The 130,167-nt window shown below is 40.7% G+C and overlaps 2 protein-coding genes and 1 non-coding gene across 35 annotated transcripts; 1 reads left to right on the top strand and 2 right to left on the bottom strand.

Annotated features, from left to right (window-relative positions):
* Positions 1-9,834: 9,834 nt before the first annotated feature.
* On the bottom strand, positions 9,835-9,973 carry LOC115932613 (U4 spliceosomal RNA). Its single transcript, XR_004068854.1, has one exon. It is a non-coding gene; the product is annotated as a U4 spliceosomal RNA (small nuclear RNA).
* A 9,267-nt stretch (positions 9,974-19,240) lies between these two features.
* On the bottom strand, positions 19,241-46,801 carry PABIR2 (PABIR family member 2). Of its 19 annotated transcripts, none has more exons than XM_031005888.3 (11): positions 46,625-46,750; positions 45,610-45,857; positions 43,316-43,394; positions 39,087-39,143; positions 38,730-38,773; positions 38,592-38,646; positions 38,237-38,338; positions 36,911-36,972; positions 35,335-35,399; positions 31,226-31,322; positions 19,241-21,960 (listed from the first exon to the last, which is right to left on the bottom strand). In XM_031005888.3, the coding sequence occupies exons 2-11, from the start codon at positions 45,705-45,707 to the stop codon at positions 21,816-21,818; spliced, it is 804 nt and encodes a 267-aa protein (XP_030861748.1). In that variant the 5' UTR covers positions 45,708-45,857; positions 46,625-46,750; the 3' UTR covers positions 19,241-21,815. The 19 variants fall into 19 exon arrangements, with proteins under 19 accessions (XP_030861748.1, XP_030861756.1, XP_030861749.1 ...); XM_031005896.3 differs by having other exon boundaries at positions 19,241-21,030; positions 35,335-35,396; positions 46,625-46,713; XM_031005889.3 differs by having other exon boundaries at positions 35,335-35,396; positions 46,625-46,713.
* Positions 46,802-53,626: 6,825 nt separating this feature from the next.
* PABIR3 (PABIR family member 3) lies at positions 53,627-105,463 on the top strand. 15 transcript variants are annotated; one of them, XM_019019575.4, is made up of 11 exons: positions 53,627-53,772; positions 57,053-57,221; positions 64,288-64,366; positions 78,764-78,820; positions 94,464-94,507; positions 94,611-94,665; positions 96,649-96,741; positions 97,149-97,237; positions 98,427-98,488; positions 102,079-102,175; positions 103,387-105,463. In XM_019019575.4, exons 1-11 carry the CDS (start codon positions 53,724-53,726, stop codon positions 103,511-103,513), a joined length of 921 nt encoding a protein of 306 aa, XP_018875120.1. In that variant the 5' UTR covers positions 53,627-53,723; the 3' UTR covers positions 103,514-105,463. The 15 variants fall into 15 exon arrangements, 13 of the variants coding, with proteins under 13 accessions (XP_018875120.1, XP_055232006.1, XP_063558934.1 ...); XM_063702864.1 differs by having other exon boundaries at positions 53,631-53,772; positions 103,517-105,463; XM_055376028.2 differs by having other exon boundaries at positions 53,631-53,772; positions 97,152-97,237.
* The last annotated feature ends 24,704 nt before the right edge of the window (positions 105,464-130,167 follow it).

Raw genomic sequence — 130,167 nt, forward strand, 5'->3', positions numbered from 1 at the left:
CCCACGTTGAGCCTCTTAGACTTGGCCCACCACAAACTCATGCTGTCAACCACAGTTTGGTTCCCATCACTGCCCAGTTGTTCCTGATATACCGTATGCTGTGAATATCCCAATCTTTCTCCTCGGGTCCCCAAATCTTCTTCCTCTCAACTCTCCCATTTTTAGTAGATGAGCTTGACAGTTCGGTTGCTGAAAACATTTACACTATGGGTCTGAACTCCCCTAGCTATTGGAGATGTGAGAGCATCTCTCATCAGATGAAGATTTTTCCTAAATACTAAGTACTGCCTCCTACTCTGCTCTAGAATTTATCTCTTCCCATTTTCTTACTCCCACATTTATTTTCTCCTTTTAGACCTCTGCTGTCCTAGATAGTAACCTCTTGCCACGTGTAGCTATTTAAATGTAAATGAATTATGACCGGACGCAGTGGCTCAAGCCTGTAATCCCAGCACTTTGGGAGGCCGAGGCAGGCGGATCACCTGAGGTCAGCAGTTCAAGACCAGCCTGGTTAACATGGTGAAACCCTGTCTCTAATAAAAATACCAAAAAAAAAAATATATATATATATATGTAGCCTGGTGTGGGGGCGCCACCTGTAGTCCCAGCTACTCAGGAGGTTGAGGCAGGAGAATCGCTTGAACCCAGGAGGCAGAGGTTACAGTGAGCCAAGATCATGCCACCGCACTCCAGCCTGGGCAACACAGCAAGGCTCTGTCAAAAAAAAAAGGAAAAGAAAAATGTAAATGAATTATAATGAAATAAAGCTAAAAATTTAGTTTCTTGATTGTGCTAGCCACATTTCAAGTACTCAACAGCCACGTGGTGCTAGCAGCTCCTGAATGGGACGGTGCAAATGTATGTAATTCCCATCATCGTGGAAAGTTCTAGTGGATAGCACTTTTCACCAGGGACCTCTGATTTATTTCCTATCCCATTGGCTCTTCAATCTCATGCAGACAACTGCATCACCATCAACAACAACAACAACATCAACAACTTCTCTACAAGTGACCCTCCTACCCTTCCAGCTACCAGTCTCTAGAATGCTGCCAAACTTTTAGAATGAATGCTGCATTCCTTTCTTGCTCCTCTGCAATCTGACTTTGGACCTTCTCAACAGAAATAAAGCCACTAAAGACTTTTGGGACATCTTCTACCATTTTATTTTCATTCATCACCCTCCTAAAAATGTCTCCTCTCTATCCTGTTCCTCCCATCTCTTGTCTCTGGCACACTACCATTGCTGAAGAAGCGTTGGTTAAATAAGACAATAAGCTTCCCTCCTTGATCATTCACTCCTCCAGGATCTTTCATCCTACGTCTCCCTTCTGTTGCAAAAGCCCGGTCCTCTGCTCTTCTTTTGTCAGCCCTTCTCTCATTAGCTCATCTTCTCTCACTTGCCTTTAACTATCTGCTCTGTATAAAAATGGGTCTCAGTTTCACAACTCAAGCTGTCAATTTCTCACTTCCATGACTAGCATTACTGGAGAACACCAAGAATAAATGTTTGTATTATTAATGACTGCTCCCAGTGATGCAAGGAAATCTGCTTTCCAACCCAGTTAATTCCTATGTCCCTTGCAAAAGTGTCAGGGCCAACTCTGTAGAAGTTATCAGTGCTTTCCTGTGAGGCTGCATTGTGAGGAGATTTCTGGGCTTGTGAAGAGTTAGGGACTCAAGGGGGCAGAAACAAAGGCTGCAAGATGAAAGACATGGGATGGCTCTGGCCAAAGGAACTTTGTCCATATAACAATTCTGCTACAGTCTTTTCTCAGGACTACTTTCAAAGTCTCAGGATGATATAGAAGTTTGTTTTTCTTTTCATTTCTTCTTTGTTTGTTTTTTTTTTAGAGGGGGAAGTGGGTTAGTAACCTCCACATTGCCTCTTCATTGAGAACTACATAATAGCTATAGATTAAAATGAAAAACCCGTCACTTTCAGAAGGGCAATATCATGCAATAAGCCTGCAGCAAATTATACCTTGGTGTTACATGAAGGAAGTTGACAGGACAACACTTTCTTCCCCTTCTCAAAATGAATGTAGAAAGTACACTCTAACCTTTACCAGCATATGATGTCTATAACTAACATGAAGGAAAGTCAAAACTTTTTTTTCTCCCCTTGGCTTTTTTTTTCTTTCAACAGACACATTGCTCTGCTGATAAGAAAGCTAAGAAAGTGGGTAGGTAGAAATATACAGCTCATTCAATTAAATGAAAATTAATGTAATGCAGACAACACAGTGCAGGCTGCTTGATTTTGTTACATTTAACTTAAAGACTACCAGGCCCTGACAAACATCCTTGAAATGTAAATTCAACATTCAAAACCCACAAGTCACACTAAGAGCACTGGGAAACAGGAGAAATACACACTGGACAGATGCAGGCAGTCCCAAAGCTCGGTGATCTTTTACAGCTAGAAGGTCAAGGCAGTTATTTCACAGTGATTTGTATGAAAAGAAAAATAAATTGAAAAGAGGGCATTCATGTACATATGAGATAATTGACATAGCAAAAATAACTCCCAAAGTGAGCATTTACTAGGCAATTTAGGTTAAAATGGTATAAAAGGCAGATTGTTTGGGCCAGCACATCCGCCTTTCTTGCACTTAAAGATAATTTGTAGATGAAGAAACTGCTCTCTTTAAAAAAAGAAAGAAAAAGAAAATCCTCCTCCACAAAGCCTCCTTTCCCACAGCCTTCTACCAAACAGATTATGTTGCTAGGTAAACATAAGCTACCAACAATTTCTGTACCAATATATATAGCAAATTATACTTGAGAGGAAGCTTGCAAGCTTATGAAACAGATGGCAGATTTGTGTCGTGGCCCGAGAAACAATTGTGTTTTGGTAAAATGAGCCACTGCAAGTCTCCCTGACATTTTCCTAGCCTAATCGACATTGACTTTTCATGTCACGAAGTTGCATGAAAGAGCGGGATCATGTAGAAAAGCAGATAAGCATCAGAAGCAATGGCAAAGATGATGCCCTTTTAGAGCTGGAATCATCAGTTTTAAACTTTGAGTTTAAATATACGATAACAGCAAAAAGTAAACCAACACAGCTCCTAATGTATCGCTCAGACCTGCCATCTGGGCTGGAGTCAAATTTAATAAGCCCAACGACATCAACTCTACTTCTCCAGCACTATAACTAATCTTAGAAAGGCTGTTTAAACCATCAGGGGCGGGAACGAGATGGTATAATCTTCTGTGAACTGGATGTAACTGGAGAATATATCCATGCTTATTTAGATTTTATAAAAAGAAATTTCGGAGACTTGAGGTCCTTACAGCTCACATTTCTCATCCAAACTAAACTGTTATTTGTTTAATAAGCAACTGGTTCACAACTGGACTTCAACTGTCCCACCACATCCTGGAACAAAGTGTTGAATCACACTCAGATCCACACTGACATCTGCAGGTAATTGAAACAGGACTTCTGTGAATTGATTTCTCGACTCGGGAGTCTCAAACCATTCGCCAGAGTAGTGTGCTAAACCATAAAACTTAAATACCCCGGATGACACAAAATATTTCTTTAAAAAATACTATCAATGTTTAAGTGCTTCCATAGACTAAAATATTGCATATAGCGTCTGAGTTCCATCACATAGAAAACCCCACAAACACACAGCTGTCTCTGCCTGGCGTAATTATGGTGATTTTTATTTTCACTTTAAACTTTTTTCTATTTTTCATTACTTTTCATATATCATCCAATGAGCATATGGTACTTTTACAATACGTCATGGCAAGGTTGCTACCTAAATTTTAACCTCAAACTTTCTGTTGTCCCTATCAATTTATATTCACATTAATCAAAGCTTCAACAAAATCCAGCAGAATATTGTTTTATTGTAATAACTGCTGCTATGCAGCACACTTATTTATATAGGTTATCAAAACTCCTAAACATTCACAAGATAGGGAGTAGATTCAAGCTGCTTTAAGCTAATACATGAGATTTTTCTATACTGCCTTTCCACTGAGCAAAATTTTAAAATAACATTTATTGGATCGATCTATAATTATAGTATTAGAAAAAAATGGAATCTGCTACCAAGAGACTCCTTTTACAATGACTGTCTAGGGGGAAGCCTATTTTTCTGGGCTTGTAAAAATCAAGTAACTCACTCAACTTCTGAGGTAAAAGTCAACATAGATGGAAGGCTTTATTCTATGTGTTGAAAATTAGATGTAATAGAAAAATCCATCAAGGATTTCTAGTGGTAGGAGAAAAAGGGGCAATTTCTTAAGGGCTCATTAACAAATTTAATCAACAGGCACTCATAAACAAGCTGTCTTCCAATTTACAAATGTGCTACATTTCAAACATTTATTGTTCTTTTTTTTTTTTTTTTTTTGGTGCCTACAATGCATTTTCTTGAAGAGACAAGATTACGCTGGTTAGAGTTCCAATTTGATTCACAAAAGTAAAGCTAAAATACCGTAGGTTTGCAATGAAACGGTAGGAAGCAGTTTTAGCAATAAGATAAATGTTGGAATGACTTTAACAATAAATTATTTTTCAGTTTTCTTATTTTGGTGCATAAGAAAATAATTATAGAAACATAAGAAAGCAGGCCATTTTAAAGCACTTCAGATGCTAACATCCAATTTATCATGTAAATTTGCAACTTTTCTTATTTTTGATCTAGGCACACATTTTATGAGCATAGGCCATGCTGAAGGTTTTACTTTAGCTAGCATGTGGAAATTAGATGGAAATTAGGGAGAAAAAATAGGAGAGAGAGTTTGCCATGGAAAGTGGGCAAGAACTGAAAGAGAAGCGGGGAGAGAGAACTACAGAAAACATAGATTTAGATTCAATTCCTTGCCTCCACGTTACTCATTCATTCATTCAACTATTAAGTGGTAGCTCTTATTGGTGAGTATAAGTACTCTGTAGTTTGTTTGTTCATTGATTTGACAAATGTTAATTGAGCATTTACTTTGTGCGTGGAGCTGGGGATACCAGTGTGAACAAGATAGTCTTGGTCACTATTCTTATACATTTGGTAACTAGTATGGAAGACAGACATTAAACAATCACTGTAATTACAAGTCAGATAAGTGTCATAAAAGGTGAAGCCCAGGGATATCAAGGAGTGCCTAAATGGGAGAACTTAACCTAACCTGGCATTGCTCCTCCTCTCCAAATGATCCAGATGGTCAAGTTGACTGTGTATTTTAAATATATTTGCATCTCTTACTATGTGTGAAGTTGAGTATCTTTTCATATATTTAAGGATCATTTGTATACTTTCTTCTGTGAACTGTGTATTCATGTTTTTGCCCATTTTCCTCCTGAGACGTTTTAGCCTTTTTTCTTTAGATTTAAAAAGTTCTTTATATGTTTGGGATATTGACCCTTTATTTATGTATACATTATAAGTATTTTCTCAGTTTCATCATCTTTCTTTTCTTTTTCTATTTTTTTTTTTTTTTTTTGAGATGGATTCTTGCTCTGTCGCCAGGCTGGAGTGCTCTTGGCTCACTGCAACCTCTGGCTCCCGGGTTCAAGTGATTCTTCTATCTCAGCCTCCCAAGTAGCTGGGACTACAGGCGCCCGCCACCACGCCCGGCTAATTTTTTGTATTTTTAGTAGAGACGGGGTTTCACCATGTTAGCCAGGATGGTCTCTATCTCCTGTCCTCGAGATCCGCCCGCCTTGGCCTCCCAAAGTGTTGGGATCACAGGCATGAGCCACCACGCCCGGCCTTCATCATCTTTCTTTTGACTTTGCCTATCTGATTTTTGCCATGCAAAAAAAGGTTTTTACTTTGATTTTTATGTACTTGAAAATACTCATCATTTTATGGCATTTGGATTTGGAGTCATATTTTAAAAGGCTTTCCCCACACCCAGATTATAAAGAAATTAATCGACGTTTTCTTCTAGTGCCTATATGTTTTTTTTTTAAATATTTGGACCATCTGGTACCTATATGGTTTTATTTTTTATTTTTTTAATATTTTATATAATAAGCTCCATTTGGAGCTTATTCTAGGGTACAATGTGAAGTATGGGACCAAATTACCTTTTTATCCAAATGGCTATCCAGTTGTGCCAATAGAATTTATTTAAAAAGTCCATCTTTGCCCCAGTAATAAACTGTTTATTAAATATTACATTTTCGGCCAGGTGCGGTGGCTCACGCCTGTAATCCCAGCACTTTGGGGGGCCGAGGCAGGCGGATCACGAGGTCAGGGTATCGAGACCATCCTGGCTAACACAGTGAAACCTCGTCTCTACTAAAAATACAAAAAATTAGCCAGGCGTGGTGGCGGGTGCCTGTAGTCCCAGCTACTCAGGAGGCTGAGGCAGGAGAATGGCGTGAACCTGGGAGGCGGAGGTTGCATTGAGCCGAGATTGCGCCACTGCACTCCAGCCTGGGCGAAAGAGCAAGACTCCGTCTCAAAAAAAAAAAAAAAAAAAAAAAAAAAAAAAAAAAGATCACATTTTCATATATACTTGGGTCTATTTCTGGACTTTCTGCTTTGTTTTGTTGATCTGTCTATTCAGGCACGAGTCCAATAATGGTAACAGGTTATATTGATTAATTTTAAAAAAGAATTTGAAGTGACATGAAAAACAAAAGGGGTCAGCTTCCTTTGCAGATGAATGGATAGCTAATAAATGTGGAAGGAACAACAGAATTGGGAAAACATACCTTTGCAGCAACTGTGTTAAAAACTGATTCAGATAGGGATTATAATGAATGCTAAAACTATCAGATGAAAATTGTTGGGGAACAGAACATTTACATGGTCATACCTTAAAGATATTAATTGAATATTAATTACAAAGGAGGAGAATGTGCCTTTACATGGAGAAATCTGGATTACACTACTTTGGTCAAGTGATCCAACTTGGCAATAGGACAAATTGACATTGTATATACCTCCTGACGTGAGGCAATGGAAACCACCTATGTGGTATCTTTGCCAAAAGTGTTTAACCTGAATATATTCATGAGGGAACAATGTGACAAATCCAAATTTTAGGCCATGATACAAGATAACTGGCCTAGAGTCTTCAAAATGAATATTTCATGAAAGATGAAAAAAGTGGGAAACTTTTATATGAAAGACTACTAGAGATATGACAAGTACATGAATTTGTATGACCTTTGATCCTGAATTTGGGATCCTTGATTGAAACAAACAAAAAAAAGCTCTAAATGACATTATTGGGGCAATCGGGAAATTTGAATATGGGCTATGAATAAAATAATATTCTGTCAATCTTAAATTTCTTCGGTGTGCTAACAAAATTGTGATTATGTAGGTAAACACCCTTGTTTTTAGGCAATACAGGCTGAAAAAGTGTCTTGATATCTCCAACTTAATGTCAAATGGTTCATAAAATATGTATATATATATGTATGTGCTATGTAGTGTTATATATATGTATACACACAGAGAGAGAACAAATGTGGCAAAATGTAAACAAGTGTTTAATCTTCATGAAGGGTCTATGGGTTTTTATTGTACTATTCTTTCAACTTTTCTGTAGGCTTGACTCTTTTAAAATAAAAAGTTGCAGCATACAAAATCAATGTACAAAAATCATTAGCATTTCTATATGATGGCCAATGATGATCTAGACATGAAAGAAAAGAAGGCAATCCCATTTACAATAGTTACAAAAATAAAATATGTAGGAATAATTTCAAACAAGGAGGTGAAAGATCTCTATAAGGAAAACTACAAACACTGATAAAAGAAATTGAAGATGACATAGACAAATGGAAAAAAAAAACCCATGCTCATGGGTTGGAAAAATTAATCTAGTTAAAATGACCACATTGCCCAAAGCTATCTATAGATTCGATGCAATCCTTATCAAAATACCAACATAATTCTTCACAAAATTAGAAAAAACAATCCTAAAATTCATACAGAACAAAAAAAGAGTCCAAGTAACCAAAACAATCCTGAGCAAAACGAAAGCTGGAAGCATCACATTACCTGACTTCAAAATATATTGCAAGGCTATAGTAACCAAAACAGCATGGTAATGGTATAAAACCAGACACATATACCAATGGAACAGCATAGAGAACTCAGAAATAAAGCCACATACACAGCCAACTGATTTTTGACAAAGCCAGCAAGAACTTACCCTGGGGAAAGGACACTTTCTTCAAGAAATAGTGCTGGGAAAAATGAATAGCCACATGCAGAATGAAATTGGACCCCTATCTCTTACCATATACAAAAATCAACTCAAAATAGATTAAACATAAGACTTGAAACTATAAAAACACTACAAGAAAACCTATGGAAAACTCTCCTGGACATTGATCTAGACAAAGAATTTATGACTAAGACCTCAAAAGCACAGGCAACAAAAACAAAAATAGGCAAATCAAGCTAAAAATCTTCTGCACAGTAAAGGAAACAATCAATAGAGTTAAGAAACAACCTGTTGAATATGAGAAAATATTGTAAACTATTCATCTAACGGGGACTTAATATCCAGAATATACCAAGAACTCAAATAATAGGAAAACAACAAATATTCCCACTAAAAAATGGGAAAAGGACATGAATAGACATTTCTCAAAAGAAAACATACAAACAGTCAACAGGTATATGAAAAAATACTCTACATCGCTAATCATCAGATAAATGCAGATCAAAACCACAATGAGATATCATCTTACCCCAGTCAGAATGGCTACTACTGAAAAGACAAAAAATAAGAGATGTTGGTGAGGATGCAGAGAAAAGGAATTCTTTTTTTTTTTTTTTTTTTTTTTTTTTTTTTTTTTTTTGAGACAGAGTCTCACTCTGTCGCCTAGGCTGGAGTGCAATGGTGCAATCTCAGCTCGCTGCAACCTCCACTTCCTGGGTTCAAGTGATTCTCCTACCTCAGCCTCCTGAGTAGCTGGAACTACAGGTGTGCACCACCATGCCTGGCTAATTTTTGTATTTTTAGTAGAGACAGGGTTTCAGCATATTGTCCGGGCTGGTCTCAAACTCCTGACCTCTTGATCCACCCTCCTCGGCCTCCCAAAGTGCTAGGAGTACAGGCATGAGCCACCAAGCCCGGCCAGGAACTCTTATACATTGGTGGTGGGAATGTAGACTAGTATAGCCACTATGGAAAACAGTATGGAGATTTCTCAAAAAACTAAAAATAGAATTGCCATTTGATCTAACAATCCCATGTATCTACCCAAAGGAAAAGAAATCAATATATCAAAGGGATAACTGCACTCCTATGTTTACTGCAGCACTCTTCAAAATAGCAAAGATATGGAATCAACCTAAATGTCCATTAACAGATGAATGGATAAAGAAAATGTGGTACATATACACAATGGAATACTATATAGTTATAAATAAGAATGAAATCATGTCATTTTCAGCAACATCAATGGAACTAGAAGTCATATCTTAAGTGAAATAAGCTAGGCACAAAAAGACAAATATTGAATGTTCTTACTTATATGTGGGAGTTAAAAAACTTGATCATATGGAGATAGAGAGTGGACAGACAGATAACAGAGACTGGGAAGGGTGAATCGGGGGTAGGGAGGAGGATGAAAAAAAGTGGGTTAAGGGGTACTTACAAATATACAGTAAGACAGAAGGAATAAATTCAGTGTTTGACAGCACATTAGGTTGACTATACTTAACAAAAATATATTGTACTTGGGTTATGGACACCCTAAATACTCTGACTTCATTACGATGCATTATATACATGTAACAAAATTTCACATATACCCCATCAATTTGTACAAAAAAATAAACATTTTAAATTATGAGCTTCCATTTCTTTTTTTTTTCATTTCTATTTTCAGTTTAGTCTCCATACAGACTCAAAAAATGCCAACGCCAACTATATTTCAAGCCATCATGGCGGGGTATCGGGAAAAGTTTTCAATCAGCAATAATCACTCCTCAGATAAACCTCACTGGCTATGATGCTGCCACTGCACAAAACTGAACTTCTATTTCTTAAGAGTGGAAAAAAAAATTACAAAATTTTCAGTTTAATTTGGAAGTCACTATCAAACATAATAAATATATATACCTTTTGACCTAGTAATTCCACCCCTAGGAATTTATCTGACATATGTTCAATGTTATTCATTGCAGCATTGTTAGATAATAGCAAAAGACTGGAAGCAATATGTTTCCTTCAATAGGGGGCTGGCAAAATGAAATAGAATAAAAAACAAAGAAGCTCTTTGTGGACTAATATGAAGTCATTTCCAAGATACAGTGTTAGGTTAAAAAAAAAAAGGTTAAGGTACATAACAATACCTATAGTATTGTATTTGATAGAATAAATGGCCCCAGCTCTTCCCCTCCCTAAGCCCATACACCCTGCAACGTGACTTTGCAGCTCCTCACATTCCTTGAATCCGGGCTAGCTAGCCTGTGGCTTGCTTTGGTCGACAGAATAAGACAGTAGTTACGTTGTGCCAGAGCCAAGTCTAGGCCTCCAGAGGCCTTCTGTGCTTCTGTTCTTGTGGAGTCCTGACACTACGATGAGAACAAGCCCAGACTAGACTGCTTGTGGGTAAGAGACCTCATGGAGTAGAGCTGAACAATCCCAGCTGAAGCCATTCTAGACCAACCAACCCCCAATTGACCCATCAACTGACCAGCCAAGATGATCTGAGCCTGGCTCTGAATAGTAGATACTCCCAGCTTACCCACAGTCTCATGAGAAAAAATGAATAATTGTTTTAAGTCACTTAGGTTTTTGAGGGGAAAAGGAGAGGGAGGTCATGTAGTAATCGCTCATACAAATATGCTGCATTTGTGTAAAATTTCAGAAAAAACAAAGAATATATAGATGGACTTGTTTACATATGCAAACTTTCTCCGTAAGAATGCATTAGAAACTGAAAACACAATTGCTCTGGGGGAAAGGAGCTATGGCAGCTAGGGGATGAAAGTGGGAGGCAGACGTTTTGCACCTTTTGAATTCTGAAGCACATTAATGTATTGCCAATGGATGAATGAATAAAACCTGTTCCTTTTTACTCAAATATTTTCAGAACCCCCAAATCATCCCTGGCCGGGGTTCGGGATCGGGGGGAAGGGAACTCTCAAACGCTATTGACGAGATTATAAATTGGTACAATCTTGATGGGGTGGTGGTATGGCTTTAAGCAATGCCTTATAAGAATATGTAAATATATATGCAATGTACACAGTATCTCTGTTAGAACCTGCCAGAAGCTGGTAACACTGGTTGCTTCTGAGAAAGGATCTGATGGGACTGGAGGTCAAGGGTAAGAGGAAAACTGACTTTTCCCTATATGTCCTTTTTATTTGCTATTTGATTTTTTTACACTGAACTTGTCTTACCTTTCCAAAAAGAAAATAATAAAATGCACATGTCCTCTGACCCAGCAATTTATCACTTCTAAGAATCTCTCCTGAAGAAATACATACAGAAGCGGACAAATTTAAATAAATAACAACATTTACCTGTGTATACTAAAAAATTATAAAGAACCTCAATGATCATCATTTGAGGGTTAAATTATGGAATGTTCACACAATTGCTAAAAATGAACCCATAAACCGTCACCTATCTCAGTGCAGAGCATTCGAGAACTTTTGAAGCGCCCTCTAATGCCCACTTCCAGTCATTCACTCTATGAATGATCACAAACGCAATCAACCCAAGTAACCATCACCCAGATCCACAGAGAACATTCCAGAACTCTTGAGGTGCCCCACAATACCTACTTCCAGTCATTCACTCTTTGAATGCTGACAAAGGGAACCTAAGCAAACATCAGTCAGGTCACATAGAACATTCCAGAACTGTTGAGGCACCCCCCCCCCCATGACCACTTCCAGTCATTCACTCTATGAATGATCACAAACTGAATCAACCCAAGTAACCATCCCCCAGGTCCATAGAGAACATTCCAGAACTCTTGAGTTGCTCCCTACTACTCACTTTCAGCCATTTACTCTCCAGGAATTATCACAGATGAATAAACCTATGTAACCATCACCCAGGTCACAGAGAACATTCCCCCAGAAGATCCAGTTTGTGATAATTCATCAACCTTTATACTTTTTGTATATACATTACATTTCCATAAAAATTTTAAAATATGCATGTGCATCTATTACAAATACGTTCGCCTATGTATAGAAAAAGATAACTAGGGCCGGGCACGGTGGCTCACACCTGTAATCCCAGCACTTTGGACTTTGGGAGGCCAAGGCGGGTGGATCACGAGGTCAGGAGTTCAAGAGCAGCCTGGCCAACATGGTGAAACCCCGTCTCTACTAAAAATACAAAAATTAGCCGGGCGCAGTGGCAGGCGCCTATAATCCCAGCTACTCGGGAAGCAGGAGAATCACTTGAACCCAGGCAGCAGAGGTTGCGGTGAGCCGAGATCATGCCACTGCACTCCAGCCTGGGTGACAGAATGAGGCTCTATCTCAACAAAAAAAAAAGAAAAGAAAAAGATAATTTGGTACACAAATCAAACTATTACATTATAGATGAAAACGCTGAAGGGGGAGTATTTTTTTACTTTGCATACTTCTATGAGGTTTCCACTTTTTGTAACAAGCTTTTCTCCTTCATAATTCAAAAATAAATAAAAATGAATAAAGATGAAAAACAATAACAGAAATTAAACCACTGCTATGAGATGTTAATTTTGTCTCTGAGGTAGAAATATACATGGTCAGGATTACAAATCCTAGAATTCTTAACCCCTCACCTACAACAGCCACAGCCTCTCTTCCCCTCTTCCTCCCCGCATCACACAGGTCTCCGAGGGAGATGGATGCTTACAGGGCAGATTCAAAGAAACACTTCACCAGCTAGGGCTTTCACTCCAGACTACTTCAGTAGTCATCAGGGGAACTAGACTAAAAATTCCTCTTGCCCAAAGAAGGCAGGCCTCAGTGATCCAGACTAGAAGCTCCTTTCTCTGAGGGCTGCATGCTGACATTAGCTCTGGAGTTCTGATCACTTTTTTAGTCAGAAGAGATAGGTAAGCAAACCAGGCCTGAAGTGCTCTTTAGCCCCACTTTACCTCAGCCCCTCATGTTCCCCCTAGAAGCTAAAGGAGAGAGGTTCCTGACCTGTCTTACCACACCTCACAGGAGAAGAAAAGTGCAGAATAGGCTGGGCACGATAGCTCACGCCTATAATCCCAGCACTTTGGGAGGCCGAGGCAGGCGGATCACCTGAGGTCAGAAGTTCGAGACCAGCCTGGCTAACATGGTGAAACCCCATCTCTACTAAAAATACAAAAATTAGTCGGGCGTGGTGGCGGGTGATTGTAATCCCACCTACTCAGGAGGCTGAGGCAGGAGAATTGCTTGAACCCGGGAGGCGGAGGTTGCATTGAGCCGAGACGGCGCCACTGCACTCCAGCCTGGGCAACAAGAAAGAAACTCCGAAAAAAAAAAAAAAAAAAAAAGAAAGAAAGAAAGAGAAAAGAAAAGGGAAAGGAAAAGCGCAGAATCCCAAAAAAGAGGAAATCTAAAAAGAACCCGGCAAGAGCATTCCACACAGATTCCACAGCTTCTAACTTCTTCATACAGACTGTTCCACACACCACTGTGACCCAATACTTTCCTGGATCGAAGTAATTACGTATATTTTAAGATTTGGGCCATATCTGGCTATGGATCATTCATACTATCATTTACTCAAGACGTATTTAAATTAAGTCACTTTTCCTTTACTATACGACCTGCCAAGTTTACTGTAATAAAAAGCTTCCTATCACTATGATAAATGGAACATCAGTATCACATGCCACAAACATAAGGTACATATTAGGTATATATTAATAAAGATTACCAAAGGGTGGCACTCCTTGACAGACTCCTCGTGTAAGTTTTCCTCGGGAATGTCTGGAAGACAAGAAGCTTCACCCTCCTCCTAGAGGTGAGAGTGTGTGGTTAACACTTCCCCGGAGATTTACTTTCAGCTTCTCCTATAGGTTCATTCCCTAGTGATTTTCTTTCAGCTTCTCCTATAGGTTAGCACTCCCTGTGGTTTTCTTTCAGCTCCCTCTATAGGTGAGAGTGACTTTCTTTTACTCCCTCTATAGGTTAGAGCGTGGGGTTACCTTGTTCAACAAAATTTTATTGAGTGACTATTCTATCTCAGATAGGATAACGTGGGGTTACTTAGTTTAACAAAATTTTATTGAGTGACTGTTCTATTTCAGATAGGATAGCGTGGGGTTACTTAGTTTAACAAAATTTTATTGAGTGACTGTTCTATTTCAGATAGGATAGTGTGGGGTTACTTAGTTCAACAAAATTTTATTAAGTGACTGTTCTATTTCTGATAGGATAGTGAGGGGTTACTTAGTTCAACAGAATTTTATTGAGTGACTATTCTATTTCAGATAGGATGCTAGCTGCTGAGGATACAGAAGGAGAAAATGGGAGAGTTTGTATTATGATTGAGCAAGGGTTGGGAAAGAAAAGAAGGGAAAAAAGGAAGTTGGCAGGTGGACGTAGACTATAACATACACTCCTTATCTCTGTCTCCTAAGATTTGGGCCATATCTGGCTATGGATCATTCATACTATCATTTACTCAAGATGTATTTAAATTAAGTCACCTTTCCTTTACTATACAACTTGCCAAGTTTACTGTAATAAAAAGCTTCCTATCACTATGATAAATGGAACATCAGTGTCATATGCCACAAACAGAAGGCTTGTTTAAGCCACTGCAATTCAACTTTGGCTCCTTCAACCTCTAACAGTACACTAATGAGAGCCTCCAGAGGACCTTCTAATTTTAAGATCCAATGGGAAAATTTCAGTCCTCATTTCAATTGACCCTGTAGACCACCACTCTCTCCTTATGGTTCACTAGGCCATCCCTTCTTATCTTCAGTCAGCCTCTTTTTTTTTTTTTTTTTTAATTGAGACGGAGTCTTGCCCTGTCGCCAGGCTGGAGTGCAGTGGCGCAATCTCGGCTCACTGCAAGCTCCGCCTCCCGGGTTCAAGCAATTATCCTGCCTCAGCCTCCCGAGTAGCTGGGACTACAGGTGCACACCACCACGCTTGGCTAATTTTTGTATTTTTAGTAGAGACAGGGTTTCACCATGTTGGCCAGGATGGTCTCAATCTCTTGACCTCGTGATCTGTCAGCCTCTTAAATGCTGATGCTTGTCAGGATTTTGTCCCTAACCTTCTTGTCTGGATGATCTTCCTGTTTACATCTACAGCTATAGCTTCCACCTACATAAGCTAAAGACTCCCAAATCCCCGAAGAACAAATGAGGTCTGTTTTCCTCTCCAGCCGCATCTCCTATATTAGCAAATTACTACTAGCATTTCTGTAACGGTGCTTTAGTCTCTTCTCACCTGTATCTTATTTCCCTCTACCTAACTCCTTGACTCATGCCAAGTTTGTTCTTCAAGATTCAGCCTTAGTGTTCCCTCTTCTGGGAAGCATGGGGGGAGGGGGGTGTTCTCCCTTGATGCTCTCCAACACACTCTATCAGTGCGCTTCCAGTAATCAGTGTGCCTGACTATTCTGCTCTACTGCTCTCCTTGAAGCCATGCTTTTTTTTTTTTTTTGAGATGGGAGTCTCACTCTGTTGCCCAGGCTGGAGTGCAGTGGCACGATCTTGGCTCACTGCAACCTCCGCCTCCCAGGTTCAAGCAATTCTCCTGCCTCAGCCTCCTTAGTAGCTGGGATTACAGGGGCATGCCACCACACCCAGCTAATTTTTGTATTTTTAGTAGCGACAGGTTTCACCATGTTGGCCAGGCTGGTCTCAAACTCCTGACCTCAGGTGATCCACCTACCTTGGTCCCCCAAAGTGCTGGGATTATAGGCATGAGACACCGTGCCCAGCCAAAGGCATGAAATTAATCTGCATTTACAATTCACAGCACAGGGCTCAATAAATATTTGTTAAATTGATGAATGTAAGAAATCCCCAAGCTGTGAACAGTCAAGCACAGAAGATAAGGAGCTTGTGGTGGTTGGGGTGGGTGTGAACCAGGGATATTTAAAACTTGAGGACTTAGATCCTCTTTCCTTCCTTCCATCCAGGCAGCCAGGACTGGCAGGCCATCAGGGTCAGAGCCAAGGAGATGGATGGGGCTGAGGAGGCAGGCCGGGTAGCCAGCTGGCAGGGTAGGAAATTGGTTACACACAGGAGAAAGGAGTAATTACACTGAGATAAACACTGGAATGAACCCTGTGGTACTGAATTGGAATCAGAGGTATAGTTTGAACTCATTATATTTAATAAACAAATATAGATGTGTATATACATTTACATGGTGTATATATACACATACATGTGTTTTTCTCTGTGCTCTGAGGCCTTTAAACAATGATGCCCCAATAGCGATGATATACCTAGTTCCCCACCTTGGTTTTTAAACATTGTTCTCTATTAAAAGGAATCAACGGGCTCCTTAGAGAAATGGCTGATCCCAGGGGCTGGGGCAAGGAAAGTATGAATCTGGGACATCTTGAGCCAGAAAAGTAAAAAACTGCTCAGAAACTGATAGGGATTTGTCCAAAGGACACAGGGACGAGTTGGAGGGGCCCTCATTTTCCAAATCTGAGGCAACTTGAATATCAAAACAATCATGGTAATGAATTAACTCACTAACTAAAACAGGAGTCCATGAGTCCACACTGATGCAAAGTGGTGGAGGAGAGTGTGTTCTCCTTTACAGTAGAATGTAAACTAATAAATTAATGATGGAATTAGAGCCAGCATTAGGTAGCCATCATGATACTATCAGGCAGCCATCATAATACCATCAGACAAGAAAGATCAATGAATGCTAAAACTAGGGGGTCAAAGTTTAATGAGTAAACAGGGTATTTATAGTCTCAAAGTACCTCCACACAAAATACTTTAATTTCAATGGGAAAAAGACAGTAGACACCACCTTATCCAAGGGATCAAGGTTATCATCACTAGTAACAGGACAAAGTAACACCATGTGCCTCCTCTAGAATAAATAGGGGTCTCTCCCCTACTGAAGTAGTCTGAATAAAATCTGTGTTGCTAACTATGTCTGGTATTGTTCCTCTTTGACAAGGGCAAGAAGATATTATCTCAGAAACAGTATGAAAAGTCATGCTGAAGAATTATATGCAAGGAATGAAAGTAAGCAACAAGTCAAGGTTAACTCCTGGGTTCTTGGCTTGAGTAGCTGGGTGGGTGAGGGAGTCAGTTACTAAGATAAGAAAGTCTCCTCCTCCAGAAGAAAAAAAAATGATTTTTTCCCTTTTGCCAAAAACGGCATTATCACAACTATAGGCAAAAACTGAATGGGTCTGTAGATTAGAGGCAGTTTAAAAAAATCTTTTTATTTAAAAAAAATATAGATACCAGGGTCTTGCTATGTTGCCCAGGCTGGTCTCAAACTCCTGGACTTAAGCGATCCTCTCGCCTCAGCCTCCCAAAATGCTGGGAGCCACTATGCTCAGCTAATAGATGGCAGTTTTGTGTCAGTTAATTTTCTGATTTTGATCGTTGTAATGTGGTTATGTAGAATGTCTTTAAGAAATTTACGCTGAAGCGTGTAAGGGCAATGGGGCATCATATGATTCAGGAAAAAAATGTATACGTGCATATATATATATATATATATGTGTATATATATATATATATATATGTGTGTATATATATATATATATATATATATGTATATATATATGTATATACATCCCCCCCACACAGAGAGACACAGGGAGAGACAGAATGATAGTGCATATATAGGAGAGACAGATAGACAAAGCAAATGTGGTTAAATGTTAACAATTAAGGAACCTGGGTGAAGGATATATAGGAGTTATTTGAGCTACTCTTACAACTTTTTTGTAAGTTTGAAATTATTTCAAATTTCAAAATGTAAAGTTTTTTTTTGTTTTTGTTTTTGTTTTAAACAGTCTCGCTCTGTCACCCAGGCTAGAGTGCAGTGGTGCAATCTCAGCTCACTGCAACCTCTGCCTCCCAGGTTCAAGCGTCAGCCTCCCAAGTAGCTGGGATTACAGGGGCACGCCACCACATCCAGTTATTTTTTGTAATTTTAGTAGAAACAGGGTTTTGCCATGTTGCCCAGGCCGGTCTCAAACTCCTGGCTTCAAGCAATCCACCCGCCTTGGCCTCCCAAAGTGCTGGGATTACAGGCGTGAGCCACCACGCCCAGCCCAAAATGTATTTTAAAATAAAGCAGCTCATGTTATTTCTTAAAAACTGAAGATAGGGCCAGGCGCGGTAGCTCACGCCTGTAATCCCAGCACTTTGGGAGGCTGAGGCAGGTAGATCACCTGAGGTCAGGAGTTTGAGACCAGCCTGGCCAACATGATGAAACTCCATCTCTACTAAAAAATACAAAAATTAGCCAAGCATGGTGGCGGGCGCCTGTAGTCCCAGCTACTCAGGAGGTTGAGGCAGGAAGAAATGCTTGAATCTGGGAGGCAGAGGTTGCAGTGGGCAGAGATTGTGCCACTGCACTCCAGCCTGGTCAACAAGAGCAAAACTTTGTCTCAAAAAAAAAAGAAACTGAAGATAAACTTAATAATCTGAATCACACATAAAAGGCTTTTTGCCTGTTTTTTGTTTTTTTAAGATGGAGTCTTGTTCTGTCACCAGGCTGGAGTGTAGTGGCACAATCTCGGCTCATAGCAACCTCCGCCTCCCGGATTCAAGCGAGTCTCCTGCCTCAGCCTCCCGAGTAGCTAGGACTACAGGTGTGCACCACCATGCCCAGCTAATTTTTGTATTTTTAGTAGAGACGGGGTTTCACCATGTTGGCCAGGATGGTCTTGATCTCTTGACTTCGTGATCTGCCTGCCTCAACCTCCCAAAGTGCTAGGATTACAGGCATGAGCCACTGTACCCGGACCCTTTTGCCTGTTTATCTACCTTCATCTTTTTCTAAAAATAATTTATAGAGGTTTATCAATATGTAAAAATTTTAACAAGATAAACTAAATTGAAAACGAGGAAGAAAGATGTATGACCCTGGCAAGAACCTTCTAAGTTGTCAAATTCTACAAAATACTCTTGAAAATTTGATTATGTGGAGAGGTTTCACTTCATTTTGGCAAACAGCCCCAACTTCAACATAGCTATTCGTTCTTTTGTGTTTCTGATATCCTTTTATTCAAACTTGACCTGAAATTAGACACAGAGAATAAACTACTGGGATATAGGGGCAGAAAATAATTATTATTAAGAACAAAGGACAGACTTTTAAAACACTAGTAAATTTTATGCATGTATACACACTTTATTAAATTTGCATTCTAAGATATACACAAGGCCAGCATTTCACAAAACTTCCTATTATTCCAAAAGCAGTAATCATGAAACAGTGATTATATAAGTCAATGAAGCAAAAAACATTATCTATAGGGTTTTATCATATCATCTCTTATACCTGTTTTCAAATAGAAGCCTGAAATATATGATATATATTAGAATAGGAAGAGAGAATTTTACTTTATAACAATCACTTTTCAAATATTAGACTTTATATAAAAATAAAGGGGTCTTAACAAAGTTCATCTGTGAGTTAGCATATCTCTTTATTTCAAAACAATCCCTGCAAAAACTTAACTTTCCAGTCCATTTAAACAACAAAAACTAAAAATGAAGCTTGGTTTAAATAATAAAGTGAATCATCTTGTCTCCTAGTTCTCACACCATTGGAACAACTTCCATTTCCTGACCTAATTCTATCCCACCATTGAATTTCAAAAATTAATGTAAATACCATCATATTTCAGTTATTTCTTAACAGTGTTAAGTTCGAGCCTAAAAATGATGGCCAAGTGTCCCTTTAAGGCAAAGAAGACAGTAGGTGGATAAATCTCCTGAAAGACAAAACCATCTATTATCACTATAGAGGCAGAACATTTTGACATGATCTTTTACAAACAGAATAGATACACTGCATACCATCGAAGAATTTTTTCTTTATAATGGCATACTAGGGTACAAGCTTCATAATAGATTTATGTTACGTTTGAAGAAGTAGAGACTTTTCCCAGATGAGAGCAATACAAGAAATAAAGCCATTAATGGCTGTTATGGTTACAATTTAAAATAAAGGACACATCGGATGTTGTAACAGAAGTACTGCACGCTAAGTGATGCTCTCTTGTAATTGAAAGAGAATGGGTTTCCCTTCAAGCCATATGCTATTACTAGTCTGTGAGTGCCTTCAAAGCACATACTCTTCCTTTAAAATCCAAGGATCTTTGCCTTCAAAAAGACACAAATGCAGTAGTTTTCATTTCTTACATTCACTTAAAAATGGATTATGATTCCAGCAGGCAAATCTGCATATTAAATATAGACAACCCAACCACAGTATCTGAACATTAAAAGAAATCTATCACGACAGACATTTTACCTAGTTATAAATAACATAACAATAGATTACACTCAGATTTCTTAAACAGCTCACTCAGGAGTCTCCTCTTTTAAAAATTAAATAACTTATGGTACCTCACACTTATAGCACGTACACAGTTCATAGCTGAAACAGCTTCTTAAAAGCAGAATGCACAATCACATTGACTTTTTCAGCTTCTAAAAGCTTCTTTGTAGATATTAAACTGCCCTCACTACAAGGCAGTATGAACAAGAACTGGATTCTGATTCTGGTGGCAACACAATAACTATAAGGCAGTAAGAACAAGAACTGGATTCTGATTCTGGCAGCAACACAATAACTAAAACACCATCCACCACATGACAAAACAAACAAATCCAATGACAAAAAGGAATCGGAAAAAAAGCAGCAACAGAAACAGTATGTGGCAATCATACACATAAGGCCCCTCTTCCACCATACCTTATGATATACATCCCTTATAGCATGACAATGTACCCCAAGGCACCTGAGGCCTCATAATGCCACCCGAGACACTGACAGCTCCATGGACGTTTTTGTACACAGTGGTTTGTGTGTAAATAACTATTCATTCATTTGTAGATGCTCCACACATCTGGTCAAGGCAGGAATTTCTTCTCCTTGATAACACCACCTAGAAATATCAACAATATTTTATATATTCCTTAGGGCAACAGGTTTGAGGAGAAATATATCAACTGTGGTAGCAAAGTCATAAGAACCTGTGATGACTAATCCAAGCATCCTGTAAGTCCGTTTACATTCTCAGCACTAAAATCAATGCTCACTTCACACACCCCAACAGCAAAGAAGCAATAAGAATAATGAAAGCAACTACGTATTTCTTCCCCTCTGTGAGAAATGGCATAAGCGGCTCAAACAGGAAAGGGAAACAAAATAATGTACTTTAAGCTGATGCAGAAAAATAAAAATTTAATATAATTAAAAGCAATTTATATATCATCATGAAATAAAGAGAGATTTGAAACTATGTAGTCAACAGAGGACAAAAAAAAAATCTCTCAAGCAAGAGAATTTCTGATCAAATCTGTCATATCACTGCTGCAGAAAAGGACCATTAAAGGCAATACATATCAGTGCCTTTCTTAAATGTATAGACTCAAAATAGGTGTTTTTTGAGGCACTAAGAAAAAAGATTCCTCTAAGCAATCAAAAATCAGCATTTGAGATTTAATCACTAAATCCAAAATGAGATCAGCAAAACCAGATATTAGTAAGGTCACTAGGCTCACAAAATTGTACTTTGGAGAAGAGAGATGCCAAAGAGTAATAATAGCATCAGAATGCGTGAAATCTGTAAAACTTTAATCCTCATTATGGATCAAAGTTCTCTGCGTTCCCCACTAAACATTTTATGTAGGAAACAGCAGTTAAAACGTTGAATCAGAAATGGTTAAGTCACTTGGGTGAGAGATCATCCATCAAGATGAACGAAGAGCATGAATTGGAGCATGCTACTGGAGACTCTGCGGTAGCGCTGCCTTTAGCCAGCGGGTCTGAGGATAAGCCGCTGCTGCTACTACTGCCATCCAAAATATCTGAACTGAAGACAAAGCAAAAAGAATTATAAGCAAATGCAACTATCAGGGTAAACATAACATGCAATGACACAGTTTCAAGAGCTCACAAATCAGTAAATCACTTGTAAATAATAAAAAAGCATAAAGCCACAGCAATGAACTACATAATATACCACATTATAAAGCCACAGAAATCCAAAGTAAGACTCTTTGAGGTCCTGTATCATTTGATTGTCCCCCCTGGAGGCACCAGACCGCCTAACCTACAATAAACGTTCCTCGTGACATGCCATGGTTTTCGGGAGGGAGTTCCTTCACTTCACTTCAGCTCAAGAAATTTCTATTCTTATGTTTACCTTCCCATCAGGCTTGGAGCAAGAGGAATGGTTACTTATTGAGGTAACCATACTCGGACTATCACAGGTGTTCGATCAAGTACACTGCCTCATAGTTCCTCTACTCTAAAACAAAGTCTTTCAACTCCCCTAGAGTTGATTACTTCCCCATTCCCAAAGGGCCTTCAATTCAAACACATTTTTTAAATGATTTCCCCCTCCGATTCTATGCCATTTATAATTCCTTACACTATTTCCTTTCTTCTTGCTTTCAAAACCCAAAGGTCTATTTCTAGAAGAGTCCCTTTCTTTGATCCCTTCAGTTATTCTCCAGTTAAGCTTCTACAATGAATAATCTACACTCATGGTCTCAATACCCGTTGTCTATTGCCTCTTTATCCTGACAACTGGCTCCTGTTCCTATCCTTCCAGTAAAACTCCAGATCTGGACATCAAGAACCTCTATACCCAGCCCAGGGATTCCTTCCCTATCCAGCCCGGGGGCTCACTGTTCCCCAACCATCAACCTGGCCTGACTCATGAATCTGGCTCCATACTTCAGCAAGGAACTGAGAGCCTTTACAGTCTGGCATCAAGCTGCCTTTCTGGCTTTGGTTTCCATCAATCCAGTAATAAGCTCTATGCTTTATATTTGCCCTGAATTCAATCATTCACTTATTCTAATATTTACTGAGTGCCTGCCAAGTGCAGGAAGTACACTAGATATTAGAAATACAACGGTGTTTAAAACAGACGTGGTCCCAGCCCTCATTGAATTTACAGTATTGTGCAGGAGACAGACATTTAAATAATCATGCTAATAAATATATAATTATAATTTGCAATAAAAGTGATAAAGGAAAGATACAAGGGGCTATGAGAATATGTAACATGGGTAACCTAATCTAATTCGGACGAATGAGAAAAGGTTCCCCAGAGATGATATTTGCTATAATCTGAAGGATGAGCAGGTATTAACTAGTTAAGATTTGGGAGGAAGCAAGGGTAGTTCCAGGAATCAAACAAAAGCAGACTATTGTGGCTGGGGTACAGAGAGTGAAGAAAACACAGTGACAGACAAAGCGGGAGAGGTAATTGGGCAGTTTTAGAATTTACACAGACACTTTTTATTTTTGAAAAGGAAAAAAGCATCGAATTGGAGAAGGAATTATGAATCAGGAAACATGGGTTCTAGTTTGTTTGGTCACTAGCTCCTTTGAAAAAGCCCATTCCAGTCTAACATGCTCTGAGTCGAAATGTTAGGAGTCTTTAATATTATCATTTATCTGAATGTCCAAGGTAATGTACTTCTAGTGTTAAAAGTAACCTATGGTACATTAGAAAGTTTCTGGGCCCTGTACTACCCTCAGTGAAATATATCACCCCCACCCTTGCTTCTCTACTCTTCTACTTTTCTTTAAAATGTCATTTCATTCTATTGCTTGTAGATTGTTTTTAGATGGAGACAGACTACAAATAGGCTTCAGAAAAGTAAAACTAAAAATGGAAACAGTATATTCCACACTACTCCTACTCTACGCTCACTGCTGTCAAATGCATCATCAATAATACCACTTTTAAGTAAGAAGTTTGGAAATTTTAGCTGGCTCCGATATTTTTTCAACCAAATGGCAAAATGGATCTAAAATATGAATTACTCAAACTACTAAAAGAAAGTTGCACAGATAATCCAAGACATTGGAAAATCAAAAGACCTTTCTATTTGCCTTTGGAACATATGTGATTTTTCCTCCTGCAGCTTTTTGCCTAGACTAATATTAAAATGAATTTACTTTCCTAAAGCACATATTGGCCGGGCAAATGAAGGACACGCTCTTTGCTACTTGGCAGGAAGAAATGGGCTTAGATTAAAACTTGGCCACCAAGCAGATAATCTGAATATAAATAAAGAATTCTTTATTCTAACCACCAGACTTACGGTGAGCCCTGGGTTAAAAGATTCCATTTGTAATAAGGCCTGCTTGCTTGGGTGAATCCTGTATTCATTCAAAAACACAAAACATGACTCGTGCAGTGAAATTTGACTTCTAACACTGCTGATTACCTTAAGAGAAATAAGCTAATTGAGGAGCAGAAAAAAAAAAAAGCCCTGAACATTTTATTTCAGAATGTCTTCCCTATTATTAAAATATAAATATATATAATTTTGTTCATTAACAGAAAATAGCACACTTACATTTAGTCTCCACTGCAATTTAGATTCAGAACTTGGTAAATCTTTAACCAGACATTTTCACTTAACTAAAATCTAGTTTCCGTTTGAATTAATCTGGTACAACTACTCATGGTCATGGAAGCAGAGACTTCACGTCACAAATCACTCATTGTTATTCTATCCATGTCAAGTAAGACTTACATGATTTTTTAACCCACAGCAACATCACTGCACAAAAGTAATGTTCATAGTCTACTATTAAATCTTCTACTAGAGCTTCTAAAAGCAACAAGTTCTGGTCTAATTTGAGTTTACCTCTTCTTTCTTTCCTAGCTTAAGCTCTGATGGAAGTGCTAATGAGCCTTACTTAGACTAATGGCCGAAAGCCAGACAACAGTAAAAAAGTATCTGGACAATTCAAATTGGACATAGGAATCCCTGAATCAAAACTGAACAAATTAATTCCAGCCACTGAATATACATATTGAGGCAATATTTGAATCACACAACCAAAAGTACTTATGACTTGGCTGGGCACGGTGGCTCATGCTTGTAATCCCAGCACTTTGGGAGGCCGAGGTGGGCGGATCACGAAGTCAGGAGATCGAGACCACGGCGAAACCCCGTCTCTACTAAAAATATAAAAAATTAGCCAGGCGTGGTGGCGGGCGCCTGTAGTCCCAGCTACTTGGAGAGGCTGAGGCAGGAGAATGGCGTGAACCCGGGAGGCGGAGCTTGCAGTGAGCTGAGATCGCACCACTGCACTCCAGCCTGGGTGACAGAGCAAGACTCCGTCTCAAAAAAAAAAAAAAAAAAAAAAAGTACTTATGACTTAAAGTAATGCCCTCTGTCTAGAAAAACTAAGGATGAAGTATGAGCAACTCATTAAAAGTCCAATGATAAAGTAATAACAAAGGTAGGAGGTCCAGTGTGATTCATGCTATCACCCCACCTGGCTGAGCCACTTTGTGCCTTGTCTAGTCAATAAGCCGGGTCCTATCAGATTAATGACGGGCAGGTAAATACACTAGAAATTAGTCACAGCCCTATCAAGCCTACCACAAATTTTGGTATAAGGTATGACTATAGGGCATCCCCACACCCCTTGCTCTGGGTTAAACTGATATATATGGCATGTTCTCTGGTCTCTACTATCTTACCTTAAGGGTCCCAGTATTATCCTTCTGAATAACTTCTAAGTTTTTAAGATCACATATTTAAATATCAGTCTGCAGTCATGCTGAGGACAGGAGTGTTTTTGTTGTTTTTTCTGTTTTAACTTGCTCATTTTTATGGTGAAGGTAGACAGGAGTTTTAAACTATCAGCATAGATGTCTAAGTTGCTCACATAAACATCTCTAAAGTGTGTGTGTGTGTGTGTGTGTGTGTATACACATGTACTTTAGAGATGTGTACAGACATACACATTCCTGTTAATTAATGATTAAAACTTATTTTTTGTACTTGTCACATATTCATGATGAAATTTTGACATGACACATATAACATTAAAAATAGTGTTAGAACCACTAAGACAAATTTAACAAAAAATGTGTTAAAACTATCACATTAACACTGAAGCACGGGGTAAGGAAATTTGTAAGTTTTCCGTTCATAAAAAAGAAAGAGACTATCATTTAATCATCACCGTATGGCCAGCAGCCCTGAAAACTCCTTTATTTTATATAGTATGCTGCAGACACACACAGTCTCACCCCCAAAAGAATGAAGAGCAGATTAAGAGCTCCCAACGTGCAGAAAGAATCAAAGGTAGACTTCTGAGTTATGCTCAAATTTTGATGTCCATAAGGACTAAATGCAGAATGACATAATTCCTGCCTTGTGGTTGATAATGTCCTCCAGATTTGGTTGGCAAAGACCTGGGAATTTTCATTTAGTAAAAGAAAAGAAAAGAAAAGAAAAAAAAAGTATGCCTAACTGGACACAAACTCCAAATAGGTCCACACTCAAATTTCAAACTTAATTTATGCTTCAAAAGATGTCAGATTTTAAAGATTGTTATCTAGTATATAAACTTTAATCTAAAGGCTGTAAAAGCCACCTCTCCTTTTGTTGGGTGGGGCAGGGAATAGACTATAAATATTTAAATGACAAGATAACATCTAATGATCTGATCCTTTTTCTGCTCTCTAAAAGATAGAGGGCACTTGTTTCTGTAGTTTCATTAAAATAGCAAATCATTAAAACCATCCAATGATAAAAGTAATCACAAAACTAAGATATCCGGTTTGATTCATGTTATCACCCCATCTGGCTGAACCACTTTGTGCCTTGTTCAGTCAATAAGCTGGGTTCTATCAGATTAACAGCAGGTAGGTAAATAAACAAAAAATTAGCCGCAGCGCTATCAAGCCTAGCACAGATTCCTTAGTTTTGTTATCAAGTAGGTTGCCAACCTTGGTAGCAGAAACCAGAACACAGCTGATTCCTATCTCTATCCCCATTTCTAAGAATATGAACGTCTGATTCTGATTAATGAAACTACATTAAAGAGATAAAAGAGGCTGGGTGCGGTGGCTCATGCCTGTAATCCCAACACTTTGGGAGGCCAAGGCACGCACATCACTTGAGCGCAGGAGTTCAAGACCAGCCTGGGCAACATGGCGAAACCCGGTCTCTACAAAAACAGAAAAATCAGCTCGGCGTGATGGTGCACACCTGTAGTCCCAGCTATTCGGGAGGCCGAGGTAGGTGGATGGCTTGAGCCCGGGAAGCAGAGGTTGCAGTGAGCCATGATCACACTACTGTACTCTAGTCTGGGCAATAGACCAGATCTTGTCTCAAAAAAAAAAAAAAAAAAAAAAGGCCAGGTGAGGTGGCTCACGCCTGTAATCCCAGCACTTTGGGAGGCCGAGGCGGGTGGATCACCTGACGTTGGGAGTTCGAGACCAGCCTGACCAAAATGAAGAAACCCCATCTCTACTAAAAATACAAAATTAGCCGGGCATGGTGGCACATGCCTGTAATCCCAGCTGCTCGCGAGGCTGAGGCAGGAGAATCATTTGAACCCAGGAAGCGGAGGTTGCAGTGAGCCGAGATTGCACCATTGCACTCCAGCCTGGGCAACAAAAGCGAGACTCCGTCTCAAATAAAGTTTCTGCAAAAGCAGGATCCAGTTTTTGTTTGTTTGTTTGGTTTTTTTTTTTTTTTTTTTTTTTTTGAGACAGTCTGGCTTTGTTGCCCAGGCTGGATGGAGTGCAGTGGTGTGATCCTGGCTCACTGCTACCTCTGCCTCCCAGGTTCAAGCAATTCTCCTGCCTCAGCCTCCCGAGTAGCTGGGATTACAGGCATGCGCACCATGCCCGGCTAGTTTTTGTACTTTTAGTAGAGACGGGGTTTCACCATGTTGTCCAGGCTGGTCTTAAAACTCCCGACCTCAAGTGATCCGCCCACCTCGGCCTCCCAAAGTGTTGGGATTACAGGCGTGAGCCACCGTGCTTGGCCAGGATCCAGTTTTTATATTTAAAAAAATCATATTTAAAAATCTCTTAATTATAGGCAAAAATATCAGCATCATTAGTATATAAGGTGTCCCCAAAGTCTTAGCACAATTGTAAGCTTTAATAACCTCAGAAGTACAGTTGCTGCAAACTGACTAAAAACATCATCTGGAAGTTTAATTAATGACTTAACTATCTTTGACACTTAGTTTTGTGAATTTTGAGTAACAGATTTCTTTTTCAGATTATTTGAACCACACTTGGCTTGTTGACACTCTATGAGTGGCTGTGAATAAAGCAAATGTCTCTTGTGTGAGGCAACAACTTTTTTTTTTTGAGACAGTCTCGCTCTGTCGCCCAGGCTGGAGTGCAGTGGCGCGATCTCAGCTCGCTGCAAGCTCTGCCTCCCGGGTTCACGCCATTCTTCCTGCCTCAGCCTCCCGAGTAGCTGGGACTACAGGCGCCCACCACCACGCCAGGCTAATTTTTTTGTATTTTTAGTAGAGACGAGGTTTCACCGTGTTAGCCAAGATGGTCTCGATCTCCGGACCTCGTGATCCACCCGCCTCAGCCTCCCAAAGTGCTGGGATTACAGGCGTGAGCCACTGCGCCCAGCCACAACAGCTTTTTACGTTTAAGAATCAAAAGTTGGCCAGGCGCAGTGGCTCATGCCTATAATCCCAACACTTTGGGAGGCCAAGGTGGGTGGATCACCTGAGGTCAGGAATTCAAGACCAACCTGGAGAACATGGCAAAACTCCATATCTACTAAAAATACAAAAATTAGCCGGGTGTGGTGGCACGTGCTTGTAATCCAAGCTACTCAGGAGGCTGAGACAGAAGAATAGCTTGAACCCAGGAGGCGGAGGTTGCAGTGAGTCGAGATTGCACTGCTGCACTCCAGCCTGGGCGACAGAGCGAGACTCTGTCTCAAAAAAATAAAATAAAAAGTTTCCTTCATCACCAATGTTGACGTTCCCAGGGCTCTCCTAGCCATTCACGGGTCTACAGGGTAGGGGAGTAGTGACAAGGAAATAGAAGCCTCACAATAGCCACTGCTAGAGATGGTTTAGGTTGTGCTGCTCGGAGGAATAAATGTCTGGACAATGAGAGAAGACCCTTCGTAAATACTGCACCTTCTCTTTCCTTTCTTACTTATTTGCATGAACCTGTTTTACAGCATCCTGCACTGTCAGCCAAAGACAATAAAAAAATAAGTCACCTCACCCTGTATGTTTTTAGCTTGGTAAAATGCTGTCATATCTTTTACTTAACTTGGTCACTTGGTTAGTAACTAGGTAAGCAAACCTATTTATAGTCATGTGCCTATTAAAACACACTTTACCATAAAAGTGAGATGCACTTTCCACTAAGGATAGAGTTTCATCCAATAGTCCTCTTGACAAGCTTCAGAAGTTTTCTCTTTGCCATCATCTACATACCTGGAAAGGCACTCTGTACCAAAATTAGCATACTGAACTAGCAAGGACAGACAGAGATGAGAGGAAAAGAGACCATGGAGCTGAAAATAGCTAGAACAATCTAAAAGGCATCTATCTGTTCCAAGGTTAGAATAGTACTGATCAACAAGACTAACAAACTAGAATAATCTGTGACTTCTTGGTCAACTAGAAGTACAGGTTATTTCACACGAAACAATGAATAAGTGATTTGGGAAGAAGGGATCATCCATTCTTATAGCTTATAAGTGGCTTATACACTCCTTCCATTCAAGGGGTATGATCTTGCTATTTTTAAAGTGAGTGCCCTCATGGGCTTTTTAAAAAGATCTTCAGGCAGGGCACAGTGGCTCACACCTGTAATCCCAGCACTTTGGGAGGCCGAGGTGGGTGGATCACCTGAGGTCAGGAGTTCGAGACCAGCCTGGCCAACATGGCAAAACCCCATCTCCACTACAAATACAAAAAAAAATAGCTAGGTGTGGTGGCCCATGCCTGTAGTCCCAGCTACTTGGGAGGCTGAGGCAGGAGAATCTCTTGAACCCGGGAGGCAGAGGCTGCAGTGAGCCAAGATCACACCACTGCACTCCAGACTGGGCAACAGAGCGAGCCTATCTCAAAAAAACAAACAAAAAAAAATCCTCAGCCGTAGAACTCAGGGAACAAAAAAAATTCTGAAAAACAGTACACAATTGATTACAAAAGTATTCAGTGAGTTGATCAGAACATACTGAAATATTTCAAAATATTACCTGGTCACTGCTACTTATCCCTTCCCCTTCCTTCCAATGTGTACATAAGCACTCAAGTGCTCAACTTCAGGTATAGGAAAAGAAGTTAACGTTCTCATGAAAACACTGAAGGCCCTTAAAGACCTAAACTAGGATGAGTAAGATTTAAAAAACGTGTGTGACTAGACCGTAAGAATCAGGAAATGTTATTATAAAAATGAAACCTTAGCATTGTTCTGAAATATTTCACAATTTTCTAAAAGATAACAATAGATAATGCTAATCAGAGAATACTATGCTTAAGAGAATCCTGGTATCCTCTGCTAGGTCAAAAGGACTGGATACAAAATGCAGGCAGAGCAGCTACAATCAATACACATTACCCACAGCCACCCAGAGACTCTTTCTCACACCAGCCAGCAGTTGGCACTGCCACACCATTGGCAACTAATGACAGGCTGACCTAACAGGAGCTGGGAACGAAAGCGAAGGTGTCAGAAAGACATATACATTTCCAAATGAAATACTGTTCACTTTGAAATAATCTGTTTTTTTCACATTATCCTCCATAGATTTCCCCTTCATGGGAGCATGGATAAGAAGTTGAAAATATTTTAAATTAGAATCTTTGGACAATTTTGATGGTAAGGAGTTGGGGGGCAGAAAGCATAATTTTATTGAGCTAAACACCTCAAGTGAAGCTTCTTCAGACTTGAGGTGATGAAAAAATTTTAAAACTTAAAAGAAGAGAAGCTTCTTCATTCACCGTAATAATTTTTAAAAATCTGTTAGTTACCAAGTCACCATGTTTTAGGACCACATTTCTGGATTCCTAGAGAATGCCATTTACTATGACTTGATAAAAATCTAAGTCAACTGCTATTCAGATTCATTTGCTATTAACGAAGCACCTGTATCAACTCTTTCTAATCTCTTTGCAATGGTGTTTTGAGTTTTGTCAGGTATCTGTTTTATAATATTGTCACATCCCCAAAATAATGATATAAAAAATAAATATTAACAAAATTCAGAAAAATATTTTAAATTATCCCAATATACTTTCAATGTGGCTCTTTTAAAATGGATTATACTCTAATATACTTTTCATTTTATTTCATTTTTTACCATGAACTGAGATCAGACAGTTGCGCGGCATCTGGAGATAACATATTGGTAGTGCCTTGGAAGAGTCTCTTGGGCTGACTTTCTGTCTCCATTTCACCTAAAACAGAAAGAGATGATGCTACTATAAAACAATTTTACAAATACAGGCGTGGTGCTAACATATGATGACCTTTGTTTAACCAAAGCTCAGACTACTTCTTCAAACCACTTCTTAAAACTATTTTCCCATGTGCTTTAACATGGAAGAAATATGCTTCCACATAAACTCAATCAAAAAGTTGGCAGCCCTAAAAAATTTCTCACTCATTATCCACAGCGTGCTACGGACATATTCACATTAATAGGAAAGTAGAACACTGACTGCATCAGGCAAAATGAAGCAAGGCTGACCACAGTAGAGATAAAGAATTCCCAAATAACTGAAACTCAGTCAATATTGTATGCTACATAGTTAGCAAGGCCTATTGGTTTTATATATTTTGATACCTGAACATTTCCTGAGATGGTGTCAAACTGGTTAAAAAATGTGTAGTCTGATAAGTAGTGTATAAGTAAAAAGTTGCTTTCACACTATTTAATGAAAATGAAGATTAAAAAGATAAGTTTGAAAACACACCTGTAATCAAAAGCAAATCTTACTCAATTCACAAAACTGGTATTGTACTGACCACCTCAATCATACAGATCTTCTCAGAATTGCTAATAGAAAAACTTTGCACCAACAGGGATAATGCTTAACATTTTGCTACCAGGAGTACAAAGAGTAAAACCCTAAGTTAGAATAATCTCCTTTAAAATCAGGCTCTGATTTTATTTAAAACATACACATTCCTTGCTTCTGAAGCTCTTCATCTGAGCTTGAAAACGGAATGTTCAAGACAATTTAATTCATGAGCCTGTCTATACTCCAGTAGAAAATTAGTAACTTTGAACTTAAAACTGTACAATTAGAATGAAAAAAGATCAAGCAAGAACAAACGCAACATTCATTTTGTCCATGCTATCAATTAATTCATATTATCTTTCCTCTGGGACTATTCTGAAAATTGCTGAAAATCCTCAAAAGTTGTTTTTTTCCATGCTTTAATATGCAGCTTTTAAAAGTTGCTGCTGGGCTTTTGAGTTCGCCTCACTAGCAAAAGACTTCAGCTCTTTTGAGCAAAGAATTCCTCCATCTGCTGGTGTATTTGGGAATAGCTGTAAAACTAAACAACCATAGTAATTCCTTCAACTTCCTGCAACAAATTTTAAGTTAGTAATAGTAACAACAATAATAGCTTTATTTCCAACTGTTATTTTCACTTACTGGCTACTGAGAACATTCCTAGGACTACAAATAACTCCCTATAAGATTAAGGAAAGACTGTTTATAAAATAAAACTTATACACTAAATACAAATATTGTCACCATATCAGGAACTATATAAAATAAAACTTATACACTAAATACAAATATTGTCACCATATCAGGAACTATTTTCCAGAGCACACCATCTTTAATTTTAAGTTGTTTGAAATATAGCACTTTTGGAATCTGTGTATGATCCTATGACTGGAAAGTTTTCAAAGCCACAAATACCTGTTCCCCTAACATCAGAAAAGTTGGTCTGTTTATTGGCCCTGAAGGTGATCTGCACAAAGAAACCACTTGCTGAATTGCTTTTAAAAGTGCGGTTGGCCAGGCGCGGTGGCTCACGCCTGTAATCCCAGCACTTTGGGAGGCCGAGGCGGGCAATCACCTGAAGTCAGGAGTTTGAGACCAGTCTGGCCAACATGACAAAACCCCATCTCTACTAAAAATACAAAATTATCTGGGCATGGTGGTGCACACCTGTAATCCCAGCTATTTGGGAGGCTGAGGCAGAAGAATAACTTGAACCCAGGAGGCGGAGGTTGCAGTGAGCCAAGATCACACCACTGCACTCCAGCCTGGGTGACAGAGCAAGACTCCGTCTCAATTTAAAAAAAAGTTATTGTTAATGACTGGTCTCAATGAAAAAAAAAAAAGTTATTGTTAATGGCTGGGCACGGTGGCTCATACCTGTGTAATCCCTGCAATTTGGGAGGCCGAGGCAGGTGGATCACTTGAGGCCAGGAGTTTGAGGACAGTGTTGCCAACATGGCGAAACCCCGTCTCTACTAAAAATACAAAACTGAGCTGGCCATGGTGGTGTACTCCTGTAATCCCAGGTACTTGGGAGGCTGAGGCAGGAGAATCGCTTGAACCCAGGAGCCCAGGAGGCAGAGGTTGCAGTGAGCTGAGATTGCACCACTGCACTCCAGCATGGGTGACAGAGCAAGACCTTGCCTCAAAAAAAAAAAAAAAAAAAAAGTTATTGTTAAGACTCGTTTAAAATGACACCTGACGCTTGCAAGCATGTAGTCATATCCCCAGGAATAATGAATAAAACTGTGTTGCTGGCCGGGCGTGGTGGCTCACACCTGTAATCCCAGCACTTTGGGAGGCCGAGGCATGTGGATCACCTGAGGTCAGGAGTTCAAGACCAATATGGTGAAACTCTGCCTTTATTAAAAATACAGAAAATTCGCCAGGCGTGGTGGTGGTGGGTGCTTCTAATCCCAGCTACTCGGGAGACTGAGGCAAGAGAATCGCTGAGCCCAGGAGGTGGAGGTTGCAGTGAGCCAAGATCACGCCACTACACTCCAGAGTCTGGGCAACAAGAGCGAAATTCGGTCTCAAAAAACAAACAAAAACCTGTGTTGCTTTTTTTTTTTTTGAGACAGGGTCTCACTCTGTGGCCCAGGCTGCGATCTCGGCTCACTGCAACCTCTGCTTCCTGGGCTCAAGGAATTCTCCAGCCTCACCCTCCCAAGTAGCTGTAACAGCACAAGCCACCAACGCCCGCTTAATTTTGTATTTTTTGTAGAGACGTGGTTTTGCCATGTTGCCCAGGCTGGTCTCAAACTCCTGAGCTCAAAGCAATTCTCCCGTCTCGGCCTCCCAAAGTGCTGGTATTACAGACCTGTGTTGCCTTTTTAAAGAGATGCCATCAGGTGCCCTTTATAAGCATCTAACACTAGTGTTGACTGATACTAAACTAAACTATTTTAGCCTACTGCTTTGTGGTTCAAAATAAGGTAACTGAGAGCACCCTGTTATATAAAAAACTCTATAGAATTGAATATAAGGCAATTCTTGCTTTGATGAGGCATAATTTGATGAGGGGGTAAACCTCACCTTATATTTGAGTACACAGCACATTTATGGATATGTTTGCTACGGCATTAGCATATATTTCTGCAGTTTATAAACTATGCATCTCTTTCATATTTAGATGAGAGGCAATTTTTTGAATATATAATGATAATATGAATATATGAATAAAACTGTTATGAAGTATAAGAAAATATAGATGTATCAAATAACTCATTTACAAAATTGAGAACCAGCAGAGCAAACATTTGGAAGAATACTTTTGAGTTTCCCTAGAACACAAGAGAGCAATGCTGTTAGCTCATTTCAGACAGGAGTTCTAGTTTTTAATTCAAGCTTGGCTAGGTATAAGACCAGAAGCATGATGCTTATCTTTTTCTTTTTCCCCCCAGCTTTACTGAAGTATAAATGACAAATAAATTTATATATATTTAAGGTATACAATGTGATGATCCGATGTATGTACATACTGTGAAATGATGATCACAGTCAATTTTTTTTTTTTTTTGAGATGGAGTGTCACTCTGTTGCCCAGGCTGGAGTGCAGTGGTGCGATCTCAGCTCACCACAACCTCCGCCTCCCAGGTTCAAGCGATTCTCCTGCCTCAGCCTCCCAAGTAGCTGGGATTACAGGTACCTGCCACCACGCCCAGCTAATTTTTGTATTTTTAGTAGAGACAGGATTTTGTCATATTGGCCAGGCTGGTCTCAAACTCCTGACCTGAGGTGATCCACCCGCCTCGCCCTCCCAAAGTATTGGGATTACAGGCGTGAGCCACCATGCCCAGCCCACAGTCAAGTTTTTAACACATCTTTTGCTTCACCTAGTTACCTTTCGTACGTGTGTGGTAAGAACACTTAAGATCTACTTTCTTAGCAAATTTCAAGTATGTGACACAGTAGCATTAGCTATAGTCACCATGCTGCTACATACCTTTTCTTTTAAGAGGACCAAGAACACTGGGTCTAATGCACTTGACTGGACTCTGACTTCTCCTGCTTTGATGAAAAAACAAACAGGATAATGTGAAGAACATCCAAGATGCAAGATAAAACAGCAGTCCAGCCCAACAAATACATAAATAAAATGGACAATCTTATCAATGACTGAAATGGAAAATTCTTCTGTAATTAACTGAAATGCCAATACATGATTTGACCCAGCATATGGCAACCTGGAATAATACAGCATTTTAAGTCCTTTAAAAAATATTCTATATGACAAAATACCCCCAACAGTTTAAAGAAAAAAAGATACCCTATTTAAAAAGTATTTTGGGGCTGGGCCGCAGTGACTCACGCCTGTAATCCCAGCATTTTGAGAGGTCAAGGTAAGCGGATCATCTGAGGTCAGGAGTTCGAGACCAGCCTGACCAGCATGGTGAAACCCTATCTCTACTAAAAACACAAAAAATTAGACAGGCATGGTGGTGCATGCCTGTAATCCCAGCTACCCAGGAGGCTGAGACAGGAGAATCACTTGAACCCGGGAGGCAGAGGTTGCAGTGAGCTGAGATCGCACCATTGCACTCCAGCCTGGGCAACAGGAGCAAAACTCCGTCTCAAAAATAAATAAAGTAATTTGGATTTGATTGGTCTATGAACTTTAACATTTTTTCCTTATTCTTAAAAAGGATGTATTATTGTGGGGGGTGTGTATGTGTGTGTTTCCCCACTAAATATAAATCAGCATTAAATTCCCCCTAAAAAACTCTGGGGCCGGGCGCTGTGGCTCACGCCTGTAATCCCAGTACTTTGGGAGGCCGAGGAGGGCACGAGGTCAAGAGATTGAGACCATCCTGGCCAACATGGTGAAACCCCATCTCTACTAAAAATACAAAAATTAGCCGAGGGTGGTGGCGCATGCCTGTAATCCCAGCTACTTGGGAGGCTGAGGGAAAAGAATTGCTTGAACCCGGGAGGCAGAGGTTTCAGTGAGCTGAGATCACACTACTGCACTCTAGCCTGGCGACAGAGTGAGATTCCATCTCAAATACAAAAAAAAAAGAAAAGAAAAAACTCTGGTTAAAATGTTAATGGTAGATTATAGGCAGTGGGTATATGGTTGTTCACCATGAAATTCTTTCACTTTTGATGTCTGAAAATTTCACAGTGAAACATTGGGAAAAAGAGTTAATCTTCTTTTTTTTTTTTTGAGACAGAGTTTTTGCTCTGTTGCCCAGGCTGGAGTATAATGGTGCGATCTCAGCTCACTGCAACCTCCGCCTGCTTGGTTCAAGCGATTCTCCTGCCTCAGCCTCCCGAGTAACTGGGATTACAGGCGCCTGCCACCAGGCCCAGCTAATTTTTCTATTTTTAGTAGAGACGAGGTTTCACCATGTTGGCCAAGCTGGTCTTGAACTCTTGACCTCAGGTGATCCACCAGCCTCGGCCTTCCAAAGTGCTAGGATTACAGGTATGAGCCACCCCGCCCAGCCACAAAAAGCTAATCTGAGAGATAAATGTAATGAATGGCACTTCAACCACATTTAAAATTCAAGTTTGCTTACCTTGAAAATCGTCTTGGACTGGGAACTGGACTTGGCGGCAATCCACTGCTGCTCACGAACATCTGTAAGAAGGGTGAAAAACATTACTAGAAAAAACATATTCAATATTAAAATAGTTCTAGCACTCCAGTTTTCTTTCATTTTTTTTTTTTTTTTTTTTTAGAGACAGGGTCTCTCTTTTGCTCAAGCTGGAGTGCAGTGATGCGATCATAGCTTACTGCAGCCTCGAACTCTTGGGCTCAAGCCATCTTCCTGCCCCACCTTCTTGATGAGCTAGGACTATAGGTGTGCGCCACCATGCCCAACTGATTTTTTTGTATCTATTTTTTTTTTTAATGTAGAGATGGGGTCTCGCCATGTTGCCCAGGCTGCTCTCGACCTCCTGAGCTCAAGTGATCCTCCCACCTTGGCCTCCCAAAGAGTTGGGATTACAGGTATGAGCCACCATACCAGGCCCACAATCATTTTCAAAAGGTTCTTTTCAAAATGACAGAAACAATATCTTTAGAATTACTTGGCTGTCTGTGTGTCTCATAACTAAATTACATATATATATTATATATGTAATATATATATAATATATATGTAATATATGTAATATATATATAATATATATGTAATATATGTAATATATATATAATATATATGTAATATATGTAATATATATAATATATATGTAATATATGTAATATATATAATATATATGTAATATATGTAATATATATATTATATATGTAATATATGTTATATATGTAATATGTTATATATGTAATGTTATATATGTGTAATATATGTTATATGTGTAATACATATGTTATGTGTGTAATACATATGTTATATGTGTGTAATATGTTATATATGTGTGTAATATATGTTATATATGTGTGTAATATATGTTATATATGTGTGTAATATATGTTATATATGTGTGTAATATATATATGTTATATATGTGTGTAATATATATATGTTATATATGTGTAATATATATATGTTATATATATGTAATATATATGTTATATATGTGTAATATATATGTTATATATGTAATATATATGTTATATATGTAATATATGTTATATATGTAATATATATGTTATATATGTAATATATGTTATATATATGTAATATATATGTTACATATATATATTTTAAGAAGACCAAGAATATACATATATATATGTATATTTTCCAAATTACTGCTGTAGATGTTCATTGATTTTCCTTCAAGGCATTGGATACTTTAAAAGTGGGGTGATTTGTGTGTGTTTTAGAGTAAACAGCTCAGTTTGTGAAATACACTTAATATCTTGTCAGTTATCCTACCTTTCCGAATCCCCTGGTGGGTGAAGGTGCTGGAGAAACTGGAGTGAAGTCAATTCTCTTAGGAGAATATAATTTCTCCGGCTTGTCAAAATCACTATCACTCTGTAAACATAAAGTGTCATCTCCTCATAATAAATTCAGCACATCACAGCTCTTACTTACTACTATAACACACCCAGATTTTCCAAGGAGAAAGGTATAGACTCTAATATTCTGCTGGAAAAGCAGAGATCAAAAAACAAGTATCAATTTGGAAGTAGAAGGGGAAAGAAGTGTGCGAAAAAATTAATGAACCTAGTGAACAACATAAAAGTTTCTAGAAAATGAAAACCAAACAGACATGAGCAAACTTTACCAGGCTCAAGCTCTCATCCCATGATTGGCTTATCTGCATTGCCGTTTGCATTTCCCTAAAATAAACAAAGGGAAGGGCCGTCAGTGTTTACAAACAAGACACTTATTAGGCTAGGCCCTGCTCTTGCAAAGCACTAACCTTTCATGTGCAGTTTCTCTGTTCACCATATCCAGGCCTTCTTCCTGCAAAGACAAACATATATGCTAAAAAGGCAGGATCACTGACAAAATATTAACTCTTCCACACACTGTAATTTTTATCCACATAGTTCTCTGCTTCAAATAAAAAAAAAAGACTTTTTCTACCTCATTGACATAATCACAGTAGAGTGGAACATTCATGCCGCTTGTATATTTCATCTGCACGCTCCAGAAGAATTATAATCTGTCTCCAACTAACCAGAGTTGCATCCTAACTCATTTTAATATCTACATCTTTAAAATAAAAATGTAAAATCCCAAAAATTTCCAATCTGAGCTAGTAAGTAAAATTTACCCTTTTGATCTGATGCAGTCTGCTACTAGGAATACGATTAGGTGAGGATGACAGCAACTGGAAAGAAAAAGTAAACATTTACTATTTTCTGAATCACAAAGCAGCAGTCTGCTGTCAGTACTGGCGTACAACCTCTTCCTAGGTAAGTTTTCATATTCTTCTTCAAAATTTAGCTCTTTAGATCACTGAACATTAATGCACTAAAGGCAGTACACTTAGTCTTCAAAAAGTACACCAGGTGTCCAACCTCAAAGCGCCATCTGTTGCTAGACAGACACTGACTTCAGCACTTTTCCCAAATGAATGTGAAGCTACGTAAATTTAGAGAAATAAAGACTATGGGCCTTAGAAATATCCATTATCCCACTTATCTAAAATAAAGAACAATATGAGAAGGGAAAGAAAAAAACACCAATGCTATTAATTTTTATTATCAATGCAGCAATGGGGGAAGACAGGCTAATAAGTCTAGTATATAATATTTTGTCTATGATGATTTTCAAAAACACTTTAAAACTGCAATAAGGAGGTTTTGCTTTCACGATCCAAATCCATTCTAAAATCTCATCATATGCTATCACTACAAATCTTACTAGTTAACAAAAAACAATTTGGAAAGACAAGGTGTATCTTTAAAATAACTGATGCTTTCCCTTAGATCATCATTTTTTCATAACACAAAGCAGAAATGATTTGGAGGCCAAATTATGTTCCTTCACAATAATTACAAGCTGGTCACAAACTGTAAGACACAATTCATATCAACAGGTCTTAGAGAGTTCTAGTGGTCATAATATAAACAACTACTATTTATTATATAACGAAATGCAAGTGAGCTTGTAATACTATAAAACCAAATAACAATTATCCTGTTTAAGAGGCCCTACGCTATTAAAACTTATTTGAATACTAATGTAGTGAGCAGTATAAAATAGTGATAAAATGCTCTAAGTTTCTTTTTATTTTTTTTTGAGACAGAGTTTCGCTCTTGTTGCCCAGGCTGGAGTGCAATGGCATGATCTCTGCTCACTGCAACCTCTGCCTCCCAGGTTCAAGTGATTCCCCTGCCTCAGCCTCCTGAGTAGCTGGGACTACAGGCACACACCACCACGCCCAGCGAATTTTTACAACCATTAAGGGAGAATGGAGTATAAGATAAATGTATTTTAGTAGAGACGGGGTTTCATCATGTTGGCTAGGATGATCTCGATCTCCTGACCTCGTGATCCTCCTGCCTTGGCCCTCCAAAGTGCTGGGATTACAGGCGTGAGCCACTGCGCCCAGCCACTGGTGAACTCTTAATAAGATCATTTAGAAAACACCAAGCTACAAGGCAAGCAAATACAGCAGGAAGACTCTCCAACAGGAGACTGTGGAAGAGAGCGCAGATGTGTCAGTTAGGGAAACCCAAGAAACTGAAGAAGCAGTGAAATGATCAGGAAAGTTGACATGAGGATGGCCAAAAACTAACTGGGGAGAAAGTCAGAAATTTACATGCTACATTTACATAATATACAACTTGACAATTTTAGACAAAACTGGAAAGAAGACCAGAAAGAAGAACAGAGCAAAGCTGTGTGTAGTACCAGAAACAACAGGGCAATGTATCGGCTTAAAAAAAAAAAAAAAAAAAGAAAAAGCCAGAACTCCAAGGAGGTGCTGGCTAATGGGGTTAAATAAAGCAAAGAGGTCAAGGGGGATAAGAAACGAGGCCCCTGACATTGGCAGTTAAGTGGGTACTGGTGACTTTTGCAAGAACAGTTTTTTAATGGAGTTGTGGTAGAAGCAGCATGATTACAAACTGGCCAGAAATGAGGAGACAAGGAATTAGAGGCAGTGGAGTGTAGATTATGCTTTGAAAGAGCTTGGAGAGGGGAAGGAAAAGGGAAGGAGAGACCTACGAAAAAGAAAACAGTTTGTTTTCCCCCATCAGATGCGTGAGTCTGGAGAAGGTGGAAAGAAGACAGCCCGTGAGGAATAGGGAAAAGATACAAGATAGAGAGGAGATGATAGACCGAGCAAAGCAACAGGAGAGTCAAAAGCATATGAACCATTGGGGAGAAATGCCATATGTGAAGCTAAAGGCATTTCAAGGCAAAGAAAGCTGACATTTACACAAGATAGGTGTCTGTCTTCTTTGTAAAGTAAGAAGGGTCATCTGCTCAAAGTAAAAAGTGGTTACACTGGAAGCGGACAGAATCTTTTAAAAAAGTAAGAATACTGCTTTGAAGAATATCATGGGGCCAGAGGCACCTTAAATCCAATTATGTCCCAAAGAATTCATCTTTTTCCCCTTCAAACTACCAATCTCTACTCCTACTAAAGGCAGCGCCAACCCCCAGTCACCAAAATACAAAATTTCCATCACTTGGAGTCTTCCTTCTCTTAGTCCTTATATCTAATCAGCTGGTGAGCCATGAAGATCCTACATCTGCATATCCAGTCCATTTCATTTGTAAACACCTTACTCATCACAGGTTACCATGGGACACAGATAAACGTACTAAGATTTATAGCACATCCTGTGATAGAGTGTATATAGTGTAATTAATATTATGATAGTTGTGGAAGCCTGCCCAAAGGAGATATAAGGATTAAACTGAGTTTTGGAAGACCAAAAAGCTAGAAAGGAGAGGGGTAGGAATGAAAAGATGCATCAGGATCAACAAAGAGCAGTGAGTCACCATGGCCCTTTCAGAAAACTAGGTATTTCAGTGAGAGATGAACCTAGACCACGGTTGATAAGAATCTTCTCATCTTACAAAAGAGGTAAGTGAAGTGTAGAGAGGGAAATTCACTTTCCCTTCTTTGCTATGCTACTGTTATCAGGAGCATGGCTGTATAACATGTATAAACATTTTTTCATATATCCAGCAAAAATAAGTAATATTTTCCAGTGTCCTCAGAGAAGGAGGTGAAATGAATCAAACCTCCAGATAGCTAACATTTCCCCCTGTAAGTATTTTCAGCCATTTCAGTTGGAAATCTTTCTACAATGTGTTCTATTTTTCCCTTTCTTAAACAAATTATACCAAACAGAATTGCACTGGGAGATCTCTATTCTAATCCCAGTTCTACCACTTACTAATTGTGCGATTCTGAGCAAGTGACTTCTAACGTCTTGAGTTTTAGCTGCTGCTTCTTTTAATTGGGAAAAATATCTTTGCCCTCCCTATTTCATAGGGGCTGTTATGACAATTAAATGTGTGAAAGTACTTTGTAATACGTAAAATACTATGCAAGTGTAGGTATTACTAGAATTTATGAATAAGTTAATGACCCAGGTATCCTTAAGAACGTAAATTATTACATGATTCTACACCAGTGACACGCTTGGGGTGTACTAACAGGCTCTTAGCCCTTATACTAATTAGCCACAAACTAATTTTTTAAAAACGTCTGTTTTTCAGTTTTTCCCTCTCCTCCCTTGCTAGCAGCTATTAGTATACTTTTAACCAAAATGCATCTCTTCTAATTTGCTACTTCTCACACACTATTGGATTGGAAGCTTATTATAATTGTGCATACATTTTAGATGATTCAGAGGTCAGAGGCTCTCCTATAAATAAACCGATGAACCTCTGTGCATAGACTATGGAAATCTAGTTCTGCCATTTAGGGATCTATCTTCTTTCACCTCGGATGTCTTCCAGAGAACTGAAGCTGCTTGATAAGTGAGTTCCACATGTGAACTGCTACTATATAAAAAACCTCATCATAATTTCTCCCAATGCGACCAACTAATAAAGCAATCCCTGACAGCTCTGGCTATAGAGATCAGTCACAATCAGTAACTCTTCAGAGAATATAAATACAAGCATTTTAAAGGAGTCTTCATTTTGGAAAACCAACATTGTTTAACAGGTGTCAGAAACAAACACTCTGCTACCTTTAAGTGATTTGTGCATCCTACGACAAATGAAGACCACTGTTCTCAGCTATAATTAGGAGTTAATCCTGACTTACCTCACAAGCCTGATGCAAGTAGTGACAAATAATAATGAACAATTTTAAAAAATACAAAGTCACACAGCAAAGAAAAATTTTTAACCATGTATCCTTTTGGTACCAAAAGCTGAATGGCCACAGCATAAGCAGTAAACAACATAGGTAAAATCAATCTTTTCTTTCTTAAACAATTGTGCATAGCACATCATTTTAAGAAAGAACTCCATTTCAAAGTATTTTCCCCAATCTAAATCACTTCAGATACTTACTTCTATACTTACCAGGCTGTGACGGCTCATAATTGTTGTACTATTCCTCCGAGTTCTAAGTGTGTAAGGTTGGAAAACCTGTGAAAGGTCACTGAAAAAAACAAAAACAAACAAACAAAAAAAACAAAATTAGTAATGTTTTCTAATGGAAGATCTCTTTCAAATACATTAGCATCAGTTATCTAGTTAACAACGAAATCTTCCATGGCTCCTCATTTCATACAGAGAATGAACTCCTCACCGTCCTCTCTGCAGAGCTTCCCAAGTGGTATGCTGTGGATTACGGGTTTGCAGAGATACTGATCTCAGTGGTCGGGGGGCAGCTGGGAGAGGTGATGCAGGCGGAGCTCCCGACTGGTTGACTCTAGCTGCTTCTGGTCAGAGCTACGCCCCCAAACCGGTTACCACCAGACCTGAGCAGCCTTATCTGTTTACCCCAGAGAACCAATGAGTACTGTTTTCTGTGTTTGCCATGATGCGAAAAGGGGTGAGGAGCATTGTTCTACAATATGAGCTGGATCAAGACATCTCCCCCCTCACCCTAAAAATGTGTCCTACCTTTGAACCCTGCTGTTTGATGGAATAAACATAGCTGAGATTGTTGCCCCTTCTGCCTCAAATGCTCTCCCTCCTGCCAACATCTATTAAAATCCTTCCTGTCCTTCCACATCCATCTTGAATGCCATACCCTTCAGTGAAGGCATGGCACAAACCTCTCTTCAATCCACAAACAGAATGCAATCACTCTCTCCTTTGAACCCAAAGAGTACACTGGGAGATGAGATGCTTCTTGAGACACCTACTTTGTCTCTTAATTAAAGAGAAATGTGGATGTGTCTTAAACCCATTGGTAGAGAGGTGTTTTATTAATCTTTGTATAATATCCCTGCAGTGCCTAGCAGAGGGCGATGCCCACAATAAGGATGAGAATTCCAGAAGGATTTTCAGAACTGAACTGCACTGGGCTTTCAGGGCCCACTGAGATCACCTAATTCAGCTCTCTTAATTTTCAAAGAGAGAACAGACTCAGAAAGGTTAAATGACTCATTCGTGATCATAGCTAGTTAGTGAAAACTGGGACCAGGCCTGGTCTCCTTGCCCCTTCTTGTGTCACATCATGCTGTGTTTTCAGTGATTATTTAAATCATGATTCAAAAAACAGTATGTTTTTGCTACAATAGTCTAAATACAGGTCAATAGAATTGCTGAAGTCCCTAGCAATTGCTTGCTTACGAGATTTCAAAAGACAATCAGAAAAAGACCAGTTTATTGTTATAGTAACCAAAATAAATGCAGGGCCAAGGACAGCAAGAGGAAAGCAAAAAGTCACTCCTACATTCCCTCAGTTTCAAAATTATATTTAATAAATGAAAAAGTCAACCTGTTTTTTCCCCAAAATATGGATGTTATAATCAGTTCAACAGCAAGGATTATCTCTTTCTTTGCCTTCACTGTGCTTGATTAATATGTTTTTGGCTAATTGTACTCTCATCTCCTTTTTTGGACTAATGCCATTTCTACAGGGTCTCGCAAATTGGCTCTCTACCTAAGACGAATTGTCTCCTTATAAAAGTGAAATACAATAGGCTCAGGAGGTGAGCCAACCTAACCTTCACTATTACAAGATGCTACCTTAAAACAGACCCTCGATGACTTATTGACATGAAAACACAAGACCCTACCACTGAAATTGAAGAGTCGATTCTCTCCACCGTTTTCTAAAACCTGCCTTTTCACTGACCCTAAGCTACAGACCACCCTTCTTTTTTATTCACTGCAATGCATTTCAGGCAGTTTTAGAACCTGAAAACATTAGGGCAAATCCAAATCACGTACTATGATGTGAACATACCACTTAATTACAAGTTATTAGATAAATTGTGATTTATTAAAGTAAACGTCTGTTAATGCCAGGATTCCTAAACTAAGCTTAGAAATAGCAGCTCTGAGAGACAGGTGTCAAGTTGCACATCTAGTTCCAGGGGCTTCGAATCTGACATTCCCTGGTGTAAGTTAGTCGGGGCAAGCAACCTGTCAGAAGAGCCAGAAGCTTTCTGCAGTTCCTTTTACAGAGGGACAACACGGCCCCAGGTAGAGGGGGACCGTTTCCTCCACACTGCCCAAAGTTGGAGATTAAACTTTCACTCCACCTTGGGACCCAAGTCACTGTCAAGCAAACAAGTCGCCACCCCCTCAGGTTGAAGAGCCCAAATGAGCTCAAACGTGCACTTTAAGGAAGGAAGATTGCTTGCATGGGGGCAAGGAGCCCCTGAATCCTGTACTCCATCCTTCCCAACCCTGCTCACCTGAGCCCATGGATTAGGGGAGCGCTGCTGGATCTCCTCAGGGTTCCCCCATGAGATGTGTCAGGCTCAAGGTCCAGCTCCATTTTCTCCTGAGCCATGTCAGACTTGCAGGCAGGCACAGCGGGCAGTGCTCAGCTCCTGGTGCTTAGCTATGGACTCCCAAGACTCTCACTGCAGGACTGAGCTGCTGGGGACTGGCAGCTGGGGGCGGGGGCTAAGGGGCGGAGGCTTGGGGACGGGGGCGGGGGCTGGGGGCGGAGAAAAGTAGGAGAGGAGGAGGGAAGGAGGATGATGATGAGGAAGGGAGGATGATGGTGAGGAAGGAGAGGAGGACGAAGAGGTAGTGGTGGAAGGTGACAGAATGAAGGAAAAGGATGAAGGAAAGAAGGATGGAGGGAAAACAAGGATGGAGGGAGGAGGGAAGAGGGAGGGAAAAGGATAGGTGGAAAAGCAGGAGGACAGAGGATAAGAGGAGGAGGGCAGAGGGGGGAAAGGGAGAGGAAGGGGGCGGAGGAGGGAGGGGAAGGGAGAGGGCAGAGGGGAGGGAGGAGGACAGAGGGTAAGGGAAAAGAAGCGCAGGGGCGGGAAAGAAGGAGGTGGTCTGGGGAAGAGGAGAGAGGAGGGAGAAGAGGAGGGGGAGGAAACTAGGCAGCGGCGGAACTCATGCTGCTATCTTTCCGGCTGAGGACCACAAGCGGGGCCGGGCTACAGATGCTGCGGCTGCCCGGGCAGCGCTAGCACCGAGGACCTGACAGTCGGGTAGGACCCGGCCGGGCGGCCTTGGCGGCTCCAGCTCCCCATGCTCGGGGACCCGGTCCAGCCCCCCATGCTCCCGGACCCGGTCCCGGAGGCTCCTCAGCCCTGGGATCGGTGCTTCTCCCCTCCCTGCCCCCCTCCCGCCTCGAGGACAGGTTGGGGGTTCGGCCTCTCAGCCGCCGCCGCGGTGCCTCCTCTTCCTCTCTCGGGTTCTAATGGTCTGGGGGAACCCGTTGGGGCCAAGACCAAAATCTACAACCTGCAGTCTCTTCCGCCTCCCACGCTTCAGAAGCGGGAACCTCCGCGAGGCCAGTTCTTCCGCGTCCGGGCACCCATCGGGTCCTGCGCACGCGTCCAGCGGCCACTCCAATGGGCCCGCGGGCACGGAGCGTGCGTGGGAGCCCCGCCTCGAAATCCGCCTCCAAAGGGGAGGAGCGTTTCCAGGGGGCCCGGCGCCTTCCTCGATGGCATTGGCCTGGGGACCCTGGCGCCCAATTTTGAAAAGAACCAATAGTTTGAAAATGCTGGAGCATCAGCTTTCAGGAGGAGTTTGGGCCAATATTCATGGGAAATAGAGAAAAACGTGGGGTTTCCATGTTATTTCACTCCTAATTTGTACGCTCCGACCTCTGTGATCCCCACTCATGCCTTAAATCCCTCGATTTTGTTGGTCTTTGTCTGCAGGGGCTGATTTCTTTTTCAGATCATCCATTCGGATGCACTAGACAAAAGAGAAGTGGGAAAACAAACGCAATGGGTAAAAATAAAGCGAATATCATGACAGTTCGTATAGCTAATGAGAAACTCAGCTCCATTTTGCAAGCATCTTTAGATTCAACAAAACTAGGAAAAGTCCTGAAGAACGGGTAGCAAGCAGAACCAAATGTTTTTTCTTACTAGGAATTACAGAGTCCGTAACAATCATGCCTCAGCGTGTGTGAGATCTGGATTTTTTTTTTTTTTTTTTAAACAGAGTCTCGCTCTTTCGCCCAGGCTGGAGGGCAGTGCACGATCTTGGCTCACTGCAACCTCTGCCCCACCCCGCCCGGGTTCAAGCGATTCTCTTGCCTCAGCCTCCCAAGTAGCTGGGATTACAGGCGCCTGCCACCACGCCTGGCTAATTTTTTGTATTTTTAGTAGAGACGGGGTTTCGCCATGTTGGCTAGGCTGGTCTCGAACTCCTGACCTCAGGTGATCCACCCGCCTCGGCCTCCCAAAGTGCTGGGATTACAGGCACGAGCCACCGCGCCCGGCCAGGATTTGGATTTTTTATTTAACAAACGCCTACATAACACTTGTTATGTGCTAGGCACTATTCTAAGAGTTATAGAAATATTAACTCTGTCGTGGGTGTGACTGGCCAGTGGTGCAGGTGCTAAAGAAATTTACGGAGACAGTCACAGGTAACGAAAGGCAGATTTATTAGAGAAGATATGAAAATATGTTGCAAGGATGCAATGGGCAGCACTGCAGAGGAGCTGTCTGCAAAGAGGCAGGGGCTGGAGGGAAGTTTTATAGGGTCATGCTGGAGGCGGGTAGGTGCAGAAAGAGGTCATGCTGCTGGGGCCACTGTGTGGAAGGTGTGCCCTCTGGTTGTTTGTGTTCATTGTTCTTCCCCACCTGGGGCCCACCTGGCCCCTTTCTCATTGTTGCTTACTTCTCAGGACTCCACATCCCATCCCACCACCGTAACACCCCTCAGAACACCAATGACAAATCTTTGACACTGGGGCTGAGGTCTCATCTTCCAACTGCTTCCTGCTGATTAGGGGTGTGGAGTTGACCCTACCTATGGTTGTTGGTCTGTCAAGAGACCCTGTGGGTCATTGTCCCAGATTGTGGGACTTAGGATATTGAATCTTGCTGGAGGAAGGGACTCATCACAGAGTGGGAGTATGTCAAGGCAAAACTGGTGACCAGCCGAATCCAGGGGAGACTCATAAAGGTAGCAGGCATCATTGGGGAGAGACTGATATCCCATTTACAGCATTACTTGAAAGTGAAACTGCTGAATTCTAGAAGATAAAAGTTTGTTTCTTAAGCCAGTGACTGAAAAGGCAAACAAACAAACAAACAAACCCCACAACCATTTGCAGTGTGACTGTTTTTCCTTATTGGAAGCCCATTTAGATAGCCTGGAAGTTAAACTCAATGAAAAAGTGTTTAAATGTAATTAGACACAAGAAGAGTGTATTCAGGGTTATGAGTATAGCAGGTGAATACATGACTCTTAGGAAAAGCGTGAAAAGTTTTTTTTTTTTTACATTGAGAATTTAGACATATTTTTTAAAAGCCAAGGGTACAGAATTAAGTTATATTAGAGGAAAACATTGCTTAATTTTTTTGATTTTCAAGATGAAATATTTTAGCATTAGGCCATAATAACAGAATTGGAGGAAAAAGTTACAGGAGCTGACAAAAAATGAAGGAGAGAGTTATTATCTTTGGCATTCTCCGGGAAGAAAAAGCTGAAAGCAGCAGGGCACAGCAAAAGTTGAACTGAGATATTATTCTGTGAAGCTTTAACTTCTTACAGTTTTATTAAGACCAGATTAATATCTTAAGAAAATCTTGTTTTTAACATAAGGGACCAATGTTAGACTATCCTAAATAATTCCCTTTCAGTTATAACCAACTTAAACACATAGAAAATTCCTTTCATAACTTCTCCTTTGCGAACCTTCTCACTACTTGCACAGACCATTTATGACATGGACTTTCTGACTTGGACATCAGGGCTTTCTGACTTGTCCTAAACACCCCTTTCTTAAACAACAGGTCATTTTACTTTAGGACAAAAATGTGTCATACAAGATCCTTTCTTGGCTGGGCGTGGTGGCTCATGCCTGTAATCCCAGCAGTTTGGGAGGCCGAGGCAGGGGGATGACTTGAGGTCAGGAGTTCAAGACCAGCCTGGCCAACATAACATGGTGAAACCCTGTCTCTACTAAAAATACAAAAATTAGCTGGGTGTGGTGGTTGGCACCTGTAATCCCAGCTACTCCGGAGGCTGAGGCAGGAGAATCACTTGAACCTGGGAGGCGGAGGTTGCAGTGAGCTGAGATCACACCACTGCACTCCAGCCTAGGCAGACTTGGTGTCAAAAAAAAAAAAATCCTTTCTCATATAAAATTTTTATTTAAAACCTTCCTTACCGGCCAGACGCAGTGGCTCACACCTGTAATTCCAGCACTTTGGGAGGCTGAGGTGGGTGGATCACTAGGTCAGGAGTTCGAGACCAGACTGGCCAACATGGTGAAACCCTGTCTATACTAAAAACACAAAAGAATTAGCTGGGCATGGTGGCAGGTGCTTGTAGTCCCAGCTACTCGGGGGGCTGAGGCAGGAGAATCACTTGAACCCGGGAGGTGGAGGTTGCAGTGAGTTGAGATCACAGCACAGCACTCCAGCCTGGGCAACAGAGCAAGACTCCATCTCAAAAAAAAAAAAAAAAAATAGCCGGGCATGGTGGCATGCGCCTGTAAATCCCAGCTACTCTGGTGGCTGAGGTGGGAGAATTGCTTGAACCTGGCAGGCAGAGGTTGCAGTGAGAGATCACGCCACTGCACTCAGCCTGAGCAACAGAGCCAATATTTCTGGCTTTGGAACCTTTTACTAAAGGTAACCTCCTATGTGAAATTAAGAAGCCTTGGCCAGGCGTGGTGGCTCACGCCTGTAATCCCAGCACTTTGGGAGGCCGAGGCGGGCGGATCACAAGGTCAAGAGATCGAGACCATCCTGGCCAACATGGTGAAACCCCGTCTCTACTAAAAATACAAAACTTAGCAGGGCGTGGTGGTGCTCGTCTGTAGTCCCAGCTACTCAGGAGGCTGAGGCAGGAGAATCGCTTGAACCTGGGAGGTGGAGGTTGTAGTGAGCCAAGATCACACCACTGTACTCCAGCCTTGCGACAGAGCGAGACTCTGCCTGAAAAAAAATAAAAAAGAAGCCTTAAGTGAGGGGATGATTTAAACATGGACACATGAGGTGTCTCCAAAGAGACGGCAAGCAATTTATAAGATCTAGAACTGCCCGAAAGGTAACTCAGAGAAAAGAAAATTTCAAGACAGGAAATAAGAAGCTGTCCATGGAGGGAAAAATAATCAATACATGGCAAAAGTACCACAAGTATTAAACCACAAAGGACTGACTTTCAAAGCCAGGAATTGAACCCAGGCGCCATTGTGATAGGGCAAAGCCTTAGCAACTGACCTACAGCACAAGGTGACTACTGTTGTTTTACCAGGAGTTTAGAGCATTTTCAAGTTTGCAAAAGGTTTTAACTGCTCAAGAGAATTTTCTAAGACTAGCCATGTTACTATTATGCATCCTTCTTTTAATTTAACCATTTTCTTTTCATGGTGCACTCAATTCCAATAGTGACTCAATCTAAATAAAAGCCTGTTAAAGTCCAGATAGTAATTTTCCAGGTTTTTACCACATAAGCAAAAGGTATTTCCAGAAAGGGGTAGAGGGGGCATCTCCATGATAGGCAGCATTTTAACTCAAAAGGGAAGTTTATAATACTTGCCACCTCCACAGTTGCCCTTGGTTTTGTTTTGTTGATGACTCATGTTTGATCTGGAAGCTAGCCAAAGCAGAAAGCCCCCGTTCAGCTTAAGACCTGATGATCATCAGGGGTTGGGATTATGTCCCAGGGACCCTTTGGCCCTCCAGGGCAGTCCCATTTCCAGTGGCTGAGCTTGTGGCAGAGGGGGCAAGCCATGTGGGGGTTTTTCGTCATTCATGCCATAGGGCCAGTTTGCCTTCCAGTGGCCTGGGCTTCTGCACTGATGGCAGTTATCTGGAGGAGTATCCTTAGGGCAGCCTGGAATGGAGGCTGGGGGCTTGCAAAGCACCAACAGTTGAGCCTGCTTCTTGTCCCTGCATTTTTCTTTCTCCTTAGCCCTGTCCTTATCCTGCTCTTGGTTATAAAAGACTGAGGAGACTGATTTGAGGTTTTCTGCATAGGGGCCATGCTGTATTACAAAAGAAAATTCGACTTTTTTTTTTTTTTTTTTTTAATCTGAGGGTTACATTTGTCTCAACGTTTTGGGATGCAACTCATAGGTGAGTCTGACGGAATAGAGGAAGTTTGTCCCATGGTGGGACTGGAAAACGATGAGCTGCTGGGGGCTAACGTCTGCTGCGGACATGAACCACACTCTCTCGCCGCCCCCACACCCCTGCCCCACCAGGAAGAGGGCTCAACTCACATCTGCTGAGGGATTCCAGTGCACTTTCTTTTCTTTTCTTTTGAGATGGAATCTCGCTTTGTCGCCCAGGCTGGAGTGCAGTGGTGGGATCTCGGCTCACTGCAACCTCCGCCTCCCATGTTCAAGCGATTCTCCTGTGTCAGCCTCCCAGGTAGCTGGGATTACAGGCATGCACCACTACGTCCGGCTAATTTTTTGTATTTTTAGTAGAGACGGGGTTTCACCATGTTGGCCAGGCTGGTCTTGAACTCCTGACCTCAGGTGATCCACCCACCTCGGCCTCCCAAAGTGCTGGGATTACAGGCATGAGCCACCGCGCCCGGCCTCAAGTGCACTCTCTAAAGGGGCATCCCACCTATTAGAAAGGACATCTCAGCGCTGAGGCCTTACGCTGGATGGTTAGCCCAGGTACAAGGAAAAAGGGTAAAGGAAGAACTCAGCCTGGTCCCATCCTAGGAGAGAGGACCAGAATGGGGAGACTCACTGCTCTGAGGCTGCTTGCTATCACCTAATTTGGGAACGTCCAGAGCAGGAGGTCTGGCTGTTTTTGCAGGACTATTTAGAGTAAGAAAGAGGGGCTCTGAGCTCCCCAAAACATATGTGCCAATTGCACTACATAGGGATTGCAGACCTTTTCGCCAGAAGAGATAGGAGAGGGCCTTCTTCCCTTCTAGGCAAGGCAGCCAAACCTGTTCACACCCGCTGGCCTTGAGGCCACACCAGGAAATGGCCCTGACCAGTTGCCATCAATTGCCAGAGGGATACTAGAATTTGTCCTCTGGAAGACTGAAAAGTAAAGCAAATTCTGAAGTCTCACAGAATCGTGGGACAGCAGTCTGGTGTCTTTCCACCAGGACCTTCTGGTTCCCTGGGGAGCAGCCCCAGCCAGGGACTTAAAATTATCTCAGGGTTTTGTCACTGTCCAACGAGAGGTTGGAATTGGAGGAAAGGGAGAAAGTAGGGGAGAGGCCCATACGAACTACCAAAATGTTGCAGGTGCAGCTGGCCAGTGGCGCAGGTGGTAAAGGAATTGACTAAGACAGTTGTAGGTAAAGAAAGGCAGATTTACTAGAGAAGGTATGAAAATATGTTGCAATGAGGCAAAGGGCAGCACTGCAGAGGAGGAGCTGTCTGCAAAGAAGCAGGGGCTGGAGGGAGCTGGAGGGGGGTGCATGTGGAAACAAGTCATGCTGCTGGGGCCACATGTGGAAGGAGGTCGTTGTGCCCTAGGTCTCTCAGAACAATTTTTCATTGTTCTTCCCCACCTGGGGCCCCTTTCTCATTGTTTCTTACTTATCTTATCAGGACTCCACAAACTCTTTTAATCCTCACCACTTGAATGGCCCTGGGGAAGAGAAGGCCATTGCATTGAAATGTAATAGTTCTGAAATTGCTTTCAAAATTCAGCCAGAAATAATAATTTTGCCTGCCTCTTTTCAATTATCCCATACTAAACTTGCCAAGGCCAATTGTCATTTTATTCCTCACTGTTTATGCTTTCTGCCTGCAGTATGAGGGATTTGTAAGTACTTTTAGATAGTTTCCTTTAAATTGCCTGTATTTTTCTCCCAGCTAGATTAGAAACAACAACCTCTGTTTTTGAGCAACTTAGGTATCTCTTTTTATCTCAAGGTCTCAGCAACCCTTAAGGCCAGCCCCACCTCCTACTCCCTGCTCAAAAGAAATTATAATACATTCTTTTGTTCACAATAGCTACTAAACAATCGTTTGTTGACCACATGCATGCACTGACCTCAGGAGCTTAACAATTTAGGAGAACGCGAGGAGAATAATGCTACTTTGGCCATCATTTCTAGGTTTTATTCACATCATTCTTGCCTGCTAGATTTTTTTTTTTTTTTTTTTTTTACCTTTCATGTAAATCTTTTGGGAAGGTTTGGGATGTTTGTGGTTTGTAGATTTGGGTTTGACTTGTATTTGACTTGCTTTTGTGGTAAGTAAAGGTTACAACATAGCTTCAAGGTTGTCATGACAACTGGTAAAATAAAGAGCTGATTATCACGTTTGTTGGTTCCCTTTTATAGGTGAGGGCCTGGGACAGACGCAGCAGACTGGGATATGCAAAGAGAAGAGTAGCCTAATTGTCAAGTCTAGATCTAACAAAAGCAGTGTCCCAAGATCATGGCATGTTTCCCTGGAACTGGAAGGACTGATCAAGAAACACAGCTAGGTTGGTATAATAATGTGTGCGTAGAAATGGGGAGAAGTAAAAACAATTTCTTTAATGTTGTGTTTGCCATTGTAGCATATAGAATTCTTGCTGTTTTTGTATTACTTGTTCCTTTTGATATTCCAATTTGTGTATGTACTATGAGTCCTATTTATATCTTTACAGGTTTGGGGTTCCTGACATGTAGCTGTTCTTTTGTAAAAGAGAGCTCCTTCTCTTTGATAATAGCTGTAAACTTATTACCATCTCATATATTTAGTTATTTCATATTACTCCTTTTCTTAGAAACATAGTCCCTTAGTCACTCTTCCCTTGTCATTTTATTATACCTATTTTCTTAGTGTTGTTGTACTTATTTAAAAATTAGATACTTGTAATGCTTAGGCAGGATGAAATTTTGTCTATTTATTCAAAATATACGTATGAAACCTTACTACCTGCCAAGAATACTAGCAAAAGTTGAAAATTAAAATGAACACAATGGAGGTAAGATTCCCTTGTTCACTAGCCTGCTTCATATTTTTCTGTTATTCAGACAATTTGTTTTTTGACTCTGTTCTGTCTTTAATCACTGCCTTCTGCATTCATCCTGAATTTACTCAGCTTTAACCACCGTCTTTTATAAACGTTCAGGTACCCTGGGAATTTTAACAGTGGCTTTTAGGACATCTTGATACTAGCCTGAATTCTGCTGCTATTCAATTATGTGCCATTAATCTCTTTGGAATTTTATCCAACTGTAAAATAGAAATGATTTACCTACTTTACAAGATAACTATGAAAGATAGGCTATTAAAACCTGCATTTATTCATAAAATAATTTCAGAAGTATTTATCAAGTGCTTATGAGTACAGAAATTCAAGGAGATATTCTGAGGCATCTCATTTTTTTTTTACTTAAACAGAAGGGCAGAGGAATCTTGGCTTTGCCACTTAGTAGTTGCAACTTGAGTAAACCCCTCTGGGCTTTGGTTTCCTCCTGTGAAAAATGGGCATTGTGATGATGCCTACCTCAAAGAACTATTGTAAACTTTAAATGCAATCACCTATTTAAAGTGATTAGGACAGCACCTGGCACATAGTAAGTGCCCAACAAATGGTAGCTATTACTAATCTGTCTTATATCAGGAATGGAGACTCCACATCATCCTCATGTCTGGGATTTAAGTAATCTAATTCTGCCTAATATACTCAAGTTTGTCTTATTCTATTCCCAGAATGAACAAAGAATACATATTTATTACCTTACATGTCATAACTTGTCACAAAATATCTCAGGACTGTCCCATTATTTTAAGTTCACCACTGGGTAGCTGAGCAGGGTTGATGATTGAACCAATCCAGATAAGTATGTGACAACATTTTGTAGGCCAGGCGTGGAGGCTCATACCTGTAATCCCAGCACTTTGGGAGCCAAGGCGGGTGGATCACCTGAGGTCGGGAGTTCGAGACCAGCCTGACCAACATGGAGAAACCCCATCTCTACTAAAAATACAAAATTAGCTGGGAGTGGTGGCACATGCCTGTAATCCCAGCTACTCTGGAGGCTGAGTCAGGGGAATCACTTGAACCAGGGAGGTGGAGGTTGTGGTGAGCCAAGATTGCGCCATTGCACTCCAGCCTGGGCAACAAGAGCGAAACTCTGTCTCAAAAAAAAAAAAATTGTTATCTGTAAAGTGCTATACCAGTGTTATGACTATTTTAATTAATAACTCCCATTTCACTAGGTTTATTTGCCTTCTCTGCCAGTTCTCTATATGGTTACTAAAATGTGTGGTTTTACAAAATTATTAGCATGGAGTTAAGATTTCAGTACTCAGTGTGGCTCATTAAGTGATGGTGAAAATTTCTAAAAGAGTAGTTCTTAAAACGATATGAGCCATGGCAGCATTCTTAGAATGTATGTAGCTTCTAATACTACCTGAAATGAAAACACTGATTTGCATTGATACTAAATTCTGAGATATTTGTTTTTAAAAAAGCCTCACTGCTTTAACTCAAATCTTTGTAAATTAGCTGAGGTCTTTATTTTTTATATGAATAGCTGTGAGGAGCCAGATTATATATAATGTAAAAATACACACTGAGACAGGCGCGGTGGCTCACGCCTGTAATCCCAGCACTTTGGGAGGACGAGGCGGGCGGATCACCTGAGGTCCAGGAGTTCGAGACCAGCCTGGCCAACATGGTGAAACCCCGTCTCTACTAAAATACAAAAATTAGCCAGGCGTGGTGGCGAGCACCCGTAATCCCAGCTACTCGGGAGGCTGAGGCAGGAGAATCGCTTGAACCTGGGAGGTGGAGGTTGCAGTGAGCCGAGATCGCGGCCACTGCACTCCAGCCTGAGCAACGAGAGCGAAATTCCATCTCAAAAAAAAAAAACAAAACCTGTACAATTATGGTTTAAAAAAGAAAAAAACCACACTGAAAACAGTAATTCGTTTGCCAAATGAGCTCAGTTAGGTTAGCACCTTAGCAAGACCCTTTGGGACCAAGTGGCCTCTAAGCACTTAGGTAGCAGTATCTTTTTTTTTTTTTCAGACTTTTGCTTTTATAAAATTACAAAGGTGTAGTGTGTCTGCTGTTACAGGATGGAAAAATGCATCATAGGAGGTTAGAAGCTTGTTGGCCTCCGTCACAAAGGGATAAGAAAAATGAGAATTAGGCATAGGGCAGGAAGGACCTCACTCCTCCCAACGCTTTCATTTCTAAATAATGCTTAAGGAAACCATGCCAGGGTTAGTAAAAGAGTAGAGGCACAACCACGGTAAGTGGGCATTGGGGAAAGAGGAAGCAGGGCAGGACATGGGGATAAAGCGGCTTCTTAACTGCGCGTGCGCCCGTGGCAAAGCTGACTAAGGCGCCTGAAGTGACGTCGTTGCCTGCGTCACAACACGCGTCGTCCGGCTGATAGCTTATCGCAGGCTCTGAGGGGCGGGACCCAACTGATTGTCAAAGGTGGCAGATTGTAGTTTTTGTTTTGGCCGGAAAGGCTTACCATGAGTTGCCAGGGCTGAGAGAGATGGAGAAGGATTCGCGGCGGTGACAGATTAAATTCCCCACTTACATTATAGACTTGGAGGTGGGGGATCTTCTCATCGTTAGAGGCCCCGATCATGGGAGATAGGAGGTTCGGAGCCAGTCCTGCCTAACTTTGTGTTCACTGATGTTAGGGCTGCTAGGGCTGCAAAGGTGGGCACCCCTACTCGTCTAAGAGCTTTCTCCTCTCTTCTCTTTTTCCCCTTTGCCTCTCTCCTTACATCACCTGCCCACTAAGTAGACTTGTCCTTGTGTGAACGGGAGCCGGAAAGCCTTGAGAACTTATTCCTCGACCCGGACATGGCACAGGAGAAAATGGAACTAGGTTTCAAGTCTCTGCCGAGTTCCACTACCGCAGACGGCAACATTCTGAGAAGAGTCAACAGTGCCCCTTTGATCAATGGACTTGGGTGAGCCGGGTTGAGATACTGGAGGAGGCAAGCGGGGAGGAGGTGTTCGGGAAAGTGATTTCCTATAGAATTCCCGTCCCTTTATTTGTTGAGGTTCTGCAGGTAACTCCCTTGTTCCTGGTGTCCGGAGATCCCACCCTCAACCTTGGGTGGGGGTAGTGGGACGGGCTGACCTGAGGGGGAGCGCGCACCCACCCTGAGGTTGACAAACATCTGAATCTGAACATCCTCCCCTGATAGTCCACTCGGACCCGAAAGCAGCAGCCAATTGGTGTGGAGCAGGGCTTTTTTCTAACTTCAACCCATTTCTTACCCACTCCTTTGAAGAAACTTAGTATCCTCCCCCACTCACCTCCAGATCTTCTGCCATGACTGTAATATTTGTCATTTCAGCTGCTTTGTCACCTCTGACCTTCACCTCCAGCCGCTTGAATGGAAATGGTTGTCAAGCAAATAAGCTTTGGACTTTTTTACATCTTTTTTTTTTCTTTTTTTTTTTTGAGACGGAGTCTTGCTCTGTCGCCCAGGCTGGAGTGCATTGGCACGATCTCAGCTTACTGTAACCTCCGCCTCCTGGCTTCAAGCAATTCTCGTGCCTCAGCCTCCCTAGTAGCTAGGATTACAGACGCCCACCACCACACCCGGTAATTTTTTGTATTTTTATTTTTACTTTTTATTTATTTATTTATTTATTTTTGAGACGGAGTCTCGCTCTGTCGCCCAGGCTGGAGTACAGTGGCGTGATCTCGGCTCACTGCAAGCTCCGCCTCCCAGGTTCACGCCATTCTCCTGACTCAGCCTCCCAAGTAACTGGGACTACAGGCGCCCACCAACACGCCCGGCTAATTTTTTGTATTTTTAGTAGAGACAGGGTTTCACCGTGTTAGGATGGTCTTGATCTCCTGACCTCGTGATTCGCCCGCCTCGGCCTCCCAAAGTGCTGGGATTACAGGCGTAAGCCACCGTGCCCGGCCTCATTTTTTGTGTTTTTAGTAGAAACAGGGTTTCACTATGTTGGCCAGGCTGGTCTCGAACTCCTGGCCTCAGGGGATCCACCTGCCTCAGCCTCCCAAAGTGCTGGTATTACAGACGTGAGCCACTGCTCCTGGCCTACACCTATTTTTTATTGGAGCAGAAAGTTTTGGTACCACAGAAGCTTGATCTCCTAAATTACACATTCTCACTGGGTGATACTTTCCCCAAGGGGAAGAGAAAATAGTTCTTGGGGGAGTGTGAAAAATTTTTACTCTTTTTATGTATAAAGCGCAGATATACATACAGTATGTACACAGATATACAGTATATATGTGTTATTAAAATTTCACGGAGGGGGAGCAATTAGGGGAAAAATGTCTAAAAAGGCTTTTTAGAGGGTCAATAATGAAAAAAGGATTTAGAAACACTGCACTAAATGATGGTTAACTGTATTTCTGAAGATCTGGGATTACTAAATCTTGTTTCCTTTTTTTTTTTTTTTTAAGACGGAGTCTCACTGTGTCGCCCAGGCTGGAGTGCAGTGGCGTGATCTCGGCTCACTGCAACCTCTGCCTCACGGGTTCAAGCGATTCTCCTGCCTCAGACTACCGAGTAGCTGGGACTTCAGGCACCCGCCACCACGCCCACCTAATTTTTTGTATTTTTAGTAGAGACGGGGTTTCACGGTGTTAGCCAGGATGGTCTTGATCTCCTGACCTTGTGATCCGCCCGCCTTGGCCTCCCAAAGTGTTGGGATTACAGGCGTGAGCCGCTGCGCCTGGCCTAAATCTTACTTCTTAAACTAGACTTTTAAAATGAGATGTTGGATTTCACATTTCAGTATTATAAGGTTTTCTAGATACCGTAAAAATGTCTGAAAAATGCATTCACTACATATGTTACTAACTTTGCTCTTCACCTTTTGTGGCATCATACTAATTGATAGTTGTAATTCACAGTACCATAGACTATCAGGAAGGGATTCAGAGACCAGCTTTACCCTCCTTGTTTAACATATGAGGAAACTGAGGCCCGTAAATCTCCAAAATGACGTTTAGTGGCAGAGCCAGTACTAGGAACCTCTGTTTCCTGACTCCTAAACTACTGTTCTGGCCACTACTAACCAATACCTAAGCTGATTAACTCTAAATGAATGCAGCTTTTGGGTCATTTGAGGTAGGAGAGAATATATTGTTCACAAAATGAAAAGCAAACTAAGATTGACCAAAAAAAAATACATTACCTTTTTAAAATAGGCAGGTAGAAAAACATAGAAGGGGGACTCTGCATGTTGTGCTGAGAACAAGAACATTTTATTCACTCAGGATTTTGCTCTAATCCTGTTGTGGGAAAAAGGAATTATGGGACCCACTCTATTAGTAGAAGAGAGCAGTAGGGAGAATGTTGGGTTTATTGAAGACAATATAAAAAGAAGAAATACGTTGCAAATAGACGATGGAAGATGTGTACTGGAAGGAACCTGTGGATCCTCTTTAATGTATTAAATACACCAGAGAAGGAGTGGACCCTTCCCTAATCCTTAAAGCCCTGGAAACAGAGATTTCAGTTATCCCTTCATACCTTGCTTTGTTCTGCAAAGGATTTTTTTGTTTTGTTTATTTGTTTTTTACTTTTATCATATTAGAGCATAGCTACAGTGTTAAATTCCATAGCTTAAGATCGTGATGCATGAAGTAAAATTTGAACAGAAAGATAAGGGTCACTAGCATATTTCTCTAGTAGGAGTTTAAAGATACAGAAACCACAAAGTGGACGGAGTCCAGGGACTCTAGTCTGTCAGAAAGAAGTAACATAGGAATGATGTGTGACATCCCTGAGATTAGGGGACTTGCCCGGATGATCTGAGGGCATATTTTGTGCTGTTGTAGAAAATGTAGGGCATAGTCAGAGAAGTTATTCTGAAGCAAGAAAAATTTAGAGTAGGATTACACTGAGCCTTAGTTGAATTCATTTTCACTTCAGTTCTCATTTGCATATGTATACTGCTCACTTTTCTCCCTTTTTTTTTTTCCTTCCTTGGCCGTCTAATACTTGAGTACTTCCTCTTTCTAAACTATACCTGGCAGTAAAGCATTCTTTTCAGAAAGGTGAAAGTCACTAGCATATTTCTTTAGTAGGAATTAAAGATATAGAAACCACAAAGTGGACAGAGTTCAGAGACTCCAGTCCATCAGAAAGAAGTAACATAGGAATAATGTGTGACATGCCTGAGGTCAGGGAACTTGCCCAAATGATCTGAGGGGATGTTTTGTGCTGTTGTAGAAAATATTTAGCTTGCTAAACATTGTTGCACCTCTTTCAAGTAATTTTCGAACTTTGCTTGATGTTTCTTCTATATAAAGACCCTCTTGCACCAGCATTTGCAGAATTAAATTCCTTACATTTGTTTCTTTCATATCAACTCTTTAATACAGTATTACTGTTTTAAAGAAGTATCTGCACTGTTTTATGTATATCTTGAACTAATAAAAATTCCAACGTCAAAAGTTTTGAACCTCTTGGTTCTTTATACTCTTTATCCCTGTAGTTGGCTGACTTTATTACTGGTGTCAATAACTATATTTAAAGCTAGGAGTTTTTTCTTCTCTTTCTCTGACCCTTATTCAAAGACTCAGAGATTAGGTTCTTGTATTCCTGCCAGTGCCTCCCTACCTTAAAAACCTCTACCTTGACCCTGCATTTAAACTGTTACTGCCTCAATTCTTTTTTTTTTTTTCTTTTCCTGAGATGGAGTCTTGAGGCTGGAGTGCAGTGGTTCAATCTCGGCTCACTGCAACCTCTGCCTCTTGGGCTCAAGCGATTCTCCTGCCTCAGCCTCCCAAGTAGCTGGGACTACAGGCATGCACCACCACACCAGGCTAATTTTTGTATTTTTAGTAGAGACGGGTTTCACTATGTTGGCCAGGCTAATTTTTGTATTTTTAGTAGAGATGGGTTTCACTATGTTGGCCAGGCTAGTCTTGAACCCCTGACCTTGTGATCCACCCACCTTGGCCTCGCAAAGTGCTGGGATTACAGGCGTGAGCCACCACTCCTGACCCTCAATTCTATTTGAAAGGCAAATTACTGCCCCAGAGCCAAATGCAGCCCACCACCTGGATTTGCAAATAAAATTTTATTGGAATGGAACCATCCCCATTTGTTTAGTTGTTATCTATGGCTACTTTCCCACTGCAGTGGCAGAACTGAGGAGTTGCAACAGATACTGTATGGCCCACAAATCCTAAAATATTTACTCTCTGGCCCTTCGCAGAAAAAGTTTGCCCATCCTCTGGTTTATTGAACTTTTACGAACGTGGAAGAATAGCAGCCATGAGAAATGATTGCTTTGGGAATATAAGTGACATAAATCTATTATAGTTTAGACAGAGCTGTTTATTGATCATTTGACATGGAACATTGAACATCCATCCAGTTATACTACTTCTGCTTTTTCCGAGTTAAAAGTAGCACTTAGTTCAGATATCAGCTAGGGTTTTATAAATTCATGTTGAATGATGCATACCAGTTGAAGTATATATTGCCTGAATTCTTTCTTTCAGTTATAGTCTTACTAAAATTGGCAAACAAATTTAGGGTAGACTATATCATTGTCAGCCCTAAGTATTAAGCCCCCTACACATGTACACAAAAAAGAATGGAAAGAAATAGCCCATTAGTGTCCCTCCAATTTTCTTATGAGTGACTGGCAGAACATATTCCTATTCTCACAAAGAAAATGACTGGGAAAGTAAGTAGAATTAGATACATCCATTCACAGAATATTAAGTTACTGCCTGTTATATGCAAATTATGATGTTGCAAAGATGTATCTCAGGGCTCAATAAGCTTTAATAGGGAATATAAATACTCGAAGGACTTAAATATATGGTAGAGTAAGATAAGTGCGTAGGGAGCTTAAGATAAGTGCGTAGGGAGCTAAAGAAAGTGCTAGGGGAATTCAAAGAAGGAAGGGAGAAATTACAGCGGGACTGGTGAGGGAGAAGGAAAAGTTTATGAAGAAGGTGGCATTTGAGATGGGCCTTCATGGATTGATAGGATACACCCTGGAAAAGAGGGAGAACAATGGTTGGGATAGTATTTTAAGTATTATATATAGAACAGACTTGAAGGCAGAAAAGCATAGATGTGTTCCAGAGAACTGAATGGTCCACTTTGCCTGAACCCCTGACTCCCAAATGTTCATCTGCTGATCAGTGCTGATCTCAGGTGAAGTTTTTACCAATCCATGCTTTTAAAAGAGTTAAGTACAGCATAATTAAAGATGTCATTATGTAGTTGTTAATTATCCTTCCTGGGCAGGACTGTACTGTACTCTGAGATTGTTATTCTCTTATTTTCTTAATACCAAAGGGTCATTTTACAAATGAAATGATGGTATTGGTCAACGGTATTGGTCAAAATGACTTGACTTGGCAAAATAAAAAGGTGGCAACTGTATGTTTCTGCCTAGATTTTGTTTTGAAATTGTACTAGTCCTTGAAATTGAAGAGTCTGGAGCCAAACCGTGGATGGCTTTGAATGTCATAGTAAAGAACGTAACTGAATTTGACAGGCACTGAAGAGAGTCACTGAAAGTTGTGAGCAAACTGTTCTTTAGGAAGATGCCCCTGGTAGTCTGTTAGCCTAGAGAAGGGAAAGAAGAGAGGCGAGGAGCCCAATTAGACTATGCAGTCTGTGGAAAAGGAAAAAGACCTTGAATTGGTTTTTGGCAAGGAGCCTGACAAGAATCAGGTGGTTATCAGAGAGCGAGTATAGAGGTAAAATCTAAAATACTGGCAGTTGATTGGATACAGGCAGCTAAAACAAAAGTATTACAGATGATTTCTCACATTGGAGGAACCTGGATGAAGGGTACATGTGAACCATCTGTATTCTTTTTGCAACTTCTTGTGAGTCTTAAACCATTTCAAAATAAAAAGTTATAATAAAAAGGAAAAGATGCCAGGCACCGCTGGGATCTGTAGTCCTAGCTACTTGAGAGACTGAGGCAGGAGCATCGTTGAGCCTAGGAGTTTGAGAGCAGCCTAGGCAATATACAGCGGGACGACGTCTCTGAAAAAACAATGAAATGATGATTTCTTCAGGATTACAAGGTCAAATAGGACCGAGTTCACTTGAGTGGGCAACCATCAAAGCTGAGGACACTGACCTGTCTTCAGTGGGCATCAGCTGCACAACTTCAGTCCATTGTTATCATGGGAATGTGGCCCAGTGTTGCAAAATCTTGCAACTTTTCAATAGAAGCCAGAACGTTGGAATCTGGGTGTTTTTTTTTTAAATATGAAATCTTACAGTGTACAAAACAAATTCAAAAACATTTTTAACACTGTGTAGGCCAAACCAAACACATCTGTGAAAAATCTGAGTTCCATCAACCCCTGCTATTGGTTATTCCTCGTATTCATGTGAAACTTTGGGAGTTGAGAGGGAATTGGTATTTGCACGTTGTATCTCTGACCATAAATTTAAATCATTTACAGGTTTACACTGAAAATGATGTATTTCCAAGTTCACGATAAATTATATTCATTCTCCGTAGCATGATTAGGAGTAAAGTAGTGTGCTTGATAATTCCTTACCTTATATGGAGACTTGTTTAGGCCCAGCCAACCAAGGCTGTATGTGTGTGTGTGTTTTAATTTCTACCTTTGCACAGCTTGCCTTTACCCTTGTTGTTTAGGTATTTGAAATCTTCTTTAAAAGAATTTTGTGGCCGGGCGTGGTGGATCACACCTGTAATCCCAGCACTTTGGTGGGCCAAGGCGGGTGGATCACCTGAGGTCAGGAGTTCAAGACCAGCCTGGCCAACATGGTGAAACCTCGTCTCTACTAAAAATACAAAAATTAGCTGGGCATGGTGGTGCGTGCCTGTAATCCCAGCTACTAGAGGAGGCTGAGGTAGGAGGATTGCTTGAACCTGGGAGGCAGAGGTTGCAGTGAGCTGAGATCGTGCCACTGCACTCCAGCCTGGGCAACAGAACAGAGCGAGACTCCATCTCAAAAAAAAAAAAAAAAAGGAATTTTGTAATGGATTTTATATAACTCATGTTTTTGTTTTTCTTTTTAGTTTTAATTCACAGGTGTTGCAAGCTGACATGTTAAGAATTAGGACAAACAGAACAACGTTTAGGAATCGATGCTCTCTGGTAAGGAAATGCTTATAGTGGCCTCCCTGTCCAAGACTTGTGCTTATTGGTCTTAACCAATGGTCTTCAAACTTGAGCATTCACAGGGAGGGCTTATTAAAACACAGATGGCCAGCGGGAGTCTCACCCCCAGGGTTTCTGATTAAGTAGATGGGGGTGGAGCATGAGAATTTGCATTTCTAACAAGTTCCCACTTTGAGAAACACTGCTCTAAACATTACTGAAGGAAAAATAAACACATTGACTACAGTTATGATTGCTGCAGCTGCAACAGAATTAATTTTTAAATCCCATATGGATTTAACATTGAGATTTTATGTATAAGACCATCTGGTTTCCCTTTTTTTTTTTAAAGAAAATTCTAACTTTGAGAGGAAAATTTGCAGACTCTCCTAAAAGTAATTTTCAGGCTTTTAGACTTTTATCTCACATTTATCTTGAATTGTAAATAAGATTTGCTTTTCATGGTATTATCATGCAATCTCTAAATTATAACTCTTTTCTACTAATTATCCTGTAAACATAGGGAATATACTTGTAGATCAGTAAGCCAAGGTGAATACATGATTCATTATATGATTTTATGGAGATGAAATTCACATAACATTCAATTAACTGTTTTAAAGTATACAATTCAATGGCATTTAGTGTATTCACAATGTTGTTCAACCAGTACCTCTCTCTAGTTTCTAAAGTGCATACATATCCTTGTCTTGTTCCTCATCATTGAATATGATTTTAGCTGTGAGGTTTTGGTAAATGTCCTTTATCATGTTAAGGAAATGTCCTTCTACTCCTACTTGCTGAGTATTTTTCTTTTTCTTTTCTTTTTTTTTTTTTTTCTTTTTTTTGAGACAGAGTCTCACTTTGTCGCCCAGGCTGGAGTGCAGTGACATGATCTCGGCTCATTGCAACCTCCACCTCCTGGGTTCAAGCTATTCTTCTGGTCAGCCTCCCAAGTAGCTGGGATTACAGGCACACACCACCATGCCCAGCTAATTTTTTTGTATTTTTAGTAGAGACAGGATTTCACCATGTTGGCCAGGCTGGTCTCGAACTCTTGACCTCAAGTGATCTGCCCACCTCGGCATCCCAAAGTGCTGGGATTACAGGTGTGAGCCACCGAATCCAGCCTTGCTGAGTATTTTTATCATGAAAGTGTGTTGAATTGTTTCAAGTGCTTTTTCTGCATCTCTTGGGATGATCATGTGTTTCCCCACCTTGTTCGATTAATATGGTATATTACATTGATTTTTTTCCATGTTGAATTACCCTTGCATTCCTGGGATAAATCTTTTTGCATCTGTATTCATAAGAGATATTGACCTGTTGTTTTCTTGTGGTATCTTTTGCTAGCTTTGGTATCAGAGTAATGCTGGTGTCATAGAATGTATTAGGAGGTACTCCTTTGTCTTCTACTTTTGTAAGAGCTTGAGTAGGATTTTATGTTGATTCTTGTTTTTTGTTTGTTTGTTTTTGTCTTTGTCTTTTTGAGATGGAGTTTTGCTCTTTTTGCCCAGGCTGGAGTGCAGTGGCACGATCTTGGCTCACTGCAATCTCTGCCTCCCGGGTTCAGGCGATTCTCCTGCCTCAGCCTCCTGAGTAGCTGGGATTACAGGCACCCGCCACCACGCCCAGCTAATTTTTTGTATTTTTAGTAGAGACGGGGTTTCATCATGTTGGCCAGGCTAGTCTCAAACTCCTGACCTCAGGTGATCCACCCGCCTTGGCCTCCCAAAGTGCAGGGATTACAGGTGTGAGCCACTGTGCCTGGCCTGGTGTTGATTCTTTAAATGTTTGGTAGAGTTCAGCATTGAAACCATCTGGTCCTGGACATTTCTTTGTTGGGAAGTTTTTGATTACAGACTCTATCTCTTGTTATAGGTTTGTTGAGATTTTCTATTTCTTCTTGAATCAGTTTGGTAATTTATGTGTTATGTGTTATGTATTATAGATTTCTCTTATAATATGATTTGTAATGTGATAGAATCTATAGAATACATTTTAGTGAAATGTTATAGCTTGATACCAATTTAAAAATATTGCTCGTGGCCAGGCGTAGTGGCTTACACCTGTAATCCCAACACTTTGGGAGGCCAAGGCGGGAGGATCACCTGAGGTCAGGAGTTCGAGACCAGCCTGGCCAACATGGTGAAACCCTATCTCTACCAAAAATACAAAATTAGTTGGATGTGGTGGTGCATGCCTGTAATCCCAGCTACTGGGGAGGCTGAGGCAGGAGAATCGCTTGAACCCGGGAGTTGGAGGTTGTGGTGAGCCAAGATCGCGCCACTGCACTCCAACCTGGCGACAGAGTGAGACTTTCTCTCAAAACAAACAAACAAAAAAAAAAACAAAAAAAAATTGCTTGCTAATCTTAAAACTGGACATTTTCTTCTTCATAGAATGATATTCAATATTGTTCCCACAAATGCATTAATTTTATAGTGGGAGAAATTATAACTGTTCATTAAATAAATATTTCTTCTTTCTACTCATTTACTCATCCATTCAATGATATTTGTTGAGCACCTGCTTGCCTCTCAAAGCCTTCCATACCTATCCAGTCTTCTACTCAACGAAGCCAACATAGTGGTTTAGGACCCACTATGTGTTAGGCCCTGATCTAGTTGCCAGGGTTGATCTAACCGAGTTTGAGGAGGAGATAACATTTTAGTTGAGATCTTACTGATGTGAGAGGGTTAGCTAGTTTGGGATATTGGTGGCAGGGGTAGACAATATTCCTGGTAGAAAACAGCATGCTTGAAGTCCTGGAAAAGGAAGTGTGGTGTATAGATAAAAGAGTGTGTATAAAATTTGAAAGAAGTGCATTTTAGCTACAGTGAAAGTAAAGATACAGTGGTGAGAGATGTGGTTGAAGAAGTAGACTAGTGCAATATCTTGTAGGGCCTTCAAGTCATGTTAAGTATTTTGCACCTTATCCTAGGGTCAGTGAGAAGCCATTGAAGAGTTTTGAGCCAATGATTGACATGATCAGATTTGTTAAAAGATTGCCCTGGCTGCAGAGTGGAAAGTGGATTGGAAGAGGGCAAACGTATATGCAAGAAGATCAGATAGGCTACTGCAATCACCCTGGCAAAGAGCTGATGGTAGCTTGGACTAGTGTGATGGTAGTGGAAATGGAGAAAAGTTCCAGATTCAGGAGAAATTTGAAAGATGGAATCAATGGACGGTGGGAAACAGTGGAGGCAAACCTGACTCCTAGGTCTCTAGCTTGGACAGCTGATGGGATGGTGGTGCCACAGAATAAGAAGGGGCCATTGCAAGAAGAGTAGATTTACAAAGGAGGATGAGTTTAGCTTTGTACATGTTACATTTGAGGTTCTCTTGAACCTGTAAACTAGTGATGTTCGATGTACTAGTTTGAAGCTCAGGAGTGAGAGCTGGACTAGAGATAACCATTTGGGAATCATTGGTAGATTGTTATTTAAAACTGTGGGAATTAATGATATGACCTACAAAGAGAGTATAGAAAGAGCAGAGAAGAAGTTGCAGGACAAAACTTTAAAAATCACCAACACTTAAAAATCAGTCAGAAGAAGAGTGATGGACTAAGTAGAGAGGCAGGAGGAGGCTTCAGAAGAGAGTAGTACCATGAAAAAACAAGGAAAAGTAGTAAGTCATATGCTGTCAAGCTGTCAAACAGACTGAAAAGTGTCCTTTGAATTACCAAAACAGATATTACTCATGAATTCTTATATTTGAAAGCACTTTCAGTAGAAGGAGGAGTGGGGTGAGATTAAGCTAGATTTGATTTTGAAGAATAACTGAGAGCCAAGCACCTATAAATGGCACTGTATATCCAAGCTCAGTTATTTGGGAGGCAAATTCCTCATCTGTAAAATGGGAATGTAAAAGTAACTGCTTTGTAGGTTTGTTGTGGATTACCTTGGTCAGTATAAAGCACTCAGCACAGCACTGGCACATACTAAATGCTCAATAAATATGTGGGTTTTTTTTAATCAGTAATAGTACATATAGTCAGCAACCAGTGTACCTGGCTTTTTAAAAATTATAATTTTAAAATCTTTTTTTCTAGTACCAAATACTTAAAGGATATTTTTTCTTTCTTTCTTTCTTTTTTTTTTAGACAGATCTCTTGCCCAGGCTGGAGTGCAGTGACGTGATCTCGGCTCACTGCAACCTTCGCCTCCTGGGTTCAAGCGATTCTTCTGCCTCAGCCTCCTGAGTAGCTGGGACTACAGGCACGTGCCACCACACCTGGCTAATGTTCGTATTTTTAGTAGAGATGGGGTTTCACCATATTGGCCAGGCTGGTCTCAAACTCCTGACCTCGTGATCCGCCTGCCTTGGCCTCCCAAAGTACTGGGATTACAGGCGTAAGCCACTGTGCCCGGCGATTCTTGGCATTTTAAAAATGCAAAACATTCCTTAGGAATTCTAGGCTCCTAATTTGCATAACGTTCAGTTTAATATAATGTATATTTAAAATAAACCATCTTATATAACAGATTGTGTTTGGCAGAATTGAAGTCATTTTAACTTATTGGATGATGGGGATTTCAAGGCTTGTTGGTTTAGCTTGCTATAGCAATACTATGCATATGCTTTTATTGTGTCTAAGTATCACTTCATTATTATTATAAGACATAAGTAAGTATATACTTACCTTTAGTATAGAACTGCTGAATTTTCTAGGAGAATGACATGATGAATTAGAATGCTTTTGGCAAAAGCAGTAAAATCCAATTAGAAGAGACTTAAACAGCCTGGGCGAGGTGACTCAGGCCTGTAGTCCCAGCACTTTGGGAGGCCAAGGTGGGCGGATCACCTGAGGTCGGGAGTTCAAGACCAGCCTGGCCAACATGGTGAAACCATGTCTCTCCTAAAAATACAAAAATTAGCCGGGCATGGTGGCATGCGCCTGTAATCCCAGCTACTCAGGAGGCTGAGACAGGAAAATCGCTTGAACCCAGGAAGTGGAGTTTGCAGTGAGCCGAGATCACACCACTGCACTCCAACCTGGGTGACAGAGTAAGACTCTGTCTCAAAAACAAAAACAAAAGCAAACAAACAAACAAAAAACAGAGAGACTTAAACAATAAGGAGCAATAAGGAGCATTATTATCTCAAATAATAAGAAGCCCCAAGAAAAGGCCAGGTTAGTTCAGTGGGCCAGTGATGTCATCAGAGATCCAGGTTCCTTCTATCTTTCCACCCTACCATCTTCAGCAGCCACAGTTAATTATGTAACTAGTAATTAGACCCAGGGTTCAAAATCAATGGATAGCAAGCTCTTATATATATTTACAGATGTCGAGAAGGATATCTATCAACCTATCTTTAGTAGATATCTCTGGAGCATGACATTATAGGCAGAATTTTATTTTTACTTTATGCATTTCTATACTAGTTGGATGTTTTTCACAAAGCATGAGCAATACAGGTGTTTTCATTTCTAGTAGATATTATATTACAAAATAGAAACATTATTCTTGAAAAAATACAAATATTATTGAATGATATCATAAACTATAAGTTTAATGGTTATGTCCTATACTGGTCTATCCTTAAAATTGGTGCCACAGGCATCTAAAGTAGCCAAATTCATAGACACAGAAGGTAGAATGGTGGTTGCTAGGGGCTGGGAGGAGGAGGGAATGGGGAGTTGTTGTTTAAAGGATACAGTTTTGCAAGGGTACAATTTTAAAGGGTTTCAGTTTTGCACGATGAAAAGAGTTTTGGAGATTGGCTGCACAACAATGGGAATGTACTTCATACTGCTGAACTGTATACTTCAGAATGGTTAAGATGGTAAGTTTCATGTTAGTGTATTTTACCACAATTTTAAAAATTGGTGCTGCTTTTCATGTATTTAAATATAGGTAAAACAGGCTGGGCGCAGTAGCTCACGCCTGTAATCCCAGCACTTTCAGAGGCCAAGGCGGGCGGATTACTTGAGTTCAGGAGTTTGAGACTAGCCTGGCCAACGTAGTGAAACCCCGTCTCTACTAAAAATATGAAAAATTAGCCAGGTCTGGTGGCACGCGCCTGTAATCCCAGTTACTTGGGAGGCTGAGGCAGGAGAATCTCTTGAACCCAGGGAATGAAGCTTGCAGTGAGCCGAGATCCCACCACTGCACTCCAGCCTGGGCGACAGAGACAGACTCCATATGAAAAAATATATATATATATACACATATATATGTATATATATATATTTTATATGTGTGTGTGTGTATATATATATATATATGGGTGTGTGTGTGTATACATACGTATATAGGTAAAACAGTGTTTTAGAAACAAATCACTGTGACAGAGGGCATTGAAGAGCCATGGGTTTTTGTGTTGAATGAACACAAAAATAAAGATGCGTATTTTCCTAGCATTGTAAAAAAAAAAAAAACTGTTCCCTCACAATTATTTTGTTTAATTAAGTGCAAATATTTTCTTCACTTCTCTCAGGAAATTACTTCACCCACTTCTGTTGAACAGAAGCCCAAAGACCTCTTCTGACCTTGAGACTATGCCTTCTCCCAAATCGCCCCTTTGCTTTATCTCCTAAGAACTCTGAAGTTGCCATGCCTGTTCCTTTCTCTCCCACCAGGAATTCTGGCACTTCTGCTCAATCCGGGTGTCACTGCGTCACTTCTCCATCCCCACCCCCTCCTCTTCCAAAGGAAGCAGGGGAAATGTCTCATCTTCCTAAGAGAAAAGGTTGTGCTTTTCTTGAGCAATTCATCTGTTCTAATTTTAGGCCTACTGACATCTGTCTCATTAGGTTTTGCTTTTCATATTGGCAACCACAAACCCCAAATCTAGTGTATGGCCCACAAAGTTGCAAGCATGTAATACATTCCTGATCCTGCTTTATGCCCTGCGCATCTAGCCCATGTTCAGTTCATGTTAAGTAGCATTATAAACCATCTTAAATCATTTCTGAAACTAGGCAGAGACATTTATAAACACAGTGTACAACCCTTTGTTTAGGATTTTCTGAGCATTTTATCTCTAGTTACTATAGTAGGAAATGGCTTAAAAACAGCAAACCTAGGAAAATGAAAAATAATTTTTAAAAATCTTAATGTCTTTACAATATGAATTTTCTCTCTTAAATGGAACTAAGCTTGGTTTTTCCTCCTGTCTTAATCTCTTCACTGGAGATAATTCTTAGGAATTAGCTTCACCCAGCACCCTCCCTAACCTCCCGCTACTTCTACTCCCAGCCACCTTCACACCATGACATCATTCCTTGGTGCTGATACTCTTGGTTCCTTCCAAGGACTTTTCTTTCTTCCTGGAGTGTGAGAAAAAGGCACAGTGGGAAATTTACACAAAAGATACCAGTGATGTTTATTACATCTCAGTAAACTCATTATTTCTATTTTAATACTTTGTTTCACGTGGAAAAATTATCTAAGGTAATTTCTTTGCAAACGCCACTTGTAGTACTTAATTTGGGGAGAATTCTCTTCCAGAAGCCTTGTTTTCTGCAATTAATTTCTCACATTATTACTAAAAGAATCAGCCAATACAAGATTTGATCCACATTTTGTCCAATTAAAAAATTCTTGTAGCTTATGATTCTGTAGCTCAAGTTCAAATCCTACCTACCTCAGACATTTCACACTATCTCCCTGCTGGTGTCATCAATTTCAGTCCATCTTCTCATGATTTCCTAGATGAAGTTTTTCAGTGGGAAATCCTAAGCCTTTGCCTGAACCTAAACTGGTTCCTTCCCATCCCTTAGGTATAAATTAAAAATAATCTCTTCTAGGGAAGTCTTTCATCATTATTTTATGAAAGAAATTTGTCATACCATGTTTTCTCACTTATAAGTCGGAGCTAAATGATAAGAACTTATGAACACAAGGAAACAACAGACACTAAGGTCTACTTGAGCGGGGAGGATGTGAGGAGGGAAGCAGAAAAGATAACTATTAGGTACTGGGCTTACTACCTGGGTGATGAAATAGTATGTACAACAGGCCAGGCACGGTGGCTCACACCTGTAATCCCAGCACTTTGGGAGGCCAAGGTGGGCAGATCACCTGAGGTCAGGAGTTTGAGATCAGCCTGGTCAACATGGTGAAACCCCATCTCTACTGAAAATACAAAAAAATTAGCTGGGCATGATGGTATGTGCCTGTAGTCCCAACTACTCAGGAGGCTGAGACAGGAGAATTGCTTGAACCTGGGAGATGGAGGTTGCAGCGAGCCGAGATTGCACCACTGCACTCCAGCCTGGGTGACAGAGTGAGCCTCCGTCTCAAAAAAAAAAAAAGAAAAGAAATAATATGTATAACAAATCCTGGTGACACATGTTTACCCTATGTAATAAACCTTCACATGTACCCCCAAACCTAAAATAAAAGTTAAATAAATAAAAAATTAAAAAATAGAAAGTAATTGTCTTATTTATGACATGTCATTATAATACAGCCAAAGTGTCATAATTTCTATAGAAAGTATATGTATACATTTAAGTTCAGGTTATATATCTTTTTCATTAGATTATAAACTTTAAAAACCATAGTGTTTCATGTTATATATTGTGAATTTTCTGGGCATTTGATTGATGAAGAGGTGAACCTTAGTAGCATGGATTAAACGTATTAAAATTCTGCCTCTTCAAAGGTGTGTGTGTTTGTGTATCTGTATATATGTGTATATATATGTATATTTGTATACGTGTATTCTATGTACATATATACATATATACATACACGTATACATATATATGCATATACATGCAAAATGTATACATGTACACATATATATCCATGTGTATATGAGATTTTTTTCAGGAAAACCTAAATTTTTCAGATTCTGTTCATGCCACTGCACAACTTCTCAATTAGTGTTACTAAAGGGAAACACTGAGGAAGAATCTCCAACACTGTATAAATCACAGTGTTTTCTGCTTGCTTTGAAAGTTTGATTATTTTTATAGTATGCCTTAAGAATGGGCACGTAAATATTTTTTAAATTAGCAATACTTGGGGTTCAAGGTAAAAAAGAAAAAAAAGTCACAGTATCTAATGTTGAGAGGGTATGAGGAAATAGGTATTCTAATACACTACTGGGAAGTAAATTTGTATAAGTTTTCTGGAGGGCAGCTTGGTGATATGTATCAACAACCTTGCAACCCAGAAATTCCAGCTCTATGAATTGATCCTAAAGAATTAATTAAGGATGTGTGCAAACATTAGCTTAAAAGATATTATTACAACATTCTTTATAAGAGCTAGCAAAAAATATGGCAACAGCCTGAATGTCTAACAATAGGGAATAGGTCAATCGAAAGAGCCTTCGTTACCTGTATTTGAATTCCAGTTCTAGCAATGACTGCATAACCCCTTGGACAAGTTGCTTAATCACTGTAGCCCTCAGTTTTTCTGAGGCAAAAGGAAGGTGATAATAATGCCTACCTCATGGGGTTGCTGTGAGAATTGAGTGAGATAAAACGTGTGGCACATAATAAAAGTGCTGCTTATTATTATGGTACGTCCTTACAGTTTAATATTCAGCACTTAAAATGGTGTTGCAGATGAATTTTAACATGGAAAGACTCAGAATGTATTAAATTATATATATTGAGTATACATGCTTTATAATGAGAAAAAATGTGAGCCTATTTCTGTTAAAAACAAAAAGATCAGGGCCAGGCCCGGTGGCTCATGCCTGTAATCCCAGCACTTTGGGAGGCCAAGGCGGGTGGATCACTTGAAGCCAGGAGTTCGAGACCAGTCTGGCCAACATGGAGAAACCCTGTCTCTACTAAAAATATAAAAATTAGCCGGGCGTGGTGGCGCACGCCTGTAATCCCAGCTACTCGGGAGGCTGAGGCAGGAGAAATGCTTTAACCCAAGAGGTGGAGGTTGCATTGAGCCAAAATTGGGCCACTGGCCACTGCACTTTAGCCTGGGTGACAGACTGAGATTCCTTCTCAAAAAAAGAAAAAAGAAAAAAAACAAAAGATCAGGACAAACAGGCAGAGCATAGGGGAATTTTAGGGCAGTGAAACTATTCTGTACCATACTATAATGATGGATGCATGTCATACAAAACCCTTAGCATGTCCAACACCAGGAGTGAACCTAAATGTAAACTATGAACTTTGGGTGGTAATGATGTGCCAATGTAGGTTCATTGGTTGTAAAAAATGCACCATTCTGGTGAGGGATGTTGGTAGTGGGAGAGGCTGCACTTGTGTGAGAGCTGGGGGGGGTATGTGGGAACTCTTTATAATTTCTGTTCAATTTCGCTGTGAACCGAAGAGCGCTCTAAAAAATAAAATATATTAAAAATAAATAAATGAAAGATCAAATAGGAAAAGACTGGAAACTGCTGGGTAACAGGGGACAGATAGCCTAGTTTTATAAATACTTAGCATATAATTCAAATTGTTTATGTATCATTAAAGGATGTATTCTAGAGTGTTTGATGATGGTAGTAATAATGGTGGTAGTAGTAATAGTTACCATTTATTTAGCACAAACTCTGTGCCAGGTGCTGTGCTAAACACATTACATGCATTATCACCATTATCACATTAAATAGATGCTTAAAACAGCAACTCTAGCATGTTGTTCATAACACTATTGCCTATAGCAACAAATTATATATCCAATGTATCCCTTTAATATAAGTTTTATCCAGAAAAGATTTCTGACTTTTGTTAGAAGGGTCAGCTAGTAGCATTATTGATTTGAATTACAAATTTCCTTAAGATATCAACCCTAGAACATGATTAGTACAGGCCAGTCTGAGTTATGCGCCAGTCAAGAGTCCACAACTGTCAGATTTTTTTTATTATTATTATTTTTTGAGTCAGTCTTGCTCTGTCATCCAGGCTGGAGTGCAGTGATGTGATCTTGGTTCACTGCAACCTCCGCCTCCCAGGTTCAAGTGATTCTCCTGTGGCAGCCTCCAGAGTAGCTGAGATTATAGGCGCCTGCTACCACGCCCGGATCTTTTTTTTTTTTTTTTTTTTGTCTTTAGTAGAGATGGGGTTTCACCATGTTGGCCAGGCTGGTCTTGAACTCCTGACCTCAAGTGATCTGCCTGCCTTGGCCTGTCAAAGTGCTAGGATTACAGATGTGAGCCACCACATCCAGCGTGACATGTTTATACCCATTCTCTGGATAGCAATAGAACCAGGCTCAGGGCTGATGATATGTATCTGAGTATGTCTATTCCAAAGTTAAATAGATGGTGCTATTAGGTGTAACCTGCTCTTCTCCTGTGTATAACAGAGTAGATCATTTTCCCACAGTTCAAACTCTTTGAGCATGACATTTAAAGCTTTATAATCTCTTCACGCTTTTGGCCTCAGAGTCCTTTCTCCCTCCACGAACTTGGTGTGCCACTCACACAGGGCCAGTATCCTGTCTTAAAACATGCCAAGCACTTTCACTTTTCTGTTGCTTATGCTGGCAAACTCCTTGTTCTGAAGGTCCAACTGAAATACCACCTTATGCCTTTCTTATTTGTCTTCCACCTCCCACCCCCTACACACACCCACTTCATCTTTGCTTTTTATTCCCACCCCACTTTGCTTTCATTTGACATGCACTTCCTTGTCTCTTATATAAAATCTGCTTCCAAGACTGGTTTCTTCAGTGTATTGTAAGGTCTCTGAGTAATAACTGAGGGTAATAACAACAGCTTATTAGCTGTCTTTTTTTTTTAAGAAAAAAATTCTCTCATTCCCCTCTGAACAGAAAAATAGCTCATTAAACATAGCAAGTATTCAAAAAATAGTGAAATACTTAACAGCTAGCCATATTTTGACAATAGCGAATTATTGTGGTGAAGTAGTTGTTGCTAATTGTCAAATAAAATTTATATGTAGTAAATTTTCAGTTACCCACATACCAATTTTCTATTGTTATTTTTACAACCTTGGCTGTTTCTTCTACTTTCTAGCAAATGATTTGAAAAAAACAAACTGATTTTAATACTTTAAGCAACATATAATTAGTGAGGTGATATATTCCTTAAGCAGCAATATGATAATTTTAAAACCCAACAAAAATTCAGACTATCTGCTTCATGGAAACATTTATTTATCCAACACATACTTTATTTTATTTATTTATTTATTTATTTGGAGATGGTGTCTTGCTCTGTTGCCCAGGCTGGAGTGCAGTGGCACGATCTCAGCTCACTGTAAGCTCTGCCTCCCAGGTTCAAGCGATTCTTCTGCCTCAGCCTCCTGAGTAGCTGGGGTTACAGGCACCCGCCACCATGCCTGGCTAATTTTTGTATTTTTAGGAGAGACAGGATTTCACTATGTTGGCCAGGCTGGTCTCGAACTCCTGACCTCAAGTGATCCACCCGCCTCCGCCTCCCCATCCCGAAGTGCTGGGATTACAGGCATGAGCCACCACACGTGGCCCAACCCATACTTTTTGAACACTCATCTTCCCTCCACTCACTAACTCACTCCTCTTACTGCCTTTCATGGCCACACTCCATCTATTGGTTTCTACTGGGAACCTTAGCAACCTCTTTTTCAGCCTTCTGGTCATTTCTCCAATCTACCTCCTTCTCTTCACTCTCCCTTTTTCATTTAGACCCTCACCATCTGTGACCTGGCCTGTGACCCTGCGTCTAGTCCCTCTTCCATCCACCATCAATGTGTTCTGCATGATGTTGCTAGGGTTACCTTTTTAAAGCAGATATGATCTTGTTTAAACAAGCTTTGAGGTTTAAGAACTCAGAGGAATCTATGCTCTGGGTTTCCTATTGTGCTTAAAGGCTAAAGTCCAAAAACTACAATCTGGTTTTAGCCTAATTTCCCTAAATTTGTTTCCTGTTGTACCCTCGCAGGTACTAAGTTTCAGCCACCCTGAACCTTTCTGTTCCCTGAACATTCCTCTCTGTCTGAGTGTTTCCTCTCACTCCTTGAAATGTCCTCCCTCCTCTTCTCTAATGAGTTGCTACTCCTCTATGAAGACTTCTCCAAGACCCACACAGAGTTCTCTGTCCTTTGAACTCTGTCCTTTGAACCCAAATCATAACTCTGTTCTGCCATTTGGCTGTGACCTAGTTTCCGCTAACTAGACTTAGACTTTGACTTGCTCAAGGACAGGAAAATGTCTTATTTATCTTTTGATCTTCAGAGTCTAGCTCACTGCTCTCTCTCTCTCTCTCCTCTCTCCTCTCTCTCTCTCTCTCTCTCTCTCTCTCTCTCTCATATATATATATATATATATATATATATATATATATATATATATATATATATATATATATTTGTAGAGGTGGGTTTTTGCCATCTTGCTTAGGCTGGTGTTGAACTCCTGGCCTCAAGTGATCCTCTCAAAGTGCCGGGATAATAGGCATGAGCCTCCTGTGCCTGGCCTCCAGGTCTTTTATTTTTCTTAAAAATCCCAAGTAGCTGGGATCAGAGGCACATGCCACCACGCATGGCTAATTTTTGTATTTTTAGTAGAGATGGGGTTTCACCATGTTGGCCAGGCTGGTCTTGAACTCCTGGCCTCAAGTGATCTGCCTGCCTCGGCCTCCCAAAGTGCTGGGAATACAGGCATGAGCTACCGCGCCCGGCCTCATTCAATATTTTGAATGTACAACTCAATGTGCTCTTAAGATAGAATTTGAAACTAAGATATGGTAAACACATTATCTGGCATTTTAAGAAATAACCACGGTACAGAAAGAGTTTACAAATGAATTCTGAAGGTAATTTTCAAGCCTCATTTTCACACTTAGCTTTAAATCCCTCCATTCTTTCATTCCCCTCTTGTGTGGGTCCTCATAAGCTTTGAGAAAAGACTGAAAAGGAAAAAGTAGCCCCGAAAAAGAGAAAGGACCTAGACAAGAAGTATCTTAGCAACCAAGAGTAAAATGTGCTAAATGACTTGAAAGTGATTACCTTAAAGTCTTTTCATATTATGAAAGTTTGGTTTCCCAGCTAGATTCCAGGATATTTGATGTAGTTATTCTGTTTATGATTTTTGGGCAGTATGCTTGGCAAGCTAGCTACTGATTCAATGACTGTTTCAGCTTTTTGTTCTGGGTAATACCTCTCACTAAGCTTTAATGATGGGCTAAAACTGGCAAGAAAAATGAGGCAATTTTAAGATCTAGTGCCTTAGGAAAGAAAAGGTAGAGACAAACAAAATCCTCTATTGATGTTCTGCTCTGTATTTATTATGATAACAGTTATTTTGTTCTGTTTTGGAAAGTGTTGATTTTTGATTAGTATAATTTTCAGTCAAGATCCAGTTGGATCTTTTTTTAACTTTGAACCTAACTGATACTGTTGCTGGCATGCATAAGACACTAAATAAATATTTTAGGTAATTCAACATTGACTTAATGTTTAGATGTAATTAATCACAAACATTAAAGCAAGCTTGACTTCTGTATTTTAAATTTCAGTTGTTGCCACCTCCTCCCTTTCATGGTTCCATCAGCCGCCTTCATCAAATCAAACAGGTAAGAAGACTTTCCAAACTGACAGCTGTTCATTTAAAAAAGTAAATTTTATTTTTCTTTGTGAAAATACCTATGTTTCAGTAATTCTAAGTGAGGTCACGTGTAATATTAAGTTTTTATTTCTAGGAATGATTTCTTCAAAAAAAAGCAAAACTAAGAAGCACTTTATTTGGCTTATTAACTATTTTAATTAATTAATAATTTCTAGAAATACTGCATACTCTTATACCTTGAGTCTAGCTTCTTTCTTCCAGGGATCTGAAAGTGGAATGCTACACATAAAAATTAATTTTCAGCTTCATAATAACTGTAGTTATTTTTTTTTAACCCTCAGATGAGTTTTTTTGACAGATAAAATGGCCTTCATGCTATTGTTTTGTTCTTAGTGATCTGAGTTCAGGGACACATTGTACCTCACTGGTTTGTATTTTGTGCCCATGTGCATGCATGCACATCTCTGTGTTTGTGTGTTTGTGTGTTTGTGTTTGTGTATGTGGTTGGGAGGGTGTATGTGGGTGGGTGGGTGTGCACTTATGTGCACATGCATGCTTAATAGCACAAGCATAATACAGAATTCAACCTTTTAATTATCCAAGGATTAGCCACAGAACTCAAAAGATCAAATCACCACTACGCCACAGGTGGTATTTTTTTCTTTGACCCAGCTACAAGCAGACATTTTTTCCCCCTAAGAGAGGCTTAACTTATTATTCACTTAGTACTAACAGGTACTTTACATTTGTGGTCTCATTTTATCTTACAACAACTTTATAAGGTCAGAAACTAAAAAGGGGAGAAATTTAGCAATTTACCCAATCTCCAGAGTTGGTGAATGTCAGAGCCAAGATTTGGCCCCAGATTACTGGATTATTTTCCAGCTCCCCTTTCCCTGTTTCAGTGCACAAAGCCCATAATACCATCTTGTAATCCTAGTTATTAGTCCTCCAACTCTTGCTTCTTTTCCCTCTCTCCCTTTCACCCCTGTGGCATGGCTTCCCTAAGGTCAGCTTATCCACTAGCAAGAAAATATGCTAAAAATAGTTTTTTTCCTTTTTTTTTTTGAGACAGAGTTTCGCTCTGTTGCCCAGACTGGAGTGCAGTGGCTCCATCTTGGTTCACTGCAACCTCCACCTCCCAGATTCAAGCGATTCTCCTGCCTAAGCCTCCCAAGTAGCTGGGATTATAGACGCCTGCCACCACGCCCGGCTAATTTTTGTATTTTTAGTAGAGACGGGGTTTCATCACGTTGGCCAGGCTGGTCTTGAACTCCTGACCTCACGTGATCTGCCCACCTCGGCCTCCCAAATTGCAGGGATTACAGGCGTGAGCCACCGCGCCAGGCTGTTTTTTTTACTTTTTAGTGGGTAAAACTTGCTTTTACTCCTGTCTTTGTATGTAGCTATTTTAGAAATTCTTAAGGAATGAAACAAGTTCAAAGGAGTAAAGTGACCTCGTGTTTATCTGTGCAATATGTTTCTTTGCTTCTCCTAAATTAAACCAAATATTTGAAAATGGGTTACGTGTTGCTATTTGCTGGTGAAGCTTGATATAAATCCTAATTTACACTGGTTAGGAATATAAGTTTAATGCAGTTTATTTCCATAGCAACATAATATGTATTATAAATATTTAAAAATGAAATATAAGTAGAAAATGAATGAGATGGGAAAAGAGAAAAACATTAATTTTCAGTCTGGATACTGATTGAATGGAAAATTAAGACTTATTTTCAGCAGTTTAATGGTCTGATAGATATCTTAAGTTGCATATTTCTTTTTTTTTTTCTTTGTTTTTGAGACGGAGTCTCACTCTGTCACCCAGGCGGGAGTGCAGTGGTGCTGTCTCAGCACACTACAACCTCCACCTCCTGGGTTCAAGGGATTCTCCTGCCTCAGCCTCCCAAGTAGCTGGGATCACAGGTGCGTGCCACCACACCCAGCTAATTTTTTTGTATTTTTAGTAGAGATAGGGTTTCACCATGTTGGTCAGGCTGGTCTCAAACTCCTGACCTCAAGTGATCTGCTCACCTCAGCCTCCCAAAGTGCTGGGATTACAGGGGTGAGCCACTGTGCCTGGCATAAGTTGCATATTTCTTTACATGCATTCTTTGACTGACTTCTTTGTCCCTATTGAACTTAACCTTTTAAGTGCAAAACAGAAATGTCTGGTTCTCTCCCCATTACCTTCTGAACTTTCACTTTAACAACATTAATAAGGGCATTGATTTTATCAAAATGGGGTGAATAATATTGGCTATCTCATAGAATCGTTTTGAGGATGAAAAGAATTACAACTGACCCTTCAACAACCTGGGTTTTTAAAAAGTAATTAATTTAATTTTTACGGGTGCCATGGGGTACATGAGATACTTTGATATAGGTATGCAACATGTAATAATCACATCAGGGTAAATGGAGTATCCATCCCTTCAAGCATTTATCCTTTGTGTTACAAACAATTCAATTATCCTTTTAGTTATTTTTAAATGTATAATTAAATTATTATTGACTATAGTCACCCTGTTGTGCTAGCAAATACTGAGTCTTATTTGTTCTTTCTAACTATATTTTTGTACCCATTAACAATCCCACTTCCTCGCCACCCCTCATTTACCCTTCCCAGCCTCTGGTAACCATCCTTCTAATCTCTATCTCCATGAGTTCAAGTGTTTTAATTTTTACCTCCCACAAATAAGCAAGAACATGAGGCTGGGCGCAGTGGCTCACGCCTGTATTCCCAGCACTTTGGGAGGCTGAGGTGGGCAGATCACTTGAGGTCAGGAGTTCGAGACCAGTCTGGCCAACATGGTGAAACCCCGTCTCTACCAAAAATACAAAAATTAGCCGTGCGTGGTGGGTGCCTGTGCGTGGTGGTGGGTGCCTGTAATCTCAGCTACTCAGGAGGCTGAGACTAAAGAATCACTTGAACCTGGGAGGCGGAGGTTGCAGTGAGCCGAGATCGCGCCACTGCATTCCAGCCTGGGTGACAGAGAGAGACTCCGTCTCAAAAAAAAGAAAAAAGAAGATAAGTTAGAACATGCGATGTTTGTCTTTCTGTGCCTGGCTTATTTCACTTAACATAATGACCTCCAGTTTCATCCATGTTGCTACAAATGACTGGATCCCTTTTTTTTTTTTTTTTTTTTTTTTTGAGACAGTCTTGCTCTATCACCCAGGCTGGAGTACAGTGGCGCTATCTCAGCTCACTGCAACCTCTGCCTCCCAGGTTCAAGTGATTTTCCTGCCTCAGCCTCCTGAGTAGCTAGGTTTATAGGCCCACGCCACCACGACAGGCTAATTTTTGTATTTTTTGTAGAGACAGGGTTTCACCATGTTGCCCAGGCTGGTCTCGAACTCCTGACCTCAGGTGATCCTGCCTGCCTCAGCCTCCCAAAGTTCTGGGATTACAGGCGTGAGCCACCGTGCCCAGCCTGGATCTCATTCTTTTTATGGCTGAATAGTACTCCACTGTTTATATGTATCACATTTTCTTTATCCATTCATCTGTTGATGAACACTTAGGCTGCTTCCAAATCTTAGGTATTGTAAACAGTGCTGCAATAAACATGGGAATGTAGATATCTCTTCTATATGCTGATTTCCTTTTTGGTGGGTGATATACCTTGGAGTGAGATTGCTGGATCATATGGTAACTCTATTTTTCATTTTTTGAGGAACCTCCAAACTTGAACAACATGGATTTGAATGGCGTGTGATGTGAAACCCTCCTATACGTATGGGTGACTTTTTGTATCCTCGGGTTCCAGAAGGCCCACTGTGGACTTGAGGATGTGTGGATTTTGGTATTGCAGTGGGGGGGTGCTGGAACCAATTCCCCACATATACCAAGGGATGACTGTAAGTAATTATGCATAGTGCCAAGAGTACTGCATTAAAAAAAATCTTTTTAAATGGAAAATTTAAAACATGGAATATAGAATCTTCATGTACCTAACACCCAGCTTTAACAATTATCCACATTTTGTACATCCTTTTTCATCGATCTGCTTCTCTTTTAGGGGTGGGAGAGAGTGCTTTAAAGTAAATTTCTGACATATCTTTTTACCCAAGTTTATGGGTATGAGAAGGACTTTTTTTCTCCATAATCACAATGCCATCATTATGCATAACAGATTACCTTATTCCTTAATGTCATCTAAATCCATGTTATATTTTTCCTAATTCTCAAAAATGCATTTTTTAACTGATCCAAACACAATCCAAATATGACATTTAGTTGATATATATCTCTTAGATCTCTTTTATTTAAAACAGCATTTTTATTTTATTTTATTTATGTTCCAGGATACCTGGGCAGAATGTGCAGGTTTGTCACATAGGTATACGTGTTCCATGGTGGTTTGCTGCACCTATTGATCTGTCATCTAGGTTCCCTCCCCTCACCACCCACCCCGCAACAGGCCCTGATGTGTGTTGTTCCCCTCCCCGTGTCCATGTGTTCTCATTGTTCAGCTCCCACTTAGGAGTGAGGACATGCATTGTTTGGTTTTCCGTTCCTGTGTTAGTTTGCTGAGGATGATGGCTTCCAGCTTCATTCATGTCCCTGCAAAGGACATGATCTCATTCCTTTTTATGACTGCATAGTATTCCATGGTGTATATGTACCAAGTTTTCTTTATCCTGTCTATCATTGATGGGCATTCAGGTTGGTTCCATGTCTTTGCTATTGTAAATAGTACTGCAGTAAACATGCGTGTGCATGTGTCTTTATAGTAAAATGATTTATATTCGTTTGGGTATATACTCAGTAGTGGGATTTCTGGGTCAAATGATATTTCTGGTTCTAGATCCTTGAGGAATCGCCACACCGTCTTCCACAGTGGTTGAACTAATTTACATTCCCACCAACAATGTAAAAGCGTTCCTATTTCTCCACAGCCTTGCCAGCATCTATTGTTTCCTGAGTTTTTAGTCATCGCCATTCTGACTGGCATGAGATGGTATGTCACTGTGGTTTTGATTTGCATTTCTCTAATGATCAGTGATGTTGAGCTTTTTTTCGTATGTTTGTTGGCCACATAAATGTCTTCTTTTGAGAAGTGTCTGTTCATATCTTTTGCCCACTTTTTGATGGGGTTGTTTGTTTTTTCTTGTTTCAGTTCCTTGTAGATTCTGGATATTAGACCTTTGTCAGATGGGTAGATTGCAAAACTTATCTCCTATGCTGTAGGTTGCCTGTTCACACTGATGATAATTTCTTTTGCTGTGCAGAAGTTCTTTAGTTTAATTAGATCCTATTTGTCAATTTTTGCTTTTGTTAGAATTGCTTTTGGCATCTTCATCATGAAGTCTTTGCCCATGCCTATGTCCTGAATGGTATTGCCTAGGTTTTCTTCTAGGGTTTTTATGGTTTTGGGTTTTACATTTAAATTTAAATCTTTAATCCATCGTGAGTTAATTTTTGTATAAAGTATAAGGAAGGGGTCCAGTTTCAGTTTTCTGCATATGGCTAGCCAGTTTTCCCAGCACCATTTATTGAATAGGAAATCCTTTCCCCATTGCTTATTTTTGTCAGGTTTGTTGAAGAGCAGATGGTTGTATATGTGTGGTGTTATTTCTGAGGTCTCTGTTCTGTTCCATTGGTCTATATCTCTGTTTTGGTACCAGCACCATGCTGTAAAACAGCATTTTCTGCCTGTTTTTTGTTCCATGCCTCTTATTTATTGAAGAAACCAGGGAGTCCATTTGTCCTGTAAAATGTCCCACATTCTGATTTTGCTTCCATGTGGTGTTACTATGTTGTTTTATCCTCTATTTCCTGTTAAATAGTTTTTTAAATTTTTATTTATTTATTTATTTATTTATTTAGACGGAGTCTTACTCTGTCGCCCAGGCTGGAGTGCAGTGGCACGATCTCGGCTCACTGCAACGTCTGCCTCCCTGGTTCAAGCGATTCTGTAGCCTCAGCCTCCCGAGTAGCTGGGATTACAGGCGCCCACCACCCCACCCAGCTAAATTTTTTTTTTTTTAAGTAGAGAGGGGGTTTCATCATGTTGGCCATGGTAGAGAGGGGGTTTCACCATGTTGGTCTCAAACTCCTGACCTCAGGTGATCCGCCCATCTTGGCCTCTCGAAGTGCTGGGATTATAGGCATGAGCCACCGCGCCTGGCCTCCTGTAAAATAGTATGATGAAATTTGCTTTTAATTTTAAATGAGCACACAGCTCCAAGTCAATGTTAGGTTCTGGGCCAATATTTGGTTTATGTTACACCTTTCCTATTAAGCAGGTAATGGACAATTTCTTCTCAACTGTTGTTGTTAGCTGTTTTCTAAGTATTAAAGAGACTGAGACATCAAGCTAGAAGTTAATTTTCTAAACACAGTTATTATTCCTAAATAGGAATTATTTTGTGTAATTTTCCTTTCTAATAAAAATTTTATTTTATTTATTTATTTTTGAGACAGGTTCTTGCTCTGTTGCCCAGGCTGGAGTGTAGTGGCATGATCATAGCTCACTGCAGCCTCAACCTTCTGGGCTAAAGTGATCCTCTTGCTTCAGCCTCAGCCTCCCAACTAGCTAGGACTACAGGTGCACACCACTATGCCTGGATAATTTTTTATTTAATTTAATTTATTTATTTATTTCTGAGACGGAGTCTCGCTCTGTTGCCTAGGCTGGAGTGCAGTGGCATGATCTCAGCTGACTGCAACCTTCGCCTCCCAGGTTCAAGCAATTCTCTTGTCTCAGCCTCCCGAGTAGCTGGGACTACAGGCACCCACCACCACACCTGGCTAACTTTTGTATTTTTAGTAGAGACGGGGTTTCACCATATTGGTCCGACTGGTCTAGAACTCCTGACCTCAGGTGATCCACCCGCCTCGGCATCCCAAAGTGCTGGGATTACAGGCATGAGCCACTACACCTGGCCATTTTTTTAAATTTTTGGAGAGATGATGTCTCCCTGTGGTGCCCAGGCTGGTCCTGAAATCCTGGCCTCAAGTGGTACTCCTGCCTCAGTCTCCCAAAGTACTGGCATTACAGGCATGAGCCACCACGTGTGGCCCCTAATAAAAATTGAGCTTGTATTCCAAAAGATCCGAATTCTTTCAGTCTGTAGTTCCCTGTTTCCCAAAGCTCTAAACATAAATTAGTGCCATGCAGAAACAGTTTGTATATTTGCTCAGGCTGCCATTGCAAAGTATCACAAACTGGGCGGCTTAAACAACAGAAATATATTGTTTCACATTTCTTAGGGCTAGAAGTCTGAGACAAAGGTGTCAGTAGGGTTGATTCCTTCTGAGAACTGTGAGGGAGGATCTGCTCCAGGCCTCTGCCCTTGGCTTGTTGATGGCTATCGTCATGTTCACATAGTGTTCTCCCTGTACATGTGTTTGTTTCTAAGTTTCTCCTTTTCATGAAGGACAGCGGTCATATTGGATTAGGGCCCACCCTAATGACCTCATCCTAACCTGCTTGCTTCTGAATATATTCTGTCTCTAAATAAGGTCACATCCTGAGGCACTGGGGATTAGGACTTCAACAAAGGAATTTGAGGGGACACAATTCAACCCATAACAGTCTGCTCACAGTTTTTTGTTATATAGCTTTATATTTAATTCCTGATTTGTTAAACAGGATATGAGTCATTGGCACCCAGTAACAACTTAACTTTCTCTGTAGTGTCTTAAGTAAAAATCACTAAAAAGAAATTGAGCTGGGCGTGGTGGTTCGTGCCTGTAATTCCAGCGACTTGAGAGGCCAAAGCAGGAGGATCACTTGAGGCCAGGAGTTCAAGACCAGCCTGGGCAACATAAGAAGACTCCGTCTTTAAAAAAAATTTCTTTTTAATTTGCTGGCCGGGCACGGTGGCTCACGCCTGTAATCCCAGCACTTTGGAAGGCCGAGGCGGGTGGATCACCTGAGGTCAGGAGTTCGAGACCAGCCTGACCAACGTGAAGAAACCCCATCTCTACTAAAAATATAAAAATTAGCCAGACCTGGTGAGGCATGCCTGTAATCCCAGCTACTCGGGAGGCTGAGGCAGGAGAATCGCTTGAACCCGGGAGCCAGAGGTTGCAGTGAGCTGAGATTGTACCACTGCACTCACTCCAGCTGGTGTGACAAAGTAAGACTCCTTCTCCAAAAAAAAAAATTTAAATTTGATCTTAGTTTACAGATTGTTTCATTCTTTCAACAAGCCTTTATTGGGTACTGTGCAGGCACTCAGTAACTAAAATCTTTCAGATGTAGTCTCCTCGGAGAGCAAAAGTTGGTAACTTACAGTTCCCATTTTTACCATGTATCCTGAAAAATGGAAAGCCAACTTTAACATCCAAGTATAACAATTCTCCTTAAACTAGGTTTCTAGTATACTGTACTCTGCTTCTTACAGTTATAATGCATGGCTGTTGACCTTTTATACTTATTTTAACAATCTTATTTTATTATAAACCATCTCAAATCCATTTTGGAAATAGGCAAGACATAAATGAAAAAGAGTCAACACTCTTCTCCTAACAACCTTCAATAGCTGATTTTAGCTAATGCTCCAATTTCAGTGGGAGGAATATTAAGCAGAATTCTATCTCAGTTTCACAAAACTACCTGCTCTGTACTTGTTGACCGAATGAACTACAAAATACTTTGAGTTTCACACTAGAGGAGACTATCTATATAATATTAAATTGAAGAACTATACTAACAATTACATTTTTCTGAATTTACTGTTATTCCATTGTTTTTAAAAGACTATCTTCTTAAATTACCTTTTCCAATTCCCTCATTTTCTGTACCTCATTGTATGGTATCAAAATAGTCACAGTTTTAAGACTCAAAGCTCTCGATTTGATACCTCATTGTATGGTATCAAAATAGTCACAGTTTTAGGACTCAAAGCTCTCGATTTGATACCTCATTGTATGGTATCAAAATAGTCACAGGTTTAAGACTCAAAGCTCTTGATTTATTTTCAGTTCTTCCTTATTTTTCTACTGTATCCAATTAGGCTTCTAATCCTACTAATTCTTCCTTGACAATATCCTCTTTGTTGTCACTGCTGCTTCCTTCTTCTGTCCCATGGGTCTAGATTACTGAAATAATATCCCAATAGATTTTCTGTTTCTCCCAGTTTATCCAACTTCCACAATCAAGACCAAGATAAATTTTTTTTTTTTTTGGAACAGAGTCTCGCTCTGTCGCCCAGGCTGGAGTGCAGTGGCGCAATCTCAGCTCACTGCAACCTCTGCCTTCCGGGTTCACGCCATTCTCCTGCCTCAGCCTCCCGTGTAGCTGGGACTACAGGCACCCGCCACCACATCCGGCTAATTTTAGTAGAGACGGGGTTTCACCGCGTTAGCCAGGATGGTCTCGATTTCCTGACCTCGTGATCCACCCACCTCGGCCTCCCAAAGTGCTGGGATTACAGGCACGAGCCACTGCGCCTGGACAAATTTTTTTTTAAAAAAACATCATTTTCCTCCCTCTCTTTCCACATCTCCCTCTGATGCCGAGCCGAAGCTGGACTGTACTGCTGCCATCTCGGCTCACTGCAACCTCCCTGCCTGATTCTCCTGCCTCAGCCTGCCGAGTGCCTGCGATTGCAGGCGCGCGCCGCCACGCCTGACTGGTTTTTGTATTTTTTTGGTGGAGACGGGGTTTCGCTGTGTTGGCCGGGCTGGTCTCCAGCTCCTAACCGGGAGTGATCTGCGAGCCTCGACCTCCCGAGGTGCCGGGATTGCAGACGGAGTCTGGTTCACTCAGTGCTCAATGGTGCCCAGGCTGGAGTGCAGTGGCGTGATCTCGGCTCGCTACAACCTCCACCTCCCAGCCCACTGCCTTGGCCTCCCAAAGTGCCGAGATTGCAGCCTCTGCCCGGCCGCCACCCCGTCTGGGAAGTGAGGAGCGTCTCTGCCTGGCCGCCCATCGTCTGGGATGTGAGGAGCGCCTCTGCCCGGCCGCGACCCCGTCTGGGAGGTGAGGAGTGTCTCTGCCCGGCCACCCCGTCTGAGAAGTGAGGAGACCCTCCGCCTGGCAACCGCCCCGTCTGGGAGGTGAGGAGTGTCTCTGCCCGGCAGCCACCCCGTCTGAGAAGTGAGGAGACCCTCCGTCTGGCAACCGCCCCGTCTGAGAAGTGAGGAGCCCCTCCGCCCGGCAGCCACCCGGTCTGGGAAGTGAGGAGCATCTCCGCCCGGCAGCCACCCCGTCCGGGAGGGAGGTGGGGGTCAGCCCCCGCCAGGCCAGCCGCCCCCTCTGGGAGGGAGGTGGGGGGGTCAGCCCTCCGCCCGGCCAGCCGCCCCGTCCGGTAGGTGAGGGGCGCCTCTGCCCGGCCGCCCCTACTGGGAAGTGAGGAGCCCCTCTGCCCGGCCACCACCCCGTCTGGGAGGTGTACCCAACAGCTCATTGAGAACGGGCCATGATGACAATGGCGGTTTTGTGGAATAGAAAGGGGGGAAAGGTGGGGAAAAGATTGAGAAATCGGATGGTTGCCGTGTCTGTGTAGAAAGAAGTAGACGTGGGAGACTTTTCATTTTGTTCTGTACTAAGAAAAATTATTCGGCCTTGGGATCCTGTAGATCTGTGACCTTACCCCCAACCCTGTGCTCTCTGAAACATGTGCTGTGTCCACTCAGGGTTAAATGGATTAAGGGCGGTGCAAGATGTGCTTTGTTAAACAGATGCTTGAAGGCAGCGTGCTCGTTAAGAGTCATCACCACTCCCTAATCTCAAGTACCCAGGGACACAAACGCTGCGGAAGGCCGCAGGGTCCTCTGCCTAGGAAAACCAGAGACCTTTGTTCACTTGTTTATCTGCTGACCTTCCCTCCACTATTGTCCTGAGACCCTGCCAAATCCCCCTCTGCGAGAAACACCCAAGAATGATCAATTAAAAAAAAAAAAAAACATCATTTTCACTTTCTTCCCCCCATACAAAATGTCACAATGGCTTCCCATTACTTATTGAATAATAATAAAGATAGCTAATATGTGGTAAGCACTGAACTGTTTGCCAGGCAGTGTGATGAGAACTGTACAGCCACCTCATCATCCTCATTCTTATCGTCATCTTCATATGGATGAAGAAACTGACGCTCAGGTGACGTCACCTGCCTAAGTTTGCACAGGTAGTAGGTTATAGAGCTGGGATTTGACTCAGTTCTGTTTGTCTCCAAAGCCGGGGTCCTGACAACGACGTGATTCTGCCCAAATTCTTTAAATTCAAACTCTGATTATTTAAGAACCTGTAAAACTGGCCCTGTCTTACCTCTCCTGTTTTCTCTCTCATTGCCTTGTAGCACAAACTCAGTTTCAGCCAAGGTAGTCTCACTATCTCCAAATCTGTTGTATTTTTTCCCTCTCCTAAACTTTTGTTCATATGGGTTCTTCTGCTTGGAATACCCTTCCCTCTACTCACTGCTTGTTCATATTTTATACATCTTTGAAGGACTAGGTCAAATATTTATTTATGTATTTATTTATTTATTGAGACAGGGTCTCATATTGTTGCCAGGCTGGAGTGCAGTGGCACAATTGTGGCTCACTGCAGCCTCAATCTCCCAGGCTCAAGAGATCCTCCCACTTCAGCCTCCTGAGTAGCTAGGTCTACTGACATGTGTACCACATGTGCCCGGCTAATTTTTTTTTTTCTTTTAGTAGAGATGAGGTCTTGTTATGTTACCCAGGCTGATCTCGAACTCGTGAGCTCAAGGATTCCTCCTGCCTTGGCTTCCCAAAGTGCTGGGATTACAGGCATAAGCCACTGTGCGTGGCCAAATTTTAATTCTTTCACACAACTCACACCACTCTTCTATTATGGACTACTCCAAACATGTATTATTTATACTATAGACAAAAATCTTTAAACTCTTGATCACACATCACATCAGGAGAAAATGTTTGAGTACATGCCTCCAACATAGGTACACTGCATTTACTTATACATTTTGGACATATACCACTGTGCTATTATATTATGTGAATCATAGAATATATATAAAGTAGAGATATAAAAAAGGATGAGATAAGGATGAAACGATGTTTTTAGAAAATTTAAAAATTTGGCTGGGTGCAGTGGCTCACGCCTGTAATCCCAGCACTTTGGGAAGCCGAGGTGGGGAGATCATCTGAGGTCAAGAGTTTGAGACCAGCTGGCCAACATGGTGAAACCCCATCTCTACTAAAAATGCAAAAATTAACTGGGTGTGGTGGCATGCACCTGTAATTCCAGCTACTCGAGAGTCTGAGGCAGGAGAATCGCTTGAACCTGGGAGGCAGAGGTTGTACTGAGCCAAGATCGTGTCACTGCTCTCCAGCCTGGGCAACAGAGTGAGATTCTGTCACCAAAAAAAAAAAAATCCCAGTTACTTAGGAAGCTGAGACATGAGAATCACTTAAACCTGGGAGGCAGAGGTTTCAGTGAGCTGAGATTGCACCACTGCACTCCAACCTGCGTGACAGAGTGAGATCCTGTCTCAAAAAATATATAAAAACAACAAAAAAAAACTATCCTAATGGGGGTAAAGTGGCATCTCATTGTGGTTTTGGTTTGCATTTCCATAATGACAAATGATGTTGAGCAACTTTTCGTGTGCTTTTTGGTCATTTGTATGTATTCTTTGGAGAAACATTCAGTCTCTTTACTCATATTTTAATTGGGTTGGTTTTTGTTGTCACTGTGTTGTAGGAGTTCTGTATATATTTTGGATATTCATTCCTTTTCAGATATATGATTTGCAGATATCTTCTCCAATTATCCAGTTGTCTTTTCACTCTCTTGATAGTGTCATTTGATGCACAAAAGTTTTTTTAATTTCTCTGGGCGCGGTGGCTCACACCTGTAATCCTAGCACTTTGGGAGGCCGAGGTGGGTGGATTACGAGGTCAGGAGATCGAGACCATCCTGTCTAACATGGTGAAACCCCGTCTCTACTAAAAATACAAAAAATTAGCTGGGCGTGGTGGTGGGCACCTGTAGTCCCAGCTACTCAGGAGGCTGAATCGGGAGAATGGCGTGAACCCGGGAGGTGGAGCTTGCAGTGAGCCGAGATCGCGCCACTGCATTCCAGCCTAGGCAACAGAGCGAGACTCCGTCTCAAAAAAAAGTCCGGGCACAGTGGCTCACACCTGTACTTTGGGAGGCTGAGGCAGGTGGATCACCTGAGGTCAGGAGTTTGAAACCAGCCTGGCCAACACGGTGAAACCCCATCTCTGCTAAACATACAAAAATTAGCTGGGTGTGGTGGCGGGTGCCTGTAATCCCAGCTGCTCAGGAGGCTGAGGCAGGAGAATTGCTTGAATCCGGGAGGCAGAGGTTGCAGTGAGCTGAGATTGCACCATTGCACTCCAGCCTGGGCAACAGGAGCAAAACTCCGTCTCAAAAAAAAAAAAATCATTAATTTGGCCGGGTGCCGTGGCTCACACCTGTAATTCCAGCACTTTGGGAGGCCAAGACGGGCAGATCACAAGGTCAGGAGTTCAAGACCAGCCTGACCAACACGTGAAACCCCATCTCTACTAAAAATAAAAAAATTAGCCGGGCCTGGTGGCATGCGCCTGTAATCCAAGCTACTCAGGAGGCTGAGACAGGAGAATCGCTTGAACTCAGGAGGCAGAGGTTGCAGGAGCCGAGATCACGCCATTGCACTCTAGCCTGGCCAACAGAGTGACACGCCATCTCAGAAAAAAAAAAAGTTTTTTAATTTTGATGAAGACCAGTTTATCTGTTTTTTTTCTCTTGTTGCCTGTGCCTTTGGTATCATATCCAAGAAATCATTGTGAAATCCAGTGTCATGAAGATTTAACCTTATGTTATCTTCTAAGAGATTTAGAGTTTTATCTTTTAAGTTAAAGTCTTTAATTCATTTCGAGTGAATTTCTACATAGGGTAAAAAAAAAAAAAAGGGTTCAACTTCATTCTTTTGCATGTAGAGCTCCAGTTTTCTAAACATCATTTGTTGAAAAGATTGTCCTTTCCCCATTGAATGGTCCTGGCATCACTGTTGAAAACCATTTGATCATGTATTATGTAAAGGCTTCTTTCTTTTTTTTTTTTTTTTTTTTTTTTGAGACGGAGTCTAGCTCTGTCGCCCAGGCTAGAGTGCAGTGGCTTGATCTCGGCTCACTGCAAGCTCCGCCTCCCGGGTTCACGCCATTCTCCTGCTTCAGCCTCCCGAGTAGCTGGGACTACATGCCCCTGCCACCACGCCCAGCTAATCTTTTGTACTTTTAGTAGAGACGGGGTTTCACCGTGTTAGCCAGGATGGTCTCAATCTCCTGACCTCGTGATCCGCCCACCTTGGCCGCCCAAAGTGCTGGGATTACAGGCGTGAGCCACCGCGCCCGGCTTGAAGGCTTATTTCTGTGCGCTCTATTCTGTTCCATTGCTATATGCACGTTCTTTTTTTTTTTTTTTTTTTTTTTTTTGAGACAGAGTGTTGCTCTCTGTCATTCAGGCTGGAGTACAGTAGTGCAATTTCAGCTCACTGCAACCTTTGCCTCCAGGATTCAAGCAATTCTTGTGCCTCAGCCTCCTGAGTAGCTGGGATTACAGGTGTATGCTACCACACTTGGCTACATTTTGTATTTTTGGTAGAGACGAGGTTTCACCATGTTGGCCAGGCTGGTCTCGAACTCCCAACCTCAGGTGATTCGCCTGCCTCGGCCTCCCAAAGTGCTGGTATGCATCTGTTCTTATGCCAGAACTACACTGTTTTGACTATGTAGTTTTGTAGGAAGTTTTGAAATCAGAAAGTATGAATCCTCCAGCTTTGTTCATCTTTTCAAAGACTGCTTTGGCTATTTGGGGTCCTTTAATATTCCATATGAATTTTCAGATGGGTTTTTCTGTTTCTGTAAAAAATGTGATTGGGACTTTGGTAAGGGGCGCATTGCATCTGTTGATCACTTTGGGTGGAATTGTCATCTGAACATTGTCCCAATCCATGAACATGAATGTCTTTCTGTAGGTGGGTTATTAAAAAAAAAAAACTACCTATGTGAAAATGATACTTGTATATTAATAAAAAGTCAAATAATATTGCAATGTACAAAGGAAGAAAGAACACATTACTCCAGATCTCACTACTCATTGATAACCACTGTTAAGTTTCTGGTGAACATCTTTCTGAGCACCTCTCTTACAATTTTACATAAATAGGATCCATTTGTCTCCCATTTAATATGTAATAGTTGTTTTCTGATGTCAATGACTAGATTTAAATTATGTTTGTCTCATCATTTACTTAAGCAAACTTACCCTGATAGACATTTAATTTGTTGTCTGTGTACTGTGAGTAATTTTTATTAATATCATAGTATTAATAGCCATCCATAGCTATTGTGGACTAGTTTCTTCTCTGTCCTAGTAGACCTTTAAAAAGTTCAGGGAAAACTGTATAATTTTGAATGCTTAATGTTTTTGCTTTTGAATAAAGAAAAGTACAAAGTTTTTCATCTAATCAGTTCCTGCATATCTGATGTACTGTAATGCATAAGTAATAGATCTTTGGTGTGATAATTTGTGAAGCAATAAAGGGCAGAGAACCAGATACTTGTTTAGAGATTTATTTATTCTCTAGTTCTTCTATAGCCTAGTGAATAAAAATAATGGTGCATCCAAATGAAATCAAATTTTATAAAACCATAGGAACTGGGTATTCAGTTTATTCTCATTTTCCTACCTTTACAGGAAGAAGCCATGGATTTAATAAATAGAGAAACAATGTATGAATGGTGAGTACTGTACTTTGAATTACTATTCTGATCATTTGTATACTTAATTATATCTTTTCTTTCAGATAGGCAAACTGCAGTTTTGATTTCTTTTCTTTTGTAGGAAGCTACAAAGTGAGATACAGATAAGTCGATCTTGGGAAGAAGGCTTGAAACTGGTATGATATTATAACTTCAGTTTTGTAGAAAATTTTAAATTTTTACTGACTTGCAGTGTCGGCATATCTAGTTTTGCTGTAATTTCTAGAAATCTAAGCTCTAGTTTGAAACAAAAATTGTATCTGTTGCATAAATAATTTTTGAGTGCTCTTTTTAATTTTTTTTTTTTTGAGACAAGGTCTCACTATGTTGTCCAGGCTGGTCTTGAACTCCTGAGCTCAATGGATCGTCCTGCCTCAGCCTCCCAAAATGCTAGGATTACAGGCTTGAGCCATTGCGCCTAGCCCTTGATTGCTCTTGAGAAATACTTCATGATTTACTCATAAAAATAGCTATCATTATTTGAAAATGGGGTTCAAAGTAAACAGTTTTGTGACACAAAACCATAGCTATTGTGGACCAGTTTCTTCTCTGTCCTAGTAGGCATAATAAAAGTTCAGTTGCACTAGTTAAAGTGCTTAGATAACAAAACAATAAATGATTTCACTCCCTTCTCCATAATTTATGAACTATATATTAGGAGTCTTAAACCACAGACAATAGACTTTCTAGAAAATTATTGCATTTTTATGCCTGTGTGTTAGTCCGTTCTCACATTGCTATAAGGAAATACCCAAGACTGGGTAATTTACAAAGGAAAGAGGTTTAATTGACTCACAGTTCTGCATGGCTGGGGAGGCCTCAGGAAACTTACGATTATGGCAGAAGGCACCTCTTCACAGGGTGGCAGGAGACAGAATGAGTGCCAGCAGGGGAAATTCCAGATGCTTATAAAGCCGTCAAATCTCGTGAGAACTCACTCACTATCACGAGAACAGCACTGGGGAATTTGCCCCCATGATTCTATTACCTCCCACCAGGTTCCTTCCACAACACGTGGGGATTATGGGGATTACAGTTCAAGATGAGATTTGAATGGGGACACAGCCACACCATTATCAGCCTGTAACACATTCTCCCACTAACATTTTAATATAAAACCTTTAATTTAAACATACTTAGAATTTAGTTTCATCTCTTGTTAACATTTTTAAATGTCTGTGTGCACACTGTGGTTACCTAGTTGTGGTAGCTGAATGATATTTAGTGTTCTTTTGTATGGACATCCCAGATAGTGACAAAACAAGTACTGAGCTGAAAATTGAATAGGAGAGATTCTGACTAATGTCAATCTTCAGATTTGGGAATTATTCGATATGGAAATAGATCATCAACAGAAGCAATGGCATTTTATTTTCCTTTGAGCCCTGAGTACCTTACATGAGCAGTTATCCCTGATTTTGGAGTAGGTCCAGGAGAATGAGTAGGTAATCTCTGGAGCCTGTCACTTTTCGTGTTTTGGTGCTAATACAATTGATCGATACTGCTGGAGTCCTTTAACTGGCCCAATTCTAATTACTTTAGGTATTGGCATGGATGAGTAAGAGAATGGTAAGTGTGTTAGGAAGAGGAAGGGCACATGTAATACACACTTGGCTTGTTTTAGAAACAAAAGGGCAGATTTTAAAATCCTGAATTATGAAGTACTGATTTTGTCTATGTAAAATCTAGAGACAATTTCCATAAATGTAGTTATTCCTGCTGTCTCATTTGCTTCTAAGTTCTAGCCAAAACCTTTTTGGTCCTTTCCTGGATGTAGTATTATAGTTTTCAATAACAAAGCACAGATCAAAGCCAAAGAGAAGAGCTTAAATTTAGGATTTGTGTTTATAGTGTTGAGTACTCACATTCTAGGACTTTCTGGCATGCTGGGAAGCCCCTCAATCACCATATAGCCCTCATCCCCAAAAGGGAAAAGGGTGCCTTTGCTTATTGAAGTGAATTTTGGGTTCCCTGATTGCTTTAGGATGGCGAGAGCTCTTCACCATGGTGCAGCCAGTGACTCAGTAGTAAGGACTCACTTCCCTGTGCAACAGGTATCTCAAGTATTTGATTAATAAGCAATTGGTGCTACAATTGTACACTGCTTTCTGCTTACACAGAATGACAACGGCTTACAGAAATCATCCTCTCTAAAGTGCATTGATTTAACTCCAGTATCCTCAATGGCTTCTTCCATCAAGAAGACTGGGAAGGTAAGAAAGGAGTACCTAAAAGTCTATGTCTCTTGAAATAGTTAGGAAATATTTAGGAACATTAATGGTCACCAACACAAATATTTTGGGGGATATATTTTGTCACAGTACATCTGATTCTAACTAACATTGTTCCCTTCTTTTTCATTTCTTCAAGTATTACTTATATGTAATAAAATTCACCAACTTTAAAGCATAGGGTTAGATTAATTTTGGTAATTGTGTACAATCCTGTAGCCACAACCATAATCAAGATATTGAACAGTTCCCACACTCAAAACAATTTCCTAATGATCTTTTGTACCCCAGTCTCCCTCCCTACCATCCCTGCCCCTCCCTAGGAAACCAATGATCTGCTTTCTGAGAAAAGTGGCGGTTTTAAAACCTCTGTTCCAATTTGATTTTAGCAGTGTTTCTCTCCATCATTACAAACTTGCGTGAGTTGCACTGGTTCGCCTTCAAGTCCTATTCCCAGTCCTATGCAACAATACATCATGTAAGTTTATGTTATATGAAAATACCAAATTGCTTATAAAATAAGAATTATAGAAACTTAAATTATAGCTCCAAGTTTTGTGCCAACCAAAGAAGTGACTTCTTTTTAGGGAAATTAAAATGTCATTGTTTCGGCTGGGCACGGTGGCTCCTGCCTGTAATCCCAGCACTTTGGGAGGCCGAGGCGGGTGGATCACCTGAGGTAGGAAGTTCAAGACCAGCCTGAGCAACATGGAGAAACCCCGTCTCTACTAAAAATACAAAAATAGCCGGGCATGGTGGTGCATGTCTGTAATCCCAGCTACTCAGGAGGCTGAGGCAGGAGAATCGTTTGAACCCAGGAGGTGGAGGTTGCGGTGAGCTGAGATCGTGCCATTGCACTCCAGCCTGGGCAACAAGAGCAAAACTCCATCTCAAAAAAAAAAAAAGTCACTGTTTCAGTTTATCATTTTGTATATTGAAAAAGTCAGGTGACTAAGAACATAAGAAGAATTTAGTAATTCCTTCACCCTGCTAATACATAATCTTTCTCTAACCAAGTTTGTTAATAAGGATCAGAGCTATCTCTAGAACTTTAAACAACTTCATCTGTGATTCTCACCTTCATTCAAGGCAAGTCCCAGCCAGGAATGTAGGCTTTTGTAGACTCTAGGATTCAAAATCCTGAATCCTTGAGAATTAGAAGATAGTTTGCTCCTAAGGCATTCCAGTTTTTACCCATATGTAAAGAAAAGCAGTAAAATGGCCGAGCATGGTGGCTTACACCTGTAATCCCAACACTTTTGGAGGCCAAGTCGGGCAGATCACCTAAGGTCAGGAGTTCGAGACCAGCCTGGCCAACATGGTGAAACCCTGTCTCTACTAAAAAAATACAAAATTAGCCGAGTGTGGTGGTGCATGCCTGTAATCCCAGCTACTTGGGAGGCTGAGGCAGGAGAATCACTTGAACCCAGGAGGTGGAGGCTGCAGTGAGCTTAAATCGCGCCACTGCACTCCAGCCTCGGTGACAAGAGCCAAACTGCATCTTAGAAAAAAAGTAAAAATAAAAACAAAGAAAAGCAGTAAAATGATGTAATGTCCTACACAGAGTCCTGTTTTTGTGTATGCCCTTAGATCTGTTATAATGAAATAGTCATTGCTGATTTTGTTAAAAAAAATGTCTTATAACGATCATGATGATTTTATTTTAGAAGAAGTCAAAATCCTACCAACATTATTAGACCAAGTATCCTTGGACCATTAAAAAGAAAAGGTACTTTTATCTACCAGTAGAAGTAAATATAACTTTAAGTTATTTTATAAAATATCTAAAATCAAATGTTATACAAAGATGTATTTTTAAAGGCTTTATTTATTTAAAATATATTTAATAAGCTATTAGAGGCCTTTCATTTTATGCAACTAGAAATATGTATAAGGACATTTTGAAAACTCTAAAATGCTATATAAATGTGAATTGAGAAATTTAATTCCAATTTAGTTGTCTATTAGGATTTTCAATATAATTCACCAAGCTAGCTATCTTCATTACTTTCTAAAACAATGTAGAGAGTAAATGAATGAATGAACAAATAGAGTGAGTCAGTCATCAAGTATTTTGCTGAATGTCAACCCCTGCCTCACTGCCACACACACACATTGCTATCATATGAATAAGTTGACACAAATTAGATCCACTTACAACACTAAAAATATATATGAAGGTGTATGTTCTTTGGTGTTTAGTTTCTTTATGGGAGTTATTTTTGGTTAAATATATGGAAAGTGACCCACCTACTCAGTAATAAAAGGGCAGTGGAAAGAATAAAAGGGCAGTGGAAAGATGTCTTTTTTAAAAACTCCTACAATCCTGGATCCCACTTCTCAATGGCACCTCACTAAATTATGCTCTTCTTCCTTTTTTTTTTTTTTTTTTTTTTTTTTTTCTTGAGACAGAGTCTTGCTCTGTCACCCAGGCTGGAGTGCAGTGGCACAATTTTGGCTCACTGCAACCTCTTCCTCCCGGGTTCAAGCGATTCTCCTGCCTCAGCCTCACCAGTAGCTGGGATTACAGGTGCCTGCCACCATGCCCAGCTAATTTTTTTGTATTTTTAGTAGAGACAGGGTTTCACCATGTTGGCCAGGCTGTTATTGAACTCCTGACCTCAGGTTATCCGCCCACCTTGGCCTCCCAAAGTGCTGAGATTGCAAGCATAAGCCTGTATATTTAGTACAATTTTTGACTACTATGGGGAGGGGAAATGGGTGAATAGGAAAGGAGATTAAACTTAAAAATGTGTATTGTGAAAAATCTATTAAGGTAAGAAAGAGGAGTAAGAATAAGAGGAGAGAAACTGAAATATGCTTTAATGTTCTTTGTATATTTTGGATTAATTAATGGCAGTCTTCCTAAGAACATAACTAACTCATCAAGTACTTTTTGTATTCTAAGATTAAGGGCTAGATAAATTCTGGAAAATACTCTTTTCCAAAGTAAGCACATTGTTTTATGAAGATGCTTCGGTTACTAAGCTTAGGGGTCTTTTACCTGTGCTGTGAAATTCGGGCTAGTGTTGAAAAAATATTCAAATATATCAGCAGTTTAAGAGCTGTTAGAAGTCAAGGGTCAATTGAGTATTTAAAATAAAGTACGCTTAAATTGAGGAGTGTTTTACCAGATTAAAATAGTTCTCCTTTTGAGACATGTATACATAAATAGGTTATCACATGAAAAGTATCTGGAGTTTTCTTAGAATTTATGATTGAAAAATTATTTTTATAGATCAATTTTGACATAAAAGATGTAGTTTCTGCCCAGTGTCTTCGGAGATGTGACCTGTCTCACACTTGGTTTTCAGCTGCTCTGAAAGACGACTGCCTTATTCCTTTGAGGTGTCCCTGAGGGAACTCCAAAGCGAATTCTGTATATACCACCTAGTCCATATTTTCAGTCATACCCCACCCTCCAAAGCATGCCCTGTACAAATGTGCTGAAAATTCATGTGGCCATTTTTGGCCAGATACAATAACAGATAAACAGAAATTGAAATTTATTCATATATTTTGGAATATGCATATTCATTTGGGAAACAACAAACTATGTCCTATTTGGACCCCATTAATACAAATGAAATGTGGGAGAAAGGTAGCATAAAAATAAAAGAGAGGTCCTGAGGCAGGGGGCGGGGGGAACGAAAAAGAATGATGATTATGTGAAGTGAGATCAAGATTAGAGTCTCCAAAGCATATGACATCATATTTTATGGTGAGAAGCAGCAGTGACTTCCATTAGGAATAAGCAAGAGCATGGGCCGGGCACAGTGGCTTATGCCTGTAATCCCAGCACTTTGGGAGGCCGAGGCGGGCGGATGACTTGAGGTCAGGAATTCAAGACCAGCTTGGCCAACATGACAAAACCCTGTCTCTACTAAAAATACAAAAATTAGCCGAGGGTGGTGGTACGTGCCTGTAATCCCAGCTACGCAGGAGACTGAGGCAGGAGAATCGCCTGAATCCAGGAGGCGGAAGTTGCAGTGAGCCGAGATCACACCACTGCACTCCAGCCTGGACAACAGAGTAAGACTCTGTCTGGAAAAAAAAAAAAAGGAATAAGCGAGAGCAAATAAGCCTTCACATCGGAATACTGCAGAAATTGGGCAGCTATAAATATCGTTTGACAAGTAATGCTGGTTTTAGCAAAGAAAGATCTAATTTTCTTTTATGAGGAATTTGTTTTGATTTGTCATGTTTTCAATGTTAAACCAAAAAGGAGAGCTGAGTAGTTTTTCTGTAGTGACATAAATGTAATCTGGCAAGGCACGGGACACCAGACTTCTTTTAAACTTTATGAGCCATGATTACACTTCTGTGGAAGGTCTATGCAATATCTTAATGGTGACCTTAGGGTTTTATCATTCAAATAGAAGTTATGGGCTTGAATGTCAGTTTTGCTCAGGTCCAGAAATGATTATCATATGAACGTGAAACACTGTGCAGATTTTAACATTTACTTCAAGGCAAAGATTACAAAAATGCAGTTGTTGTTTTTTTTGAGATTAGATGTTCTACCTTAATCTCTAAAGATACAATTATTTTGTTCATTGTGTGCTGTAAAAGAACTTACCTATTTAGTTCATTGTGTACATTTAGCAAAATAAAGACAGCAACAACCTAAAGTTTTAAAATAAGGAATGACATTAAACTCATTAAACAGCCTTACTACATAGCTATATCAAATCATCTTGCAGGGCCGGGCACAGTGGCTCACGCCTGTAATCCCAGCATTTTGGGAGGCCAAGGTGGGTGGATCACCTGAGGCCAGGAATTTGAGACCAGCCTGGCCAACATGGTGAAACCCCGTCTCTACTAAAAATATAAAAAATAGCTGGGCATGGTGGTTTGCACCTGTAATCCCAGCTACTCTGGAGGCTGAGGCACGAGAATTGCTGGAACCTGGGAGGTGGAGGTTGAAGTAAGCCCAGATCATGCCACTGCACTCCAGCCTGGGTGACAGAGCGACTTCTTCACAAAATAATAACAATAATAATAATAATAATAATAATAATATCTTATAGAATTTAGTTAATAATATAAGAAAATTATAATCATTGAAAACAAAAAGTAAATCTAAAAACATTACATACGGTACAAACCCAATTTTATTTAAAAAACAATTGTGTATACAACATATTCAAAAATTACTAAAGAATGGTTATGTCTGGATAATGATTACTTAAAATTGTTTTCTTTGTGCTTTTCTGTATTTTATAAATTAATTGCAGTGAATAAGTATTACTTTTGCAATTAAAATAATAATAAACATGTTAAATAAAACATCTACCTTGATCTGCTGTATTGTCATAGGTGAAATGGCATTTCAATATCAACCAAAAAAGATTTTCCAAGGCACAACCAACATGCTTTCTTCTGATACTTCCCAACTGTCAGAAAATAATGTGTGGTGAGTATTAAAATGAGATTTTAAACATTCATTGATCATTTTTTGCTTCGTTTTTAAGTCTGCTTTGGCTATTGTACGTATTCAGAAGTATGGTACATTATTAACTGTTCTTAGAAGTTTTAAAACTAATATTCCAAATGGATACTATAAACTTGAGTTATTTTATTTTGTTTTTTTTCTTTTTCTGAGACAGGGTCTCACTCTGTCACCCAGACTGGGAGTGCAGTGGCACAATCTTGGCTCACTGCAACCTCCACCTCCCAGGCTCAAGCAGTCCTCCCACCTCAGCCTCCTGAGTAGCTGGGACCACAGTAGCTGTGCACCACCGCGCCTGGCTAATTTTTGTATTTTTTGTAGAGATGGGGTTTTTCCATGTTGCCCAGGCTGGTCTCAAACTCCTGAGCTCAAGCAATCCGCTTGCCTTGGCCTCCTAAAGTGCTGGGATTACAGGCGTGAGTCACGTCACCTGGCAGAGTGTTTTTCTTATGAGATGTGTGTGACACTAATATATGGTGGATACATTTTTAGAAGTGAGATTTTGGCATTAGATTAAGAGATATTAGAGAAATACATAAAAATGCATCCTTGCAAAAAGTCATCTTCTGCCCATCTTTTCTTCCTTGGATTTTTGTCTACCTTGTTGGGTTGAGAGTATTATTGAAAAGCATGCCTAAGAAAGCATGTTTTAATGATAAAAATAGGAAATACTGGAATGGATTTCTTTCTTTTTTTTTTTTTTTTTTTGTTTTGTTTTGTTTTAGACGGAGTCTCGCTCTTTCTCCCAGGCTGGAGTGCAGTGGCACCATCTCGGCTTACTGCAACCTCTACCTCCTGGGTTCAAGCAATTCTCCTGCCTCAGCCTCCTGAGTAGCTGGGACTACAGGCGTGTGCCACCACACCTGGCTAATTTTTGTATTTTTAGTAGAGATGGGGTTTCACCATATTGGTCAGGCCAGTCTTGAACTCCTGACCTCGTGATCCACCTGCCTCGGCCTTGCAAAGTGCTTGGATTACAGGCATAAGCCACCACACCTGGCCATGGATTTCTATTTATTGTTACTGGTGGTTTCATTGTATGACTCTTAAAAAACTTTGCTTGTGACAAGTGCCAGTTGTTAGTCATGTATTTTGCATTCATGTGTAGACAAAGCAGAGTATACAGAGAGATCTCTTGAGTTCTGCTATCAATGAGTAGCATTTTCTTCTTCTAGTCTACTTCCAGCTACTTTTGATGGAAACAACAGCAATGCTGGATCTTCTGGTAATTCGTCAGCTGAAATCGGCACTGTCACAAACTCTCCTGTGTCACCTTCTGATACTGGTTCTCATTTGTTCTAGTAGACGAACTTTCAACTAAATGATTCACCCATCCCAAGACTTTCTCACCAGTGGAGAAACACACACATCAAGCAAACCAAGTCAGAGCAATGAGAATTGTACTGTATAATTTAAACTATCTCCTATTTATCTTTTTTCCTCAATTTCCTAAAATTCTATTTATCTACAGAACTTGCGTGTATAATTCTTGTGTACATCCTTAAATTTAATGTAATAACATGTTAAAGATGTTTTCCAAATAAGAACCATGTTGAAGATACAAGCGTAAATTGTTAGGCTGCTATTTTCTAGAAAATGCTGTACCTTGACTTTTTAAAATAATCTTATGAAACATAATTCTGATAAAATATAATTGTTCAATTAACAAAGTAAAATGATGTTTGACAATTATGTACTTAATGATCCATGCTAGTCTTTAATGCTATTTTCAGTAACTACTAGCTTCCACTTGGTAAAGAAAAGTCACATATCAAAGGCAATTTTTATGACTAAGTTATACCATACTGATCCAAGGATTGCTTATTTTGTACATGAATCCTTAGATATTCAATTTGTTGGGAAGCAGTAGGTAGGAGAAGAGCAAGACTAATTAAAGTTAATTGAATAGAAAGAAAATAATATGTAATTGAGGCTTCACTCAATTTGTACTCAACCTGATTAACCCTGATTAATTTTGTATTCTAATTAAGTGTGGGAAAATGTTGATAAATTGTAGTCTTTTACATTTTTATCATTTACGTTTTATTCATCATCATGACTACCGATTTGATTAAATACAGGCTTAATATGTCAGGGCTTTTCTGCAAAAATCATGTGCTTCCAATCGTTCCCTAAGGGCTATAAATGTTTGTTTAAACCCTGATTTTCTATTCGAAAATCTTAAGGGTTTTTTTTTTAAATAGGAAAAATTATGTGTTAAAAAATTTAAATTTAGGCTGGGCGTGGTGGCTCATACCTGTAATCCCAGCACTCTGGGAGGCCAAGGCGGGTGGATCACGAGGTCAGGAGATCGAGACCATCCTGGCTAACATGGTGAAACCCCGTCTCTACTAAAAACACAAAAAATTAGCCGGGTATGGTGGTGAGCGCCTGTAATCCCAGCTACTCGAGAGGCTGAGGCAGGAGAATGGCGTGAACCCGGGAGGTGGAGGTTGCAGTGAGCCGAGATCATGCCACTGCACTCCAGCCTGGGCAACAGAGCAAGACTCTGTCTCAAAAAAAAAAATTAAATTTAAAATATGTGCTTTAAGTAATTGGGGGTAGTATTAGCATTTTGAAAAATAGAAACATACTCTCATGAAATGAAGCTGAGAATGGTTTAAATTGCCTCAGCTAATAAGACAGGAACAGTTATCTCAAATACGTATAAAAGACTTTTTTTCTTTTCATCAGGAAGAATCAGAATGATAGAAATCTGATGTGGGTATGCTGCCATATGGGAAAAAGACTGTGCCACTAACAGTTTTTTGACAGTGACCCTGATGGAACTGATCAGAATTGATATATAAGTGGGAGAAGATTCTATTCAATTATGAATAGATGAAACCAACTATTTATAAAATGACTAGGATTATGATGGTCTCTTGAAACTGGGACAGGATTCTATAAATTGGCTAAGAACAAGGAAACTATAAATATTGCCTTTGTTACTTGCTTCTTTACTTGCCAGCCATTTAGTGGACCAGTTGTGAGAGGGGCCCCTCATGGAATGAGGTGTGGTTGCAGTGATGTTTCTTGCTGAAACTGTAGATCATTGACAGACAAAGGTTCACATGTACTATTGACACCTTAGCCAAAGAGAGTTTCGCAGAATGTTCAAGCACAAGGACTAAGGATGCAGAAAGTAACTAATGGGGATAAGACTACCACTCAGTTGTATAAGGAACTTTTATCAGCAAATCTTGGTAATCTTGACTATCTCAATATATTTTTCTCAACTCAGACAATTCCTTTCCCTCTATTCAGTTATTTTTTTTTTTTTTGAGATGGAGTCTCGCTCTATTGCCCAGGCTGGAGTGCAGTGGCATGATCTCGGCTCACTGCAACCTCCACCTCCCAGGTTCAAGCAATTCTCCTGCCTCAACCTCCTGAGTAGCTGGGATTACAGGTGCATGCCACCATGCCCGGCTAATTTTTGTATTTTTAGTGGGGGCAGGGTTTCGCCATGTTGCCCAGGCTGGTCTCGAACTCCTGGCCTCAGGTGATCCACCCACCTCGGCCTCCCAAAGTGCTGGGATCACAGGCAATGAGCCACCCCACCCAGCCCTATTCAGTTAGTTTTTATTCAGTTAGTTGATTTAGCTGTACACTAGGATACCACAACTCACTGTAATATGCTCAGACTCAGGGATTCCATAGTTGGTTCTCCATTCTGTTACCTTTTGAGCTTGTGTATTGGGAGTATCCATTTCTAAAATGATTTTCCATTTATTGTTGATTTTAAGACTAAAATGATTGTAACTTTTACTTGCTATTCTGTGTTTGATTTTTTTAAATTATGGTAAGGCGGCCGGGCACAGTGGCTCACGCCTGTAATCCCAGCACTTTGGGAGGCCGAAGTGGGTGAGTCACCTGATGTCAGGAGTTCGAGACCAGCCTGGCCAGCATGGCGAAATCCTGTCTCTACTAAAAATACAAGATACTAGCTGAGCGTGGTGGCAGGCACCTGTAATCCCAGCTACTCAGGAGGCTTAGGCAGGAGAATCGCTGGAACCCGGCAGGCGGAGGTTGCAGTGAGCCGAGATCACGCCACTGCACTCTAGCCTGGGCGACAGAGTGAGACTCCGTCTCAAAGGAAAAAAAATTATGGTAAGGCTATATTTTGTCTTCCTAAACATACCGAAGAATTATCATATCAGTTTTCTATAGTGAAGGACATGTATTAGTTTCCCAGGGCTGCCATAACAAAGCATCAAAAACTGGGTGGCTTAAACAATGGAAATTTATTGTTTCACAGTTCTGGAGGCTACCAGCCTAAGATCAAGGAGTCACCTGGGTTGGTTGCCTCCGGAAGCTCTGAGGGAGAATCCATTCCATGCCTCTCTCCTTGCTTTTGGTGGTTGCTGGCAATCCTTGGCTTACAGATACATCACTCCAATCTCTGCCTCAGAGAGAATTCTGTGATTCTCTCTGTGTCCTGTGTCGTCATATGGCCTTCCTATAAAGATAACCAGTCATTGGATTTAAGGCCCACCCTAATCCAATATGACCTCATCTTAATTCGATTATATCTGCAAAGACCCTGTTTCCAGATAAGGTCAAATTCACAGGTCCTGGGGGTTAGAATTTCAAGATACCTTTTTGAGAACACAATTTAACACACAATGGTATAATTTTAGAATTTTGATTTTGCTTGTTTCATCTTTCCTAAATTAGTTTTTTAAAATTGTCTCTCCTATAACTCGTCTTAAAAATGTGAGAACAAGAGGTGACTATAAAGCATCATTATTAAACCTTAGATATGTGTTCAATCAAATATTCCTATTTTACTTATAATCTTATAAAAGAGCAGTGCTCCAAATTTACCCTAATGATTCACTGATATTCAACATGAAAACTCACTGTAGTAATGAGTTGGGTCCTCAGATCAGGAAAATATATATATGGTTTTTAAAATTTATAATTACTAAATCAACCAATGACATTTATAATTTTAAATATATTCAATAAATATCTAATGAATACTTTCTGTGTACAAGAAACTGTACTAAAACTTTTATGATATATGAGGATGAGTGAGATACCTTATCTGTCTTCAAGTAGGATAACTAAATACAAAAATAATGATACAAGATAGTCTATGATAACATGACTATAGACACACATAAGAAAAGACACTTTTACTGTAAAAATAGGATATAAAGATAATACTGAGATCATGTAATCTTAGTATTCAGGGATTTTAGAAGTCTTTGAATCTACCTCTCAATGCAGAAATCCTTTTAAGAATTCCAGACAGGTTATTTTTTAGCCTTAGTTTGAAATCTTGTAGGAATGAATGGACTCTGTCACAAGACAGTTCATTGTATTGTTGGACAGCTCTAATATTTAGAAGTCTCTAACATTAAAAGGGGGGACGAGTGTAGAGTTTGTATTTAGGTGGCCTGTTTCATTGGCTCTTTAGAATTGAGACAAATCAAATGAGCTATTAAAAGCACATGAGTTAAGGTTCTAATTCTGCATTAATCTTTGTCCCTACTCCTTGAATTATTAGTACTCCCACTACAGGATATATTTAATCTCATCTCCTAAATGAATTTTGAAAATTCACCTAGAAGCAGCTATATATAAATATCCAAGATGAAAATGCATGTATGGTACTTAGGTATCTGTGGGGAAAACTAATTACAATTTGCCTGAAGTGTTTTTAAATATTTTAGATCTTAAAAGTCGAGCTAGGTAGACTTCACTGTTGGATAGTTACAATTGTGCATTTAGAAAAGGTCAGGGAACCATAAGTACCCCAGCAAATACGTAACTTCGTTTTCCTGAAATTCCGTAATGTCTCGCAGATTTCTTACAATGTAGTTCTTAACCCAGGGGTAAACAAGATTGATTTCCACAAGTGTCTATAACGTATAGGTGGAGAGAATCATACATCATATAGGAATCCCGGAAACTTGCTCAACCCCCTTACTAAAGGGAGACTTGATGACCATGGTCTCTCAGAAGAAATGCATTAAATGAATGCAGTCATTAACTAAATCCTATAAGTTGTCCAACAGCTACATATGTGCAGTTGGAGATTTCTGTGGCTTTACTGACATCAAAGTAAATCAGTAACATAAATGCTCATGTCAGCCTTTTGGGAGAGTGACCAAACTACATTCTTAGTAAGTATAGGAGTCAGGAGATCTGACTTGTAGCTCCAGTTCTGCCACTAGCTATGTGGGTCTTTGGGCAGGTCACTTCACGGCTCTGGGCTTCAGGAATCCAATTTGTAAAACAGATCAGACTAGTTATTTATAAGGTCCCTTCTGCCTCTAAAAATTTTATGGATTCTGTGAAAACATCTGCCTTCATCTTTGCTAGTATGACAGTAAAAGTCATGGTGGCATTTAAAATATTTAGGAAATTAGAGAGCTTTATACCTAATATTTTTATTCTTTCTGGCAACAAGAAACTCATTTTACTTAGCTTCATCAATAGTTTCCTCTCTTTTCTGAATTATGCATGATTTATGATGAAATGTGGAAAGCTAATTTCCCCCTGGTTTCTTGTTTTGTGTGAATAAATGATCCTCTCAGGATTTCCATATTAATAACAAGTTCCCACTGACACAGCACTCACCATAAAATTTTCATTGTACTGTAACAACAACTTGAGACAAAACAAAGATACACTTGGTATGTTTGTTTCAGAGAAGCAAGAGAGACATGGCCAAAAGCTACATCAACTATAAAAACATCATCCCAATACAAATTCAGAAGTGCTCAATTCACACTAAAAAGCAGACTACCAGTAAAAGAGCTTTTTCTTTTTCCTTTATAATTATTATATGGCAATAAGAAAAGCCTTCTGACGTTAAGTTGGTACGTTAAGTTGGTTTATTTCTTGGCATGGCTCTTGTGCTTGGTAACTCTGCATTGAACACCAACAAAAACGGACAAACTTGAAAGTTGCAAGTAGCTGGCTTGTGACTTTGTTCTGAGAAAGGAAATACTTTAAAATTACATTATCCAGCAGAGGAACCTAATTATACTTTCCATTTCTAGTCTCCCTCTTCTGAGAGGAAGGGTTTAGTTTGCTTCCTTAACTCGACTTATATTAAACTCTATAAGAGTGGGGTCTTTGGAAAGGATGGTACTGAGGCCAGCATGGTAGGGCTGTGAAGGAAGAAGGAAGTTCAGCTAAAACTTCAAATTTTTTTTTTTTTTTTAACAGAGTCTAGCTGTGTCACCCAGGCTGGAGTACAGTGGTGTGGTTTCAGTTCACTGCAGCTTCCACCTCCCAGTTCAAGCGATTCTTGTGCTTCAGTCTTCTGAGTGGGACTACAGACGCATGCCACCACGCTCATTTATTCTTTTGTATTTTTACTAGAGACAGGGTTTCTCCATGTTAGCCAGGCTGGTTTCAAACTCCTGGCCTCAAGTGATCTGCCTGCCTTGGCCTCCCAAAGTACTGGAATTACAGGCGGGAGCCACTGCACCTGGACCCTTCAACTTGATTTGGAATACACCCATGCCACATTGATTAGCAGAAATTTTTAAAATTTTAAATAATATACAAGGCTGTTGAGAGTGGTGAAAGTGGTGTTTGAATTTACTGTGGTGGAGTCTCTATTGTCCTTTAATGAGGAAGTTTGGTATTGTGTATCAAAAGCCTTCAAAAAGTGCATCTCTTTGGGGATAGCAATTATAGGAATTTTTCTGAGGGAAAAATACGGGACAGGTTGAAAAAGATATTTATTGTAATGTTATTTGTAAATGTGAAAAAATCAATTATGAAAAAAAAACTTACTGTCTTCAACAAGTGGTGCTGGGGCAACTGAGTAGTCACATGTAAAATAATGAAATTGGGCCATGAAAAGGAATGAAGTCTTGACACATGTTGCAACATGCATGAAGCACGAAACATTATTCTAAGTGAAATAAGTCTGACACAAACAGGATAAATATTGTTTCACTTATATGAAATATTTAGAATAGACAAATTCATAAGGACAAAAAATAGATTACAGGTTACCAGGGACTAGAGGGAGGGAGGAATGGGGAGTTATTAACGGGTACAGAGTTTCTGTTTGGGGTGATAAAAAAAGGTTTGGGCCGGGCATGGTGGCTCACGCCTATAATCCCAGCACTTTGGGAGGCTGAGGCGGGCGGATCACAAGGTCAGGAGTGGGAGACCAGCCTGGCCAATATGGTGAAACCCTTTCTCTATTAAAAATACAAAAATAAGCTGGGTGTGGTGGTGGGTGCCTGTAGTCCCAGCTACTCAGGAGGCTGAGGCAGGAGAATCGCTTGAACCCAGGAGGTGAAGGTTGCAGTGAGCTGCGATGGCGCCACTGCACTCCAGCCTGGGAGACAGAGCGAGAACCTGTTTCAAAAAAAAAAAGGAAATAGTAGTGATGGCTGCACAACATTGTGAATGTAATTAAGGCTACTGAATTGTATACCTAAACATGGTTAAAATAGTAAGTTTTATGTTAAAAAACCAACAACTAATGTGTAGTTACACTAAGATCAGTTAAATTCGCATTTCTCAGGGTGCTTTTTATTAGGTTGGTGCAAAAGTAATTGCGGTTTTTGCCTTTAAAAGTAAAGGTTTGCTCTCTACTAAAAATACAAAAAAAATTAGCCGGGCGCAGTGGCGGGTGCCTGTAGTCCCAGCTACTAGGGAGGCTGAGGCAGGAGAATGGGGTGAACCCAGGAGGCGGAGCTTGCAGTGAGCCGAGATAGCGCCATTGCACTCCAGCCTGGGCAACACAGCGAGACTCCGCCTCAAAAAAAAAAAAAAAAAAAAGTAAAGGTTTGCTTTTAAACGCAAAAACCGCAATTACTTTTGCACCAACCTAATAAAATGTGAAAAAGTACATATCCTGAAGAATTGAAGAGGAAGTCCAGGGGAAGTCCATGGTCAAGTAAGTTTGGAAAATTCAGTTGACTTGTTTCTTTAACATTCTGAAAGCCCAAGAAAGAGGATGTGGTATGAAGCATTTTCAAACTGTTTAACCCACATTCTTTTGTTAAGGGACAGCTTGTGGGATTGATGTTATATAGAATACCCTTTGGGAAACATTGGGTTAAAATAGATTGCAGTACATTCATTCCATGGAAATCTTGGCACCAATGAAGAATGATGGCATGGTCATATATCACTTGACATGGAAAGATGTTTACACTAGATTGTAAAGTTAAAAAGCAGTGTGATTAATGGGATCTCGTTTTTGTTTTTTTGTTTTATTGGCTGTTTTTCTTTTTTTTTTTTTTTTTTGAGACAGAGTTTCACCCTTGTCACCCAGGCTGTAGTGCAATGGCATGATCTCAGCTCACTGCAACCTCTGCCTCCTGGGTTCAAGCGATTCTCCTACCTCAGCCTCCCAAGTAGCTGGACTACAAGCACCCGCCACCACACCCGGCTAATTTTTGTATTTTTAGTAGAGACAGGGTTTCACTGTGTTGGCCAGGCTGGTCTCCAACTCCTGACTTCAGGTGATCCACCCACCTCAGCCTCCCAAAGTGCTGGGATTACAGGCATGAGCCACCACACATTGCCTCATTTTTGTTTTTAAGAAGTGTATGTATCTATATATGTTATGTAGATATATAACAGAAACAAATTCTGTAAGCTTATATGCCAAAAACTTACAGTTTCTAGGAGGTAGGAAAGTTGATGGTTTTTGTTTTTATTTGCTTTTCTCTTTGCCTTGTCTGTACTTTCAGATTTTTCCACATGGACTGTCTATTACTTGTATAATCAAGAAACAATAGAAGTTAAATATATTTTAGAAACTCATACACAGTTATTAATTTTGTAAGAGATGGGTTGAGAGGATCCAGAATCTTGCCTCTATTTAAGCTTTTATTGAATTAAAGTCTAAGAGTCTTTCACTGTTGGAAAGTTCTACTCATTTAAACATTCTTTCTGATATGGAACCAAAATCTACCTTCCATCCTTTGGTCCTAATTTGTCCTAGGGAATGCCACAAAATAAGCAAAACCCATCTCCTCTCCAATAGATGGACTTTCAGATATTTGGCAATGGCTATCATGTCTCCACAAATCTTTCTTCCTCTAGATTTTCCATTCCAGTCTTTTTTTCTTTGAGATAGTTTCCAGACCTTGATACTACCCCATTGGCTTCTGGACATTTTCCAGTTTATCAATATGTTTAAAGTGTGGCACTCAGAAATGACCACAACACTCCACCCTTTTTCTACATTTCATTCTCAGTTTCTATAAATTGTGGTATTAGAGTTCTCTGACTTTAAAAGTAATTTCGGAATACTTCCCAGTTCAGTGTGACTGTACTCTGAATCCTATCCTATGATTATGCAGAAGGAGCAGGACTGAAATAATAAAAAAGAAAGAAAAATAATAATGAAAAAATTAAGATCATATGAGAGACACTCAGTTATCTATCCCTCCATCTTTTGATTTCTAAGGTTATATAGATGGATAAAGCTTTCCAGATCAATTTCTCATCCAGCCTCCTGCAATTATTAAAACGTTAGTAGAACTTTTTACCAAACATTGAAAAAAAAATGAGAGAGCTTCTCTACTGATGGGGAAGGCAAAGAATTCTCTGTAGCTTGGACAAGGAATTTGAAGAATCTCTTGTCCTATACCATTTTCTACTCTTTGTCCCAGTCGTTGGTACCAGTTTTTCTGGCTTTTGATCAACATTAGAGCTGAGTTAGACAAGGTCAAGCTGCATGCAGATTGATTGGCCTCTCAACTGAGAGGCACCCCACAAGATGATAGTGAAAGGCCGGGGTTCATGGTGATGTGTAGAATATCATTTCTTGTCCTTGGCATGTTCTCAGCTCTCCTGCTAAACCCAGTGTACACCCTGATCTTCTTACCAGCCTAATGAGTCCTTTGCTTTTTATTCTTTTTGCCATTCCTCCTACATAGTAGGCACTTGTTATTAAAGTGTGATAAATATATGCACCAGCTCCAAATAATACTGAGCCCAACGACTTCCACCATGCCTATGGGCCTGTGTGCTTAGTTTTTCAAAAGAGCACTTGCTTAATTGTAGGTACTGCATCTTCGTACACAGGATGCTTTATATTTCATGCTTGCTAAGCAGAAATAACTTTAAATTTTCAATTTTGAAGTTTTGTATTTATGCAGCTTTTATTTTATTTTTATTTTTTATTTTTTATTTTTGAGACAGAGTCTCACTCACTTTGTTGCCCAGGCTCGAGTGCATTGTCATGATCTCGGCTCACTGCAACCTCTGCCCCCTCGGTTCAAGTGATTCTCCTGCCTCAGCTTCCCAAGTAGCTGGGATTAATTTTTGTATTTTTTAGTAGAGACAGGGTTTCACATGTTGGCCAGGCTGGTCTTGAACTCCTGAGCTCAAGTGATCCTCCCGCCTTACCCTCCCAAAGTGCTGGGATTACAGGAGTGAGCCATTGTACCCGGCCTTATGCAGCTTTTAAAATCAATTTTATTGAGGTATAATTTACGTAGTACAAATTGCACCCATTTTAAGCTCACAACTAAGATACAGACCATTTCCTTTGCCACAGAAAATGTCCACTGCCCCTTTGCAGTTAATCCTCCTCCACACTCACTGCTGGCTCCAGGCTACACTGATCTACTTTTCATCACTGTAGATTAGATTTTCTTTTTATAGAACTTCATATATATGTAATCACACAATATGTACTCTTTTGTGTCTGGTTATTTTTGCCTGGAATAATGTCTTTGAGATCCATCTGTGTTGCTTCCTCCATCAGTAGTTCATTACTTTTTATTGCCAAATCGTATTTCACTGTGTATATGGTACAATTTGTTTATCCATTCATGTGTTGATGGACATTTGGGTTATTTCCAGTTGAGAGTTGTTACTAATAAAGCTGCTATCAACATTTGTGTTTAAGCTTTTGTGTGAACATATATTTTAACTTATCTTGAGTAAATACCTACTAGAATTGCTTTATTATATAGTGAATGCATGCTTAGCTTTATAAGAAATTAGAAGCCTGTTTTCCCAAGTGATTTTACCATTTTATATCCCTACCGGCAGTGCATGTTCATTTATGTAGTTCATATATGTAGCTCTTTTAAACAATGTTTTGATTTTGAGATCCTGATTTTCAAAATAATTTGCTGTGTTAAACATTACTTGACAAAAGAAAGACATCAATGAGCGTGAAGGAATATGTTTAAATATGTCTATTTTATTTAAAATGTTGATCTAATTTTTTTTTTTTTTGCGACGGAGTCTTGTTCTGTCGCCCAGGCTGGAGTGCAGTGGCACAATCTTGGCTCACTGCAACTTCTGCTTCCCGGTTTCAAGCGATTCTCCTGCCTCAGCCTCCCAAGTAGCTGGGATTACAGGTGCATGCCACCACACCTGGCTGATTTTTGTATTTTTAGTACAGATGGGGTTTCACCATGTTGGCCAGGCTGGTCTCAAACTCCTGACCTCAGGTGATCCACCCGCCTCGACCTCCCAAAGTGCTGGGATTACAGGCGTGAGCCACTGCTTCTGACCAATCAGATTATTTTTGTTTTTAAAGAATTTAATTTATAGATCTTGGGCCTTGGTATTTAACCAGACACAATTACTCATTACTATTTAAAATGATCAGCTAAATGGCATACTTCCTTCAAAAGAAAATCTAATGTGATCTAGAGAATAAACTGACCTTTCTCTAGAGTCTCCTAAAATTCTTAGGAATAGCTTCATATGACGTTCTACTTCTTTTATTTAACTTAGAAACTCGTGAAAAAGCATATTCAATTAAAGAAAGGCTGTGACTTGCTAAAGTTCCAGTGATCAGTGACATACTATATGTCTAAATGGCCTCCTGAACTCCCCCACTTACTGACAGGAAGAGAATCTGATTTCATAGATACTTGCCAATGTCCTGTTGGTTAGGGGTGGCGGATATCTGGAAAGCCACAAAGCACGGTATCATCCTTTGGATCTTGGTGACAAGAAATGAATAAAAAAGCAAAGCAAAATAAAACAATAGATGTACTTGGTCTATTTCATCATACCAAGATCTAAGGGTTTATAAGAGCACATTGTTACTAAGCAACAAGCTTTTTGCTAATCACACTTTACCAAACTGAAACTCCAGCATAAGGGCCAGGGTTGTCTGAATCTTGTCTGTGGCTCCCCAAATGTGGGCAGGAGAGGGAAGGCATTTGTGTAGTAGATAATGTAGTCCCCCATTCAACAGGGTGTCAGCGAAAGGAATCTGATGTTTCCGTTCCTTAACTGTGAAATCAGGGATAATGTGCTTGCCTTTGGGGATTTCTGTCCTCTCCTAGATGGTCCACACTGAACAGATCCAACATTGTGTTCCTTTGTGTCACAGAGCCTACATAACCCATCACATCTGTGGGCTATGAGGGGTCATTAGGCAATGCCAGCCCTGCACCATCGATCTAACCCCTTCTACTCTTAGCTTTTTAGTTTCCATGAGAAGCTTTTCCTTACTCTCCAATTTCCTCTAAGTGATTTAAAAATATTTATTCTATGCATGGGTTCATCTACTCCAATGCTCACATTCCAGGGTTACTACATTATATTGACTTTTTCTTGATTGTAAGTAAGCCTTTCAGGGAACGTGGGTTCGTCTGTGTGACTTTGTGGAATTCTCATTATTCAATGAGAACTAAAACCAGAGACAGACATATCTCTGGTTCAAAGTCTTTTTTTCTTTTTTTTTCTTTTAGACAGGATCTCACTTTGTCACCCAGGCTGGAATACAGTGGTGTGATCTTGGCTCACTGCTGCCTCAACCTCCTAGGTTCAAGTGATCCTCCCACCTCAGCCCCCAAAGTAGCTGGGACTACAGGTGCATGCCACCACTCCTGGCTAATTTGTTATTTTTTGTAGAGATGGGGTTTCACCATGTTGCCCAGGCTGGTCTTGAACTCCTGAGCTCAAGTGATCCCTCGGCCTCCCAAAGTGGTAGGATTAACCAGTGTGAGCCACTGCACCTGGCCTGGCTCAAAGTCTTTGACCGAGTAGTTCAGAATCCAATATTATTTCCTATGGATGAAAATAACTTTTTTTTTTAAGATACAAAGATGACTTCTCAGGAAGTCGAATAGCAGTAGTATACTTTGAGAGACTAAGCAGGTTAACAGGACCAAGGTGCTGTCTCTCTAATGATGTATTATTTATTGTCAGTTAGATTCTGCTTCCTCCATAAAAGGACTTGAATTAGAGACAGCTGAAGCTGATAGGGTTCGTCTTTAGTTTCTTTCCACCTTGCTTTCTGCTGCTTCTTTCCCTCCAGCTCCCCACCCACAACAGCTCAGAATCTACCCTGCTCTGACCTCTTCCAAAAAAGGGCCTATGCTCCCAAGGCACATCATCTTCCCCTCTTCTAATCAAAACCTCCCATCCTAGCAAGGCTGAAATCAATTTGGACATTCTGATTAAAGTTCTTCATAGGAAAATTAAAGTGACTAATAAATTTAACTCTTGGGAGAGGTGTTTTAAAGCAGTAATTTAGTTCTAATCTCAATTGTTGGCATTGGGAAGGCAGTCAGGGAATGCTGCAGCAGGGAGCCTCTGTCCCCTTCCTGTCCCCTCTCCAAGTCTCCCCTAAGCATGACATGGAGTGGGGAGAAGCTAATAGGCTCTTCTCTCCTGTATTCCCATTATTGTCTCCATTTATTTAGGAGGAAACTGAGGTTTGGGAAGGTTAGTCACTTTACCGAAGTTTCTTCCTAAACCAGCGGGGACAATAAAGGTACCTACCTCATAGGGTCATTGTGAAGATGAAATTATCTGCTGCATGTAAAACCCTAAGCTACCTGGAAAATAAGTACATAATTTGGTAAGTGCTTGTTTTTGCTGTTATTTAATAACTGACCTACAAAAGGAAGGGAAGAAGCCAGCGCTAGGTACTCTCCAGTTTCCCTTTCTATGTATTGATTTATTTTTTATTTTTTTATTTTTTGAGATGGAGTCTTGCTCTGTCACCCAGGCTGGAGTGCAGTGGCATGATCTCAGCTCACTGTAACCTCTGCCTCCTGGGTTCAAGCAATTCTCCTGCCTCATCCTCGCGAGTAGCTGGAATTATAGGAGCATGCCACCACGCCCGGCTAATTTTTGTATTTTTTTAGGTAGAGATGAGTTTTCGCTATGTTGGCCAGGCTGGTCTTGAAGTCCTGACCTCAAGTGATCCACCTGCCTCAGCCTCCCAAAGTGCTGGGATTACATGTGTGAGCCACCACACCCGGTCTCACTCTGCCGCCCAGGCTGGAGTGCAGTGGCACAATCACAGCTCACTGCAGCCTTGACTTCCTGGGCTCAAGTAACCCTCTCACCTCAGCCTCCCAAGTAGCTGGGACCACAGGTTCATGCCACCATGCCTGGCTAATTAAAAAGAAAAATTGTGTGTGTAGAGATGGGGTCTCCCTATGTTGCCGAGGCTGGTCTTGAATTTCTGGGCTCAAGTGATCCTCTTGCCTCGGCCCCCTCTGGAAAGGTCTTCCCTTTCTAGACATTTGTGACAGCAATCCTGGGTTTCCATTTATGCTAGTCTTGTGAAGTTTCCTTTGAAATAAATCTAAGTAGGGGAGGTAAGCTGATTTAAGGAGAATAATTAGGTTATCAGGTATGTGGATTGCGGCAAGTTGGTGATAAGTATAAGTGACGCCTACTTCTTCATCGTAGAGTATGTTCAAAGTCCACAATGGGGTAGCCACTGTACTTCATATCGCAACTCTCAGCACTCCTGATCCCCTTTGGCCTGCTGTACTTTTCCTTTTCTCTGTAGAACTTATCACCTTCTAACATTCCATATATTGTTTGCCACTCTCTGCCAGAACGTAAGCTCCCCCAGGGTAGGAATCTTCTGTTTTTGTTCAGTAAGTGAACAAAGTATCTAAAACGGTACCTGGTCTGTAGTAGGTGGTCAATAAAGATTTGGTGACTGACTGAATAAATGACAGTGACATTCACGGTCCTTCATGATTTGGTCCCACTATATTTTCCTCAACTCTTGCCATTCTCACCTCTGTTAGTCATCAATACTAGCAGTTTCCCATGCACATCATTTGAGCCTCCACCTCTGTGCCCTTACTCATACTCTTTCCTCTCCCCTGGATAAATAATCGTGGATCTATGCAAAGATCCAGTTATAAGAATGTTCTTCATGGTCTGGGTTTGTATCAGTTAAAAATGTGAAACAGCCTCATTACTTCTTTATAAGTTAAAGAAATCATAGTAACTTGCACTTGATGGAGGCAATTTGACTACATCTATCAAAATTACAAATGCACATAGCCTTTGGCCCAGAAATTCTGCTTTTAGGAGTTTATCCCACAGATATACTTGCTCTTGTGCCAAATGAATGTGTGTTGGTGAGTCACTGCAGTGCTTTAGTCACTCCTATTAGACACTGCAGTGACAGAACTCATTACATTCTCATGTAGAGCTCTATTTGTTGACGTGGGAAGATCGTAACAGCTAACGTTAATTCAACTTGCTATGTGTCACTGTGATAAGTGTTTTTCTATATTTTTATCTCAAGTAATCCTCATAACAACCCTGTGAGGTAGTTACTATAATAGTCCTCACTTTACACAGGAGGAAATGGACTCACTCAAAGAAGTGCATTTACTTAACCAGTATTTATACTATGGTCCAATTTTGTAAAAAATATGTAAATGTATATATATATATATATATATATATATGCATATAAAAAGATTGAAAAGAAATACATGAATATGTCAATAGTTGGATGGTGGCATTGTGAATAATTTTGATTTTCTCCTTTTCACTTGTCAGTATTTCAGATTTTTCTATTAAATTTGGGGGCCAACATGGAAGGAGGAAGTAAAGCCAGGAGCCACATGAATTGCTAAATTTTAAAAGTCCAGGCCAGGCGCTGTGGCTCACGCCTGTAATCCCAGCACTTTGGGAGGCCGAGGCGGGTGGATCACCTGAGGTCAGGAGTTCAAGACCAGCCTGACCAACAGGGAGAAACCCTGTCTCTACTAAAAATACATAATTAGCCGGGCGTGGTGGTGCATGTCTGTAATCCCAGCTACTCAGGAGGCTGAGGAAGGAGAATCGCTGAACCCAGGAGGCGGAGGTTGTGGTGAGCTGAGATCACGCCATTGCACTCCAGCCTGGGCAACAAGAGCGAAACTCCATCTCAGAAAAAGAGTCTGGTGGTGATGTGGAACAATGACACAGATATGAGGGAAGTGTTTTTAGGCTGAGAGGAAAAAACTAGTGAGGAGGAAGAGCTTGCCCAAAGGGAAAGAGGATGGCTTCTGGGGCCGAGTGTAGGAGAAAGCAAGAGAATATAGTGCCAAGGACACAACTGGAAGGGGTAACCTTGAGGAGGAAGTACCTCCTTCTCATGAAGGTGGTGTGGGTGGATGAACAGGCATGGGTGAATGTGCAGAGAAGTGGGGAAGGTGAGGTGAAGAGGGGGACATTGAAGGAGTTCCTGCTTGATAACCTATGTCCTGTCACTGAAATCCAAAGCCAGGCCCAGTACCAAGGGGTCTGGCACAACGATGGGGTAGGGGATATGAGGAGAGGGAGAGGAGTTGGAACAATTGCTGAGAGAAATTTGATATATAAAAGGACTGCTTTGCAGCCCTTGGGGCCCAGCTGAGGCTGGCTGGCCTGGCTTTGTAGTGGAGCCAACTTCATGACCTTCTCCAGCAACAGCTAGCCGCCTGGGAGCAGGCAATGGAGAGAATGTATGGTGGGGCTTTCACAGGGCCAGGGATTGGCAGAGCAGGTGCTGCCGAAGGTCACGGGGAGAGTGAGTCCAGGGGATCAACGCTAGCAGAGCTAAAATGGCCGATAGTGGGGCTGACTTGGAAAGAGGAGAGGAAGGCAGGAGGATGCTGATGGTCTCTGGAAAAGAAGAGAGGAGGAAGGATAGGCTGGTGGGTGTGGGGCCCAAAATGTGGTTGAGGGAGACCAATAGGAGGCTAAGTTCGGAGGGGCTTTTCTAAATTTGAGATGTGGAAGTGGTCCCTTGACCCTTGGAGTAAGAGGAAAGGAGCAGCAAGGAAACTGTGCATAATGAAAGGGTGTAGACAGCATTCAAACAGCTCTTACCTTTTGGAGGCCATTGGGCAACTGCTATCATAATTACAAATGCACACCCCCTTCTATCCAGCAATTCCATTCTGAGGAATTTTTCCTACAGATATACTTACTTGCTTTTGTGCAAGATGAATGTATAAGGCAAATCACTGCAGTATTGTCTGTAATGGCAACAGGTCGGAAACTGCCTAAAAGTCCATCAGTAGTAATTTGATTAGTTAAATAAATTATGCTTCATAAAATGGAATGCTAGGTAGCTGTTAAAAAGGAGGAAGATCTTTATGTATTGATATGGAATGATCTCCAGAATATATTGTTAAATGGAAGAAGCAAGGTGCAGAACACTGTGAGTAGTTTATAATCTCTTTACTAGCATATGCATAAAACATCTCTGGAAGGATCCATAAAAAAACTGTTGCTGGGTGCAGTGGCTCATGCCTGTAATCCAAGGGCACTGGGAGGCTGAGGTGGGAGGATTGCTTGAGACCAGGAGTTCAAGACCAGCCTGGAAAATATAATAAGACTTCATTTCTACCAAAATAAAATTTGTTAAATAGCTGGACATAGGGGTGGATGCCTGTAATCCCAGCTACTTGAGAGGCTGAGGCGGGAGGATCTCTTGAGCCCAGGAGTTCAAGGATCTAGTGACCTATGATCATACCACTGCACTCCAGCCTGAACAACAGAGCAAGACCCTGTTTTTAAACAAAACTGTTACTATTCATTGCTCCTGAGGAGAGAGAGCTGTTGGCAAGTGAGCAAGGGTTGGAAGGGAATTTTCACGTATCCTGTTTTTTGTACCTTTTGAATTGTGAACCATCTGAATGTATTACTTACTGAGAAAATAATTAACTAAAAACATATATACACGTAATTTGAATCTCTTAATTTTAATACTATGTGTACATATGTAATTCGAATCTCTTTTATAGATATTAAATCATTAAAACAAAAGCACAACAAAAACTTCCACCAGAGATTTCCTTTATATCAGTCAGTTTATTGGAATAATGGGTGGAGATTTGGAGGAAATGAAATTGACCATGTGTCAATAATTGCTGAAGCTGGGTTATGGGTATATGGGGGTTTGTTTTCACTTAAAACACAAAATTGCCATGTTTGTAGATCAAAAATGGTCAAATTTTGGCAATTTCATGTGGCTTAAACTAATGCTGTTGTCATTATTTTTGTAAACTTTTCATAGCACAAAAGTTTAAAAAGAAAATAAAACTCCCACTAGGTCCTTGCTAAGAACATCGGTGTACTTTCTCATCCTGGCTCTTGTATCTCGTAATTGAATGGAAATTCCCATTCCCACATCAACTTCTGAAACAGCAGTACTGCCTCCCCTATTTCCCTTTATTACGGGACCTGGTACTGTCCTCAGGATTTTTTCTATTAACAACAATCTCTCCCCATCCTGTTGTGTGTTAATTGGCTACTACCTTATCCTTATTGCTGGTAAAGCTCATCCTGTTCTCAAAAAATCACTTCTTTAGTTCCTTATGATCGCTTGACATTCTCTTCCTGCCGTGACATTTATTATTAGCAACTTAAACTAATTTGGGGTCATGCCCTTATCCAGGTTACTTGTATTTATCAATCTGGGGCCTGATACCTCTCAGGCATCCATTATACATCACAGCAAAGGTCATCAGTAAGCACACTTGTGTTCAACCTTTCAGCCCCAAGCTGTTTTGCTGATGTCTGTGCTTCTTATGTTACCTTAGAGGCTATAACAACCTCAGCCTGGCCTCTGACACCTGCTAATCTGTGCCTTGTTGTCTGTTCTCAGGAGGCAGGTGGCTTCCTCTTGCTGCTTAGAGGTCCAGGCTTGGCTTCTTCCCCCCAACTTCTTGCATGTCTCACTGGCACCCCAAGCTAAATAAGTTATCCCAACTCTAAGCCTCCTCTTTCCCGCCTCTGTAGAGAGCCCCACTGACTCCCTTGCTTGAGAAGTCTGGGTTTAGCGTACCTCCTCTGCGTGCTCACAGCATCCTTCATCACGTGGAATTGTGCTTGCCACTTTGTCTCCCTGCTTCAGACTGTGAGCTAAAGGTAAAGATCATGTCTTGTTCTCCCTTGAATACCTCACACCTAGCACAGCATCAGGCACATCATTAAATGCTGAAAATAATATATTTTTAAATTTTTAATTTGAAGTACTTTCAACTTACAGAAAATAGTATGCAAAAACAGTAAAAAGAACTTTCACATACCCTTTATCAAGATGCGTCTCTTGTAAGCATCTTGTTACAACTGCTTTATCATTCTCTCCTTCTACTCATACGCACACAGACACACATATTTTTTCTAAAACACTTGAGAATAAATCGCAGACGTCATGTTCCTCTTCTCCTTAATACTTCAAACTGTGTTTCCTAAGAACAAAGACAATCTGTTATATAAAGACAGTAGAGTTATGAAATTCAGGAAATATAGCATTATTGCAGTGTACTAATATATAATCTGCCATCCATATTCAAATTTTAATTGGCCCAATAATGTCCCACATAGCTTTTTTTTCATCCATGATCCAGTCTAGGATCACACATTGTATTTAGTTTTTATGTCTCTTAATCTCTTAAGTCTTCTTAAATCTGGAACCGTCCTCAACCTTTCTTTGTCTTTCGTGACATCAACACTTTGGAAGAGTACAGGCCAATTATTTTGTAGAATGTCCCTCAACTTGGGTTTGCCTGATGTGTCCTCATGAGAGCTAGGTTACACATTTTTGGTGGGGGTGAAACATAAAAACGCATGTGATGGTTGGTGATGTTAACCTTGATTCCTTGGTTAAGATGATGTCCACCAGTTTTTTCCACTGTAAAGATATTATTTTGTTTTTATGCTTAATAACTAACAAATGGGGAGATACTTTGAGACTATGTAAATATCATGTTTCTCATAAAAATTTCGCTCTCTAGTTTAAGGATCTGTTGATGACTCTTGCCTGAATCAGTTATTGCTTTGGTGGTTGCCAAATAGTAATTTTTCAAAATAAGACATATGCACTGATTAAATGAATCACCTGTCTGTCCTACAGAAGGGATACCTCCTTTGCTAGGATGGCAGCCTCTGGTTGGTTGCAAGAGTAAAGGAGTCTAGGCAGAGACAAGCTGTCAGCCTGGCTCTGAAGCACATGATACAGTATAGCTGGGTATATTAGTCCATTCTCACACTGCTAATAAAGACATACATACCCGAGACTGGGTAATTTATAAAGGACAGAGGTTTAACTGACTCACAGTTCAGCATGGCTGGGGAGGCCTCAGGAAACAACAATTATGGCAGAAGGGGAAGCAAACACGCCCTTCTTCACATGGTGGCAGGAAGAAGAAGAATGAGCAAAAGGGGGGAAAACCCCTTATAAAGCCATCAGCTCTCATGAGAACTCACTATCACGAAAACAGCAGCATGGGGGTAATTACCTCCCACCAGGTCCCTCCCACAACACGTGGGGGATTATGGGAACTACAATTCAAGATGAGATTTGTTGGGGGGACACAGCCAAACCATATCACAGAGGTATTCAATCTTTTGGCTTCCCTGGTCTGCATTGGAAGAAGAATTGTCTTGGGCCACACATACAATACATTAACACTAATGATAGCTCATAATGTTTTAAGAAAGTTTGCTAATTTGTATTGGGCCACAAAGCTGTCCTAGACCACATGTGGCCTGCGGGCCACAGGTTGGACTAGCTTGCAGTATAGTTCTTGGAAACCTTAAATGAGGTTGGTTTTCCTGCAAGCCCCTGGCCTTTATCAGGGCCCAGAATGGACCCCCTGGATTTCCCAAGATAGTCTCCATGCTGAGAGCTAGCAGCAGCAGCTGTTTACTCAGCAGTTCCCATGCCTGTGGGTCTCATGCCTGCCTGCTCTTGCTATTTTCCATCAAACTTGAGAACAGAAAGCATAAAGGAGGGCAACGTTGGCTTCCACCTTGACTTATTTGAAAAATGTGCAATGGCCGGGCACGGTGGCCCACGCCTGTAATCCCAGCACTTTGGGAGGCCAAGCGGGTGGATCACGTGAGGTCAGGAGTTCAAGACCAGCCTGACCAATACGGTGCAACCTTGTCTCTACTAAAAATACAAAATTAGTTGGGCGTGGTGGCAGGCGCCTGTAGTCCCAGCTACTCGGGAGGCTGAGACAGGAGAAATGCTTGAATCCAGAAGGCGGAAGTTGCAGTGAGCTGAGATTAGCCTGGGCAACATTGTGAGACTCCGTTTCAAAAAAAAGAAAAATGTACAATGAAATTCAGAATTCCATGCAAGCTCTTCTGCCATTCTGGTGACCCACACTTTGAGGCTCTTGTATCAAGGCATTGTTTATTATGTGGATTCAAGTGCAGAAAAGGAAGGGGCATCTGACCACCTGGAGAACAGAGGGAAGGGCTGTGGCTGTTTTGGAACTGTATTGGTTTCCTGGGTCTGCCATAACACAGTGCCACAAACTGGGGGGCTTACAACACAGAAATCTATTCTCTCACAGGTCCAGAAGCTAGTAGTATGAAATCAAGGTGTTGGCAGGGCCGTACTCCCTCTGAAGCTTGTAGAGGGGGATCCTTCCTTGCTTCTTCCAGTTTCTGATAGCCCCAAGCATTCCTTGACTTGTGGCTGCACAACTCCACTCTCTGACTCCATCTTCACATGGCCGCCTCCTCTGTGTGTCTGTGTGTGTCTTCACATGGCATTCTCTTTATCTGTGTCTGTGTCCAAATTTACCTGTTGTAAGGACACAAGTCATATCAGGCTAGGGCTGACCCTTATGATCTTATCTTAACTGGATTACATCTGCAAAAACCCTATTTCCAAATATGGTCAAATTCACAGGTACTGGAGGTTAGGACTTCAACATTACATTTGTAGGAACGTGGTTCATTTCATAATGGGACCTTATCTGAAATCCAACCCACTTGAGAACACAAAGTGGAGTGCTATTCTCTGTAACACGTAGCCCAGCACAGCATAACTCTCTTTGTTTCTCCTGCTCACTCTGGTTTTGGTTGGCTTGACAACATGTGAGGAAGGAAAATGAGACAGGCAGAACATGTTCAGCCCCCTTGAAATAGACTTAGGACATAATTTTCAAGTGATCACAAGCTATTCATGTAACCATTACATAGAGGACAATAATAGAGAGCAAGCACAGTCTGCAGAGCTCTCGCCCCTGCATTCCCTCATATAATTCTAATAATTACTTTATGATATAAATATATCTGTCGCCATTTGGCAGATGGGGAGCATGAGACCCAGAGAGATGAAGTGATTCCCGCAGGTCACAGAGCTACAAACGTAGTAAATTCCATATGGGGCAGGATCAGGTCTGTTATGCATAGAGCCTAGCCCCATGTTAGGCATTCAGTAAGTGTTTTTTGGCTGAATGAGTGAATCTGGGACTCCAGCTCTGGTCTTCATTTGCTGATCCATTACTCTTTCCATTGGACCTCACAAATAACTACTGACTGAGGTATGGTCCCAAGACAGTGATTAGGTATGGATGTAACAGGGTCAATTTCAGATTCTTATGTTAGAATTGATAACCTTCTGAATTCTGTGGCAATAAGCATGTCAGTCTGTAATTGCTTCTTGTTCCTACTTCACATCTGCAATAGATCAAGAAGCGATTTTGTCAAGATACTTAAACCATTGGCTTCTAATTTTACTTGAGCTGCATAACTGGTGTCTAAAATTATGTTTGCACTAAAGGCAGGACTTAGCACATGAGTTTTGCTATAACACTGTATCAAGGAAGTAAAGAATTCAGTATGTTGGCCGGGCGTGGTGGCTCATGCCTGTAATCCCAGCACTTTGGGAGGCCGAGGCGGGTGGATCACATGAGGTCAGGAGTTCAAGACCAGCCTGGCCAACATGGTGAAACCCCATCTCTACTAAATAATACAAAAAATTAGCCAGGCGTGGTGGTGGGTGCCTGTAATCCCAGATACTTGGGAGGCTGAGGCAAGAGAATCACTTGAACCTGGGAGGCAGAGGTTGCAGTAAGCCAAGATCACGCCATTGCACTCCAGCCTGGGCAACAGAGCGAGACTCCATCACAAAAAAAAAAAAAAAAAAAAAAGAATTCAGCATGTTACCCTCATATCACTAAAATGGAATGTTGGCATTCCCTTATGTTCATTTCAGGTCCCCATCAGCATTACTGAGGCAGCCAGGAAAAGTCCATTTAGCCTAGCCAATGAGGAGTCATTAACAAGTTCTTGTGTGCCCAACCCTAGGCTAGGTACTGGGGGAGAAAGAAGGGAGGGAAGCTCCGCGAAGGAGCTTACAATCTAGTGAGCGATGTGCCATTCACATAGGAAACAATGAGCAGAGAAAGGAGAAAGCTAATATCTGCTGAGCACCTGTTAGGCGCCAGGCACCTTACGAACCCTGTAAAGCAAGTTTTGCCCCCATTTAACAGGTAAGCAAACTGAGGGGCAAAAACATTTAGACAACTTGCCCAAGATCACACAGCTAGTAAGTGGTAGAACTGGGATTTGACCCTACGCTCCTTTAACTCAAAATAAGAGAATACTGTGAGATGACTTATCGTCAAGTGCTAGGTTGCATGGGCCAAAGAAGATGCAATGGAATAAATGTAGGAAGGCCAAGATGGGGCCTCTGGGAGAAAGGGTGTGTCAGGAATGGGGCAGCCTGCAGCAGATGCTCCCATCCCAAATCCCTTTATGACCTGTGCCCGTTACAACCACCTGTTCCCATCGAAGGGCTCAGGCTTTGTTCATCTCCTCTTCTGGTGTAGTTAGGGAGGCTGGGAGGGAAAGCTGGTTCAGATTTCTACATTCAACTCAAACTGCTACCCTCTCTGAGGCTAGCTTTCAAGTGCCTGATGTCCTGGGCCAATTTCTCTGTGTGTCTCAACCCCAAAAACACAGCTCCTCCTGAGCTGAGAGAAGCCCCTCTGCTTTGTGTGGTGGCCTGGTGCTTCTCATTTCAGAACCACAAGACCCCACACTCTCCTGGCCTGCCCCTCCTCCCTTCCTACCCTTATGCTTCTATTCACATCAAAGGGATGAAAGGAATTTAACATGTTTCTGCTTTTATTCCGTGGCAGTAAGAAGAGCTGGCTTAGCTGGCTATAGAAGCTTTCCAGTCTGCTCAAGCCATTACTAGTGGAATAGCTCCATCGGAAATATCGGATCCATAGATAAAATAAAAGAAGGGCACATATGTTCTCTGACTTTTTTTTTTCTCCCAGTGGAGAAATTAAGATGGAAAAGTTTGTTTCTAAGTCTGTAGTCCTAGTTCTCAAGAGTCAAAGAGCTATGGTATATGGGGTGGGGGTGGGATGGGCTTCTCTTGAAAGAAAAATTGGATAAATGAAGGATTTTGTAGGGCCCTTAAAACAAATGCAGGATTGCCCAGGCATGGTGGCTCATGCTTGTAATCCCAGCACTTTGGGAGGCCGAGGTGGATGGATCACCTGAGGTGAGGAGTTTGAGACCAGCGTGACCAACATAGTAAAACCCCATCTCTACTAAAAATATGAAATTAGATGGGCGTGGTGGCACATGTCTGTAATCCCAGCTACTTGGGAGGCTGAGGTGGGAGAATCACTTAAACCCGGGAGATGGAGGTTGCAGTGAGCCGAGATGGCACCATTGGACTCCAGCCTGGGCAATAAGAGTGAAACTCCATCTAAAAAAGAAAGAAATGCAGGATTGTGCTTGAAGGTTTAACTCTTTAGATTCACAGGAAGTTGCCCTTCAGCTAGTATCCCCCAATGATTACATCTCACATAATTATAGTACAATATAAAGGCCAGAAAATTTGACATAGGTACAATGTGTGTGGGGGGGTTCTATGCCATTTTTGTTTGGTTGGTTTTTGTTTTGCACTAACTGTTCCCTCTATATGCCATTTTATTACATGTATGTATTCGTGGCACCACCATTGCACTCAAGATGCAAAACACTTCCATCACCACAAAGATCTCTCCCATGTACCCCTTTATAGTCACACCCCTGCCCCCCACCATCCCTAACCTCTGATAACCATTGATTTGTTCTCTATCTCTATGATTTTGTACTTTAAAAGGTACAGTTTCTTTAAGAAAATAGATTGGCACCTCTAGTTTTCACATAATCTCAGGCTTGAAGAAGTGGCTTCTCCAGCCCAGACTTGTGTCCCATACCCAAATTCCCTCCACAATATCCCTGCCAAGTGTCCATCCAGACCCTACCATGTGCAAACCAGAACCTCCTCTGGGATTTTAGGAGTAATGAAGAATTTGATATAAACATTTAGAGCAAGGACATTGTTTCCTTCCATAAACCCATTCCATAATTAGCGAAATTCTTACCTTTAGATTAACTACTACAAAATGGCTTCTCACGTGCTGATTTCCCCATTACACACTGTTCTGTCCCAAACAAGCATCTACTTTTTCTGTTCCTTTTACCTAATGAGAGGGATGAGGTTCAGGAAGCCTGGAAGGCTCACAGAAAATTCCAGAAATCCCCTCCTAATTGCAGACTAAATAGCCTGGCCTCTAGCAGTAGGCACCCTTCAAATAAACGTGGTTCATGTGTGGAGTGTCATTCCCAGGCTGATTATGAATGTGTTATCTAAATGACATCTATACTTATTGATCCATGAGATCATTTGAACTGGACCCCAACTCCCCAGCACTCTTTTGTGGTTAGGAGAGCTATACTGGACACTCTATTGCCCATTGCAACAACATCAGAAAGTACTGTCAACAAATATAAAGCCAATCCCTCAAGATGGATCCCAAGTGACTAAATTTTTAATGGAATCAATTAGCCATCTGCTGACTAGAGGTCAGAAAACCCACACTTCTGTTTAACTTTGGGACTTTCAGAGCTCCCCTGAAGCAACCAATCAGAGCTCACCTGTAGCAACCAGTCGGGGCTCATCTGTATCAACCAATCAGATCTCAGCTGTGTTGACAAATGAGAACTAATCAAATTTGAATCCTTCATTTGCATAAAAGGAACCTGATTGAGAACCTGAACAGGAAGTTTTGCTATAAAACCTGGACCCTCCCTTTATTAGAAGGCTGTGTTTCCTCTCCACCCTCTGCCCCCCACCAGTTTATTCACTGGAATAAAGTCGCTTCTTCCAAATTCCTTATGACAGAACTTTTGTTCACAGTAATGACTCAAAGTCATGTTAAGACTGTAAGAGGCTAGCAGAAGTGAAGCCATGGTGATGCCACAGGTAGGATCAATTTGGATCCCCTACCCCCTCTCCCCTGGCCTCTTGACATCTTTTCACTTTGCACAAACTTCACTTGCTCTTCACTTCAGGAGGAGCACCGTAGTCTCCTCAGCTGCATAGCAGCCCATACACAAAGCCAGGCTCAGATCCATTAGGATGTGGTGCTCTTTGGAAGAAGTGACTTCAGGCTGGGCGCCTGAATCCCAGCCTGGCTCAGCCTGTAATCCCAGCACTTTGTGGAGGCCGAAGCAGGCGGATCACCTGAGGTCAGGAGTTGGAGACCAGCCTGGCCCCATCTCTACTAAAAATACAAAAATTAGCCAGGCTTGGTGGCAGGCACCTGTAAACCCAGCTACTTGGGAGGCTGAGGCAGGAGAATCACTTGAACCCGGAAGGCAGAGGTTGCAGTGAGCCAAGATCGTGCCACTGCATTCCAGCCTGGGTGACAAGAGAGAGACTCCATCACAAAAAAAAAAAAAAAAAAGAAGTGACTTCAGACTAATGACTCCCTCCACAGTCAGCCCCAGAGGCAGCGATCAGGGCAGGCATCTGCCTTTGATCCAGGAGACACTGCAGCCCAGGAAACAAGGCCCCAGTTCCCTACTTTTTGAGTAGAGACCACTGCTTTCCAGAATACTCCTCACTTCCCCTTAGGTGAGGAGAAGATGAGCAGTGAGGGAGGGAAGGGGAGGATGAAGCTGGCTCTGTGCCCCACTCCAAGGGCCAC

Source organism: Gorilla gorilla, chromosome X, assembly GCF_029281585.2.
Source record: "Gorilla gorilla gorilla isolate KB3781 chromosome X, NHGRI_mGorGor1-v2.1_pri, whole genome shotgun sequence".
In the NCBI taxonomy this organism is placed as follows: domain Eukaryota; kingdom Metazoa; phylum Chordata; class Mammalia; order Primates; family Hominidae; genus Gorilla; species Gorilla gorilla.

What these genes read in the sequence shown, in the direction of transcription:
- PABIR2 (XM_031005886.3), bottom strand. Translation starts at nt 45,707, where the DNA reads ATGGCTCAGGAGAAAATGGAGCTGGACCTTGAGCCTGACACATCTCAT. An exon ending in TGGTCCTCTTAAAAGAAAAG is followed by an intron (nt 31,323 to 35,334) that starts GTATGTAGCAGC and finishes TTTCTGTTTTAG; the next exon opens with GTGAAATGGAGACAGAAAGT. An exon ending in CTGTCTGATCTCAGTTCATG is followed by an intron (nt 21,961 to 31,225) that starts GTAAAAAATGAA and finishes CTTTGTCTTCAG; the next exon opens with TTCAGATATTTTGGATGGCA.
- PABIR3 (XM_019019575.4), top strand. Translation starts at nt 53,724, where the DNA reads ATGGCATGTTTCCCTGGAACTGGAAGGACTGATCAAGAAACACAGCTA. An exon ending in GCCTTCATCAAATCAAACAG is followed by an intron (nt 78,821 to 94,463) that starts GTAAGAAGACTT and finishes CTACCTTTACAG; the next exon opens with GAAGAAGCCATGGATTTAAT. An exon ending in AGAGAAACAATGTATGAATG is followed by an intron (nt 94,508 to 94,610) that starts GTGAGTACTGTA and finishes TTTCTTTTGTAG; the next exon opens with GAAGCTACAAAGTGAGATAC.